At 45.0% G+C, this 144,179-nt stretch overlaps 1 protein-coding gene and 1 pseudogene across 1 annotated transcript; one reads left to right on the top strand and one right to left on the bottom strand.

The window, feature by feature from the left end:
- Positions 1-51,434: 51,434 nt before the first annotated feature.
- Positions 51,435-112,119, bottom strand: LOC115332249 (hydroxyacid oxidase 1-like). The gene is made up of 8 exons (XM_040210206.1): positions 111,959-112,119; positions 108,334-108,488; positions 95,852-96,107; positions 92,153-92,307; positions 91,171-91,262; positions 66,922-67,080; positions 63,645-63,714; positions 51,435-51,604 (listed from the first exon to the last, which is right to left on the bottom strand). Exons 1-8 carry the CDS (start codon positions 112,117-112,119, stop codon positions 51,501-51,503), a joined length of 1,152 nt encoding a protein of 383 aa, XP_040066140.1. The 3' UTR covers positions 51,435-51,500.
- Positions 112,120-119,548: 7,429 nt separating this feature from the next.
- LOC121046524 lies at positions 119,549-120,634 on the top strand (annotated as a pseudogene).
- Positions 120,635-144,179: the final 23,545 nt, after the last annotated feature.

The raw sequence follows: 144,179 nt of genomic DNA, 5'->3' as shown, positions 1-144,179 counted from the left end.
CACCATGTGAAAGGAGGAGAGAGAAGGTGCTTTTGTAAGAATTTTGAGCGACGGGCTAATCTTCTATAATCTTCTGGGAGGAGAATAGCGAGGTCTGTGCGTATCCGGGAGGCACAATGGAGGATCCTGATAAGAGGGGAGCTCCTTCTCCCCCTCTTCTCTGGAGTGCATCGGAAATGACGTCATGTGCAAGCCACGTATATATTTTCACGGTCTTTTTTAGGCGTTAGCGGATTAAATGAATGGGGTTGAACCATTTCAATGGGTTCGGAGTTCCGGCGTCTTCGCCAAATCTTTTATTTTAGCATTTCACTAAATTAGACGAAGCCCTAATGTTAGACCTTTCAGCAATATACCTCAGCATTCCGAATTAATGAAGCATGACAAAAATACCGGTATTGATTTGAAGCAGGATCATTTATTCATTGTTCTCTACAACCGAAACCTACAATCCTCGTGACGATGGTGCCTCTTCTCAACCTACTGCGTGTCCTTTTCTTTTCTACAGAATGAAATAAAATTAATATCATAACTTTATCCTTTGCTCTAACAAAACTGTCAGTTGAATTACCTGTGCATGGTGATATCCGCATTCCCAAGGTCCATTTTGTTATTGCTGTCTTTCCCATGAGCCTGGGGTTACTAAAAACGGAGATGTCACAAAACACGTACAAGTGTCTGGCATCGAGGGCCATCTGGTAAAGTAAAGACTGTATCTTCAAAGCGGAAATGAAATAAAATAAACAATTTCTTGACTCGATATTTTTTTTAAACAATCTTTTCTCAGACAAAATAATGCACGAGAATCATTTTTTCTTCGCTCGGGTGCTTTTATCGGGGCTCCAAAAGCATTTGGGGTTCTTTTTCCTAGACACTCGGAAAAAATCGCTAATTATACCGACGATCATGCATGTAGAACAACCGCAGCCTGCTAAATGCTAATCGCATTAGGTTAGCAGTATTATTAACACACTAGTAATGGCATGCCTCAAAAATGAAGGGTCGGGGCGAGCCCATTGGAGAGAATCTTATTATGGCTCCTCAACCAATCAGGCAGCGTCATTAGCCGATAAGGACACCGAAGAACAAACCACGAATATGAATAATTTTTTGTTACACCTTGCGTTTCATTTAACCTATCAGTGCTTATAAGGTTCTGCGTATTAGCTTTTTTTTCTTTTAAATGAGAGATTTTTGTTTTTGAGATGGGCATTTTGTTTTTGCATAGATTCGTACTTTTTCTAAGCTTATTTGTAATTTCGGGAAAATAAAATTGACTTTTCTGGGGGCTCATAAAAGAATAACTTAAACCGTGGCCAGTCCCGTAAGCCGCCGAGGCTCACTCGACCCTCAGTGCACCTATAGCGATTGTTTTGAAGTTGGTCTTGGCTTCCTGTATAGGCGCTTCCATTCACGCCCTGGCTAGAGAGTCAGATGGCTGCTGTCCGAATGGGTGGCTAACTAATATGACTGACTCCGTTCGCATCAGGCGTAGCTTGCGGCATCAAGTCTGCTGTGACGAACTAGAATTTAGAGTTTAGACAGAAATCGATTGCTTAAATGCACGCGTAAATTTTAAATTCCAGAACAGATACGGCGCAATAGGCAAAATAACGAACAAAAAGTTAGGGCGCAAACAAGGTGGTGAAGGTTTAACATTGTGGACAAAACCCCGAGACTGGGGGGGGGGGGGGGGGGGGGAAGGACAACACAACACAAAGTCTCAATTTAGACTTTGTGTTGTGATGTCCTTTTTCCCCCCAGTCTCGGGGTTTTGTCCAAAAGGCGATATAAATTCCAAACCGCTGCACTGAAGAGTGAAAAAAAAAAAAGGGGGGGGGGGGGGGGGGACAACCGAACGAGAGAATCGAGTAATGCCAAATATTTGTTGTCACCCCAGGGGCAACCATAACAGAACTACCTGTTCTCCAGGCGCCCGTATAAACGTGTAGTCCATTTTACCGCAAGGGCGAGCAAAGGAGGAGCAACGAGAGCAAGCTTGAGGCTTGGAACGTTCAAACGAACATGTAATGCACGCATGCTCGTGAAATAAAACCGTCGTTCAAGACAACACGGTCGTGTTTGTAGCTTCAGCTCGCTTAAATTTATGGGAAACAGAAAATAGCATTTCGGCAACGCATCTGATGCTCAAACGACGCTTGAAAAACTCTCTGTGTGGTTGCGCTTTAATCGTCTCACCTTCGCCTGAGATACCTAGGCATGACCTATTGCGATTTTGATTTGAAATTTTGCATTCGGTCTTCGACTTCCTCATTAGGTGAAGTCGCAGTCTTATTGGCTGTTGCGCGAAAGTAAAATGGGTCGGGACTCTGCGCAGTCTGCGCCTCTTCAGCTGTCAGTCAGTGTATCTGAATCCTAGAATCGTCCAAGAATCAGCACGTATTTCGTGGACTCAAAGTTAAACAAATTTGCAACAATTGTGTTCCCTTAATACGAAGCTATGCCCTGACAGACACTTCGTACACGGTTCAACCGGAACAATTAAAATACTAAAAAGGAAAATATCTTAAAGGGACCTTGAAATGATTTTAAAATCGAATTTCATCCACCGCACGTCGTAAAAGGTGTGAAAAGAAACACAAAAATAGGGAGCCAAAAAATATTTGCTATAGAACTCTTAAAAGAAAACTGGACTCTTTTGCGCCTTCTTTCCTTCGAAAGCTCTCTCCCTTTTCACTACGATGCATCTGCGGAAACGTAGCACGTCAGCCGAATCCACGTCGCCTATTGGGTGAGAGCCTACCTCACCAGCACCGCGATCGTAGACAATAAATAGCCGGCGAATGTTTCCGAAAAGTTTTGTTAAATAATATTCAGATTCACATTTTGTAGCATAATTAGAGATGTGTGGCGAAAATTGCCAAATTTGATAATGCTGAGAGCCGCCATCTATCGTGTGGTAAACGAAGCAACTACTGCGCGTGCGCAGCAGGGCAGGGCCAACGGTATACAGCTCTGTGGTTCCACGGGTGGCCAAAGTGTGGCGCCACATGAAGCTTCCGTACGTCTATCCATAAGTCTTCGTACATCCATTCATTCGTTCCAACCCAGACGTGGTTCTCAGTCTTACCGCCGCAGTTTTGAGCATCGTGTCGCACATATTATCTTCGCCACCATATAATATAAGTCTGCGCGCTTTCAGCCAATCATGGGCGTTCAAGGAGAGATGCGTTATCGACCGTTATTTTTGTTTAATCTTTCGAAGCGCGTGCGGCCGAGTGGCGTGCGGCGTGCGCGAAACTCTTGAGCGCAACCGAAACCTTCGGCGGTGGGGGTATGCGCGTTAGATGGTTCTTTCAGCTTTCAGTTCGGCGGGATTGCTGCTGTCTATGGATATTACTGTGCAGCAATGTGGTGCCAGCATACGAAAAAAAACGCTGACTGCAGTTTTTTTTCGTTTTACGACGGACGACAGGTGAGACTACAAACTTCGTACGCGCGATACTGAAAGAAGTGAACGCGTTAAGTTATGCGCGCTATTTTTCTTCTTTTCCGTTTACTTTTTCAAATAGAGCCAGTAAATGGATCTGCTATGCAAATTGCACAGAGTTCAAGTTGCTGCCGTTGAGCAAACTCCGCGAACGTCGTCTCTGCGGCGAACGGCTTGTTTGCTTCTTGCTCGAGGTGTAATCTTTTTCTTATTGGCTGTGTGCAACTTGGTGAATATATTCGTTACTTAAAATCCTGTAAATACTTCCCCGCTTATTGTATATTGTCCTTTTAAGGTTGCACATACATTGTGTGAAAAAGAATTCGAATGCTGTGCATTGGAGTTTTAGTATGCTTTTTCGTGTGATGACTAGTACGGCATTATGGGGTATAAAAGTAATTTATAATTTCTTGTAAATGTTTTATTAAATGTCATGGGTAAGAGCTTAGATAAATGAGATGTGCTATTTGTGAAAACTGGTTGTTTAAGACGTATGTAGTAATAAAGTAACTATGTAAATACTAATTGAAAGATGGCGAGATGCCAGTGAACGCAATTATTTCTATATGATGTCACATGTTACATGTTTGTATATCTATGCTCTTGATCTCGCCATAAAGCTGACTTATTCATTGTTTATGTATTCCTGTAAACTCTCTCTCAATACTGTAAATAGCTAGGGATTTTTAGAACGTGAAGTGACTTCAAATAAAATGCGTCTTATTCAATCTTCCGGTTTTATGACGTTTCCTTGGCAGGGTTGTGTGGAGTGTGCTTGTTGTTAGGCATCGATAAAAAAACAGCAAATACATAAAATAATAATAATAATAATTGGGTTGTGTGTGTGTTTATACAGTCTAGAACTTGGTCTGCCTCACAGGGGCGACGAGTCTCCCAGCTGTAGATGAGAAATTTAGCCAGTGCGGTACAGCCGCTAGCCTGGGGTCTTTAACGTGCATCACGCAGTAGTGATACACGACCGCACGGCGGTACGATGCTCATCCAGATTGAAACGGGCAGGGGTGGGGCTTGAACCCAGGATCCCTGGGTTCTGCAGCGCGAGCTTTCGCTCCACGTGCTCCGAGCTGGTGTGCGTTAGACCACTCGACCGCCGATCCCCCCCAGCAACCGAGAAAAGCCACAACGGCCACGAATCCACCGACTCCGACGAAGCGAGCTGCTCAGAATATAGGCCTAGCATGCACTGCGACTCGGCGCAGCGTTGCTTCGTCGCAAGACCGTCTCCCTACGACCGGCTGGCGTGCTGAATGGATTATGCCCGCGCTACCCTTGTGGACCCTTCCCGTATTATAGTTTGATCGCTGACCTCAATTTTAGATTAAGAGGTGAGGTCAATCTCTTCCCCTTGTTTTCCGAGGCAGTGTTGACAAACACTCGTCGAAAAGGGACTCTCGTCGATTTTATCTTCTTGTTTTGTGTGATATAGAGCTGAAATAAACGCCGTCTGGATTACCTTCGTAGCACGGTATGTGCACTTTGTTATTGGTATGCCATTTTTATTCTGACAGACTGCACGTCACTGTCGAGCTATAACAGTTCGTGCGAGGTATACGTGGAATGCCGGTTCAACGTTTCTTTGCCGAGTGTCGCGTCAGTATCGAGTTGCAATCGCAAAAGATTGGCCCCGAAGCGCTTACCAAGAGCGCGAATACAGCAGCACTTCCATCAAACGCGCGCGTCCGCTCCGAGCGTGAACAGGTATTTACGTGGCTCTTGCTGACACTCGTAGTTCAAACGTATCTTTCTTTAACGTCGGCTCGCTCCTGCATCTCTGAGGCCGCGAAAAACGCCGCGGCAATTTGTTTCCATCTACATCACTTTGCGAACGACTGACACGGGCCGCCTTTTACCAACAATGACAGTTGGGTTGACTTCTGGAGTCTTCACCGTAAGACTCGCTGCACTTCCCAACAGGCATACCGGCGTATGGGGCACGTCCCATGCTGTCGCTGTAGCGCAACATATCTAATTGAATTTCGCTCAGCTGCGATGCGGCGATGGGAGGCGCCGATTAAGAAAATACGTCGGCGACATCAGAGCAGTGAAACCTACCGGCGCACCCCAACTCGTCGCCGCTAACGCTCCCATTTTCCTACTGCCAAGAGAAGTTCCGGTTCCGGAAACAGCGTACGTCACGACCGTCAAAATTACGTCACGGCTTGTTTTGCGGTCAGTTGGAGTAAAAGAAAAAGTCGATATTTCATTAATTTTTTGTATAGAAGTTAATAAACCGAGACGAAAACGGATGCCTGTTCGGCATTCAGTAAACATTGACGGTTTAATGTAAAAGTTATCTGGAAAAAGCAAAAAGGTCATTTCATGGTCCCTTTAAGAAGAGGATAATAATTATGAGTAGATAAACTGTTTTCCTTGTATCCTTTTAAGCCAATATGACTAACTGCCCTTTGTGGAAGTTTCCACGTTGGACGACCTGATCTTCGACAAATTGGCCTTCATCCAGTTGTCCGGATTATCCACTATCGAAGCCAATTTCCTCGTATAGGTACGTTGAGTGCCTGTTATTAATTTGGGCTCATTGAGGGGAGTAGCCCATTATATTGAAGCGACCAAGATCTGGCTCTATGTATATGTTGACACTACCAACGTATATTAAATAATCTGAATAATAAAATCGGCGCAGTGGAAATGTGTTTATATAAAAAGGCACCGGCGGTAAGGTATTTGCGTCTCGGGGCAACAACCTTTTGTATCTTTATGTTATAAAAACTACAAAAAAAAAACTACGTCAAGCGAGTTACCAGCGCTATAGTGTGGGATTGGGAACGACGAAAACGGCGTAACAGCGGAGTGTGTTAACCACGGAATGACGTCGGTGCCTTTATTAGCTTTCCAAACAACTTGAAGCGAAAAAAAGAAGTTAATATCCTTTACTTGTCCAGATCAAAAAAAAAAAAAAAGGAATCTTGTAAATACGTTTTGCTGACTTCCGTGTCACCTCGTCCTTCGCTCTCATCTGATAAAGTTAATGTGGGGATTAAAATTTGAGTTAACAACCACGGTTTCAGAGATAACAAGAAGATATAACATTTAATGTAAGCAACACTGGTCTAGACAAGCAATATTATTATCTTATTTACCTGGTAAAGCTGACCACGTTCAAACTTGTTAACATGTCTGCAAGTAGTTAGAGCTAACAAAGAAATATAGCTCAAGTTCAAGCCATCTTATACTCGTTAATAAAGCAGTCGATTACAATTGCGATTACTTTTGGTTTGATAGTATTTGATAAGATTACATACTTGACAGAAAAAAGAAAAACAAATTGACAGTGTTTTCAAAATGTAACACTTGCTTTTACGATTACTTCATAATTTTACATCGGCAGACGTCTCTGCCGCTCTCAAATAGGGATATTTATACTGTATATTATTGAATTGGAATCGTAGAATCACAGGCTATTCATACTGCAATACATTAATTTTAGTAGACACCAACAAATGTCCTACCCCCAAAATTCAAATGTCGTTTGCCACCCTAAATATCTAGTCTAGCAAACGTATATTGCTAATCATTATCGAATCAATGAATGGCTGGGTGTATGCGGCTGAAGCATTAAAGTTTGAAGGGCACTTTCGCCACCGGGTGTATGTTTCAAAGTGAAGCAGTTAGAAGTTGTTCTAAAGCTAGAAACGCTTCACCAACGTTACTAACCCCATCTCACTATGTGCGGCAATGGGGAGGACGGACTGTGTGAGCACCTTTATGGTGTGCTTTGCGAACGAGAAATGCCGCTTAGTTGGTACCGCGTCTTTAACGGTGGATACAGGTAGGACATGGCTCCAATACATAAACATTGAGGAATTTGGAAAAACTTAGCTGCGTAAAAGACTCTGGGTGCTCTGAAACTTTGGTAACAAATATCGGGAACGGATGAAGTACTGTTCTACTCATTATCTATATTAAATTAAGGTATCATACATAAAGCAACACGCCTAGAGTTCGTCTCTTGTTTCATAGTCTCTCCGTCAATCGATCAAAGCGATAGAGAACTCGACTTTTAATATAAACTAAATTAACATTAAGTTGTGAATGCTTCACGTGCTTAGGGAGAAGCCGGTGTGAGGAAAATAGTTACGATACTTACAAGTGAAGAGGTAGACAGAATGCTGAAACTATTTAATGAAAGCGTACTCCTCTACCCTTTTTTACGAAAGGAAGAAATAACTCGCGATTAGGATTAAAATTATAGCCTAGACAGAAATACTGTTCCAGCCAATGTGAGCCACAAACGCGACGACGCCTGTCATTTGGTACATTTAGCGCCATCTTGCGAGTTTTCCACAAAGTTTAATGTGTCCGGAGGACAAGGAATGCCTCCGTGGGGCTGTCCTCCGCCTTCGAGTTTTGATTCCTCGATGGCGTTAATTGTTCAGGAGATGACGTGACAACGTCACGTGACTATCGACGTCACTATTCACGTGACTTTGAGCGCTGAGGTAACGCGCTATCGGGTTCGAATGATATCCGAAGTCACGGAACTCCCTGTGCATGTGCTAGGAAATGTCGATACTTTCAAGGTCGCAAGTCCACACGGAATAAATAATATTTAAAATGTAGCTCTCCAAACAAGGAGTATGGGCACCGGGGACCTTTAGGTTTAAGAGTATATCTAGCCCGCAGAACCAATACGAAGATTCGATGCAAGACGAACATGCTCTCTCTCTGCACAGGCGGCTCATCCGTGTACCAAGTGAGCCCCGAAACGGTTCTAGGCTACATCAGGGTCACTTATGCAGTCCGATGCCATTTCAGCGGTGCTTCAAGAAACCACTACATGAGGAATTGGCCTGCTTTTTCAAGCAATAAGCGTATCATCTTCCGCTTCACTTTTCAAGACGAATGAGAGGAAACGATAAGTACTGTTTACGCCGTTACCGGCGCAGACAGATCGGTTTGCAATAAATAAATACAGGTTTATTATTTTTTATTTTTACTCTGAATTCGTGCGAAGCCGCTCGAAATCTTTGATAACATGGAGAAGCCAGAGAACAGATGCCGAATGAAAGCTAGCTGCCCGACATAGGAAATAATAAAATAACCGCTCGTAAAGAGGCACGACGGGGTCATTTTCATGTAGTGACCAGACGGGCACATTAGCAATATATAAGTGTCACCGGAATGCTGGCGAACCTTGAACACGCTCTACATTCCATACGATTGCTATTTCGCTTAGAATCGTCGCCCGTTTTACATACCTGCTGTGGAACAAAGGTTTTGGCCTGAAATATAGCGAAGTTAAATATCGTTCGCTGGCGAGAATTTGGTACGATACAAATAAAAAAATTTTTTTAATGTTATTTTTCGGCGAAGAGAACATCCACGTGCGTTTTCCCATATTAAGAGCACCGGAAAAGTAGACTGGTTGCTGCCTGCGTCAGTTTGCCTTTCGGAAGTCGTATAGATGCAAGCGCCAATTGAACCTCTAGCGTACATTATAATAACTCTATGGACCCGAAGGGTCAACCAATGACGTCAGAAAAGCCGGGATGTAAGGCTGTCAGATTTCGCGATCCTGGCGGTTGGTCGTAGAAATGCTGACAAAAAGCACGAGTGAACGAGATATGGCGCCGTCGTCACCGCGTCCCAACTTCTGGCTGCTCTAGCTTCCGTGAACTGCCACAGTGGAGAGCGACCTGCTGAAGAACAGGCGTGTGCCACATCCACCACAGCTGTTGGGACACCGCCAGGATCGCGGCCAGCGACAGCGTGGCGCTTCTATGACGTCATCAGGAGGAAATTGAGGGTCCTCTTTTTGGGACGTGCAAGTTGGACGCGTAAAACGCGCCAGTCCGAGAAGCGTGCCTGGTACCATAGTTTTATAAATCTTTTTATCTGAAATCGCGGGAAGAGTTTCAGTCCCACAGAAACGTCCAAACACTCTGTGACAGAGCAAAACCACATGACCTGATATCCCAGACGCGCCGCACCTGAAGCTTGGGAAGTCGAACTTTCGAACCGCGACGATCGCCAATAAACCCCTTTGAAAAGTGCGGGCCATCTATTGTACCTGTTGCTGCGCCGATTGCACGAGTCCACCATTGCTTTGACACGCATTCTCAACATATATTGGACACGAGCGCTGCGTCGGCGTTCGGCGAGTATTTAGATCCAATCACACGAGTCGTCGTGCTCCAAGAAATGGCGTCCTCCAACGTTGCCTGATGGGGTTCTGAAAACTGTCCATTGCGGCCGCCCTGCCTCATGCGCCGAAATGGCATGCAGCGCCCGCAAGAAAATCGCGAAAAGGAGTGCCAATACTCTGAGCGAGCTTATAGACCAACTCAACTCTGACGTCATGCCGCCGCGGTGGCGCTGCTGTCGGCACTGCGCTCACTCGACGCCATTCTGGTTTCTGCGCACGCGCAATGCCCACACCCGGTGCGGGCGAAGGCGGGTTTGTTTGTCGACAGCGTGTTGGCGTATTTAGTGGCTCTAGTCGCATCCATTGGAAGCCACGTATTTGGACGTGCTGTTGGTTGGACATGCGCACAATAGGAGCTTCTGCTTGTCGTCTGCAAGATGGGCACACAATTGATGGTTTTGAATGAACGCTATGCCACATGGCCACAAGTTTTTACGTTCCTAATTCGTCACTTTTCGATCCAACGACGCTATACTTTCTTTCACATCTGGCGTGCAACGCTGTCAAAGCTACTGGCGCGAGCGTGGGGCTTGATCTCGTTGATCATATGCAGGCGTTCTCGCGCAAACAAAACCATAGATGAAGCCATGCGCTCGCGCCAGTATTTTTGACAGCGTTGCACGAAAGTATGAAACATAGTTATGATGCTGTTGAGGTGCCACGCGGAAAAGCAGACGCGTAGAAAACCTCCACCTAAGTGGACACTGTTTACGCTAAGAAACACGATATATGGTATATCCTTGCACATTAGATTTTTTTTTATATTCTATATATTAATACCTTACCTTTTTCGGAGTAGTTTACTAGCTTACGACGGATGTAGGTCGACGACGTTGTTTCTGACTACTTAACGAGTAACTTTGCAACCATCGGATTAGTAGAAACCAAGCGACCGAAGTGCAAACCACAAGCTCATTTTAGTGCTATTTGCGAACGTAAAATAAGCATACAGAGCGCTCCGTGCAAGAGTAACGATGACGCAGAGCAACCCTGCTGAGGGTCAAGGCCGAAGTGCTGAATTTTCGGCGTCATCTAAAGAAGGCCAACAAGGGGCAAAGAATGGACATGACTGCAACGTGATCGCTCTGTTGGTATTCGTCTTCTCGCTGATTGGTCACGAGGAACAACCGAACGCAGACGAACCACTCGTGTCTAGTATAGGCACAAATGACTTGGCCTTCTTTAGGCGACGCCGAAAGCCCAACTTTTAGATTAGTTCAAGATGCTCTGGTTAGAAACAGATGTTCGCATTTTATGGATCCACGAGCAACAATTTAGTTCAATTGAATGTTCATTTTCATGTCCTCACCAAGATCCGGAAGACCTTTGTGGTAAAAAAAAGACAAACAAACCAGGAGCAACATACTTGCCATAAATATACATCCTTAAATATCATGCACAGGCTTCAAACCTTCTTTAAAATTCATACACATATTTAAAGAAAGCGGCAAAGTTTTTACAAAAAATGCATTCAAGGGAGAGGCTCGTGCTCGCGATCGCGGCGTGCACGCGCCTTTTCTGCGTAAACATCTCGAGCCGATGATTTCCGGAAAAGGTGGATTTTGAAGGCATTGTCATCAAGGGGCGTCGCGCAGAGTAAAGTTTTGTTGTTTGTTCTTTTTAATCGACGTCTTGCAGATGGGACGACGAAGCCAATGCCACGGCGATTTTCGGTTTTGTGTCCATGGGTCCGCAACTTCCTCTCAGGTGATCCATGATTTCCGCCAGGACAACAGGACGTGCGCAGGTCTCGCAAGTGACCCGATGATGAAGGCATTCGCAGTAATGTCCCTCCAGGAACTTGAGGGCCGCTCCAGCTTTCTTGGACGCGGTTGGCGGCGCTGCTACATTCTTACAACCCTGAGAAGCGTTGGGGCAGCGAATCCTGTTGTTGGTCACCGTCTGGTGCGCCCATGGGATGGAGAGCGCAGGTCGGCCTGCTGCTAGTTTCCGGTTGTCCAGGGGACATCTCGGCGGCTTCTGGTCCATCGCGCGCTTGCAGCAGAATGAACAGTAGACGTGCTTGCACCCTCGTTTCACCGGCGACTTTGACACAAGGCCGCACACGTCACAGATGAGGTCGCCGTGGATCGGGTGCAGGAACTCTAATGGCCTCCAGTCCAATATGTCCGAGAAGCCGCTCAGCATTCTTGTTTCCGCCGTGTTTGGCAGTTTCGTCGCCATTTTCCGACAGTCTGTATACGGAACGGGAGGATGGGGGCAGAATTTACATTGTATTATGCCGTAGTGTTTGTAACCTATCTACAGTGCGGGTTGGATAGCTGTATCCAACCTAATTACTATTGCCAATAAATTAATAATATTATTATTATTTTCAGCTGTTACGTTTACCACTTTCATCCTTGATTTCATGTCGATGAAGTTGCGTCAATATGGAATAGTCTGAAGCGGCGAGTACAGCGGACGAAATACAACACGGATGGAAGAACGCACAAAGCGCCAACGCGCCATGCTCACTGTTTAAGCGATATGTGCGTTTTTGTTTCTGTGGTGTATTTCGTGCGCTATCTTCGCCTCTTTAGACCCGATCAACCAGGTAGACCAAGGATTAGGCTTCACATGTGTAGAATGAAGCTAGCGAAAGTTTAATCATAGTGAAAGTATTAAAGGATAATATTTTATGCCGAACAATCTCGAGAGTAAACGGCGATATATTGATGTCGAAAATAATCTCCGGAGAAAGGGAACATGGGGGACAAAGAACAAACACAAATCTCCAAGCACTGCTAGGTGACTGGTGCGCGACCAAAAAAAAATCCCCCTGGTTATGGTAAAAATACGCTGGTCGCGCACCAGTCACCTAGCTGTGTTTGGAGATTTGCGTTTGTCCTTTGTCCCCCTTTTTCCCCTTGTCCAGGGATTGTATTAGTTATTCTTGTCCAGCTCTCATGTTCCTTTGCATTTAACTGCATTGACAGACTCAATGATGGAGGCACGAACTGCACAGCGAGCCTTCGGTAAAAAACACAAGACCGTTTGACTTATTACGCTGCGACATCCTGGAGTACAGACCGAGGTACAGTGCTAATTACATTTGTCTGCAACGCTGGAGGGCACGCTTTCTTCAGCGGGGGCTCGACTGGAGTCATTCGCGGTAACTAATCTAATCACGTGGTGCAACAAGGAACAACCCGTTCGAGGGTTGTCCTGCTCGCTTCACAGGGAGCCGCCAATACGCACCACGCCGGCTTCATAAGAGTTATGAGGAATTTAAAAAGCACAGCATTGCACCCTTCTTTTTTTCTTGATAATGACATTGTTGATAAACCCTCTGGCTTTATTAACCTGATAATGTTTTGGAGCTCGCGTCGCAGAAAATACGGCGCCAATGTCGGCGTAGATAAGAAAAAAAAAAAAAAAAACCCTCCCAGCACGTGTAACGTCACACGAGGCTGTAACGTCATGACCCAATTGACCCGCTAAACTTGGCGAAAAAATTGTCCGCCGAATTCAGCGGAAACGTTTCACGTCGAATCGGAACATTTTCATTCCAAATTTAGTAGAAAATATTTTCCCGCCAAAATTAGCGGAACATTTCCCGCTACATTTAGCGGGTCGATAAGATCATGACGTCACAGTCACGTTTGGCGCCATGCGCCAAGTGACATGACATCACATGTGACGTCATGTGACGTCGGGTGACACGTGACGCTACCGGCTAGACCACGCACACACGCTTGCGGGGGTTTAAAAGAGAAGGCTTTGCGAACGGAGCCCGATAACGCTATCGCTTTCCACTCTTAAAGGGGCGATGCAACGATTTTTCTACTTTGCGCAAATACCTTTTAGTACGGATCCCTGTCGTTAATGACCTGTGAAACACCCGTTCGTTTTTCAGCACACACAGTCGAAGTCGCAGAAAGAATTAAAGAAAAACGAGCAGCGTTCACCTCTCAACTCGCAGCCAAAACAAGCGGGCACGTGATCTGTGGCCGATTCTATGACGCCAATGTTTATCATAGCCACGCGCTGGGGTTGGCAAGGCACAGGACACGCGCCGAGTCTCAGGCAGTGTTACGGTTCGGCTATTGTCGTGATTCCAGCGAATGGACATTGGCCCCTACCCGAAAGCTTCTTGAGCTATCGATTATCACGAGCCCAAATTGAGTGCCCACGCAGCGCTCGGGTTCAATGAAGGCGTTGGTTCAATCTATGAGCCGCATTCAAATATCGTCACTGCGACCGCGCAGTTACGTCATCAAGTTTCGCGAAGGAGAGACTGAATGAAAACGCTTCCTATTGTCCTTGGAATTACACCGCAACAAAGGAGCTTCTTGGCCAGTGGCGTTGCGTGCAAGTATCTTTGAGTCCCACTATACTCTGTTTCACCTTGTGTTGTACCGCAGGAAAGGCTACAAGCGCGAGCTCCTTGCTCTAGTGCACATCTCGGCCGCACAAGCTCTCGTGCAGCAAGGGCAGCTGCCAACGCTGTTAGCTCGCGCTTCTAGCCTTCCCTGCGGTACAACATAAGGTGAAACGGAGTATAGTGCCATAAGCTCGTGTGAAGTGAAAAACATACCAATTGAGTATCGCTGCAGTGCCCCTTTAAAGGCGAAGCTTAAGCGTCCCCAAGTTGTTTTTTGGTTTTCTACTGATAGGGCTTTATTATGGATTCACAAAGCCACCAGTCAAACCCCCCCCCCCCCCCCACCCCCCCCCCCCCCGGGGAGTGCTTGAGTGGTGGCTTGCGATCGAACTGGAGCTGGCGTCACGGACTCGTCCATGTGAAGCAGACGGGGGGAGCCCATCAACACAAACAAAGTGCAGTTATCCCTTCTATCTTTGCCACCGTCGTTGATATCTAAGGACGGACAGGATCTGCGAAAAGACGAGCGCGGCTGTACCCCGTGGGAAGCAGACTTGAGAAAAGATACAAGTCGCTTCTTTTAAAAGGATACTTCAACGAAACTTGAAATATTCCCGTCGTGTTCAAAAATAGGTTGATTATGATCCACAATATCCGTAAATGACAATCGCACGTTTGTATTTTGAGCCTGGTGGCTGTATTTTTCGTTATAAACGGCCCACCCTGGCAAGCGCTCGGAGAAGGCCCAGCTTAGAGCACGTGACATCCAACGCAATCGTGACGTAGGTCGTCTCAAGACGAGCAAAGCTACGGCGAGGCTGACGTCGAGAGGATGGCCTAGTCGTTCCAGCCACCGAAGCGGCTGCTTTTGTACGAATTTTGAGTGACGGGTTAATCTTCTATAATCTTCTAGGGGGACAATAGCGACTTTGCGACACACAAAAGGGATTCTCGGGAAGAGGAGAGTTCCTCCTTCCCCCCTTCTCTCGTCGTGGCCGAAGACGAGACAACCTCCGTCACTAGCTGTCAAGGTTCCTAGACGAGCATTACAAACGAGGCGTTAGCGACATCCACCAGGTGCTTTTTGCTAATCGTTTAATTCGTTTTAAAATTCCTTTTTGAGACTTTTTTAACAAGATATTGGTATGCTCCATGTGATACTGCTCTTTTGAACACATATAGACCAAAAAAAATGAGCGCCGAAATTTCGTTGTAGTATCCCTTTAAAGGGGCAGCGATTTTCCGTGTCATGTATCTTTTGTTCATTGTTGATTAATTTTCTTGATCGCCCACCATTGGTGACTTTGTGAATCCTTCCCTTCTTTCACTAAGACAAACGTCACCCAGACAAATGACAACAACAGTTTGCGTTGATCGCCATCGCCCCCCCCCCCCCCCCGTTCCCCCTCTCGCAGCTTTACATGGGCTAGCCCGGCCGTGACGTCAGCACTGGTTTTAACGCAAACCATCAGCAAAGTAGAAATAGGCCTGCTCACGTGGAGTTATTAATGTGTTCCTTGACTGCGCCATCATAGTTCCCTCTTTTCAGTACACCGGTCAACCCCGAAAATTAATTTCGAGTTTTGGTTGTATGAAAGTCGAGGAACACCGAAAATCCTTAAATTAGAACTGTCCTATATATATATATATATATATATATATATATATATATATAAAAGAAAAAATACTTTACGGAAAGAAACCGCACTCCTTATATATATATATGCATATATATGTATACATATATATAAGAGTGCGGTTTCTTTCCGCAAAGTATTTTTTCTTTTCTATATATATATATACATATATATATATATATATGTATATATATATATATATATATATATATATAAGAAAAAATACTTTACGGAAAGAAACCGCACTCCTTATCACGTTTCGTTCTCTTATCGATAGGAAAATGATATCGAAGGATTCCAGACACGCACACGTTCTTCGGAAGTCGGGGAATCCTACGCCCGTCTCCTTTTTCTTTAACCTCAATAAACGCTAACATTTTTTTTCGACGCCAGTATTTGAGGACTTCCGACGCTGAATCAGTTATACCCCTACCCCCCCCCCCCCCCCCCCCAAAAAAAAAAAAGAAAAAAAAAAGGAAAAAGACACTAACAACAAACAAACAATCAAACAAACAGCAGCGATAAAAACAAAACAGGTGTGCACACTTTTAAATTTAAAGAAAAGAATCACGAAAGCACGAAACTTTATGTATATTATGTAAACCACGAAACGTTGACGCCCAGCTTACCTTGGTAACAAGAACAGTACTCAGCTCGCTTATATAGCTCTTTGGATCTCTTGAACGTTCGACGATGCCGGAACAACCCGGACTCGTACCGATAAAGCTGAGTCTGAGTCGAACTTGCGAATGAAGTTGCCGCCCCTAGCCTACGCCCATGGTTGGTAACAAACGCTCTGGTATAGGAATCTCGAAAAACTGCTAAAAACAACTGAAGATCCGTTGCGGAAGAATTACTTTTAACACGTTTTAATAAAAAAATGTAAAAAAAAGAAAAGAAGTTCGGTATTTTTAGCCGCTCATTTTAAAATAAAAATAATTACACTTTCATTAAAGTGCACGTTAGAAGCAAAATGAAAAAGAGGGCCCGACGCTGCTTTGATATTACGCCCAGTCAGATGCTTTCCTCGCTGTTTTTTTAGCAGATCTTCGTACAAGTGATTATTTTCATCAGACAGCGTCTCCTATCGCCCACAAACACAATTCGTTTTTAAAAACCTGATTAGTTTTCCTATACCGCCATGTTTAAAATAAACACAAACTCAAAATCAGAGCATTGCGCAAACGATTCAAATTGTTGCGAACAGCACACTTCATTCATTCCGTGTGCGTTTGTCATGCGTTCCTCGTCCGCAAGAGGTCATCTCGAGACGCCTCGAGGGGCGGAAGTTGCCGTCGTAAATATTTCAGAAACAGCCCCATCTCGGCAAACTTCTGTCGTGGTAAGTGTGAAATCGAGGCTTTCTTGATCTATTAGTTCGAGTCACTTAAATTCCATGTCCAATTTCTGACTGATCGTTCTTTCGAAGCGAAATGCAGTCTCATGTATTCGTCCCTTACGTCGGCTCTAGCAACGGTTTGTTTGGATCGGTGACGTCATAATTGAGGGGTCAATTGCTCTTTTTTCTTTAATTTCCGAGATGGCAACACTGGTTCGTCGTCCATCTTTTATTTCTTTGTAGACTGTGATTGTCAGATACAAGGGTTCATTTGCCGTAATTTCACCCAATCCGAATCGCTGACGTTGTTGAAGGTCGTGTATTCAACAGAAGGCGAAGCTTCGCGTGCCCTTGTCCGTGAAATGAACTCAGAGGTGAGCTGCATGCCACTGTTTATATGCTCCTACCGGAGGTTCAAGTGAACAGCAATTTGTATTGCGCGTGGTTCCCGAAGAAGGAATTACGTAAACTTCTCGTCAGATTCCGCTAAACCCAGAGTCGGAAAGCTGTTCAGATTAACTCAAATCGCCCATTGCACTAAAAAAAAAAAAAAATTACAATTGGGTTGTCAACTGGTTTTTGTTTTCTGTTTTTACGGCTATCTGGTGATGCAAAACTGTGCGTTTGAGGCCGGAGGATGTTAAATCTGAGTGTATCTTTTGCGGGCAGAGTGCAAAATCACGAATGCGGGAAGTTCGTTTATTGAGGAGGGCACTGGTGCTAAGTGTGTGCGGCGAACATTGACTAGGACACTTTTGTGATCCCAACTTCCGAGGGCACGCGAATTTTAGAGCTCCTTTGTGGGCGTTTTTTTTTTCTTTCTGGAGCGCATGGTTGGTAGTTTATGCTCGAACTAGTACTGATATCACGGACTTGTCTCTTTAAAACAGACGGGGAGGACGCGAACAAAGTGCCATTATGACATATGTCTGTGTTACCGTTCCGCGAATGGAGGCAAATGGTTCCTGAAAAAGGAAGCCCGACAGTTATCCGATTGGGTTGAGGAAATAAATAAGTCGCTTCTTTTTTATGTTGACAGCGCTTTGCCGCTTTATGCTTTCATTTGTTCACTTTTCAAAACGAGGTAGAGGGGCTTAGAGCGATAAACCGGGGTTCCGGTCTGCACTCGAAAGTGACCCCCATAAGGAGGCTGCCATTGTACGCAAATTTGACCACACGTCACATGACCAAACCAAATACGTGACGTCACAGGAAAGATGGCAGCGCCCATGCAGCGGCTGGCCCCACCTGGGCCGGAGCTTGTCGGATGCTTTGTTGGTTGTCGTTCGTCTCGGCGAGTTGATTTCAGACGCGGAAGCCGTCATATGAGGCCGTTCGAAAGCGAGTTCAGAGTTCAGCGTGGTGTTTGACGTAGGTATAACGTGAAAATACGGAGAAACGGTGTGCATTTCGCTGGTGACCGACCGGGATATTGCCACGGAAGAGACAATCTGACCTACGTTGCTCGGACCACGGATTGATTCGGATACCGCTAGGATAAAATTTAAGGCGACGTTTCTGTGCTCTCGTTGACCATCGGAATCTTCGAGGTTCGCAGTGAAGTGTGTGCAATATATTTGGATACACAGTTTAGCGACGCAAATTGCCTGAGTCGTGCTTGGCGGTGCAGCTTCGATCAAATGACCGAGGGCTCACTTCGGTTGTGCGGCGCACCGGAAGACTGCCTTGAAGCTGGTAGTTCCCGTGCCGTGCTGAATGATGCTGTGCTGCTTACAAATTGTTCCGGCGTAGAAGTGCACTTTCACGGAGCACAGGTGTGCGGCGCACCGAAGAGCTGCCTTCAAGCTGGTAGTTCCTGTGCCATGCTTTAGGTGATGCTGTGCTGCTTCCGAAATTGTTCCGGCGTAGACGTGCACTTTCACGGAGCACAGGTGTTGCAGTTGGTATTGATCCCGCTGGTCTGTCGCACGTTTCGTCAACACAAACGTTTCATCCACACTCGTTACGCGAATTGCAAGCTGTCCGGACATTTCACCGAGCGTGTTACGTACCCAGCTCACGCCGCTTTGTGGCGACAGTCTGCAGTGGCTCAATACCAGAAAAGTGGTCCCACATCCATTTCAGTTCAGTTCGTCCACGGCAGTCGCCAAACCCCGAAGGAGAGGATTTATTCGGACAGAATGCCACTAAAGCAATGCAGCTGCAATGCAGCTTCTTCAGTGGTCAGGATAGATTCTCTTCTGATAGTTTTTTTATACTGTCACGGATCCTTGTTCCAGTCCTATCTTCTATCAATATTCACTATTCTGGGACACTGCAGGTCATGCTCAGCTGTAATCGTATGTTCAGGTGGAGGTACTGGGCACTTTACCCGTAGCCCTTCACTCTGCGTGAACCCGGCGGCTCTTCAGCCGAGTTACCCGATAATGGGACACGGCTGGCGGACTATTCTGTGTCTTATACCCCTGTCGAGCCGTAGGCAAAGTTCTGACCCGAGCCTGGCAGAACAACCGCAAGACGACCGAGTACCACAAGGAGTAACCTCGGAAATACACCACGAAGCACCTGAAATCCGAGCCAGTTGCTGCTACCAGGAACAACCACCGGAATTCGGTCTCCTGTCAGAAAATCCGAAGCTGACTAAGCCAACAATGACAAACCTGTAGCAGCAAACCGTGTCCCCTCCCACCATTGTTTGCATGCCCGTCGCAAATCACACTCCGACGCTTTTTCACGCAAGCTGTACGAAGACGTCAAGGACTGGATTGAACAATATGACAGTGTCGCCCGCCACATTGCGTGGACAGACAACCAGCTCCTGCAGAACCTATACTTCTCGTGGAAGCAACTGCCGGCGCTGGTCTGAGAACCATGGATCCTCCTTAACGTCATGGGAAGTTGGCAAGATCAAGCTGAAGCGCGCATCCGTCAGCCAGCATCAACGAAAGAGAGCCGCATTCTTGATTCTGTCCAGGACACTGCCCCAATGAGAGCGCCACCGCACTCGTGGAGGATGTTTTGCGCTTGATCGAGCGCCCACGCCCACGCCGACCTTGATGCTACAGAAGACAAGAACCTAAGAATCCCATGCGCCTCACGTGAGGGACAACACCTTCGGCAGCCTTGTCCGCAACCCCCCAACAACAGTCGAAGTGTTCATATCACTGAGGCTTCCAACATGGAATGTGCACTGCATGCCTGAGCCTGCCACTATGAACAACTTCCCGGCGTCTCGACACTCGAGTTGTCCAGCTACTACTTCGACGCAAGCCTCCCAGGCATCCACGACATCACCCACGACGTTGTCTGGGAGGAGATCAGGAAGCTACTTCCTGCCATCAGTTGCCCGGCTTTTATTTTGATTCCCGAGATTGTTTCGGAACAAGTTTGACAGGTATTTCAACCGAGACTTCTGCGAGCGAAGCGGCATCTGACAAACCTAGGGCAACTTACGCCACAATGGCACGACGACCGCAACGGGCTGCCCCTTAGTATTCAATGGCAATTCAATGAGACACTCTAACGCTGAAGCATTCCTGACATTGTGTGTAGGATTGTGCTCAACAAAGTACACCGAGGAAAACGTAGGTGATGCGAATGTGCGACCGAAAACCACTTTGCTACCACTGCATGAAGCCTACCATGTCTACCAAAAGCAGCCCATACCAATGAATTGGTCGGCGAGGGTTCGTGCCAAACGACCGTCGATTACGTCTCGAGGAGCGACCACGGGAGATTAAGGATTACCTTCGGCGACCGTTGTCCCTGATGCCGAAGGTGCTGAATCGAAGATTCTGAATCCCTGATTACCCCAAAGCTCCTCATGTCCATCACCTCAACAAGAGGTGAGCACTACAAAGCAGGTGAGCGGCGATGCAGTGACAGTGGATTTGGTGTCGGTTGTCGTCCAAGGGCAATACCTAAAAATTTGCTGACACCAATTTTTTGTGTCCACTCCACGAAGCACACAATTTCCAACTTTGAGGGAGAATGCCCCTGAGTGACTTGAAGGAATAGAATGGTTGGTTGCTCTCAAAAGTGAGCTGCAAGCATCACCAGACTTGGATAGCAAACAAAAATTGTTGCCAGCTTTCAAGTCAACGGTACAGCAAAAGGCACAGCCACGTAAGCAATACATGCCCGAACTTGCTACATTGATGCCGAAAACTACCAGGAAAATTTTCGGATTAGAAGCCAGGCCTGCAGCTTCAGTGCACATGACGTATGATTACAAGACAGCATCAGTCGGTCAAAGTTGCCACCCGACCAAACTGAACACCGACGTGCCAGGAGCGTCATCCGACAACAAGGTCTACAGGTACTACGACTGAACGCCTGACACGAGACTGTCGCAGAAAGAACTCGTTATGGAACCATTTACTAAGAATCAATAATTTTGTAATCAAGTGGAAATAAACAGATTTGATACACTAACCAGATAAACATATTTCCGCTTGCCTTCATGCCTTGAGAGTTTACACACCGAGAATTGTGTCCATTGCACGCTCTGGACCTTACGAGGACACTCGCTTCTCTGACCCTTCAATATTAATTAAGGGGTCATACCAGACTGGCAGACTTCTTGCAAGGGCTGCACTCAATTAACCTTTCCTGAACATGTGGTGCATCCGAAAACCAACTCCAGTGATGTGAAAATGCTATTTATTAATTTATTCCTTCAAGGGGCCTTCGTAGGCATTGCAGAGAGGATACTTAAAACTACACGCATGATAATAGCATTAAAGCACACTGCTGTAACTTGTTAATTGGAAAAACAAACACACCTCTGAGCATATAGTTTAATAGTATGTGTTGATGCATTGTTATATAGCATGACACTTCCTATATGTATGACACAATAGACCCTTTGCAGAACCTTATCAAGCAACACAACCGTCACCATTTTTTTCGGCGCAAAGCACACGAATGGGCTCCAGTTCACGTCGAACGCCAATGCAGCATTCGAGTCCAATAGGTGCTGAGCCGAATTCACAGGGATGGCGGACATGACATTCTTGTCGAACAAATACCCAAAGTATGAAAGCCTGGGGTAATTACAGTAGTAGCTACTGTAATTTGTTTTATCAGAATTTGGCAGACGGCAAAGGCTACGGTCTCGGTGAGTCAATACACACATTGGAGAAAGGCACATGACTGCATATCACCAGAGTGCTCGTCTGCACAGATTTGTCACACACCTTCGCTCCGTCTCTCTGATTGGCTCGAGGGGGCTGTGGGGGTTGGCCTTTTCCAAGTTACGGTGATGCGAAGTATAGACAGCCCACACTTTTAAAAAAAGCCTATTGAATAGACCAAAAGGAATGGTAGTCAACATGTTTCAACAAGACTGCTCTCCAGGCAAGGGATGAACACAAATATGAATCATCTTATCCAGGTAATTAGAACAATTAAATAATTGACCGACTAATACAATGCACTCTTGATGGAAAAGAGTATAGCTGCAATAAATCCTACAAAACAGAAAAAATGCGCAGTTAATCTATGCATGCACCAAAACAGTTGTTCTTATAGCAAGTCGAATAGCTTTGAAGCAGGTGCCTGCAACGAATTATTCTTCCCCATACTCAATAAAACGCCAACCTCGTAGCTGAAAATAACGGTGCACTTCGCACTCACACACACACACACACAAAAAGAAAGAAAAGCGATCGAATGTAGAATCCTGGATTAGCACAAAAGGTTAAAATCGCAGGAGCTTCCTCGCTAAAAGTTGCTATGGTTGTTCGGTGACGGAGGGCTGAAACAACTTCCCTTAGGCCCTAACGCGACGTATACATTTCGCGTAGATTCTTAGATAATTCAACGTTCAAACAAAGCTAAGAGAATGCGAAAATTTCATGTTAAAAGCACTCAAAGTTCTATCGATCCTCGGACACATCCCGGAATCCAAGCACCGGTACGGCGATGCAGAGCTGATGCTGTCTCACAGGCGTTAATATCCAGATGATCCAGAGCGATCTTGCGCAAAAACGGTATAAAGTCTCATTCCTTCATATTTTCACATTATACCTGCGTCAGCGAGCACGAAGAAGCCCGAAGTCGTCGGAAAGCAGCTGCACATCACGGCTACCGCGCACCGAATAAACTCGCATACGCCAGCTCTGGGCGCTGCCATCTTACCTGTGACGTCACGGCTCTTGGGAGGTCACGTGACGAGTGGTCACATTTGCGTAAAATATGGCGGCAACCGGGGGGGTGCCACTTCCGAACTTCCGGTTTATCACTCTAAGCCCCTCTACCTCGTTGACTTTTCATTAGGTTTTCTAGTGCCTGTCATTCATGACCCTGTAAATTATCGCCTCATTTCCGTCAGATAACTGTGACCCCGACGCCCAGACACAATTGATAACGGTCTGTCCCCATCTGCTGTGCATGGACGAGCCCGTGACGCCAGCACTATTTTGAGGGCAAGCCAGTCACCTGCTCGTCAGATACAATACTCATGCCCTTGAAGAATCTTGCGTGCCTGCGGCTAAAAGGGAAAGGGTGCTTTAAATTCCTAAAAAAATAAAGGAACCCCCCCCCCCCCCCCCCTTTTTCATACACACCTTTCGGCATCCTTTTAAGGTGGCGATGACCATGTTCCCTTCGCTCGTTTGTGGGCGCAGATTACGCCCAAGGTGGCGGCGAAACACCAGATGTCGGAGGAAACCAGAGTGCTCGTCGGTTTTTAGACCCTCTTGGACTGAAAGCCTCTTCAGTTTTCGCGCCCCCTGCACAGTGACATCGTCTGTGGTCTCTGCGACCTGGTCTCTAAGACACCTGTCGATCCAGGATGCGGCCACTTCTACTGTCTGCGCTGCTAACGGCGCATTCTGAGCGACGAGTCCAATAGGTGCCCGCCGGATGGCAGCGAGGTGCTCCGAGAGAGACTGCCGCTCAGCGTTCCCTGGGTGGTGCTGTCGGTGACCCACAACAGGATCCGCTGTCCCAACGCTCCTCGGGGTTGTCAGTACGTCGCGGAGCCTCCCACCGATTCTGGTGAAGCTGAAAGCGCCTTGTCGCACCTCGAGGAACAATTCGGAGAGTGTCAGTACCACTTGGTGTCTTGCCAATGTTGTGGCCGCCTCGTTCTTCCGGACGAACTTTTTAATCATTTGGAATTGTGCTGGGAGATTCTGAAGCTTTAAAATATACATGAAAGCTCTCTCTCAATGTTTTGAAAAACACCGACAAAAGTAAATAAATATAAAGCACTGACTGCTTCGTATATTGTTATTCTTTACCTTTTGGTTTTTGTTTGGATTTTGGGACTGAGTAAAGTGTGTTGTCGCAGTCTTTGTTCGTTTCTTTTTAAAAAGCTGTAGTTGAATGTGATCTACGTAGAAAGCTGTATTTGAATGAGATCTACGGAATCCATTTCTCTTTTTTATATCTGAAAATTGATGGAAACGTGGGCGTTGTCTTCCCAGTGCCGGGTACTCAGACAATGCCAGAAATTTGAAGAATGCAATAAAAAAGTTTCATAGAAAAAATAGAAGGTTTTATCTACAATGGCGACAATCAACCGTAGCTGGCTAAAAAAACCGCTTGGCCTTAGGTTAATTTCACAGGTAATTGACAGTGCATGGCAGCGGATGATATTGATTTTCTGTTGAATTTACTGACGCTAAGCGAATAGAATAAAGGCAATTAAAACAAAGTACATTTTGTATAGCAACAATATACACCTATTTGGAGGCACTAACATCTGCGTATAACAATAAACGTTTACGCAAATATATAGAGTTCTGCTGCATCAACGGTTCTTGGAGGTGTAAACAGATGAAGTGACACTGTGTGCAATAGATTATCGGCGAAATTAAAATTAAGAACAATAAGGTGTCTCAAATTTGTGTATACATTTATGTAGCACATCTAGAGTATCAACAAACTATGCAACAGTTAGAAAATAGAAAGCACTTGGTTAATAACACTTGAGCCAAAGAGAGCGAAGTCGACATTGATGTAAGCAATGCAGATGAGTATATAGCTTCTGTTAAAAAGAACAATACTATATTCTGCGGCGACGTGTGATGCTGGTAGCAAGTAACGTTCCATGAATTTAATGTAGTGACGACGTTTTCATTTTGGAAAATAAAACCCGCGGTCTTGTATTGGGGGACTCTAAGCGAGTCCGTAAGGTTAACAGGGGCAGGATACCAGATGGAGACTGAATGTTTACGATGATACTGTACTTATAAATAAATGACTAAAATCATTTAGGCAATAAAAATAAAGCTACCTTTTAAATCAGTAACCTTCTTGAATATACTCCTTCGCACAATATACGACTGAGCGTAATCCAGGCTAGACACAGACAAATACTAACACGCAAACCCCCCAAAAATTTAAGGTGACGGCACATTCAGAATGTTTGGTTGGTTTAGCTGATGACAGCAGGACATAGAGAAAGACGTCGAATGCCGTAACGCTGCCCGTTTATCGCTGCTAAATTAACATCATTAGCTTTTAGCGATGGCTACACCAACACCTCCTAGACTAGGAAGGCCTCAGCGCTTGCGAGTCGAGATGCAAAAATGGCGGAAAGAGAAGGCCATGGTTCCGGCGGCCGGTGGTGGTGGTCGGTACCGGTGACTTGTCTTTTTGATGTTTGTGAAGATGGTCACACAAGTGTGCACGTGCAGAGATATGTAGTACATTTCCGTCGAAACATGTGTGCTGTCTTCCAACTGTTTTGTTTGTGCATCAGCAACTCGACGTGCTTTGCTCGTGATGTGTGTTTGTATCACAAATAGTCTGTATGGTTACACAGGATGACTTCATTCGCAGGATTTATAGGTAAGGTATACCATAATGTCAGCCTGATTTGTGGTGTAGATTCAAGTAGCCTTTGCAAAGAATCCCTGTAAACGGCTTGCATTCACGCAGAAAATTTATTTCTGAGGCTTCGTTGTTGCCCAGATTTACTCAAAAGCAGACGCCATTGGAGATCACTATGTTTTGTATCAGGAGAGATGTTTGGAGTCTTCGTCGAACTGATTGTTGCCAGACACATATAAGTTGACGTGATGAGACTTGTATATAAGCAAAGAAATATAATAAATTTTTCGCATTAATGTATCTACAACACTGTTTTCATGGCTACGTTACTGGCTAATCAGGAATTTTCATACTTTGTAGCAGGCATAAGACGAAGGGCACAACCGTTTTATGCTTTTAATGTTGCAGTGTAGGCTCAACCACGTTTATTGGAAGATAGATCTCCAAACCTTGAATTTGAATATACATATTTTAGGAAATTCTAACTGAAAAACGGGGTAAACTTCACTTTAGGACAAATTAAAGTTTTTGTATAATTTCCTAGCACAAACAACAATAACTCTAGATCAAAAGAAACCCTAAACCACTTGTTTTTGATTTTAAAAACCGCAATGTCATGTTTCAGGCAAGAATGCAGTTCTTACATTAGTTTAGTACCTGAACCGTGTTGATCATATGGTATGTAAAGCCGTTTTCAATAATTCTGTATCATGTAATGTTTGACAAGAATTCTTCATAAATAATTCCATTTGCGGGGATAATTAGATAAATCAAAATTGTGTACTTATATGTAAACCGTATCTATCTCGAAACCTCGTTATACACCTACCCGGTTCTGTCATTTACATCACTCATTTTATGCAACAATAATTTGCCGCTTTAAGAAAACCAGCTTCCTAACTCAAACGTTGTGCAAGGTCGGCATTTACGAAAATAAACCTCCTTGCATCAATAATAACTCGTTGCCATGACGGTAAATCCACGCGTGTTATTTTCCCTTCCGTTCTCTAGCGCGGCCCAAAGGTGTTCTCTTTCGGCTATGCGGAAAGAGCGACGAGGCCTTCCTAGTCTAAGAGGAGTTGACTGCACACGGAATTCAGGTGAACGACGTATCGAGTTTGTCCTTTTTCTATCTGGTATGCGCAGAAGAAATTTCCAGGACCAAAACTGGCTATTTAACGCTCAGGTGTCGGGATACTTTTTGCGGTGGCTGGCCGAATCGCCGCCGCAAACCAGAGTAAGAGCTGGCTAAACTGAAAACCGAAACAAAAGAGAGAGAGAGGGGAGTGGGTAGGTTACTTTGTAAAATAAAAGATAATAATAAGGCAAGAAACTAACAAACGCAACCGATTTTTACAGATTAAGAACTGTTCTCTTGATTTGAGTGCACGTAACGTAATATCGCTTGAGCCACTTCTAAAGTATTCAGCATGAGTTGTCAAGAGGCGAACATTTACATGAAAATCCTAAAGATAAAGGTTGCTAAGTTATATTACAAACATCTTTAAATTGGGTTACCAATTACTTTCACTCAGTACAAAGAAGGGACTTAGTTACATTACAAATTACTAGACAGAGAGTAATTACATTACAGTACGCTTACTTTAGAAAAGTAACGAGATTACTTCAAAACATTTCCATTTCTTTAGGCAGTAATTCGCGCCGATTTGAATTACAGTCGTTCAGATCTCAAATCTCGTTGCTGCACCAGTACATCAACATGCGCCTCGAATGCCCAGTAAACAAGCTGCTTTGATTTAGTGTCAAGCTCACGGATAAGGCATCTCCTTCGGTGTTTTCACGACAGCCGTGGACGAACGGATACAAATCTGGTGCCACTTTTCTGGCATTGAACAGCAACATCTGTGTTTCGTGAAAGTGCACGTTTTCGCGAGATCAGTTTAGACTGCAGCACAGCATCATCAAGCAGGGCACGGGAACTACCGGCTTCAAGGCAGCTCTTCGGTGCGCCAACAAAAGTGAGCCTCAGATGATTTGAACGAAGCGACAGCACGACCGCACACTGCCAACCACGAGTTACGCTGATGCCGCAGTTAAATAAGTGCTGAAACAAGACTTTAGCGCTTGTAGCGCAAGAAAAGTAACTTTAAAGAGAAATAAAACGGTTTTTCAATACCTACTAGTAGTAGGGAGGCCGATGTATTTATGACGTTGAATGCCTCCCGTCCCGGCGCTATTGGCGACGTGAGCGATCGAAAGCGTCACTGTGGTCAGCCCACCACAACTGGCCGAATGCTGACTATGACGTCAGCATAGGATGTCTCATCGACGCACATAAGAGGAATGTAAAAAAACTTAAATTTTGACAGTGTCGGCGGTGTTACTTTGAGAGCGCTCTGATTTCAGGCTTCCACCATGCCCATTACAAACACCATCGTACTTGTTGTTCACAAGGTAATGACGTCACGAAAGGTAACCGAACGAGGGCGCCACCGAAACATCCTGCGCAAATATATAGACAACTCGGGCTTGAACTATATCGCGAAGCTTGGTGAAGAAATCCAAAGGGCTTTTGCAACGTGCATTCCACACCATCAAGATTGCCGTTTTAGCAGGCGACATAGGTAGGAGCTTGACCTGAGGATGCGGGGGACCTCTGCCAGGCCTGACACAAGCCCCCCCCCCCCCCCCCCCCCCGCCCCCCTCCCCGCAGATGCGCTGTGAATACAACGATCAAATGTGACACCCAGTGAATAACTTATATACATAGCTTGCAGGTGTCGCCAGTGCTGGGTACTGACGGTTATTTTTATGTACTGGTTCCCTCGAGCTCTTAGTTTTGCAGTGTGAAACTGACACTGTGAACCGAACGCTCACGGCACATAAAATACCGGCATGGCCCCGAATGTGGTTACGGGCAAGCTGTGTTTAAGCCATACGGTGTGAAGTCCTCGAAGATTACTATTAAGCGAAATTGACACGCGTTGACGATCCCAAGCGGCAGTGCTGGCAACTACAGTACTCTAAGCAGTGCATAGGCCCTTGACGTGTCGAGCGCGATACACTTTTCGCTGGCCGATTTTAAAGCGAGTGGTGCAGAGCTCCCGGCCACGTCATTTTGTTTCGTACCCGTTTAAATTATGTGTTCAAAGACTTCGCACATGCTTCGCCGCATACCCCCACACACCGACGATTGGTCAACTACAGTACAAAATAGTCCCGTTCAAATTTATCATAGCGATGTTCGCGTCGATGGGGGTCCGAGCAAGGCAGGGCCGATTTTACCTTTTTCGGGGCAATATTCCCGTCGATCGCGAGCGAAACGTGTACTAAAAGTTCAGTTGCTCAGTATTTCCAGGTTATACCTACGGGAGAGACCAAGCTGAATTCTGAAATCGCTGCCGACCTACTTCACGCCACAGTTCTCTCATCTGAAATCAACTCGCTCGGACCAACGACAACGAACGACGCATCCGACAAGCACCAGCGCAGCTGGGGCCAGTAGCTGATCGTGGACAAGCGTTTCTGGGCGATATCATCTTATCTGTGACAGGACGTATTTTGTTGTTTCACGTGACGAGTAGTCATGTTTGAGTACCATGGCTGCGACCTGACGAAAGGAGGGAGTGTCACTTCTTTTGTTGAACGGGAGTCCGGATTATCGCTCCGAGACACTTCACCTCTTTAAATTATTCCCACAATATTTAAGTTAAGAACCATTTCTTGATGTGTATTTCACATTTCCGGCTTCAGGGGGAGGGGGAATTCTCCTCCCTAAGAGGTCCAAGGTCAACGCTTTTTTTTCAATGAAAATATTGACATACATTAGCCAATAGTTTAGGTTTTGGTGAAAGCGCAAATAATAGGTCTACAAAATAGGTCTGGGCAAAGTTTCGGCCGGAACGTAATCTCTCAGTAACGCCCCCCCTACCCCTCCCCTCCCCTCTCCCCCCCCCCCCCCCCCCCCCTAGCCTTACTCCTAAATCCCCCTCCGAACCCTCCAGCGTTTCAGCGGGTAACTCGCGCCGAGCCGCTAGTCGCCCGCTGAACTTGCCGTAACCTTTGAATGGTTAGTCGCCCTCTGAGTCGTTTCAAGCGTCGTTTATACACTTGCAACGGAGGAAGACCGAGAGTGACAAGACCGTTTTTTAAGCCTCTTGCGACGGCACAGTACTGGATGCGCTGCCGCAGAGTTGGTCCTCCACCGTCGCAGGAGGCTTAAAATACGGTCTTGTTTGTCTTGGTCCTACTCGGTTGCAAGTGTGTGAACGGCGGTTAAGTCTTAAACATGGTTGGTCAACACCGTCTGACTTCGCCATAATTGCCACCGGCCACGTGATCATTTTAGCCAATGACGTAGAAAGTCAGCGGTAAAATAGGCGGGAGTCACGTCTGGTATAACCGGGTGATACAGGTTAGATTAAAAAAAATTGAAATCATTGCTAGGGGGTTGTTTTCAAAATATTTGTATGTCACTGGGTCGGCAAATTTTTGGTATGAAATGGCCCCAAATGTCTCATTGATACCTCAAGAAGTCTGGCCTTGACAAGAATTCCAGTCGAGCAACTATAAACATATGCAATGATAGAGTAAACAAAATAAAAGCAGTCAGCGATTTTTTTTTTATGTCAAGGGACAAATTTTGACGGAAATCAAATCCAGGTTGAATACTGTTCTTGGGCACTCATCCCCTTCCGCTTTCCACTGTGAGTGTTTGGACATCCGAATTCAAGCGCTTGGTCGTACGTACACCAGCGCACGTTCAGGACATCCAAAAAACTACAACAACAAAAAAATTGCGGATAAAATCCGCGACTTGGATTTAGAAGAGCGCCGGATAAAAGTGCGTGATGTTGAGAAAGTAGAGAGCACCTCCACTTGAACGAGTTCTCCATATTCTATGCAATGAATTCGTAATAAAGAAGCCTTCTGCAATATGGGTGCCGCATTTCCTCAATTCGGAGAAAGAACACATTCAAGCCCGAGCGTCAGCCGACATTTTGCAAGTGTTTCACAGAAATCCAATAGATTTCAATGGATGATTTGTAACTATGGACGACACGTGGGTCCACCGTTACACGTCAGAAACAATGTCAATCGAAACAGTGGTCTGGTCCCGGTGAATCTGCTCCGCAGAAGGCGAAGTCCGTTCGGTCGGCTAGCAAGGTGATGGCGTCAGTGTTTTGGGATGCGAAAAGAATTTCGCTCATTGATTATCTTGAAAAAGGAACAACTGTAACTGGTAGATACTACATAAGACTTCTGGACAAGCTGCAAAAAGGTAATTTAAGAAAAACACCCGAGAGTGGTGAAGAAACCGGTGTTGTTTCACCATGATAATGCATCCGCACATTCAAGACTGTGCAGCCGCTCAGTAAAAACTGACATCACTAAAGTTCAAGTTCCTGTAGCATCCACCGTATTCACCTCAATTCCCTCCCTCGGACTTCAAGCTATACCCGAAACTCAAAACCTTCCTGGCTGGAAATATATTTCTGTCGAGTGAAGAAGTAAAGGACACTGGGAACAGTTATTTTGGCAATCTCGAAGAAAGTCACTTCCGGGATGGAATCGAAAGGCTGGTAAAACGCTGGACCAAGTATGTCAAGCTTCGGGGGGATTAGGTCGAGAAATAATGTGTAACTTAAATCGGATTTATATTGTTTTCATTTTCATTACTGAAACATTCCAAGCTACCTTCAGGATGTCTCAGTGTATTAAACGTACGTATGCAAAAGCCTACCAGATTTGTCGACAAAAAACATTTTCAGACGGCTTTATCTCGTAACGAAGTAAAGGAGCTACTTGAAAGCAAGCCATTTATCTTTAATTGATCATTACTCAGTACTTGCTTTATTACCTTTGAGCTTACGCTTTAGAAGTTGGTACTATGTGGTTATACTTGGGTTCAAATACCCGGCATTATCAATTTTTAACGTCTCTAGCTAAATCTTGTCAACTCACAGCATTGTCGAGAACGGAGCATTGTGTGTCTATGGTATGGACATCACAGAGTGCGAATAACCACATTAGATCAACTGTACATGATCCGCTTGTCAATTCATGGATAGGCTGGGAACGAATTAATCTAGATACTGTTTACAAGAGTGAAAGTGAATTCCACATTTCATGCTGTTGCTGATTTCTCTCCTGCGGTGTGCCTTTCTCCGCCACTTGGCGTTGAAGTAGGTGTAGAGGTAAAAATTAACCCTTCGAAAGATTCTTTTGCTGTGGAGACCACCGTTATCGGCAAATCGTTGTTGGGAAGGGAGCAAAGTATGAATTGACAAACGAGCAACACAGGATTTCAGAGCATTACCAAAAAGCGTATTTATTTCCGGTTCAACAGACGCACATGACACAGAAGTTTACGGATCCCTGCAATGCCGATTCACCGGGGCCACTAACTGGAAACGCACACAAATGAACTCAAAACGCCATAAACGGCATCCCACTCGCTTAAGGAAAAGGAAGGAAGGCATGCAATGCGAATGAAGTATCACGGAATACAAAACTGGATTATAGTCATGGCAAGAAATGTTGCGTGGATCAAGGTTCCACCTCGGAAACGCTCAGCTTGCACATCGGAAACACCGGTTGGAGGTGAAAGCAGAACATCCTCCAAAGGCTTGAGGATCTGAAGTGAAAATGTAGCCCCCATCCATAAGGTTCCTTTCGTCGCTAGGAAACTTGGCTTGTCTGGCATCTCCTTGATTCATGGACGTCTCCAGGCAGCTTCCGGGATATACGTGTTGCGGCGTCAAATACTTGCACTTCCCAGGATTATGTGGATTTGGAGTGAAATTGCCGCGGCAGTCGTTTACGCTCCGCGTGGAAAGATCGAGGGGCTGGTCTTCGGCTCCAGATTGAGATGAAATCAGGTGCCCAGAAACCGTCAGGTCCAGCGGGCAGCATTGAAAGAAGATCGGCTGGTTGCTCACCGATGTCAATCCTAAGATTGCCGCGCTCCAAGTGCTGCCCTGCGCTGATCCCACTTGTGGCATAGGGATGGTCTTGGCGTGCTCTGCGCGAGTACCGTAAAGTTGACACACCGCGCAGCCGTTGCCGCTGCAAGGATGCCGAACCTGGTAACCCGGGTGCATTCCCATCAGATGTCGACGCAGGTTGAAGGTCCTGCCAGAGCTGTAGAAACACCTTGGGTACGGGCCGGGCGGGACGTTCTTTCCGGTGTCATCATGTCTTGCTCCATGAGAACCTCGAGGGTCGAGTGAAGAAAACGTACTGGGCCAAGTCGCCTGTTTCCATAAAACGGATGACCCTTGAGTGCTATGAGGTCACCTTTGAACCTCGGTAATTGAGTCATGTGAGTGGCCCGTCACTACCCTTTCCCGCGTGCTTGAGGAGGGAGAGGGTGTCCGTTGTCTCCCCCTGATAAGGCTTTGCAGGAGAAGGGTGGAACGATACTTGAAAGGGTGCCACAAAGAAAGGTAACTTTTTAGGAGTGACAAAATTGAGGTCACTGAGAGCGGTGCTTGCGAAGAGCAGGGTCGCTAAACTCGTCAGACACAACTTTCTTTGTGTTATGACATAGCGGGGAGAGGAGCTGAAAGATTGCAGCGAAGTTTTCTTTTCTCACAAACCCGCAGATCCGTATATCTTCGTGACGTTTTTCATTGCAAGGACAAAAAATTCCTACTACTGCCTAGGCGCCGAGATAGGGCAGCACGAGAAAGCACGGGGAGACGAACGCGGTTCGTACACGTATTATGTCACGAGGAAGATTATCAGCTGCGACCTTGATGGTCTCTAAAAAGCACAGCGGAGGCTTGGGTAATTGCATTCTAAACTCAACACCGTCAAAGGTAATAGTCTGATATCGTAATTATTTCCGCCGATAAAGCAGAATTTACTAAAAAACGTCCCTGTCGTTCCTTTTATTTATCTCGGCCTTTTGAATTTGATCAGAGTGTAGCCCGACGTGGCTAGGTCACAACCAGCCGAGTAGCATTGTTCACCTTTGAAGGGATTTCGCTTCCGGACAGTTGTCCCCCATCAGCGGGAGATAACATCATTTTATGATAGACTTAAATTAGACTTAAATTGACAAAAATTACCCAAACTGGGATTAATTGTGCGTTCATCAACTAAAATAAGGGTAATGTCAGTTTTTCAATATTGACGGTGATGTTTCGAGAAGGCGAGGCCACCAAGCTTTTCATCGTTCACAACCAAACTTTTCACCGTCGACTCGAACAAACACCATCAAATTTGTCGTTCACAACTGATCATCCTGACCCTGACGTCAAAGTTATGAACTAAAAAACGGCGTCACTGAACGCGCCTGCACACAACAAGTCCTGTCACGAGCCTATCGATTGAAAGTCTGTCATGGCCGCTCGTAAGTTCATGGAACGCGCCCCGTTTTAATTCCAGAATCTCTAGAACCATGATTTTGAAAATTGCACGCCGTGCTGTTCCTCGTCATCGCTCAGTTGGAACGCCTCTAAGCAGGGTCGTCGAAACAGAAGAACGGGGAGGGCGGTGAATCATAAGGGTGTAAGGGGGGGATATCACCCCAGCCCCGGACTATAGCATTTCAGAGAGATATAATAAAAAAAAAAAAAATGGCAGACGTTTAGAGTTCTCAGTAATGTCGAATTAAGGCGAAGCTCTTGAGGAGGAGGAGGAGCTAGGGTATGCCCCTTTACCCCCCTCCTCCTCTCCTGCTCCCCTCTCATTTAGCGGGGAAACCTAATTGGTGTTAATATCACGGGACGTCAATTTCCCCGCTAAATTTAGTGAAAAAACGTCCCATAATGCAACGCGCGCGCGGTTACGGCGACGCCGCTCAAGCTCGAAACGGGCGCATACGAGTTGCGCCCTAGAACTTCGGGGGAAGGGATATTTCCCTTCTTTACTACTATCACCCCCCCCCCCCCTCATCTCTCTCTCTCTCCCGAACAATTTCTACGGCCCTTCCTGACCCCTATTTGAGTGTGTGTTTGTGTTGGTTATACCCAGAACAAATACTGCACAATATGCAATATAAAATGAAAACTGCTGCACTCAACAATGAAAATAAAGGAGGGAAACCGAACGAGAAAATTGAGTTATGCCAAATATTTATTGTAGTCCCTGGGGCAACCGTAATAAAAAAAAAAAAATACCCGTTCTCCAGTCGCCCGTATAAACGTGTACTCTATTTTACCGTAAGGGCCAGCAAAGGAGGAGCAACGAAAGCGAACTCGACGCTTCGAACGTTCAAACGAACCTGTAATGCACGCATCCTCGTGAAATAAAACCGTCGTTCAAGACCACACGTTCATGTTTGTAGCTTCAGCTCGCTTAAATTTATGGGAAACAGTTTATAGCCTTTCGGCAACGCATCTGATGCTTAAATGACGCTTGAAACACTCTACATGCGGTTGCGCCTTAACCGTCTCACCTTTGCCAGAACCTGAGATACCAGGCCTAGTCTATTGCGATTATAATTTTAAATTGGTCATTCGGTCTTCGACTTTCTCATTAAGCGATGTCGCAGTCTTGTTGGCTGGGGCGCGAAAATAAAGTGGGCGGGACTCTGCACAGTCTGCGCCTCTTCAGCTGTTAGGCAGTGCACCTGAATCCCAGAATCGTCCAAAAATCAGCCCGTATTTCGTTGACTCAAAGTTAAACAAATTTGCTACGATTTTGTGCCCTAAATACGAGGGTATGCCCCGACAGACACTTCGTACACGGTGAAGCGGGAACAAATCATAATACTAAAAAGGAAGATATCTAAATGGGAGTATAATATTTAGGAGCAGATCAACTGTTTTTCTTGTACTCTTTTACGCCGATTTGACTAACTGCCCTTTGGAAAAGTTTCCACGTTGGACGACCTGACCTTCGGCAAATTGGCCTTCATCCAGTTTGCCGGATTGTCCACTATCGAGCCAACTTCCTCGTACACGTAGCTTGATTGCCTGCTATTAATTTGTGCTCATTAAGGGTGCTAGCCTATCATATTGAAGCGACCAAGATCTGGCTCTAGGTATATGCTCCGTATATCAAATCAGCTGAATAAGGAAATCTGCCCACTGGAAACCTATTTATATAAAAAGGCTCCGGCGGTTTGCTTTTTTCGTCTTAGGACAACAACCTCGTTTTAAGGAGTATAAAGCGGTTTTGTATTTTTAGATTATGAAAACTACAAAAAAAAAAAAATCCTACGTCAAGCGCTACAGTAAGTTACCAGCGGTATAGTGTGGGATTGTGAGCGACGAAAACGGCATAACAGCGGAGGGTGTTAACCACGGAATGGCGTCGGTGCCTTCATTAGCTTTCTAAACTACTTCAAGGGAAGAAAAAAGATGATATCGTTTATCTGTTAAAAAAAAAACACAAAAAAAAAACCTCGTCAATACTTCCGTGTCACCTCGTCCTTCACTCTCATCTGATAAAGTTAATGTGGGGATAAAAATATAAGTTAACAACCAGGGTTTCTTGGATAAGGAGAAGATAATACGTTTAATGTGAACAAAGCTGATCTAGACAAGCAATAGTAATATCCTATTGACATGGTAAGGCTGACCACGTTCAAACTTGTTATATAGATCTCCAGACAGTTAGAGCAAATAAATAAATATATCTCAAGTTCAAGCCTTCTCGTACTCGTTAATAAAGCAATCGATTACAATTGCGAGTACACTTGGTTAGATAGTATTTATTAGATTACATACTTGACAGAAACAAACAAATTGACTATGTTTAAAAAAAACTAACAATTGCTTTTACGATTACTTCCTAATTTTACATTTCGTACTGCCTATTATTGAATTAGAATCGCAGAATTACAGGATATTTATATTGCAATACCCTAATTTTAGCAGACCACCAACAAATGCCCCACCCTCAAAATTCAAGGGTTGTTTGCAACTCTGAATACCTATACTCTAGCAAACGTATATTGATAATCATTATCGAATCAATAGACGGATGGATGTATGCGGCTGAAACCTAAATGATTAAAAGGAACTTTCGCCACCGGCTGTAGGTTTCAAATTGTCGCAGTTAGACAAAAGCAAGAAAATGTTTACCAACGTTACTAACCCCATCTCACTATGTGCGGCGATGTGGAGGAAGGACTGTGTGCGCACCTTTATGGTATGCTTTGCGAACGAGAAATTCCGGCTAGCCGGTATCGCGTCTTTGGTTGTGGATACGTGTAGGACATGGCTCCAATACATAAACATTGAGGAATTTAGGTAAAACTGAGCTGCGTAAAGGAATCTGGGTGCTCTGAAACTTTGGTGACAAGCATCGGGACAAGGAGTGATGGTGGCCAGGGCTGTCGTTTGGCAACGGAGTGCTGTGCATGAAATCAAAGGTTCAATGAGGATTAGAAATTCAACAAAAGAGCGTAGGTAGAGTGGCACTGGCAGCAAACCGAAACACACCAAATAAGGGAGTGCATGAGGACATGGGCTGGTCGTCTTTTGAGGACAGAGAGGCATTTAGTAAGTTGAAATTTGAACAAAGGTTGACCGGAATGGATGATAAGCGGTGGGCATGGAAGTATTTAAAATATTTTTGCATGAAAAGTTTAAACACAACTGGACAAGTTGAACCCGAAAGCTTACATTTAAATACATACAAACTTGTGATGAGGATGTGCAGACTCCTTCAGTGGAAAGGAAAGTTAAAGAAGCAAAAGGAAAAATGTGGGAGGTAAAAATGCAGGAAAAATCAGCTCTAAGAATATACAGGACACAAAACAGGACATTAGAAAGGAAATTGTGTTTGGCAGTTCACTGGGAAGTTCATTATTCTCATTATGGATGCCTGCCATAGTGAGAGAGACACTAGAGACCTTGGTAGCGTAGTGCACGGGGCTTCGCTCTGGACTCCTTGAAGGGATAAGAAAATTGGCCAACGATGAAAGGACGGAAGAGAAAAGGATAACAGTAAAAACGTGGCTATTTCAAGGTTGGAGGAAATTGTCAGGGGAAAATTGAATGATGCACAAATAACTAACACAGCTGGGGACAGGCGGGACAGAGAAAAATTGGGACTCCCTCCCGCGTGGATCCGGCCCAAAGTCTCAACCCTGTTCACCAGTGGGTCCGGTGCTGGGGTAACGCCGACAAGGTTTCACAAGAGGAAAATTGCCGACTCTCTCACCGGGGAAAAGAGGCAAGGGGTGATGCTCTTTCGTTTTTTTACTGATCTCCGAAGGTCATCCTGGTGATATCCCACACTGCCTGGTGATATAGGGGGAGAAAATTGGCTTAGAAGGGCGGGAGGAATCATATGGTTGTCCTTTAGACCGCAGCTCTTAGGCGCCCGTTTCCGGCTTGAGCGGCGTCGCCGTCGGCGTAACCGTGAGGTCACGTGACCCCCAGTTCATGTGACCCACCCAAGGTCCCGTGATCCCCCAGGTCACGCGACCCCCCCAAGGCACCGCGACACCCCCAGGTCCGGGGCTCACGTGACCCCCTCCCCTCTCCACCCCCCCCCCCCCCCCGAGATCACGTCATCCCCGTGAGGGGAGGAGGAGGAGAAAGGAGGGGAGCAGGGGGGACGAATTCGAATTTTCATTACTCCGAAAAATGATTTTCTGACTTTCATCTCTTGTCCCTCGGCCACCTTCGAACCGGAGCCCTTTCGTTCAGGAGTAGCAGACAGGATCAAGGGGGAGGAGGAATATACCCTTCCTCAGTACCCTTCCCTCTTCCACAAAAGCTGTGCTCCAATTCGGCGTTACAGGGAGTTGTAAACAGCTTTGACTTTTTAGACTTAGGCGAGGTGGTGCAAGCCACCTAGCCCTAGAAAGTATCATCCATATATCGATCCAGCTTAGTCAAGGCCGTTAGAAACAGTGCTTGGTGAGTCAACCATACTGCGAACTTAACAAACGACCGAAAGCTGATAGCTCCTCCTGCCAGTCAGGTGGTGTGTGCCACGCTTAATTTTGCCTATTGTCGCTGTACTCCATTACATTCAGCGCTGGAGTCAGCAATAATATAGTAAAGGAGGCGAGTGACACCAAAAGCTTAACAGCCGCTATAGTTTTACTTTCTTTTTCTTATAGATAGCGCTGCAAGCTTTTCGGGCCACGCGCTTGCTTAGGATTTTTCATATCGTTTGACACTGTACACTGAACAGTTTATTATGTGCGATCTATTACTGGACCTTATATTTTTGTTCACATATACAAAAACACTGCCGGCCTATAAAGAAATTAAAAGCGCGACAAGATAAAGAAATATACAAATTTACATGGATAGTAAGAAACTCGTGGAATTTATTGGCAACAGCATGTACATAGATAACGGGGCGAGATATACTGAGACGCTGTCATATTTACCAAAAAATGCAGTTCACACTAAAGGGTGCCCTAATGGTAGGAGGCTCACGAGTGCGTTCGAGCTGCTATAGAGAAAATCAAACGGGGGATTGAAGGACACAAAGAACTCATGAACCGCCACCCTTACGGCATCGAACTGCGAGAACTCATGAAAAAGAATACGATGTCCAGTCAGGGAGCGCTGGTCGGAGAAGGAACGCCGGCAGTCTGGACATTCGGTGTGGCGAACCACGTCCAGGATGACTGATATGGTCAAAGAAGCTTCATCGGGGCCATGGACGGATGATGGAACGGGGCCAATTTGGACGAAGTTCGCGGACTCCAAAAGCATAGGAGGCCAGCGGCAGGTCCTCCTGGTTACGGAAAGATCGAGTATCTGGTCGAGGGGAGCTTGAACCCGCGGGGAACGGACCAGGCGTCGTGGATGCGGCTGCTTGCGTCGGAAACTTCGCGTGGTGCCTTGTCGTGACTGCATCGTTTTCTCTGGAAAGACGGTCCGGGATTACGACCGCTGGCCGGCGGCGGGCTGTCTTCCCGCTGGCGGCTTACCTTGAGAATTTCCTGGCTGTTGCTGAAGACCAAAACGACCGCGAACTGAAATCGCTGTTGTCTGAATGCTGGTCTTGAAAACTGCGATTCTTAGCTTGAAACGACGACTGAGGTCCTGGCACGTGCCCAAGATAATGGTGTAGAAAACGGAGTGCACTCTGGCTTTGCGGAACTGGCAGTCCACTGTGTTCCCTAAGACAATTAGGCACGACTGATGCGTGCGCAAGAGTGCGGAAGATTGATGTTTCAGGAGCTTCGTTATAGTTTTGACCTTGATACAAGTTGCGAACAAAGAACACTCTCGGATTCGTTGAACGCAGGTTGTGGGCGTTACCCCGAAAAGTGGGTCAACGGGTTCATTTTATTTGGGAAGGGTCCGGTAAAAGCGAGGTTTGATGAAAAGACGCCGTTCAATAAAAAGGGGAAGGGGGGGGGGGGACGCCACTGGTTAAAAAAAAAATACTAAAAGAACGGTCCTACTGGGAGAGCTCTATATTTTTTTTATATTATGTTTCGCTCGAAATGATATTTTATAATTGGAAAGATTAACGTGTAAACGTTACTTAAGAATAGCATCAAAATTAATATTCAAATCTGTAAAAAACTCATAGTTGCTTAAGCACGCAAATTAGAAAAAAAAGTTATAGCGAGATGGAAAGAAAGACACTTAATTAATTCAGAATTACATTGCAGTATCAGCGGTTTATTTTTTTAGAGGGCGTAAGTATTGAAGCCATTATCAAGGCTTCAAGCTGTTCATGTGCACAAAAAATAAACAAGTGAATGAATGAATTGCCACAGGAGTAAGTAACTTGTGACCGGAAAAAGGCAATGCCGATATGTTTGGGAGGGGGTTACACCCGAATGTAAATATTCACAAAAAGAGTAATTCCATATTAAACGTCCCAGACGTTGCGCTTGACCGCATTCGATTTCTATAAAGAATTCATGGCCTTTTGCTACAATGTTTGTAGCCATGCCCTGAAATATTTTTAACGAAAAATAAAATGCTTTATGATGTGAGTGCGGTTTTAACTTAAAGAAACAGCGTGAAACTGGGCATCACTCAATAATTAATGAAAAATCTGCTTTTTAATGAAACACCCAACAATAAACAATATATTTTTCTTAAATTTGTACGGCTTCGGACTTACAATGTTCGGGTTTGTGCAGTATTGTTTAATTCAAATATTTTTTTAGACTAAAAGTTTTAAAGATTTTAATTTTTTTTGTTATTTTATCCAAATATCTTATTGCTTCCGGGGCTTAATATAACTTTTTTTCCGGCTGCCCTGCAGGTATCTGATCTATAGAAAATGTTTCAAACCGCTCAATCAGATATCTTGCAGTAAACAAAAATCCTGAAGTTGCAAAAAAATGCGTTTTGACGCAAAAACAGCCGTTTATTTGATCCTTAGGTGGTCTAAGTATTTGTTTAAAGCGAGAAAACCATTTTTGAAGTTGAACTCTCGCACCACAACCCGGTGTCACTTCTTAACGCGACGCTACCTGAGACGATAACTGACACGATTAGGCCCAAAGAAAAAAGGGAGTTTGCTACCACTTCCCCTTGTCCGTCTCTCCGGCTGCAAGGGAAGAAACGGCGGGTATCGTGTAATAATCGGAGGTGCCGCCAGTGCGTAGCCATAGCAAGCCCGTTGTGCGCTTTGAACCCGAGAGCGGCTCCTCGCACTCCGAAACGCGATGCCTAATACGGGCGACGTCAGCTGACGTGGACTGCTCTTAAAAGGGAAACGCGATAATACAGCTGCGAAATCTATCTGTCACGCATACTGCGATGAAAAGCGAAACTATTCAGCTACGAAAGAATTTGCCGTTTCAAAGCCGATTTAAACACAAACGAGGAGTGTGCCTCAAACGGCGCGCATACTTTAACACCACATCGCCTCGTTGTTTGACAGTGCCCATTCACGGGGCTTTTGTGTTGCTGTTCACATCTGTCCTGATGTTGACGAGAGAGAGCCCGATTGCGATGTGTACGTAAGAAACAGCCAGCTTACTAGTGGATGCTCTGACCTGGCAGCGCTAAGCAGTTGCTGATATAAAGACAGTGGAAGACCACAGGAGGACATCGCCGTTCAGAACGGTCGAAATAGGAAAAGCCATAGAGCAACAAGAGTGGAAAAAAGCCTCTTCCTACAAAGATCTACTAGACAACTCGAGGCCCTGCTGTTTACCTGCGTGCGCACACCGTGACACCGTCGCACGCTTTGCCGGGCTCGACGGTGGCGTGCTGTGCAGAGAAGAGGCGCAAGAAACGACGCCAAGTTGCGGCGCGAGAGCTCAACTTCAAAATGTTTTTTTTCTAACTCTTGAGGACAAAATTATTTATATTAAACTTTCAAGAACAAAATACAATAAACTCTTCTGTAAAAGTAACCATGTTTCGTATTTTTCTTTGGGACACCTCAAGGCTGAATTGACGTCTCTTTAAACGGCAAAACGCAATTTTGCACAAATCGAGTTTTTTTTCCTTCAAGATATTTAGCTTTTCGGACTGAAACTTTTTTTTTTGTGCACAGTATACCTACAGGGCTGTCAATAAGAATCTTTACAGTCGCTTGCAGCAAAGAAATAGTTTGTAACAAAACTAAAATTTGCTAAAATGCTCATATATTCTTTATTTTTTAAAACTGTTTCAAGCATTCCAAGTTCTATGATGCTTATTGCATAGTAATCCAATTCCGTATGGTTTATAGGCGAAAATATTCCAGTTTTCCGTAAAAAAAGATCTTACTTTCCATCAATTAATAGATGACTCCTAGTTTCACTTCCTTTTTACGAGTTCAAACCACAATCACCCCGTGAAATTTGTTTTTCGTCAAACATTATGTAAGAGGGTATCCACAAACATTACAGTGAAGACACATTAATTTAATATAGGAATCGGAGGTGGCCGTGGGGCCTTTGGCATGGCATGGAGAAGTCCACCTCGCCTGATGCCGCGCGTCGTTTAGGCATCGCGTTTCGAGCCGCCCTCGGGTACAAAAGACCTGCTATGGCTACGCGCTGGCGGCACCCTCGATTATTACACGATACCCGCCGTTTCTTACCTTGCAGCCGGAAAGACGGACAAGGGGAAGTGGCAGAAAACTCCCTTCTTTGTTTCGACCTAATCGTGTCAGCTATCGTGGCAGTTAGCGTGCTGTGCGGCAAAGAGGCGTTAAGAAGCGGCTCTGGGTTGTGGTGCGAGAGTTCAACTTCGAAAATTGTTTTCTCGCTTCAAACAAAAATTTGCTTTGATTAAACTTTCAGAATCAAAAGACAATCGATTGTTCTTACTAAACCACCGGGATTTGTATTTTTACTTGAACCATCTCATGGTCCAATAAACGGATGTTTATGAGTCAAAACGCACTTCTTTGCAACTTCAGGATTTTTTTTACTGCAAGATATTTAAGTGAGCGGTTTGAAACATATTTTTACAAATTATGTACCTGCAGCAAAACCGGTAAAACGTTTTATGAGGTCTAGGAAGCAATTAGATATTTTTAATAAAATAACAAAAATGCTCAATTTAAACAAAACTAGTTAAAAAATTTTAAATTGCAGAACCCCAACCACATTGTAAGTCGAAAGCTGTGCAGATTTAAGGAAACAATATTGTTGGGTGTTTCATCAGAAACCTGATTTTTTATGAATATTGAAAGATGCCTAGTTTCACGCTGTTTCTAAAGATTAAAACCGCGCTCACGTCATCAAAAAATGTTTTTCTTAAAAACTATTTAAGGACATAGCTGCAGAGATTGCGGCGAAAAGCTATGCGTATCTTTTTTTTTTTTTTTTTTTAGAAATCAGAAATGGTCGAGCGCGACGTCTGGGACGTTTGACATGGAATATGACCCAAAACATATTGCCTAGCCATTTCAGTTCACTTGAGTTGAGATTGACTGCGGCGCAGTACTGTAAAACCGCCCTTTGGCGAAATCGTTCTGTTTACAGAATACAGCAAATTGTTGTCCTTGCATCAATCACAGGAAGCGTGGCCCTTTATTTCTGTGATTTATGCCGGCCCGGTTACTGTGCCTTCGTGACGTTGCAAGCGCGAGATGCTCGCGTTTTGCGTAATGGCGAAGAAACGCTGTTCCGAAACACTATGTGTAACGAGCGCCAAAGAAAGCGCTAAATTGAGCGCTTACGTGTTCTAAAATTGGGTATTGTCACGATCTTTCTCGAACGTGGACGAAGGGGCCGAAGCACCCGCCGAGGAGAGACGACACGCAGCCTGGTTGTGAGGGTGGACGATGTCTGGCCGGAGCGCGTGCGCTCAACGGCGTTTATTGGTGTGGTGACCAATGTTGCCCGCCGAGCCAGGCGGCCGCAGACGGGCGGACGGGAGGGGTGCGCTACATACTTGTTACATCCCTCCCCCCCAGTTTGTTTTCCTACAAACAAAATAAATCAAATAACAATGCACACGGCCGACACCAACTCGGCGTCTGGTCGTGCCAAGTCCTGGCCGGTCAACGATGAAGGCTACCCCGGCGAGTAACGGTCAGGGGGCCTTCGCTGCCGTGCACCTCCCCTGGGTACTGGTGTCGACGGGCCAGGTGTGGCAACGCCGGGCGCTGCCTGTACAGGTCGCGCTCCACCCGGTGGAGACGCAGGGACTGGATTTGGGTGTGGCACCGGTCCAACTGGTGCCACAGGACTGGCGACACTTGTCGCCTCCGAGGTGGATGGCGCTCCGCTGGCCGCTACTGGTGCTGTTGTTGGGCCCCCTGCAGGCTGGCCCTCTGAAGCGACGGCCGAGGGTGGAAACCAGGTCCCGAGGCGAGGCCTGACATGGTCGGCGTGCCGGTACCAGGTGGTCCCGTCGGGCATGCGGACGAGCATTGATGAGGCGCTCGCTGGTGAAACCACATGTCCGACAAACCAGGGTGGGCCAGGACGGAAGTTCCTAGCGTACACCGACGCTCTTGGCTCCGGCAAAGGCCCGGGACGGCACCCTCGGTCAGCAGCCAGCTTCTGCTTCAGCTGCTTCAGGAGCGCCGTGGACCGAAGGTCTGGATGCAAGACGTCGAGGGGGGTCTTGACCATCCGGCCCAGCAGAAGCTCGCAGGGGGCACGGCCAGTGACCTCATGGGGTGTGGTCCGGTACTGAAACAGTACCCGGGCCACCTGCGTCCGGAAATCCCCGGGCTGGCTCCTCTTCAGCTTGTTCTTGAGGGTCTGTACCACCCGCTCTGCTGCACCATTGGAAGCGGGGTGGTACGGCGGAACCAGCATCCGGCGGATTCCATTCCTCTGCAGCTAGTCCAGGTACTCGGCGCTAGCGAAAGCGGGACCATTGTCGGACACAATAATGTCCGGAAATCCCTGCGCGCGAAGACTTGCCGCAGCGCCGCAATGGTCGCGCTTGCCGAGGGACTGGTGACTGGCAGTGCCTCCACCCACTTGGAGAAGGCGTCCACTACCACCAGGAAGTAGTGGCCCTTGAAGGGTCCAGCATAGTCCACGTGCAAGCGGGACCACGGCCTCTGTGGGAACGGCGAGGGGGTGATCCCCACGTGGCGCGAGGCTCGCTGGTTCTCCTGGCAGACTTGGCAGCCTTGCACCTGGTGCACGATGTCCTGGTCCAAGCCAGGCCACCAAACGTGCGACCGTGCCACCATTTTGGTCTTTTCAATGCCAGAATGCCCCGCGTGCAGCAGCTGCAGCACCTTGGCCCGCAGACTTTGTGGAATCACCACCCTGGAACCCCACAGGAGACAGCCTTGCTCCAAGCTCAGCTCGGCGGTCTTGTGGCTGTATGCCTGGTGACGCAGCTCCTCCCCTCGGGCAACCGCCTTGACCACCTGAGACGGGACCGGGTCCCGGCTGGTCGCCTGCGCCACCGCAGTCCTGGTAAGCACCCCCGGGTAGGCCCGCTCCAGCAGGAACACATCAGCTGGCTCCGGAACGGCAGCAGGCACCTCCGGCAGGGGCAGGCGGCTCAGGGCGTCGGCAGGTCCTAGGTCCTTCCCAGGGCGGCAGACCAGCTTGTACCTGTAGGCTGCCAGCGTCAAGGCCCAGCGTACCACACGAGGCGAGACTTGCACTGGGACCGCCTTGTCAGGTCCCAGCAGCCCCAGCAGCAGTTTGTGGTCCGTGACTGCCTCGAACTGCCGGCCCCACAGGTACTGATGGAAGCGCTGGACCCCGAAGATGAGGGCCAAGCCTTCCTTGTCGAGCTGGCTGTAGCGTTGCTCCGCCGCATGTAGTCGACGAGAAGCAAACGCCACAGGGTGTTCCTGACCATCCTGACCCCGGTGCGACAGGACGGCTCCTACCCCGTACGGCGACGCATCCACGGTGAGGACTACAGGCTTGGCCGGGTCGAAGTGCACCAGCACTGGAGCCTCAACGACCAGCTCCTTGCTGTGCTGGAAGGCCAAGTCATGCTCCTTCTTCCAGGCCCACTGCTGACCGTCACGAAGCAGTCGATGCAGCGGCTCCAGATGCGTCGAAAGGTTGGGCAGGAACCTCCTGTAGAAGTTGATGAGGCCGAGGTAGCTCTGAAGCTCCTTCTTGCTCCTGGGCTTCGGCGCCTTGAGCACGGCCTCAATCTTGCGGGGTGCCGGGGCCAGGCCAGCCTGGGAGATGATGTGTCCCATGTACTCCATGCTGGGGGTCAGGAACACGCACTTGTCCAGCCTCAGCTTGAGACGGGCGTCATGTAGTCATGTCAGGACTTTGCGCAGGTTCTGCAGGTGGTCCCCGTCGTCGGTACCGGTAACCAGGATGTCGTCCAAGTACACCGCCACGTGCCTCATGCCTCTGAAGAGGTTGTCCATCTCTCTCTGGAAGATGGCTGGGGCTGAGGCCACGCCGAACGGTAGGCGCGTGTACTGGAAGAGTCCCATGGTAGTCGAAATGGTGACATACTTCCGGGCGGCATCCTGGAGCACCAGCTACTGGTAGGCATCTCGAAGGTCGAGCTTGGTGAACTTCTGTCCCCCGGACAGAGCCGACCAGAGACCTTCTATCCGAGGCAGCGGGTACTTTTCGACGGTAGCGACGGGGTTTATGGTGACCTTGAAGTCCCCGCAGATCCTGACGCGGCCGTCTTGCTTGAGGACTGGCACAATCGGTGCAGCCCACTCGGAAGACTTGACGGGCACCAGGATTCCCTCTCGCTGCAGCCGTTGCAGCTCCTGGGTGACCCCGTCCTTCAGGGCAAACGGCAGCGGGCGCGGCTTGAAGAACCGAGGACGGGCTCCCTCGGGTACGTGGATGCCGACCGTCGTGCCGGCGAAGGTGCCCACCCCCGGCTGGAACAGGGACTGGAAGTCGGTCAGGAGGCTCGGGACGTCTTGTACCACGTGCAGCGCAGCTTCTTGGTACTCCGGCAGCCGAACACCCAGCGAGTGAATCCAGTTCCGGCCCAGCAGCGTCGGCGACGACCCCTTGGTTAAGTAAAGGGGAAGGATTGCCTCCCTGTCGCCAAGACGAACGCTGACTTGGGCCCGACCCTGGACCTGGGAAAGCTGCCCGGAGTAGCTGCGCAGCATGACGTCAGACGCCTCGATAGACACGCCGGGGAAGGTCCGCTTGAACAGCTTCCCGGGCATGACCGACACGCTGGCCCCCGTGTCCAGCTCCGTGGTGATGGGGTGGCCGCAGATTTCGACAGACACCAAGTAAGGTGGCACAGACGAAAGTTTATTCAAATGCCACACGTCGAAGATCTGCGGCTCGTCGGCCACGACGTGGACCCTGGCTGAAGACGGACCCGGGCCTGGTGCCGCTCGTCCCCGCCGCGTTTTCTTGCGACGGCCACCCTGGCCGCGGGCTTGGCTGGAACCCGGGCTTGAACCAGGCTGCTGCTGCTGCTGCTGCTGGCCGCCGCTCGTCCTCCCCCCTCTGCAGACACGTGCGAGGTGCCCAGTTCTCCCGCACGTGAAGCATTGTGCTTGGACGAACTGGCACTGTGAGGGGGAGTGGGCAGCACCGCAGCGGCTGCAGGCACCGCTCCTTGCCGCCATCTTGTTCACCGCCGCTTCCGTCGACGGTGAGCCGGCCGCACGCGCAATCTCGCTGGCGTCCTTCGCTGCTGCTTCCATCGCCAGCGCTGCCTTCACCGCGTCGTCCAGCGAGGGGTCGGGGAGCTCCAGGAGTCGCGTCTGCATGGCAGGGTTGTTGATGCCGCAGACGAACCGGTCCCGGAGTAGCGAGTCCAACTGGTCGCCGAAGGCGCAGGTGCTCGCTAACCCTCGTAGCGCAGTGACGAACTGCCCGAGGGTCTCCCCGTCCTGGCGGCTCTGGTTGTTGAAGCGGAACCGCTCCATAAGCGTGGACGGCGCCGGGCTGAAGTGCGAGCGCAGCGTGGCGAGCAGCTCACCCAGCGTTTTAACGTGCGGCGTGGCCGGCTTGAGGAGGTCGAGCAGGAGGCTGAAGACTTGGGTCCCGCAGCTGGCCAGGAAGATGTCCCGTTGTTTCGCCTCCGGCGTGTCGTTCACCCGGAAGAACACGTGGACCTGTTCTTCGTAGACTGGCCAGGCGGACCCATCTCCCTCGAACGGCTCGAGCCTCCCGTACAGCGGCATGGCGACAGGAGCGGGGTGCGGTGTTCCGACTCTCTCGGCGGCGTGGGCCGGACCGTGCACGTTGGTGGCCTCCAGTGCCACGGTTCCTCGTCGCCAGTGTCACGATCTTTCTCAAACGTGGACGAAGGGGCCGAAGCACCCGCCGAGGAGAGACGACACGCAGCCTGGTTGTGAGGGTGGACGATGTCTGGCCGGAGCCGTGCGCTCAACGGCGTTTATTGGTGTGGTGACCAATGTCGCCCGCCGAGCCAGTTGGCCGCAGACGGGCGGACGGGAGGGGGGCGCTACATACTTGTTACAGGTATACCTCTATTTTAAAGCTCCCTAATAACAAGGGGGGGGGGGGGAGGCTTGGTAATTTGTGAGTGTAATTTATTACATCTTTCAGGTAACTTCTTCCGTTCTCCTTAATGCCCTGAAATTTGAACATCTCATTAAGCCATAGAGATGACGGACACTCCCTGACCGATAACTCGAGCAGTCAAGGAAAAATTGGCGGTTACGGGTTATCGATCGTTCGTCGGGTCTCACTTTCATACCAACATTTGGGGAGACTAGAGGAGGGAGGACATAGAGAGCGAGAGAAGCGGTGGCCAACGGTACCACAAAACAATCGAGGATCACACCACGTTTACGCGTTCTCTCTCTCTCTGTCAGCAATCATTAGATGGTCTGACCCTCCCCCCCCCCCCTTTATGTTGACAGTTGACTCTAAAGTGAGGAGTGTACTCGACCACCATGCCCCGGCAAGTAAACCATAAGAAGCATCGTGCGTACCCTCGAAGACGTTGCTCTTAGCCTCGCACCGCGGACTTTCCAGTCGTGCCTCAAGATCGTGCTAGAATGCGGTAGTGTACATCAAAGACAAAGAAAATTTAACCCCCTCGCGCGAGCTTACATCATCGTCTGTTACGCGAGTTGTGAACCCGCGAATCGAGGTGGTACGGACCCGCGTTTGATGTCTGTAGAAGTGGAGAGAAACGTCGAAAAGTTGCAAAAAGTAAAACGGTTTAAAAAAAAAAAAAAAAAAAAAAAAAAAAAAAAAACAGAACGAGGTTTTTTTTGCCGGTAAAAGAAGAATAACCCGATGGAAAGCGACGGAGAGCCTACTCCGCGTTGTCTTACTTGAGCTTCTTCTTTCGTATATTTGTACATGCCTTGCCCGTTTTTGTAGCGGTTCTAGTGACCGGTCATTAGAAAATCATGATTTCTTTTCGGCTATACTCCCCGTGATGTTTTCCATTTTGTTGATCTTGATCTCTTTGTGCTTCTGAATGTTCTGCTCCGGTTACTTCATTATGCTCATTTTTTTTTTAAAGTAACGAATTATTAAGAAAGTCCGTTACCAATATTTTGAAAAAAAAAATTACCATTACAAATTACTTTGACAAAATAACGGATGAACATATTACAAGCAATTCTTTACATGTCACGGATTCCTTGCAAAGTCTGACATCATTCTAGCTGAATGTTGTCAACTTTGGGCCCACAGAAGTGGGTTCAAAGCGGTTTACCAAATTCGATCGAGTGTTGATACTCCAGTTGTCCCCCCGTGGACGAACTATTATCGTCTAAAACTGCGCAAGTGAATATCACATTTCATGCCCTCGGTGTAATATGTCGTCCGGTGAGCCCATCTCCACCACTTAGCGTTCAAGTGGGTGTAGAGGTGAACATTAAATAATACGAAGTCTTTTTAGAAAAAACGGCAGTTACCGGCAAATCGTTGTTGGGAACAGTGCGACGTATAAATCGAGAAATGAACATTACAGGATTTCAGAGCGCTACAAAAACGCCTGTTTATTTATACCGCAAATGACATACAATACACAAAGGTTCAGAGATCATCAGAATGCCAATTCACTGGGACACTAATTGGGAACGCACACAAACGAATCCAAAACGCCAGAGACCGGATCTCATTCGCTTAATACAAAAAGGCAGACACGCAATGCGAATGAAGTATCGCGAAATAACAAAGTTGACTAAAGTCATGGCTAGACGCCCGATAGGTGGCGTCGATCAAGGAGGAATCTCGGAAGACACGAAGACGGTTCATTTTGATGCTTGTTTGTACCACGGTCACGTCCAGCTTCCACCTCGGAAACACGGGTTGGGAGGTCAATTCGCCGAAGGCTTCAGGACTCGAAATTAAAAAGCAGCCCCCATGAGGTACCTTTCATCGGTAGGTAACTTGGAGCATCTCTCATTTCCTCGAATCAGGGAACATCCGGGCAGTGCCCGGGATGCATTTGTTGCGAGGCCAAATAACTTCTGAATTGAAGGAATCGCGGCAGTCGTCCAGGCTCCATGTGGAAAGATCCAGAGGCTGGTCTTCGGCTGCTGGTTGATACGAAACCAGGTGACGAGACACCGTCAAGTCCAGCGGGTCAATCCTAAGGTTGACCCACCGGTGTCAATCCTAAGTTTCCCGCGCTTGAAGGGCTGCCTTGCGATGACCCCTCTTGTGGCAAACGGATGGCCTTGGCGTACTGTACGGGAGTAAAGTAACGTCGACACACCGCGCAGCCGTTTCCGCTGCAAGGAGTCCGAACCTGGTAACCCGGGTGCATTCCGACCATATGTCGACGCAGGTTGAAGGTCCTGTCAGATGTTTTATTTGCTGAGGAGGGCGCGGCGCACAACGTGCGCCGCGCCCTCCTCAGCAAATAAATAACGTCTTGCGTCGCAGGCGTTGATGGCGGCGAAGGAGCAGGATCGAACGCTAGGGCGAAACTGGCTGCGGCTTACCAGGCGGAGCCCCTTTTGTACAGGCGTGGGATTCTGGAACAATCGGCGTAGACGGTTCGGGGCGTAGAGCACTCTAACGCCGAATCAGCGATACAGTTCTCAAATTTAACAAAACATTACGTTAGAGTCAACAAAAATGTCTACCCGCGGCCATGCCTCGACGCTTAATGCGACCTGTTAAGGACGCATTAAGCACACCAAGCCGGACTCGTATGCCAGGCAACACACCCACGTAAAAAGATGCTTATTGAATGGAAGGTTTGGGCGCAAAAAAGCTGGCGATTGTCGAGCAATTTCATTAAACCTCTTTTAACTTTTTGGTGAAATGTTTTGACCGTCTTGTTATAAAAATAAAATATATCGTATAACCACTGGCGGAAAACGAACTTTCAGACATGAGACCCATAAAAAGATATTCTTTATTTCAAAACTAATACCCGTACCACACTGGCAACTCGAATGCCATTTAGAACGAATGACATTTGAGCGGACGGCCAATCAGCGCGCGACACTCCGGGCCTGGCGCATTCCACGCGCGACAGATTGCGAGCTGATTCGCCGATCACACAAATGTCATTCGTTGTAAATGGCGTTCGAGTTGCCCGTGCGGCACGGGTATTAAATGCGCGCTCCTTATTGAATGACTTATTCGTCCACGACTACGTTTACTAGAAGGGAAGCCGGAAGCGTTTGGGGCATTAGTGGCTGACATTTTGAATCCGTGCCTCGGTCTGCGGCAGCCTGTAGAAATAACTTTGATGAACAACCATTTCGGGTCGCAGTTGGTCGAGGGAAGAGCATCCTGCATGGTGGGGTAAAAAAGCAGAGAAAAACAGTGTTTTGTGTATGTTTCGACTTATGAAAATCGCCATGAAATAATTTTTCAACTTTTACCAAATAAAGGCCGAATAAAAGCTTGAATCTCTAGAACCCAGGTAAGGAATCTGTGTCCTTCTCAGCGCCTTAACTTTTACATTAAAAAAAGAATGCGTCAACCCGAGCGAGCCCCTCTTCTCGTTTAACCTGGAAACCAAGGTGCCACGTGTGTCTTGGTAGGTTGTGCACCAGAAGCACAGTTATGGTGCGCTAGAAGTGCATGTACGATGATCTGGTGAACAAGCATTTCCTCGATTTAAGCGTACACACATCCCAGAATATTCTGTATGCGCATAGCAGTGCCACATTGCACTCAAGGGCTAGAAGGAAACTAATACGCTACCAAAAATTGGGCTAGTTAAGAATTCCACCACACTCTGTTGAGGAATTATTCAGCCGTAAATTGGAACTCATGTGTACTATGTATTTTTTTTTCTTAGTAGAATGGACAGTTGGGCAAGTTGGTATGAGTTTACCGGGAAGACCAGCGCGAAAGGAACAAGGCTGAAATTGGATTACTACGCAGGTCAAGCGATGACTAACAACTGATTTTAATTGGAATGTGTAGATGGCGCTGTGTTCGCTCAGCCATAAGGCGCACCGTGGATTTCGCGCTTCTTTCTTCTTTGTTTCACACTCCACGTGCTAACCAAGATCCAGAAAATGAATCTCACTGTTCGTTAGAGTCGGTGAAGGTTGGCTCAGGCTCGTTGGTCTGTTTTTTCCAGTATTGTAATAGGTCTCTGCATTTCTCTAGACGTTCGGTATTGGTGTTTAAACAATACAGTGGTTTTGGAGAACCGCGGTTCGCACCCGCAATCTAGGCAGTGCATCGCTAAATGCGCGTATGCGGTCCCTTGCAATGTGCTTTGGTGTCCTCTCAGTCAGATGTTCATAGACTTCCTGTATAGACCTTTTCTTTAAAGGTGCCGCCATCTTGAGAATTGCGCCGCCGACGACGCCGTCTGGCGGCTTAGAAAAAGAGATACCGGCTAGTTCTGGCAGCACAGCTATCTGGGTAGGCAACGGTGTGGGTATGGGGGGAACTTGGCTAGACTTGGCTATGGTGGGCTGCATTACCTTCGCTGGAGCTTGTCCGGTTAAATACAGCTGGCTACTCACAGGCCATCACCTTGCCGCCTCGAGAGAACGAGGACGAAGACGGTGAGGTGTTTTGATTGAGCTTCCCCAGCGAAGTATATATGAGCAATTTAATGTAGTCTATATATATGCAGGTAAGCCCTTGAAATTTGACAGCTCCATCTTGAGTGGTGGCATGTAGACTTTTCGTAACTTTTCACTTACCATGGGGCTTGCAGTGATAACCTAATTAAACCACCTGCACCGGGAATTAAAATCTGTCCTCTTGTCGTAGACGAAGTGGTCGTGAGCTTAAACGTGACGTTCAGTCTGATACGAATCTCTCGCGAGTCAATCTCGCAATCGACTGATTTCATAAATAAGGATTCTTGGGGAAAATGCGAAGCTCGATAACATTGCAGCCACACTCGCGCTGCAGCTTCTTGTGCTCATGGCACACTTTCTGCTATTGTTCTTATGCCTTTTGAAATTATTTATCCATCTGACGACCACGCAGTAGTAGCCAGACAACCATAGATTTTCGGAAATTGCAGCACGGTAAAAAAGAGCACTCGGAACTAACTCATGCACGACGTCCGTTTTTAAGCCTTTTCGCTCATATCCTTCGCGGTTGCATACCCTGTGTCAGCGGGAAATCTAAAAGTGCACCAGGTCGAGGGTACGTCAGTTACTGGCTGGTTTGAGGTTATGCGAAAAAGGGCTATAGGCTCCCTGCGAGAGCCAGAGTTGAGCGTTCATCCCCGTACCGCCGTCTTGCCTGCACGGCGTGTTGATCCTGCTCCTGACGCGACTGACTTCGGCGAATAGCGGCGCCGCGCGTTCGAGGTGCGCGGCGAGCTCAAAAGCAGGGGAACGTACGCCGGGGCGCGTGCAAAGTCTACTTCCCTGCACAGCACTTGATTCGGCTCCTCACGTGATCGGATCTCGGCGAATAGCAGCGCGGCGGCACGTGGGAAACAGACGCGCAACTCTGGCTCCCGTAGGGATCCTATACAGGAACTCTAGATGTTCAGACATCGCCCCGTTCGCCCAACATATGAGCGCCCGCGCGAGAAAGTAATCACGTCACCTGTGCCTTTTACACAGGTGACGTGCCTTTTACACATGTGGGGTCAACGTGTTTTTTCCTGCCCGCAACAAACTAGGCCGATTATGCTCCAAGATGAACCAACACAAAGGCAAAGGGGAGCAAGCGGATTGTAAGAGCTGCAACATCAAGCACCGCATCAAATTCGTCACCTGCATGAAAGGCACTGTCTACATGATCCCTTCCTCGTGCGGGATCTCCTATATTGGGAAAATGGGGCGATGCGTGAACATCTGACTCAGAGAACACCTAAGCTACTTGAAAGACACTGCATACTCTCATTTAGCGATGTATTGTCGATATTGCGGGTGCGAACCACGGTTCTCAAAAACCACCCTATTGTTTAAACACCAAGACCAAACGTGTAGAGAAATGAAGGAAACCTATGACCTAACAAAAAACAGACCATCGTGCCTGATCCAACCTTCACTGACTTACGAACAGTGAGATACACTTTCTGGAACTTGGCTAGCATGTGGAGTGTGAAACGGAGAAAGAAGTGCAGAATCTATGGTGCGCTATATGCCTGGGAAACATACTGCCATCTACACATTCAAATAAAAAAAATCAGTTGTTAGCGCTTGTCCTGTGTAGTCCTTCCTTTTTAAAGCGCAGCCCTTAGGCGCACGTTTCCGGCTTCAGCGGCGTCGGCGTCGCCGTCGCCGTCACCGTCGGTGTAACCGGAAAGCCTGATTCACATGGTGCGATTTTCTTCTGCGAAATCGGTGAAGCGATGAACCGCTCATGCGAAATTTCGCGTTTGCTTTCACATTGATTGAGAACATATGCGATTTTCCGCACTTGCGAAGCACATGGTTGGAACCCTTGAATTCATTTGAGGTTACTAATTTCGATATTTAACAAAATTATAAAATTTTCAGATTTATTTATTAGCTTCTGGTAAAGAGTACGCGGTATACTTATACTTAGGGCCGATTCAGACGTTTGCATCGACTGCCATTCGCATCAACGAAAACGACAAAAACAACGAGTATGACGAGTGCGACAAGGACACCGGGAGAGCCACTGCTCATAACTGCTTGAGCAAGCTAGTTGTTGCGTTGCTTGGAATGTCGCGCAAGGCGAACAATTGTCCCGGTGGCTTCGTCACGTGGACGATGTTCAATATTGAAAGAGGGCAAGTAGCAGAGCGTCTTGACTTTCATAGAGCATGATGGCCGCTACCCTAGATAACGACGAGTTCAGACTGCTGTGTAAAAAGGAATACCTACTTCTGCGAAAAGAAAACTGCTGCTCCTAGACGGAAGCCCGCAGTGACGGTGGGTCTGGCCGTGCTGGCAAAACAGAGCCAAAGAATCGGAGTTCTACTCATCGGTAAGTCGACTTGTGCTTTTCTGCGAGCAGGTTCTGGAATACTTTTTCTCTGCAGACCCTCATTATGCTGCACAGGGACCCGGAGCAGTTTCGAAGATATCACCGGATAATGCCGAACACCTTTGAAAGACTCCACGCTCTCCTGGAAACAAAGCTTACGAAGCAATAAGTCGTCCGAGAGCCCATTTCGTCGCGGGTGCGGCTTGCTATCACTTTGAGGTAAAATGGTATTCTTTTTAAACTGCAGTGTTTGGAGTGGATACGAGGTGCAATTAAGCTCGTTTATATGGCGAAGTCATTACAAGTTTCTCGGCTTCCAGACATTAATATACACAGCAATGTTTTGTTTTTATTCAGGTACCTGTCATCGGCAACGTCAATGCAGGACCTTGCACTGCAATTCAAGGTTGGAATGTCAACAGTGGCATCCATCGTGCATGAGAGATGTCCGCATATATGGAAGGTGCTTCGCCCAAAACACATGAAGGTAAGCAAAGAAATAGGATTTCGTTTTTGGTAACTTGTGGAAAAGAGGACGGTTTTACATGGAGCGATTTTAGTTGCAATTTCGCAGTTGCGACGGCGCTATTGCGGCAAACAGGCAGGTTCAATGCGATTATGAAATAATCGGAGCTGCGTCAATTGTCAAACATCTTTCGTGACGTCTCCAGCGCCGCTGTGACGGTACGCAAAGACAGCCAATAAAAACGCGCCTCATCCAAAATCAACCGTATCCTTAGTGTCGCAAGCATGCTGTGAAAGAGTCGCTGGCGTCTCGTAATGAAAAAAATGCTTCAAATAGAGGTGGTATTCCGGTCGTGTGGTATTCACTGGGGGCCATAGCTTGCGCCGGTTGCTGTTGAGAGCACGTGCTGTTAGTGAATTTTCACAACGCTTCTGCAACGTATATTTCCCACCGTCAAGATTGTTTATCTTTGCCAGCAGTACGTAGCAGTTCTTTTTGAGCTCTAGCTGCGAACAATGCGCGCCAATACGGCGTCCACAAAATATCACCTTTAAAGATGTAAATCATTACGAACACCAAGACTCACAGTGGTGGTGTTGGGAAAGTGATGAATTCAAGTCCCCCCCCCCCCCCCCCCCCCCCCCTGTCCCGGTGTACTCTTTCCACACACTACCAAACCACGGAATCATCCAGAATTCTAAATCAGGGGGTGTTGCAATTATTCGGGGGGGGGGGGGGGGGTGGCCTTAGCTTTAGATGCATTGGCCAAGAAATTCTGGGGGGTGTCGCCTCCAACCTGGAGATAAATAGGGGGGTGTCGGAAGGGGCCGGCCTTAGGTTTATATACATTGCTTAAGACATAGTTGGGGGGAGGGGGGGGGGGGGGGCGTGGCGTGTCACTCCCAACCTGGAGATACTTATGGGAGTCGGGTGTACAAATCACTGCCGCCAACTCGTCCTTTGCAGCTGCTCCTAACTAGACGGGATCGCAAACATTGAGGCCAATTCTGCGGTTCCATGGGTTTATATGCGCAGCCGAAATATCTAAATGAATCATGTTGAAAGCTGTACTGTCAAAAATGGTTTCTCAAAAAGTTTACACAACAGAGAGTCATTGATTTATGATCATAGGGACGAACTTGGGGAAGGGGGGGCTGCAGACCTGAGGATTTTGAGGGCCTCAATGCTATTACTGCGCCACCTTCGAAAGACGGGCCACACATTACGCATCCTACGAATACAGTTTCCAGACAAATAGGAATTCGAGGCACCGCAGCATCCCTGCTTTGTATGTCGCATGGCAACCAATGAAAGGAGCAGCCTGGCACGCGGCTTATGAAACACGGATGCGTCAGTGAGTCGCGTCCGATCGATGTCTGCAGACTGGTTTTTGCCTTTTGTATAAGCAGTCTGGACACCGGCCTGACTTGGGCATAATATGATGGCTTACAAAAGTAAGTTGTGAGTGCCTGGAGCTGGCCTAGTTGGTTAAACATGCTTCTGAAAGTTTCCAGCTGAACGTAGAAAAAACAGAGCGAGGGAGAAAAAAAAACAGACACACAGCTTTCCAGATTCAGTTACAAAAGTATTCGCAATTGTTAAGCGTCAACAAGTATTTCTCATATTTGAGGATGCATTTATTACCAGTATTACTATAGGTAAAGTAAGGCTACATGAACGGCTTTTAAATAACAACGTAAAACCATGTGTGAACTTTGTGTTGTACTTCTAGCTCCCATCAAGAATCACAGACAGGGGGAAATTGCCGAGGGCTTTGAGACAGGGCGGAATTTTCCTCATTGTGTGGGGGCCGTTGACGGAAAACACGTACATATCAAAGCCCTTGCCGATTCTGGAAGCCTGCACTATAACTGCAAGGTGCTGTATATGGGTCTACAAATTTACTTTAACATATATCATGTTTTGCAAGAGCGCATGAAGTGACGTAACATTCGGCTTTTCAGGGTAACCTACTGCTGATGGCCGTCGTGGACAGCAAGTCAAGGTTTATGGCCACAGACGCTGAAGCGTATGGCCACCAAAGTGATGGTGGCGTCTTCAAGGCATCAAGGATAGGACAGTGCCTCAGTCAAGGTGCCCTGAATTGTCCACCACCAAATCTGCTGCCATCTTCCCATGTTATCGCCGCGTACGTCTTCGTTGGAGACGAGGCATTTCAACTGAGGCCGGACTTTCTGAGGCCCTGTCCTGGTTGATACCTCAGCGATTATCTAAAAATATTCAAATATCGACTCTGTAGAGCGAGGGAACCTTTAGAATTGTTGCACTGGCATTGTAATAACAAAAATCACAGTGTTGTCTTTGTCCCATTTCCAAAAGGCGCGTCGAGAACGCATTCGAAATTTTGGCTACTAGATTTTGCATCTTCCGCAGGCGAATCGACCTCCTCCCAGACAACGCCACTGGAGTCGTCCGCGCAGCTTGTGTACTGCACAACTACCTACAAGACGACAAGTTGCACATGCTAAATGCCTATGCTGATTGAAGTCGACCACTTCGGGAACATCGTTGATGGCCAGTGGCGCAAGGAGGTCTCTCAACAGACAAACGCGTTGCTCCACCTACTGAGGCTGAGGTCGCGGCACGTCGACCAATCTGCCCGAAAATGCGACACAATGGTCACCGCAGTGAGAGACCTGTACTGCAGGTACTATGTAAAGGAAGCTGCAGTGTCATGGCAAGGGAACCGCGCTGGACTGAAATCCTAAGTGGTGTCAGTGGTATGGTGACAAATCACGAAGTTTTCAAGTTTTTGTGTGTGAGGATCGTCTGACCTATTTCCGGTGGAACAGGGAGCTGAGGCCACCATCACAACAATATTCTGCCGCTGCGAGTTAGCTACTTTTGAACGGGCGCTTTGGTGTGAGACGGTTTCCGTGTGAGGCCCACTAGGACTTTAAACAGAGAAAGTGAAACATCTGTTTTGTACCAAGACCGGTGCGACTGGAGGGGGATGAAACTATGGACTCTCCCTGTTCATGTACGCTCTAAATGTGCTTAACTAGGAGTGGACGTAATTTATACTCTGCCGCCCGTGGAGGAGTGACCCAGTCCTCTCAGATCCTAGGTTGGATAAGTGGGACGAGTGTTTTCAGTGCACGTTCTGCAAGATCCTGAACTGACGCGCAGTCCTTAAAGGGAAGCCGGAACACTTCTTTAAAGAAAAAATGAGATAGAGCTTGATTTCTAGCGTGTTTTTATCCCGTGGATATGAATATCGCGTTCGTTTTCCCCGAAGATGTAACTAAACGCGAGAAAACAAGAAAAAAAAAAAAAAAACCCGACCCGTCGTGGCGTCATAAGAGGGCCTTCCGGCCGCAAAGCTCATGTCGCTCGAGGGCCGCGCATGCAATACCTAGCTTGCCAGGTGTATTCCCCCGTACTGGCACAAGTGTTAACATCTTTTTCTGCCCTTCTTATAAAAAAAATAGCAAGAGTACGCGTGCATAGCTTTGATGGACGCTGCTGGAAGGAAGATTCCAAAAACTCCTTTTGTGACGTCACTCTCCTGGAAGGAGGGCCTTTGGTGGTACTTTGAAAATGATTTTCTGCAACCTCCATGCACCAAATTATAAAAGAAATAATTTCGATATTCAAGATTCTGGAGGTGAAATGAAGACGATTTATAAGTGTGTTTCCTCAAATACAAAACCGCTTCAGCTTCCCTTCAACTTGGTGTGAGAGAGTTATTTGAGTAGTCTCCGAAGTATGTGCATTTAGGTGGTTCAGGTAGATCTGCAACGTGCTGGAGGTAATGTAGTGTTGAGAGGGAGTGTGTTTGTACACGCCGAAGAAGCGTAGAATCTGCCCTCTCTGCAGTGTGGGATGGGCTGTAGGGGGTTATGTGGTTACGACGAAACTATAACACAAGGCACGGCGAGTTTCCTTCTCGTCGTGCCTTGCGTTGTAGCTTCCGGGTCACGTAGGGGTCGATTTTGTCTGGCCATTGACAAGGGGTACTCGGATCGTCGGCGGCGTCTGTAGATCAGTGGGTGTCCTTGCAGCACCGGCGCACAATGCAAATATCTGCCTTCTGGCGCCGGTGCACCCCATGACTCCAGCAACGTGTTATGTTCCTCTTTATTCATATTTGATGTCTGCCAAAAAGGTGAGCCTGTGCTTGATTTTTTTTTCTTTTGTAATTGCAACTTTTTTTTGTCGTTTGTTAGCTGTTATCTTTCAACATTTAAAGTGAGTAATAAAAAATTTATTCCTGGATCACCCCTGCCTCATGTCACCTCTCTAGTTCATTTCTACCCCGGACCTGTTGCCTGCAAATCAGTCAATTTTTTTTGTAGAAAATGGGTTGTGTTCTTTGCCTCTTTTACGGACAAACTGGCGGACACTTTTTGTGGCAGGTATAGCCCAAAGTAGATCGACACAGTACCGGCTGATTCCCCACAGGGTGAGGTGCTATTTTACTGTTTTCGTTAAACCTACGCTGCCCAATCGGGTGTTTACTTAACACAGAATGCGTCTTATCGGCCGATTTTCATGAAATGAACGACACGCTGAACCACACACACAACGTGTGTGTGTGTGAACGTGCAAAACACATTCTGTACTTCAGTGTGAATCAGCATGAACAAGCTTACGTAAATGTTTAGCTTTTTTTTTAATTAAAAACAATATTAGCGATTGCGAACATGACAAAAACACTGAAGATAAAGGAAACGACATAAATTAAAAAAAAAAACAACAACACAGGTTTCCAGATGCAAAAAAAGCCAAAACAATCATGTTGGTGAAATAATCGCAAACTATGCACGAAACCAAATTGTCACAGGATTTCTATGACAAATGTCACGCGTGGCATTTGTGACATTTGCGTAGGGGACTCATTGAATAGTAGAAAGACCCGTTCTCGAAATCTCTTTGTAGATCTGACACGAAGGTCTGTCCATTTTACACGCGTGTCACTCGCGTAGCACGCGTCCAGCGCGTTTACATATCAATAGTTGTTGGCACTTCGTAAAAATGTTAAGCTAGATTTTTATCAAATGGATTTAATAACAAAGGTGCTGTTCAGCGTTTCTCGGTTTCTAGACAGACCTTCGCGTCATCTGCAAGCAGATTTGAAGAAAGGATCTTTCTACTATGCAACGAGTCCCATACGCAAAGTGATCGAACAGAAGCGTCAATTGTTATCGCCTGCAATTTTACAAAGGAAGCAACCACAACCCTCGCGTGGTACGCAAACGCCAGTTCGTTTTAATGCCGAACTGAAGCTTACATCCCCCGGCGAAAAATATTCACATGGAAGAAGCACATCCGCCGCCCCACCCCCGCAGCGAATTTCGAAGACGACGACGTAGGTGACGCATTTTTCGTATTTTTGATTACCACGTTGCTATGACCACCGTGATGTCTTTCACGAGCCGCGTTTGATTGGCTGTCCGTCCCCTTCGCAAGAGCGGCCGTTCGCAAGGAAAGTTTGGCAAAATACGGAGTTGCGAATTAGTCGAATTCGCACCGCAACTGCGTTGTGCCGCAAGAACGGCGTCGCAATTGCGAAATCGCAGGCAAATTCGCACCATGTGAATCAGGCATAACGCGTCAGCGTCGCCGTCGGTGTAACCATGAAGCCTGGTTCAGACAGTTGCGTTTGACTGCGTTTGACTGCGTTGCCGCAGCGAGAAACCAGGACATCCCTGCTGACTGCTGCCGTGTGCCAAGAGGATTCCTTGAATTGGATTCCATGCTTCATACGAAGTACAGTTGTGCCGGTGACTCGCTTTCGGTTCTCGATGCAACGCAGTCAAACGCACTCAAACGCAAGTGTCTGAACCGGCCTTAACGCGTCGGCGTCACCGTAACACGTCGGCAAAACGCGTCGGCGTGACGCTTCGGCATCGCCGTCGGGGTAACCGTAACGCGTCGGCGTAATGCGTTGGCGTAACCGTAACGTTTCGGCGTAACGCGTCCCCGTCGCCGTCGGTTTGACCGCGCGGTGCATTATGGGACGTTTCCCATAATGCACGGCGTGGGAGGGAGGAGTGAAGAGAAAGGGGAGAAGGGTGAGGATGAAGGAGGAGGGGGAGGAGTATGGAGGAGGGAGGAGAAAAAAGGGACAAGGAAGAGGGGAGGAGGAGGGGGAGTAAAAGGGAGGAGGAGGAGAAGAGGGGGAGGAGGCGAGGAGCACGGAAGGTGTAGATGAGGAGAGGGTACGGATGAGGAGGAGGGCATACCGTCCCCCCCGTGCCCTCCCCTCCTCCTCCTCAAGAGCTGCGCTCTAATTCGGTATTACAGGGAGTTCGAACCACTGCGCCGTAGTTGAAACATTGGGTGTCACTTTTGCGATTCACGGGAACTTTGTGTAGAAGCAACTTTGGTGGTGTAAACTATATGCTGCTGAAAGTAATCACCCAGTATAGAGGCCACCCCAATAGGAGCTCATACGACGGCAATGCAAGGAGTACGTGACCGCGTGTTATAGCGATGATGACTCAGGATTGGGTGGCAGGAAAGGGTCAGGGGAGCGCTCGCTTGATATTATTCCCATATTTCAAGGTTGTGCGCACAGTTAAGCCAGAGTCCGGCTACTCGTACATCATAAAACACGGTGTTATACGCAGGCATAGACGACATCGTAATTTTCGGAGCAGGCATGTACCAAGTATGTATGTTTTGTACTTGTATACGCTTCGAACATGTGTGAAGACACGTTTTCATGACCAACGTGACGGGGCCGTTAACCGAGTAAGAAAGACTCCCCAGGCAGTGCCTGAAAACCGATTTGTTTTTAAATATTTAATAACGGTGTGGTCACGCCTTTGGAAGCATATTGTGCAAAAGCTGACGCACAAAATGTCTAGACGAAGGGACAAAAGTGAAACCGTACAGCCGTTGTACTATGGTGCCTGGAACGCGTATCCGACTGGTATGTTTACCACGTCCAATAAACTGGTCCCTTGATTTCCGCCTGATGACGTCATAGAAGTGTCATGCTGTCGCCGGTCGCGACCCTGGTGGTGTCTCAGCAGCTGTGGTGGATGTGGCAGACGCCTGTTCTGCTGCAGGTCGCTCTTCACTTCTACAGTGCACGGAAGCTACAGCAGCAGGAAGTTGGGACGTCCGGGACGCCGTGACGACTGCGACACTCGTGTTCGCTCGTGCTTTTTGCCAGCATTTCTACGACCAGCCGCCAGGATCGCCACAGGCTACAGCATGACATTGCAACTTCTGTGACGTCCTTTGTTGCCACTTTGGGACCACTTTTGATGTATGGGCGGGATAGGACGCTAAACACACCAGTCGGAGACGCGCTCCAGGCACCAGTTGTACCAGCTCAACAGAGCCTTTTTTTTTTTTGTTTCCTTTGCCCTTTAACCTATCGGGCCTGGTGACACGCTAGAACACCAAACGGTCACTTCATGCGCACGTGTAAAACCACATTTTTAACAACATTTACTCTACGTTTAAGGATCACCATCATAGGTAGATTCGTGACACGCTGCCCCGATCTGTTTTGTTGACCTAATAGTTGTGTCACTAAAAGTTAATAATTTTTTCCTAAAAAAAGCTGGTGTAAGTGTTTATTCAAATAAAATTGACATTAAGAGCCTTAGGGGGGGGGGACGCCCCTTAAATCCGTTCACGGTCACCATCGGTTCACAATAAAAAGTTTTTGAGCATACGCGCCACTACGGAAGCTTACTTGTAATGGAGAAAGAAAGCAAAAGCTACCTTCTTCTGCCGGTAAATAAAAATCGGTGTTTGTTCTGATAGTCAGAACACATCACTAAAAAAATAAAAGCTACCAAAAAAAAAATAGCTGCGACGTTTTATGCACCTTGAGCTCGCGCGCGCAACAAAAGCACCACCGAAGGCATGAAGCGCGTGCTGAAGGCCGGTTGTTCGAAAGACACGCCCTGCCGTTCTTACTCTATCAGTGACTATAGGCCCATAAGGAAACATAGTGTTTTACATGTCTCTCGAACAAAAACTTCGACTTACCCATCAATGCGAGAGCCCGGTCCAGCTCCTCCCGCAAGATTTCGAGCGTCTGGCGCACGCCCGCTTCACCCTGCGGGTGTTAGTACAAGCATCAGGAATTCTGCTCTCACCAGGTGATTCCAAATATACGTAAATATAACAGGCAGCCTAGAAATGGGTGGGATTCCTAACTTAAAATTGATATTGTATGCGAAGATTGGAAAAGAATGACAGAGCTACAAAGGTGTCGAGTATAAAATGTTACCGATGTGGTAGGTGCAGGAACTTGGGTAGGCTTATACATCCAATTCCAAGCCAAGATGGATATCTAGAAAAGTTTAATTCTGAACTTGACACACAAAAATAAAACAAACTCCAGACTACGGACGACGAAAATGTATTTCGCTTGTAACAACAATCCTATTGCTGCGCGTGGAGAGCATGTTCGTGTCCCTTGTCCCAAGGTTGTCTTATTCTTTGTGTGTCAAGCGGAACACGCTCTACTTTAAATTTAGAATTTTCATCTTTGTGGCGGAACTAATTTTATTTCCCCCATCACCAACTCTCTCTTGTCTACTTTTATTCTCGAAAGGTACGCCGATTTTAATTAAAGACTGATGGCGTATGCGAACTGGTGTAGATTTATTACTTTCCTAAACTAAATAAAACAGGATTGAGAATGCAAAAAAAATAATAAAGCGAAAAAGAAAGAAACAAAGCGACAGGAGCCTGCGTCACAATTACAAATATTAGGCATTTCACAAATTGCAATCGTTTCCATCTGCCATTATGTTCCTTTCTCTTCCACTTCGGATGATTCTCGTTTTCCACCTAGCCTTGGGTGATTTAGCAAAACGGTAAGCAAATATTACTTAGTACGACAAAGTAATCACAATTTATTCAAGATATCATTAGTTAGTCACATGATTGAAACAAGAGCACGCTTACGTTCGACCAAATTGGTTATTTAACTGACTTATACCGGTGTTACACGGGCACTCTTAAGCGCAGTTAACTCACCTTTAGCTGCTGTAACGCGTTTCCGCAGTTACTGCGCGCTATGCTGTCGAATAGCTATTTAAAAGGAACTGAAGAGTGCACGTGCATTGCTTTTATGGGTGTTTAAGATGCCCGGGCGCACGTGCGCCCATGGCTTTGACTGCATAGCTCCAGAATGTTGTCCGCAAATATTGTGTTGTTACTATGGCTTAGCCTAACTGTCATTAAGCGTGCCCGTGAAATACCAAATTTACACGGCAGCGTAAAGGTACCTTTAGCTAAGGTTCCTTAGCTGAAGGTACCTGTAGTTAACCAACGTTACTGTAGTAAACGGCGTTCTTGATCACACGATAAATAGACGGAGCACCTTAAGTTGATGTCGATTGCTAAACCGCGAGAGGAGCAAGTGATAAACAATTATTCTTCGAGACCGCTTTGACGCGCAGTTTTTGATTATTGTGTGTGAAATATTACAAGTAAACCTTAAATATAATTTGTGCTTGCTCTTGCGGCACTTCATTTATTATTAATTATTTTTTTTTGTCTATAGGCGCGTCGAAGTGAGTCTTGCTCTAAAACGTCCGACCCGTTTGGCGACATTGGCCCTAAATTATCGGCTGCGTATTTTCAAGTGCTGATTGTTGGGCAAGTTGGTACGGTACGTTAGAAAACATGATTGCGCTTTGAACACAGGGGCATAGGAAGAGCAGACATCGCAGAGCGCTAGCGCTAGTTCGTGGGCCCGCCGAGCACCCGGCCACACACACGCCGAGCGACCGACATTGCAAAATGCAGACAGCGGCATCCAAAGAAAACGTGCTGTTGACGTCAAAATAAAGGCTGTTATTTTGACGTCCGTGCCCGCGCCCTCTGGACTTCACATTGGTGCCCAAAATACGCGCCATAAATCATCTGCGTTTACGAATTTCTATTGCGAGGTTGGCGGCCTTTTTCTGTTTAGCAGCTCTATTTTTCCGGAAAGTTCTCACTGAAGTAGCTATAATGGTGCCTGGGAGAAACGAACCACGACGGAGTCTCCCGGTTACGCCAGTCACGCCATCGAAAGGGATGGGCGACGACGAGGATAAAAGGTCGTCGGCGGGAGAGTCGCACGACTCGTCTACAACCTCGAAAAAAAGCTCGCAGTGGTTCGTCGCGTTCGGGTTCGTAGCAGACATTGTTTTCCACGTGCCACCACCGCTACCTGCTAGCTGGAGTATGCGTCCCTCGTTAATGTGTTATTTAATCGTGTTTGTGTTCACAATCCTTTCATAATTTGCTACCTATGTATATTCAATTTGTTATAGTGCATTAAACAAGATATATTTATATATCTGTGATTTTTATTTTTAGTTCGTGGGTCCGAGGCTACTCGCTGTAGCTCTAAAGGGAGCTTGGTGAGCTCCGTTTAACACAGGACCTCCCTTAGCGAAAGGGACCTTTAGGGGCCGTGTGATTACGATCTCCAGCTCCCTTTACTACAGGTACAGTGCCCCTCAAACTTAACGCCGCCACTAGATCATCCGGTTTATTCACTTTTTGAGCTATTCCTGAACCTAGTGGTCGAACTACTTGGTGAACATTCGCGTCCCTGATGAGAACCCAACCAGGGGAAGGTATTCGAGGAGGTGGAAGCGACCAATTTATCTTTGGGTAGCATGCAATAGATCAATATTTGCGTAATCGAGTGTAACCGAGTGGCGGCGTTAAGTTTGAGGGGCAGTGTACCTGTGCCAAAGGTACCTTTACGCTGCCGTGCGATTGGGGTATAACAAGAGTTTAGGTGGACTGAGTCTACAAGATTTCGACGATATTTAATTGAGAGGGAATCCAACTGACAATAATAAACTTTTTTTTTTACGTTTCTTCAAGAAAAACTAGACTTTTAATCCAGACAAGAAATTAAACCAGTTGAAGTTCACTAAACATATTGTAGGCTAAGGCTAACTTAGGTCTAATATTAATTCTGGTAGTGGAAGCGGGCAACTTTAGCAGAACTAATATTTTGTTATCCTAATTAAAACGAATAATGATTCCATTAAGCGTTAAAGACTATACACTCTTCGCCACAATTTCATGGTAAACCATAATTAATTTTACCAAAATAATTATTCAATGCGGTAATGAATCCCCTAACTCCTCTCGAGAAGAGAGCAAAATGGTACTCAACACATGAGGCGCGCAGTTTTCTTACTGGCTTTTATTGCGGTGCAAATTAAAGTGTCACTTTTATTGAGAGTACGAGAACGTCTGATCTTGGTAGCCTTAAGATTATGAAGAACAAAATGCGACGTCTTACGTTGTACGCCAGCCCCCAGATGGCGGGGCGTCCAATAAACACGGCCTTGGCTCCGAGTGCCAGCGCCTTGACCACGTCGGTGCCGCGACGCACTCCGCCGTCAAGGTAGATCTCGACGCGGCCACGGACGGCATTCACTATATCGGGGAGTGCTTCGATCTGCAAACAGAGCGAGACAAGGGCGGATGTCACGTTGAACAGTAATTGTCCTGCGTGTATGTTTAGACGGCGTGAAGTTAGTAAGTTATTAAAAGAATTCTCCGTTCTAAACCGGAAGTACTCAAGTTTTTGCGCTTGTTAGGTCTGGGGAGCCTTCATATAGACAAACGTCACTTTTGTTGTAATATATATTGTTAAGATATTGATCAAATCAGTCATGAGCGTGTGTACGAAACTGCACCCCGAATTTTGCCGGCGTCAGTGGCTGACAACCTGCGTGACGTAACATCATGCACGGAATCGTTGGCTATGCAGGCCCTTCATGTACGCGGGGCTTGGAATACACTCTTCGATGGATGTTTTGCATTTTGTTTCTTCTTATACTCTATTTTAGGTTGTTGTCGGTTTAATTGCGTTTCTTCTAATAGCAAAAAAAAAACAAAAAAAACGCGATATTTGTTGAGATCAGGGATGGGCAGTATTTCAAATACAAGTATTTAAAATACGTATTTCAAATACTTTGTGTATTTTGCATTTATATTTAATTACAAATTAGGTAATGTATTTGACGTGTGTATTTAAATACTAAGACGTGGGTATTTCAAATACAATTGTAATTAAATACAATTTTGTGGGCGAAAATACATCCCCCAAATTTATTGTCACTGTCCAGAGCAGGAAGAAAACTACGTTCTGCACTGAATGTAGTGTCTCTCAATCAAGCACAAGCGTTTAGTAACTTTGTGATTACGGTGCTAGTCCAAAGCAAGAATAGTGACGAAATCGACGCTCACAGGCAGACTGCCTAAATAATTAAGTGCCTGAGACAACTTGTAATGCTTTAGATCCTGATTTCCATCCATATTTTTGCCTGGGACATTCTAAATGCGCGGCTTGTCCAGATTTCCGTAGCTGGTGCGAGTTGCAACAATAAAATATTCTCTAGCTAGTGCTGCGCGTTTTGGTCGTCTTGGTTTTTTGTTGGTCTATACCAAAATGTAATCCACAAAAAAAGCTGCTTGAAGCTCTGGACTTTTTTCACCTATTACGTCCAAGCGCCTGTCCTGTTTACTTCTTGTTAGCGCCTGTCCTGTTTACTTCTTGTCCTTGTTCCTGTTGCGCTATTTTATATGTTTTACTAAGATGAACCAACTAGCCCAACAACGTACCTTACTAAAGCTGATTACATTTTTTTTTGTGATTATATTTCTATTACGTTACAAGAGCCTCGCACACTAACTCCCGAGTGTGCGACGCAAAATTAAAATGAGATACCCAGAAACCCGTTGCAGGTGCCCTGAAGTCGCTGACGCAAATTTTGAGAAATATATTTGGAAAAGTATTTGGAGGAGACCAACTACATTTGGTTGTGTTTGTATCCTTACTTAAATGCTTTTTTTGGAAATGTAATTAGATTTGTAATTAAATACATTTTTGAGGAAGTATTTTGTATTTGTATTTCGATAGATATCTGCATGTATATTGCCCATCCCTGGTTGAGATATTACTGAATTCCAAGGCGGCCGTGAGCTTGGAGCAACTATCCGTGCGTTCGTCGAATTGACATGTCATTCTTTGCAAAGAGTTACCACACCTTTGCGAAGATGATTGCGGAGGCTGTCTATGTTTCTGACGGTATCTGTAACCGAGCATCGCCATGAATAGTAAAGATAATCCATAATTCGAAGCCATTATATGTATGTCAGTCTCAGCCCTGCGGCAAGTGTTCAGGGCAAATTCTGTGACTCTGCGGTGAAACATCTGGTCTCCAGACGTGCGCGTAGACGCCTTTTATTATTCTTTGTTTCTGAAACAAAGTTTGGGAACCGGTAACCTCCAGGGGAACCTGATTTTTGCAAAGTACACGTTATTCACGGGGACCTTGTGTGATGTTCACCGCCGCACCAACCCACTGCACCGTTTACACGGTGATGTCGCTGAGTGACTCTGGATTGAGGAGTGTGACTTCTTGGCTTGTAGCTTTTGGGGAATGTTTACCGATTGACGCTTTTACATTTATTAGGAACTGAAACCTTCAAAACGTTAGAATGGAAAGTGCTCTCCAGAACCCCGGACGCCATTTCCCTTACTGTCTTTTGGAACATAAAAAATAGCTTTCTTCGAAACTTGTTGGTTGCTTAATCGTTTCATAAGTCAGTTTTGAAATAAACTTTGTACATATTTATGTGGTTGGAGAACTTCAATTTTTATTAATAAAGTTAGGCAAGATGGTGTTCATAAAATGTTTTAGCTCAAATGTGCAATGTTCCAGCCCTGATGAGTTCTATCAAAAGCAAAAGTGTTGAAACTTGACAAATATGGGTTTCTCTGCTGGATGGTTCCCACGACGTCTGAAATGTGGGATGACCATAAACACCTGGTTGTTATAGGAACATCAGCACGTTTTCAAAAAAGTAAAAAAATATATAGAAGGGGCACACCAAACAATGGACAATATAAATTGCAGGAAACCATGTCAGCCAGGCAGGGGCCATGATCCTTTAAGCTCATTGGCGGGTAAATAAACACACGAGATACGCGAAAATATTTCCTTCGCCGCTTGCTTACTAGCAAGCGTACTGTCACGCCATATAACGTAGTGTTGAAGATAAAGCTGGAGTCCACGAGTTCAATCGCATCGATTGTAGACATTACTGTGGGAGACAGAGAATGAAAAGAAAACATGCTCTACCGTCAACGTAGAAATGTGAACGTAGAAATTTGAACGTCTTGCGAGATCATGAGGCATTGATCGCAGAGCAGCAGTTGCAGACATAAAGCATGTCTACGCGGCGCAACCGAAACCGAAACCATTTCGCATACGAATAGCATTAAAGGTGAGCTCTATCGTGAATTTAGACTTTTAGACTATTTACAGTTCTTGCAAGGTCATGGAAAATTGATGCTAGAGGAACAGTGGTATTTTCAAAATATATTTATGCGACAAAACCGAAACCATTTTGGAACATGACAGGTCGCGGCCACATTCTCGCGCGGACAGCTCGATTTTATTTCACACGGCGACAGCCCAAGCAGCACGTTGTGAATGGGCCATCGCTGGCAAGTGTACTATGGCCAACCAGATTTTCGATGGCCCAAGCTTGGCCAAAGTGCTCGGCAATAGAAATGTTTTCGTCCTCGTCTGGTGACTTGCCATTCACTTTAGGCCAGTGGCTGGCCATTCACCTTTGTCCAGTGGCTGGCCATTCACCTTCGGCCAGAGAATGGCCATTCACCTTTGGCCAGTGACTGGCCATTCACATTTGGCCAGTGACTAGCCATTCACTTTAGGCCAGTGACTTGCCATTCACCTTTGGCCAGTCACTTTCGGCCAGCCACTGGCCATTGAGTTCCGGCCAGTCACTGGCCGAAAGTGGCTGTACACTTAATACATAATTTATCACAGACTGCCTCAGTGTTCCTCAAAAGACTGTCAACAGTTTCGGGAGGTCAAGTTTTAGAACTCAACCCCAGAAACTCTTACACAGTAATCACACGCGAAGCTGCTGCAAGGCTGCTCAATATTTATTGGACGCTTTGAGTACTAAGTCTTACGACGCTGGTTGCGACCACCATTCCAGTCATCGCAGGTTCAGGGTTGGTATGTTGTCCCACCATTAAGATCGCCCGGAAGTGCAGCAGTAAAAAAAAATAAAAAGAAGTAACTTTAGGTGAAGGGAGTGTGCAACAATAGAGAGTTTTAGTAGATCGTTCCGATACCTCCGATAGCCCCGTAACGATACCATGCATGCGCAAGGGAGACGGTGGCGGAGTATCGGGTATTGTTATCGGAGTCATGGGAGCGATCTACTAAAACTCTCTACTGTTCAGTTCCAATATTTTTTCACCTTACACAAGCTTACTGGCACTAATGGGAAAGAGAAGCCTTGAGTACACCAGTAAAGGTTTTTACACACTTAAGGGTGTAAATCAGTGTGTCCCTGGGCTAACACCCATATGGCGTTCAGGCAAGCACCCTTCACAAAGGGTGCTTGCTAACACCCTTGGTAAAGGGTGCTTGCTAATACCCTTGGTAAAGGGTGCTTGGCATGAAATGGGCACCCGCTGGGGTGGCCCAGTGGATGCTGGGCCACCCCAGCCAATCTGGCGCCGGGAGAGTATCATGCGACGTTTTGGTTATGTGGAGTTCAAGGTCACATGACGCTCTCTCGACGCTGGATTGGCTGGTAGCGTCCGCCGCGCTCGGACGAAGGGTGAAATGAAGTATAGACCCCAGTGAACATTTCATTGGAATGTGTCCAATACACATATCAGAACTTGTAAATTGTACGAAAAGTATATATGGTATTGCATATTCTTATATTATTATTATATGATTTACAGCTTATCATGTTTACTGAACATATTTACACTTTTTTCACTTAGAGGGATTGCCACATCACCACATACGAGGCACGTGATTAAGAAATAATGAGTCACACTAAACACAACTCACTTCATGAAGAAGTAATACAAAAGAGCTCCTTGCAAGCCACATCATAACCCCGTGGGCACTTGGGAAGTGTTACGGCACCCCCCTTTCTCGAACTCTAAGTGAGCAAGCAGTGGCCCCAAGCATCGCACTGCACGGCTGAACCATTGTGAACATCATGCATGGTCTGCCACAAACGAAGCATGTAAAGCTTTCTTGTTTGGAGATCAAGTGACATGTTTTGTTTGTCTCAGAGGATTGCAGGCAACACGCTTCGCTTATCACTTGTCTCCTACGCGCATCTGTTTACTAATTAGAAGCAGGGTAGAGGGGGGTGGTTTAGCCCTTGACTGAACCACAGCAGTATTTGATTAGGTGAAGCTCATTATGACATCAATTAGAATGTGTTAAATTGAACATTTATTGAACCTTGAGAAATGGGAAATACAATGTATGCCATTCAATGAAATAAAGAATGCTATCTGCAAACATGTAATGAAAGATATTACAGAATGAACTTGCACTCTACGTCAAAAAAGCAAACGTTACAGTAGAAGACGCTATCCTCTTGCTCACGTACAAAGAAAATTATAAAGTTCTGGAAGACGACTATAGATAAGGAACTCGTACAGCTAAATTCTAAGCACCTCGTCTACAGGAGGGCAGCATTAGCTATCACAGAAAGTGCCCAACATTTAAAGAAGGGAAAAGAAAACATGCCTTCATAAAACCTTCTATCATTCGTTCTGGAAGCAAAATAAAAATTAACCTGATAATACTGGCGAGAAAAGTGGATTATACACTTTTAAAACGGCTCACAAAAACATCTCTTCAACCACATACCTTTCTGCAAACTTTGTTCAAAAATTTAATTACGACTGTCCTTGGATTGGTGTCGCTCAAGCCAAGGAAAATCCTCTCCAGAGCAACCAGTGTGTTGGAGGCCTTGCATTCGTACTGGATGCTGAAAAGCCAATATGCTGCCAACAACATGCACAGCCCCTCTTCTGCATTAAAAACAAAAAACAAGCGCTCACGATCCTCAACAAGGTGAAGAAAGTCTGCATCGTCCAGCTCTTGCTTGTTGTAGAGGACACATGGTGCGGGTGGGGTGTTCTCGTCCTGCGTTAGGTAAAAGGATAAAGCAAAACATATTTTAATGTAGAAGGCCAAAACATGTTTGCTCTTGTCAACTGCTATTATTCGCTGCAGTTAAGGCCATGAGCATTAGCCTCCACACAGGCATACAGTGCTTATGTTGGAACAAGTAACCGGCGTCTGCAGCAATGTAAAACGAATGAAGCATTACAATCGGGGCAACACAACAACGTGCAAGCATTGCGATGTTATCTCAGGGGCACTTGTGAGTATCTCTATTTCTGTACCGAAATGCATTTACGAAATCTATTTGTGTTTCAGTAATTAAATACTTTTGCGATGTATAATGATACGCTGTTAGACTTATGTATCTTGTTACATTTATTGTTAGAAATGAGCTGACAGGTTTGGAGATAAAAAAAAAGCCACGGAAAAATCCGACGCATCACTGGTTTATTTTCGCAATGAGTGATTTTTTGCTTTGCTCTCACTTTTAACTTCTACAGCGGCCGGTTTTCTTTCTGCTGACAGCAGCCTTCCTGTCTACATTTGAGGTTTTTGTATGGGTAAGAGGCCACCAACAAATGCACAGATGAGAAACAATATGTCTAAAAGAAGAAGGCAAAAAGCAGGGACGTTTGGGCAGACACGCTTTGTCAGGCGGTGTCATCGGTCGCCAGCGTTCATTAAATGCGATAATGGGTTCTTTTCGGTATCAGCGAACATAGCCAAGGGAAGTCAAGTTGCAAAAAAAAAAAAAAAAAGGCACAAACACCGGCAGAAGACTGGGAGCTTAGGTGCTACAATCTATGTTTGCCACAGACTCACCCTTCTCACCTCGCCACCCTGCGTTTATGAACCGTATAGGGCTCCCGACTGACCATAACGGTACATGCCAATATTTGTCCCTTGGCCAATGTTAATTTTTTTGCCTCCTCTTCTACACTGAAAAACCCAAAGATAAAGGTTACAGAAAACAACCAACATAAAAATGTTTCGCATGTGGCTGTAGAAATTAATTTTCAAGGGCTACATTTTAAGTACAGTCACCGGCCATATGAACTCCCCCGTCCGAACACCAACCGGTGCAGCAAGAATCCCCCATGCAGCGTGTCGAGGTTGACGGCTGCGGTTTTCAACGGAGGAGGGGGCGATTACACATTAAAAGGTGCTCATGATAATATATTTCTACAGCTATCTATGATACATTGCTCCGTTTGCACCTCAATGCACCCCTCGAATCCGTGACAGACAAAGGTATTCTGACAAAATATACAATGAGCTGTCTGCGTCAAGAGAAGAGCAATCTCGGTGGCCCAAAAGGTAACCTGCGGCTGCTGGACGACTTCATGTAAACGGACCCAGAATTCACGGGCTTGGAGAGAGGTGCAGAAACTATGTGACATTCAACTGAAAAGTTAATAAGCTCACATTATTATCCATTTTAAGCCAAAATCCATGATTCGCACATGCCTATTATTTTCACAATGCAGCCAAAGGCGAACCAAGTGGTCGTCCGTTAATTTATTGCCGAATAGAATACACTTTGAGTACCAAACTGGATGCTTTGCTTATGTTTGGAAGGTTGCAATGAAAAATGCAATACTTAATTGGGTGAAAAGCAAAGTTTTGTAACAATTATGCGCATGATTACATTCTACAAGTCGTTTTACGTGTATACACTCTGCACAGCATTCTATTTGAAAGCTAACAAAATTAAAAAAAAAAGGCCGTGAGAGTTCTGTCGATATCTTCATTGCGTGTTCGTGGGACTCGGCGGACATTAGTAAAGGGGATAACTGTCACAGTACATTGACTAATTGACCCAAATCTGTTAGCTTTGTAATTCATGGCTTTATGGACCATGTTGCAACTGCAGTGTTAAAAGCCAGTCAATATTAAAGGCTATCCCTATTTAAACCATTCACAAAAAGCCAAGCGGCTTGGAGGTATTAATTGTCCAACTTTTGCGTTTTTAATATCGGATGCAAAAACCGGGCTCAGCTTGAGCTCAAGATTTCGTGCCGTTAATAATGGGCAGAACAGTCCCCTAGTCATACTGGGTACGTCGTCACTATCTCGACAGTGTGTCCTTGGTGGAAGCATCGGCATCATACTTCCAGGATAGTGAAGGTGCGTCCGAAGCAATCAAGTCCGCACGACATCCTGAGGCCTTCTGAGCGCAAGATTTTGGAATCGGGCGACGAAAAGGCAGATTCTTAGCACTGAATATTTCGAAACTTGTTACCATTCGCAAATTGTGTCAATTGTGTTAGTCTTTAAGGCCACGGTCCCACTGAATGTGGCAGTTTAGGTACTTTTTGACAGGCCATTACTCATCTCCTTTTAAATACTGTTTTGTGGGATTGATGTCATTCGAAAGGCAATGCAATCCTCTTTCATTTGATATTATGTATGTGTTGGTGTTTACTGTTCATGCGCGTTTGTAGCGTTGCAAATATGATGACGCGGACCCTCACATGCTCCGCTAGTTCATGTTTTATGAACGATCCATTAAAGATAACACGGTTCCAATATAGCAGTTTTGTTAAGATGATGTCGGAGCAGAATCTAACGATCCACTTTTTTGATATTTGCACTACTTTGTTTTTTTTATCCCTCCAAATATTGCCCTAAAATTGACATTTTTCAGCACAAATATGTTTTTAATGACAAGTGCTAGGGCAATGAAAGTAGCTACAGATGTAGTGCTTATAATTGGTAATATGCAGAAAAAAATTTAATGTTATGTAAAATTTTTTTGTTTAGATATTTCATATCAAACGTAGCACTTTTTTGTGCTTCGAGTCATGATAGTTCAAATGCCGCTAAGGAAATAATTAAACCACGATAAAATTTTTTATAACATTTAGAGCTACAATGGTTTCCCAAGAGGTGGACGATGGCTTTTTTTCATTTTCAAAGTCATAACGCTCCAGGAGCCCTTCAAACTTACCTGTTTTTGACGCATATCTGTTTTGGACATCAAATAGATTTATTGGCATTTAATAACATTTATTGTCTGGAATAGATATACATTGCGATGTATTAAATTTTCACAATGATCTTGATTTGGTTTCTTAATAGGTGTAGAGCTTAGCTAATTTTAAAAACAATTAAAAACTGTTTGGGTGTTTTGTTGCGCTACCTGGCGGATGGCAGACAAACTGCTGATTTCTAGTGTTCAAAAAATTTCCGATGGCGGCGTTGGCATCTGTATCATCATCAGTCTCCGCGTCTTTTTACCTTCACATTTAAAAAATATATTGGAAGATTTACTATCGATAAATGAATGGTTTAAGTATTGGGTCAGGCTAATAAATATAAGACAAATAATTACACAAGCGTAGCGTGATATAATGCGTTCATTATTCGATATGATTGAAATCAATAAACAATAAAGACGAAGAGGAAAATAATACACCCGAGTTCACTTTATGCCTAGAGTCACTACATAAGCTTTAAAGTATCGGCTCTCAGTTCCCCAAAATTGGTTTGGGCGCCGCCATTTTGGGTCTTGCTCAGAGCAAACGCAACTTCCGATCATCATGATCCAAAAGTACGACTTCCTCAGCATTAGATGCGGTGCTAGGAAGCTGATGCAATATTGAAATGCTCTGTCGCGGGTTGTTTAAACATTTGTGAGGGACAGAAAAGCGTTTCCTGTGATTTTAGATAAAGCTCCATATAACTGGCAACCATGATTTTAAGCCACAATTTTAAGCCAAGAGTCGTTACTCGGATCCGCAGCTAATTTACTGGCACAAGCGGGAGCAATGAAGAAGAGGCAGGTGTCAAAAGGTAGTGGCTTGTGGAATCCACGGGGCTTACGTCATGGCCCCTCCAGGTATTACAAGCCTCTTAAACAAGAGCATGAATAGTGTCATTAAATAAGCTACGCTTCAGAGTTGCGACACTTGGCCTTATTGTGGCTTAAAATCATGGTTGCCAGTTATTTGAAGCTTTATCTGAAATCACAAGAAACGCTTTTCCGTCCTCCACTTTAAACAGTTTTCGACAAAGCAAAGCAACATTACATGAGCTTCTTAACACCGAATCTAATGCTGAGGACGTCGCACTTTTGAATCATGACGATCGGCAGTTGCGCCTGCTCTGCACAAGCAACAAAATGGCGGCGTTCACAACACTGTCGGGGAAGAGAGTGCCGATACTCTAAGTGCAGCTCATTTATTGGCTCTAGTTCCCGCGAAACTCCTTTTCCCTGACTGAAACTGATAGTAAATATGAATAATACACCATCATTATAGCTTATTTAGTTAACTTATAACAAAATACACATAATGAGAGGAGGAAGCGGGCGGGTAGGAGAAACGCGGGTTTTATGTGCGACCGTTCTAACCGTTTCAAAAGAAAGAACGCACAAGCTTGCGCTGGTTTAAAAAAAAAAAAAAAAAAGCACCAAAAGAAAAGATGCGGCACGCTGTGGTCTTTGTTATTATGCGTCTAATTGCAAATTGTTGTGTGTATGTTTATACAGCCGGAAGTTAGTCTGCCTTAGTGGGCGTCTGGTGTCTCAGCTGTTGATGAACAATTTAGCCAGTGCGGTACAGCCGCAAACCTGGGGTCTTTAACGTGCACCACGCAGTAGTGATACACGACCGCACGCCGGTACGATGCTCTTCCAGATCGAAACGGGCAGGGGCGGGGTGGGTTCTGCAGCGCGAGCTTTCGCTCCAAGTGCTCCGAGCTGGTGTGCGCTAGATCATGCACTCGGCCACCTCCCCCCTCCCTCCCCCCCCCCCCCCCCCCCCCCCCCGTTCTTGTGCGTCTAATTTATATACAGGTATAAGTATTTGAAAATCGACGATGGACGTCGATCGTCTCGAGGTAATGTAACGTAATAACAATGTATAAATAATAAACTTGTTGAAGGACTGAACGACTAAATTTTTCAATTCTTGGATTGTAAGATGGCGGTAGCCTATTGTACTTACTGTTGATGAAGAGCAATATGAGGTGACGAGGTAATTATTAATTGATGAGGCTCCATAAGGACGATGACATTAGTGGGTGTCGAACCGCAACGTACAGTGCCAGACTTGTTTCAGGTATCGTGTACCCAAAGACTCTTCACCCGCAACAGTATAAGGTAGAATCATTGAGGATGCTGCTTTACAACTGTACGTTGAACAGGAAAACTGCACTGTGCAGAAGTGCGGCTTATTCGTTAATATGAGGGACGGATTTCTAGCAGCATTCCCTGATTGACTACTTGGAACAAATGGCCTCATTGACGTAAAGTGTCCCCGTTCCAAAAGATTCTTGAAGCATACCTAAACCGCAAAGGAGTATGAGGCGAAAAATAAGAAAAAGGAGCCTGGTGTGAAAGGTCCATATCGCCACTATAGCTTCTACTATCTAATACAAGGGAAGTTAAACAATACACAAAGAGAGTTTTGTGATTTAGTTATATTTACACTGAAGGTCATTGATATCCAACGTATTCAGAGAGATGACACCTCCTGGTCAACCAACATAGAGCCTTTTCTACTCAAGTTTTACATGGAAGACCCCACTTCCGCTGAAATTCCTCACGTAGACGAGTTTTCCGACCGATTAAACTGCCATTACCCTCTATCTGGGAATCTCTCGATCTTTGTTCGTAGGCTACAGTAATACGAGATCGAGGGGTGTGGCTCTTCGTCCGCCGAATATTGCTTCGGCGGGTTTTTTTTCGTGTAAGATGAGACCGTCGCGTGCTGCCGGAACAAGAACCTGGCGATTCTTCACTGAACTGCTTCTTCCGTAAGCTTCAAAAGGGCTTTTTTTCGTTTCGGACATCATCTGCTCTGCTTGCCCGTTAGTTGCAGGATGGTATGGTGCACTAATGTGATGCCTCATGCCGGTTTTTTTTCTTCAAAAACTTGTTTATTTCATTTGAAGCAAAATTTTGCGCGTTATTAGAGAAAAGTATTTTCAGTAGGGCAAAAGTAGGTAAAAGAGACCATAGAACGTCAATGACGTGTTTGGACGTCGTGGCAGGCATCGTGTAAACTTCCAGCCACTTAGAGCACGCATCGCCCATGACTCCGTAGATGGATACGTTTCGCCACCCACCGACTGAATAGTGGATCGTTTTCAGTTACTGTTCATGATGGCGTTGGATTCAAGGAAGACTTCGAGTCTTTCCACAAAGTTAGCCCAGGTGCCAGGACTTTTGTCGAAAGCGGCAAGTGTTCGAAACGTCGACAACGTTGGTAGCCACGTGTTGTGCTTGACACTGGACTCTTACCATTCGCTGAGCAGAAACTTGCTTGTTCGTCTGCCATGAGTCGTCCGATATCAGGTCATCACCGCAACACCATCTCCCGACAAAACTGGTCTTCATTGTTCGCATGTCCATAGTTAGCAATTACGTCAACTTATAAATTCCCGAACGCTCATATCTTGCCGTCGCTAAACGCCGTTCATTCATAGCGTCTTCATTGCAAATAAACGTCTTCCTATTTCTTCTGTTGGTTTTCCTAAGCTGTACTTACAACATTATGTGTGTCGGTACTTCCGAAAATATCAACTGCGTTTGTTTTCCGGGAACTATAATGTAACAACCTTTACAACATCTTCCGGACCCCGTGAAACACAATATTTCGTGACGTTATTTTAGTCGTCATTAAAATGGTGAGGTAAGTACCGTAAATCGCGAAGCAGTTTACTTGACGTCCGCTTCCACTGGTTGAGTCTACTGGACGTGCATTCTTGCAGAGGAAATTTTCATTGATAGAATATTGACACGGCAATCAACATTTGATTCCTTCTTGGTAAGATTTATTGCGAAAGCCCGTTACAACCACCGAACCGTATGTCCCTATATCAGAGAACAATTTATACCCAGCCTGACATTCTCGCATACATCCGTTTGCTGGGCCACGCTACTTGAGCTATTGAGCACAGCTGGCAGCGGCGCGAGCAAGGCCACGAGGGGAACGTGATGGTGCTCGAGCCATCCCACTGTTAATCAATGTTTCGGCCACCCCACGGGTGCGTGTCGCCATCTATTGGTTGAACTAACGTCTTGTTCAAGATGGCTGCCGTGGGACCGCAGCCTTAATATTCACTGCCTTTGAAACTAGAATTGAAACATACCCCATAAAACCATTATTAAAATGTTGGTTAATTAGTTTTGAATAACATCCTGCTAAGGGTTTTCCCCTTATGTAATGTCCTCTGAGCCCCGCAAACACACATTGAAGTCAACATCCAAGTAACACTCACACCGTGTTTTTTTTTTACTTTGTTCGAATCAAAATAGAAAGCTTTGTATTTATGTATCTATAAATATAATAAATACCGGGTGCATGCGCATGCAGCCGTGCACCATCCCACTATAGAGGTCCACTTTTTTCTGAAGTAAAACTGGATCAAACGGACAAGGCCAGGTTTACATGAACCCCCAGCACTTCATGTACCAAAGACTGCCAAACATGATTGCTCACCTCATAGAACACTCTGCGCGGCTTGAAGATAGCAGCTTGCGGTCTTTGACGGTGAGTCTACTCGCTTGGTGCAGCTGGGACCTGCAATAAATTCAATACCGCTTGCCATATCCCACAAAGTAACAAAGAAAAGCCAGTAATACACAAGTCTACAGCACGACATGTCCCAAGGACCGCTAGAAATTCTCGCTCGACTCATAGAACACTTCATGCGACAAAACCCTGCATTAAGGACCGATTGAACTTAGTATAAATGTTGCAGAAAATAAGGATCTGTATTCAGCTGTGTCAAAACACGTGATCTAATGCAATAGTTGTGTGGCCTTAAAGGAGCTGTGCAACGATATTCAATTGGAATGTATCTCTCTATACACGAGCTTACTGGCACACCTGGGACTCAAGGATACTCACACGCAACGCCATTGGCCAAGAAACTCCTTTGTTGCGGTGTAATTTCAAGGACAAAAGCGATCCTTTTCATTCAATCTCTCCTTTGCAAAATTTGATGACGTAACTCGGGGGTCCCAGTACACCCAAGTGACGATATTTGAATGCGGTTCATAGATTGGACCCGAGCATTGCGTGGGCACTCGACTTGGGCTCGTGACAATTGCTAGCTCGAGAAGCATTCGGGTTTTGACCCGTGTCCAATCGCTGCAACGACGACAACAGCCGAGCCATAACAATGCCTGGAACTCAGCGCGTGTCCTGCGCTTTGCCAACCCCAGCGCGTGGCTATGATCAACACTGGCGGCATATAATCGGCTCCAGATCACGTGGCCGCTTGTTCTGGCTGCGAGTTGAGGGGGTGAACGCTGCTCGTTTTTCTTAAATTTTTTTCTGGAACTTCTATTGCGTGGGGTTAAAAACGAACGCGTGTTTCATAGGTCATTAACGTTAAGGATCCGTTTTAAGCGGTATTTGCGCAAAGTACAAATATTGTTGCATTGGTCCTTTAAAGGGGTAGGGAAACGAAATTTCAGCGATCATTTTCTAGCTTTAATGTTTTGCCTGTTGCACCCTAACCTCAAAAACACCAGTCTTTCGTTGAAAAGCACAAGAAAACTAATTTTAAAGCTAAATAAACAATCTTCAATGTGCACCTGGTGGATGCATGCGGAGCCTATTTGGGAGGTAGTCTAGCAACATTGTGGAATCTGCTACGTAGTCGTGACGTAACAGATTCCTTCGGCGCAGTGCCGCTCTTTGGCATTTTAACGTTTTCCTTCTTAGCTTTCCTCCTGAACTCACAAATCGCGCATTGTACCAAGCGGTCCAAGAAGACGGAACGGAAGGACTCCCCTCTTTCTCGCACCCTCGTTCGTGCAACCGGACACCGCCATTCTCCCCCTAGAAGATTAGCCCGTCGCTCAAAACTCGAACAAAAGTTGCTTTCCCCACCTCGTTCAGCACTAAGCTGATAGTGTTGTGGAAGCTACGTGCTCCATGGGCCAGCCCACGTGTGCCAGCCACAGGCTCGTAACGCCACACGTACTTCGAACGGCTCGGTTGTTACGCGCTGATGCTATTGACACCACCACAACGCTGACAACGCCACCAAGGGCAAAGCTCATAACCACGCCTGCAAGGCTACTCCACGAACGCGGATAATCTTTTCTTTCTGTTTTTGTTTGCGCCGGATATTCCATGACGCATCGCGCTCTCCGTTCGCTTCTCTTCGAGCGCTTGCTCGAGTGCACCGTTTGGAACGAAAAATATAGCCAGTCGTTCAAAATACAAACGTGCGATTTTCATTTACGGTTATTATCCGTCATGTTTGACTCACTTCCGAACGAAATTTGAATATTTAAATTTTTGTTTCCGTCCCCCCTTTAAAGAACACAACTGTGATGACGAATTAATGAATGATGATGATGTAATAATTTTGACTGAAGAGAGTGACCACAAGTGTATACTGAAAGAATCACTAACAGTGATGAAACCTAGAAATCTATTAGTGCCTTCCCCGTGTTTTGCCATCGAGTGGAAGAAGTTTCTTGGCCTATATTTTTGTTAGAAACAGGTGTGATGCGTCCGTCCCTTTTTCTTAAATCTTGATGTTGTGCATATTTTTTATTTCCTAGGTTGAAAGCTCAAAGCATTCCCTGTTGTTTGTTCAATTACATTTACTCAAATGTTAGTAGGTTGCTTTTTTATGTTTACTGTCCTTGGGTATGTCAGGGGTTGTGAACAGTAAAACGCTGTAAGGCCCAGGAAGGAATTCCCTTTGTAAAGTGGTGGCAAGCAGAAGAGAAATTGTAAAGACTGACTTCATGTTGTTCCTTACGTTTTCTTTCTTGGGTCGCCTATTCATTTTTTCCCCATTAATACTCAGCTGTGTTTGATACTTCTCTGCGTTTGTGTCATCCTTCAGAGAGCCCGTCTTTAATAAATTGTGTGTTTAGCCTGTTTAGCTAGCTTGCACCCTCGTTTTGTTTATTAATAAATGACTGTAGGATTCAACTGCAAGCAGGGTGTTAATGCATACTAATAAATAGCAGCATACTTTTATTGACTAGTGCTGATGATTGGACTAGTTAGTAGCCAATTACTGAAAAGAAATCATGAAGAATCTGGGAACGGAGGATATGAACACAACACAGCGCTGTGTTGACCTCCTCCTTCTTGTTCGTGCCATTCACATTCCATGTTTTTAATAACACATTTATTAATAATTGTCTCCTTGGTATCATCTGTAGAGGGGTTCACTGGAACGACCCACCTGCTATTGCATTCACTTTAGGGCAGCTCCCCCTTCCTCATGGTGCCATCGTTCAGGAAGTGCAAGGCGGGTGTCACTCTCACTCTTGTGGTTCAGTTCCCCAGGTTCCCATAGGTTTCAAGCTGCTAGCCAAACTGAGTCAGGCCTTCCAGCCCTGCAGGAAATGTCAATCCCACTCTTTTAGACGTAGACACCCACATTTTGCATATACGTGAAAGAAGCTCTAACAGAGAGGAAACAAAATGATTGGCCTTTTTTAATGCATCCCTTTCTTTTGCTGAGAACATACATAAACGTTACACGCTATTGTACATACAGTGGTGCGGCTTAATTTAGGAAGAGCACTTTTTTCATATAACTTTTATATAAAGAAAAAACTTAATATAATGGGTCGGGCATAAATGGTTGCTATGAACTGCCCTATACATTTACACATTACCTGATAACATCAAAAGAGTAGAGTAGCGTAGGGCTGCACTGTGCCAATTACGACTTTGTAACCAATTAATAGTTGGCATTTATTTTTTATTACTATTCGCTATTATTCTTTGACAGAAAGAATAACCTGGCGAGTTGGAACGGTGGTAGTCTTTGAACTCCATGAAATATTCAGGTTTGACATTAGTTAATTCTTTCCGCCTTTTTTCATGTTTTTGCTTTTTCTAGCTGCTCTGATTTTTGTAAGGGCTTTCGCCGCTACTAATGTTAACTCCGTAGACGTTTTGGGTAAAATAACTGAGTTTATTGTTAATATAACGGCATGTTGCACGTCCAACCTTGGCCGCTGCCCAAGCGAGTCTGTTCTTCTCTCCCGATGGGTTTGCGCAGCGAGCGCGCTTTCGCTGATCCCGGCCCAAGTACCGCCATCTCATATCTAAGTGGCGAACCGCGGGTTACACTAAAAAGCGTAACATCTAAACTCCTTTTATTTTTCGCATCACACAATCGTAAACATAAAAAGTGTGCCGGTTCGGTAAACGCGAAGAGACCTAATTTCCGAGGGTAAAAGCTCTAAAAACAACGGACAAGTAAAAGAAACAAACAACACATTGCGTTGTTTGTCCTATTTTTTTTTTAGCGCTTTTACCCTCGGAAATATGACGAAGAGACCGCGCGTCTCTACGGCACAGGCATTAGCTTATGCAAAAAATCATGCTGCATGCTCGCTCTTGTAACGTTTCTCTCGCTCCCGGTTTAGGAAACAAATCGGTGGCGAGCGGCTGTTAGGACAAGACGTCAGAACTAGCATGACCTGTGATTAACACTTTGGGACGGCGACTGAATGCTTGAACTGCCGTCAGACGGCACTTGAACGCTCCGCACAAGCGTCGTCGGACGAGCGCCGCACGACGGCGCCCAGAGCATGCCCACGGTTCCGCCGCACGGGAATCTTTCTCACACTGCGGAGCGAGCCACAGGTTTTGAAGAAGATACGCTCTTTTCAAATAACAAAATAACACAGGGCAGAAGCATAGTTAGAATCAAGCATAGCTTAGCAAGCACACGGTACACGACAAAGTTTGAAACAGCAGCCCACTTCGCAGAAACAAAAGAAAGTTGCTTACCGGCGTTTGCACGAGTCGTGCATGGGCGGTTCTGAACTTACGGGCGTTGGCAAGACGCAGCGTCTCCCAGCTCTCAGTGATCGATTGCTATTCTTGAACACGGTATTCGTAAGGAAGATATCTAAAATATCCACTAAAACGGCTAAAACGTAAAAAAAAGGAGATGTCCGAAGCCTCTGGAACTCCAACGACCATTCAACCGCACGCAACGGAAGCTGATTGCAATAGCGATTGCCTTGCGCAGTCTTCAAGAGTCTCTTTTCCTTTTTATATATTGTTATTTTTTAGAACGATACTAAGCAAATTATTATTATATTAGTAACAATAAGAATCTCCTTAAAATAATAATGTAAAACATTACAAAAAGTGAGTAAATTTTAGGTTTTATGTAAACTTTAGGTTGTTTCTTTTTGTGTAAACCGAAACCGAAACTAACTTACGCAACGTTTCCTTCGTCGTAATTGTTTGCGTGTGTGTGCGTGCACGCGCGTGTGGATGCGTCCGCGTGCATGCGTGTGTGCGTCTCTGGTTGTGCGTGCGTGTGCGTCTGCGCGTGCGCGTGGGTTTGCGTGTGTGCATGCGTGTGTACGTGCGTGCGCACGTGTATGAGTGCGACTGCGAGCGCGCAAGCGTCTGTTTGTGCGTTCTATTGCACTGCGCCCGTAAGAAGAACAATTGGATGTCCCTGGACACTGTTAAAACACTAAGTTATTGATTATTATTATTATTATTATTATTATTATTATTATTATTATTATTATTATTATTATTATTGTTGTTGTTGTTGTTGTTATTCAAACATAGCTCTGAGTCTTTAGACACAGGGCCCTAAACTTTTCTATAGCTGGCTGTAGCTGTATCTATAAATTTCTAAGGCCGACCATGCAAAGCTACGGGGGTGATAGCCTGCCATTGAATTTTCCATAGACGACCATAGGCCATTTTTGTATGGGATGTCTCGGACTGGTTTATTATGGGATTTGCCTCTTTATGTGTGTGAGTTTTTGTGCATGTCACCATATTGTCAAATGAATATTTTACTCAGGTTGACATGGTCATGTGACAGGTTCTAGCAGCATGTCATTAATATTTGTCAAACATTTTCACTATATTTTGATTTCATGCTGCCAGATATAAACTTGAGACTAACTGATTTTTTTACTGTACACTTCCATCAATAAATATTTGTAACAAATGCCAGTATAGAGCATTTCACCCAACTTCCCAATTTCTGAGCATGAAGTGATTTGTAAGAAAATGAAATATGAACTCAAATATAAAATTTTGTTTGCAAACATAAAAATTGTATGCAAAAGAGGCACTTTATTATCAGCTATTTGCATGAATTACAACTGACATTATAAAAAACTAGACTGCTAACAACTGTTGCTTATCAAGCAGAAATCTCACCTGTACATTATGGACAGAGCCACATATAAGCTTTCCAAAACCATTTCACATTATTTATTTAGCACCCTCTTCTACGCCCTTCTCACATTCTTCACTAAATGTAGGGTGTAACACGAAACAGCACCCTTTTCGGTAAAATTACGAGGTTGTATTCCTAATTTTAGGGTGTTAAAAGGGTGTAGCCGAGGGTGTAAGTTGCTACAACACCCCTTTACACCCTTAAAGGTGTAAAAACTTTTACTGTGTAGTAAGGCCGAGCATCACTGGCGTCAATCACCACGATAGCGTCAATAGGGAGTTTAATAATAACGTACGCAATTTTAGCGCACGCTAGCGCTAAATTTAGCGTTTGTATTAGCGCACGCGACGCGAGAGAGTTTTTGAATAGCGTTTCTCCGTCGCGACGCAAAAGCCCAAGCAGCTCGCGCTTGCGACGCCACCAAGATACAGTCACAATTTTTATTTCACACACGAAATGCTGTAACTTAAGAAAAAAAAAGTTTTTTGGTCCAGAGTATTATTTTAGATTCGTTTAATCGTGAGAATGCGACGCGAGCGGTTGACCGGTCGTGTCCGCTTGCGTCGCCTCGGCAAGAGAGGTCTCGTTGTACTGACCTTCGTACATCGTACCTTCGCCGAAAAATGTTCGCGCGTCACAAGCATCAAGCTGTCGGTGATCGTTGCCAAACCGAGTTCAATGTCGTCCCGTATTGAAAATCGCAGTCGCGAGGATGCCGCCATTTTTTTTCAACTCTGCTCGTCTTGGCTTTAGCCAACCTTTAGCCAACTTCTCATCACGAATCCTCCTAGGAGAAGCGCAAAGACCCTTTGCGTACGCACGCTATTTCCGAGAAATAGCGCACGCTAAATTTGCGCACGCAAAGCGCAAAACCTGGTTTGCGTTCGGAGCATGCGCAGTGGCGACGACGCTATTCTTTGCGCACGCAAAGATTTAGCGTGCGCTATTCTAAAACTCCCTAATAGCGTAACGGCGTTGCCCACCACCCGCCAACAACCACGTTGTTAACAACAAAACCAGCGCTCTGCACATCTAGGTCGAGATGTTCATTTTCTTTTCCTTTTACGTGTGGTTTGATTTTGAACGTTCCCGTTGCGGTTTTCACCGAAGCTGTTAGCTTTCGTTGGCTCAGGAAATCAGTATCCTAGCACCTATGTAAAACATTACTGAAACTAGCTTAAGTTTAATCAAAATAAAAGAGACGTCTTGTTCAGGCTCTTCCAAAACACAAAGCCTGAAATATCCAATCTTATCCGATTCAAGCACAAGCTGATCGGGAAGCATGGCTAGCGTGGCGGTTTACTGAGCTGAGTGCATTGATACACCTATAGGTTTTTAAGGTAGAGAAGGGGGCTTATGGTCGGTGTACAAGTACACTGGCTGGGTAACGGAGGGTGCGTCTTCCAGGAAAGGGGAGCATGTGCGCCCGATGCACCCGACTACAGCTTTTTTTCTTCGAGTGCAGTTGGGAAGTAAATATGTGGAGCACTAACCGAAAAATCGTGAATGTGGTATCCGCGCTAAGAGTGCCGCGCAGCGACAGAACGGTATTGTTAGCGCGAAGATGACGTGGGCGCTGTTTTCGTATTTTATTTTCATAGAACAACAACGGGCACAATATTTTCCCACTTCTGGTAATGTTCCATATGAACATATCACACGACAGTGCTAGTTAAGACAAAAGCCTTTCAAGTCTAACGAAAAAAAAAAACTGAATAAAACGGTGATCGTTTGCTTGCGCTAACTGTTCGCGCGATGCACGCACTACAATCCTGCCAACCACTCGCTCATGATGCTTCTCTCGCTGCCCGTCGTTATGCCAAAGTTTCGTCAACGCGATGAAAGTTTAGATTATGGGTGTCCCTGCGGCGAAACTGAAAATCAGCACCTTTGGCCGAACACTTGCTGGCCGTGTTTATGTCCCCGGCGGCCAAGTTGAAAATCATCACTTCCGGCCGAACACTTGCCGGCCATGTTTATGTCCACGGCGGCCAAGCTGAAAATCAGCACTTCTGGCCAAACACTCGCCGGCCGTGTTTATGTTTCCGGCGGCCAAGCTGAAAATCAGCACTGCTGGCCAAACACTTGCCGGCCGTGTTTATGTCTCCGGCGGCCAAGCTGAAAATCAGCACTGCTGGCCAAACACTCGCCGGCCATGTTTATGTTTCCGGCGGCCAAGCTGAAAATCAGCACTACTTGCCAAACACTTGCCGGCCGTGTTTATGTCTCCGGCGGCCAAACTAAAAATCATCACTTCTGGCCAAACACTTGCCGGCCGTGTTTATGTCCCCGGCGGCCAAGCTGAAAACCAGCACTTCTGGCCAGGCGCTTGCCGGCAGTGTTTATGTCTCTGGCGGACAAGCTAAAAACAGCTTGTTTGTGGCCGGACTCTTGCCGGCCTTGTTTATGTCTCCAGTGGCCAAGCACTTAAAGTGGCCAAGCTGTCCAGACATTGGCCAACCGTCGGCCGATCGAAATTCACTTTCTGGTGCTGCTTGGGAGGACATCGTTTGTCTGCAGTTCGAGGGTTGTTTCAAGCAACCGCACAACAAGAGTCCCCTAAAATCCACGAAGACCTAGTCTAACAAAGCAACCCCCCCCCCCCCCCCCCCAAGTGTAAAAGAATAAAACAAAAACAAAAAGTTACAGTACAGCAGTCCGGAGGCACCGCAACCCGGCTCATTACCTGATGTTACATCAGAGCTTCCACAGTTGCCACCGTTGCTATTTTTGCCATTTTTGTTGCCGTTTTTTGTTTACGCGTTTTGGGAAAAATTTAAAATCCAATTTCTCGCGTGTAGGAGGATGAAAAATTCAGATATTTCGCGGGCGGTCTACCTAAATACAGTTAAAACAAGATTTAATTCTTTTCTCGAAGACAGAAATTGACCGGACAGTCTCTTCAATGGCGTCTCCGTTGTAGATGAGAAATTTCACCAGTGCAGTATCAGTGCAAGCCCAAAGTTTCTAACGTGCATTAGGCATTAGTGATTGTGCACGGCCGCACCAGGTACAGTGCTTATTCAGATTGGAACTAACAGAGGTGGGGAATTGATCTCAAGACCCCTGGGTTCTGCAGTACGAGCTTTTGTACAGGTGCACCGAGCTTCGGTAGTTTAGCACACTGAGGCGCCCATTTCAAAGGAGAAAAAAAGAATTGATAACTTGCATGAAACGCTTGGTAGAAGAGCGTGTTGGTTTAAGTCATGGATGAAGAAAGAATAAACAATTAAAACAGGGACAACACAACCACATCTTTCAGATGTGGTTGTGTTGTCCCTGTTTTAATTGTTTATTCTTTCTTCATCCATTGCATGAAACGTACTGCACACCTCAAGCATGCATTACAATACAAGTTAATTAGTTTCCTTGCACACAACACTGAAGTGTAAAATTTCTACGCAACACAAAGAGTTCAAAAATGGCGTTTGCTAGACGTTCAATAACTTAAAATTGCGCAAATAATCTAACATTGGCAGTAATTGAATAATAAGCACCTATGGCATCAGTGTAACTTATTTTATAAATTTGTTCTAGTTTTTAACGCATTAAATTTGTTTCATCTCCCCATTACGGCGGGTTAATACAGGCAAGGATATACAAGATGGTGGCATGGAGCACCAAAACAGAAATTGCCGACAAGCATTGTTTTGTTAAGATGTAACTCTCTGCCTGTAAACGAACGAAAACTCCGTTTACGACAACGGTTAAACGGCGTTTTGTGAGGCTAACGGCACTGTGGTGGGCACGACATTCCAGAAATAAGCATGCTTCAGCGATGATTATAGGATGTTAAAATTGCCTGACACTCATCTTCAATCTTGGCTGTTTTAGGTGAACGATAAAATAGAGCATAATTTAAGCAATCAGGAGCTGTCAAGCTGCTCTTGATTATAACGCCTCTAAGTGAAGTCCGGTGAAAAGCCTAGCTTGTCCCAAGCTTGGCATTCCTATGCGCCCAACCTGCGTCTAATAAGGTTCTTCTCTAAAGTGTTAATTACGGCCAAAGTACTTTTTTTTTCGTCAGGCAGCCGGTGAAATGTCACGTGTAGCTTTACTGTTCATCGCCACATAGTTGCCCAAATGCCAGATATATAAGCCAAAAATTCCACGCGACAACCCAACAATCAGCAACGAAACTTGAATCTGATATTTTCTAGGGAGTTGTAGCCTGAAAAGTCCAGATGGCAACTGAAAAACTGAAATGTAAGGCCTCACTCTAGTGGGCGTTTGGCAATTTAGGCACAAAGTTGCCAGGTAACATTTCCGAACAACCAAAGGTGATGCCTAGCTATGACGCTTCGGCAGTTTGGGCCCAACATATTCAAATTCTGATCAAAGAGCATCAAGTTTGGCAATACCTTGTATCTAATCTTTCGAGTCCTAAATTGCCAAACACAAAACAAATTTAGGTCCAAAGAACTCAGCCACTTGGTACTATATTGAGATTGCGCATCAATCCTCGAAAGCAAAAGTACATTTTGCAAGCTTCTTTTTTAGAATATAATTTTTTTTGCAGGTTACCGATAAATCTTCTGCAAAGATTTACAAAGCGTGCATTGTTTTAAGACATGTCAACCTGTGTTTCAGCTGTAGAGGGACGCTACTTACGTACTAATTGTATCCGACGACTAATCTCCGGACTCCACACCATGCGTTTTTCTCGTGCGAAACCTTAAGCCGGGGTCACACTGCTCATGCATCATAAAAAAGTTAGTCTGAAAACACGAGTCACCGTTATATCTGTGGTTCGAATGCCGCGTGCCAAGTGTTGTCCTCGAACGCATTGACATGCTGCATTCGAAGCACGCATTTTGTGATGACTCGTTTTCGAATCTGTACGCAGCCTCTTTTGTATGACTCATTGGCGACGTGAGAGATCGAAAGCGTCGCTGCGATCGGTCTTCCACGATAGGCCGAATGCTGACTTTGACGTCAGCAAAGTATTTCCCATAGACGGAAATAAGGGGTATGGAAAAGCTTCAATTTTGACGGTGTTGGCAGTGTTGCTTTGAGAGTACTAAGACTTCAAGCTTCCACCATGCTCTTTACAAGCACCTCCAAACCTGTTGTTCATAAGGTAATGGTGTCACGAAAGGTAACCATAGGAGGGCGCCATTAAAACATCTCGCCACCAATAAGCAGTGTGACCCAGACTATAGTTCTCCCCAGTTGTGTAATAAAATTTCTTTAAAAAAAGCGTAATATTTACACGAGACTTATCCTTCACCGTAGGTTTAAATGTCTTTTTAACATGACCTGAATGTGTCAAGCTCGTCGCATCACAACCTTCGTTGCTGCTGCGCCGCTAAACCTCTCATCATTATCGTTAATAGCCAACATTCTAGCGAAAACCTTAGCCTATAAAACAGAAATAGAGCGGTACGTACTGTCGAAGGTAATCCATCCAGGTGTCTTGCTCCATGATTAGAAACCAATATTGCAGAAACTCCGTAGTGAATGGCTTCCTCTGCGTCTTCGGCTGTGTAAGATAAAAATATTTCTCGAATGAACAAAATCATTTAAAAATAGTTCAGAAGTATTCATGTTGTAGAGGAATATATTGAGCAATTTAATCTTAAAAATAACTCATTTACCTAAATATTTAAGCGACAATAAAAAGCTCTGGCGAAGGGCCAGTCATCGCCTGCCTTCTACTTTGCCTCAGACTGTAAGAGTAAGGCATACCTATAAGGTTAATGCTGCCGTCTTGCAAAATTGTGTGCAGTTTTTGGCTTCCATAGCATCTCATATAAGTAAGGCTATGATAAAATTATATTTATTATGATAGCTTTGAGCGGATTTACAGTTCCTAATTTACTAACAGCAAACTTATTGAAATCCCTTGGGGTTTTTCTGCGGCTGCCTTCTCCGGAGTGGATTCCCTGCTGCTGCACTCAAGAAACCACCTGTAAGTTCACTTTTCTACAAAACTCAAAGGCATCCAACCACAGCGAGCAATTACAAGGATCCTAGCGAATTACAAAACTTAGAATACTAGGCTAGGAGACAAAATGAAATGTTCCGTGTGATAGGGCAAGGAGCGCAATGCTTTACTCCCGCCGCAGATTGAAATTTTTTTATTTCTTTGGTCGAATAAGATTCTGAGCATTTTCATTCTCTGGAATGTTTTGCATTCTTCGCCGTAAATGTCGGTGTCCAAGTTCTGCAAAAAAGTAAACACACATTTTTTGTTTGTTTGTTTTAGTTGGTTCATTCTCAATATTGCATCTATTTAGACATCCTAACTGATCCGCCTCGGTTACTTCGCCATCTCTTATTATGTATTACCTGCCGTTCGGTGATCCATTCTTAATAACCACCCGGCGCATATGTCAGCTTCAAGAACAGCTGCGTGCAGAAGCAACGTACCTGAACAAATTCCTTTGACTACCACAGGCAGCTTTGTGATGCTTCTGAGCCAGGTGACGTTCGCCCAGGTGACGGAAGGATCTTGGAGGTGATCGTAGGCCGCCACTTTTGGGTTTGCGTCTTCGTGCCTGGAGGTTCCCAAAAAGTTACCATGTCTGCGAGAAAAGTGGAGTTGGTAAAGTGACACACCTGGACATGTTGCCAGCTGCTTCTCAGTTCCTAGGACTTGAGAGCGAAGTTTAACTGGCTGATAGAGAAGCGAAGTACCCGAGTTTTCAATGGCTCAGGTAAAAGTGCGGATTACGAAACAAGCTAAGGCTAATTCACGTGCTTGTGTTTGTTTGCCACCAAAGGCGTTGCGCAGCCTTCTGCTTCCTTACGACGAGATAACATACTGGCACCATCTCTCGAGTAGCTCTTGAATAATTGTGATTTCCGTTTATTTCCTATCATTTTGCGCGTTATGTTCCCCGTGGGTTTAAGACAAATTCTGGGAATCTTACAAACGGCCATTTCTCATAGGTCATACTTACATGTGATCACGCAAGTAAAACAACAACCTTCATTGTCTAGTTAAATGCCGTTTAAGGACTGCATCATAGATGGTGCCAGCGGGACACTGTAGTCTTTCGTCAAAAGGGACTAGAAGTCTGCCCAACACATCGGCTGCAACAAAATATAAGTGTAGAAACCAGCCATTAAATGAGATCGCGGTTTGCGGGTGGGGTTAGCAGACAGTGTTTGACTCATCAGAAAATCGTTGCTCCTTATTGGCCACGTGAGGCGCATAGTCTTCATCTGCAGTCATTCTACGTCCCATCTCTTCAACGCCTGTCTTCAAAGTCCCGGCGCAATGGAGAATTTTGGCGCGACTTAGCGTTGATAAGTTGTTATGTCAACTGATCAAAGTTCACTTCGACGTAATCTGACGATCCTCGATACAACAAAACAAATTTAAAATCCTGTGAGAGAATGAGATGCATGTGCGTAGCCCAAAGGGCAAAAGATGCAAGTGCGTAGCCTGCTGATAAAAAAGTTCTGTCTCGTTTTATTTTTTTTTTTATTTTTATAGATAGAAAGCATGCCCCCCACCGAAGTGTATATTACTACGCCTGCTTTTAACGTTCATTTGATTTAAGAACGCACTTCTTTCAGCATATGGCAGCGTGCACCCTGCAACAAGATTGTTTTCAATGCCGAAGTTTCATAGCCAGTTTTCTTTAGTTTATTACGGTCTTTGTGTACCCCGGGTGAATCACTAACCCGTACCAGCCTTTGCGTTTAGTAATTAATCTAGTTTTCTAAAATAGCCCAGAAGAATTATCGCACGTTCGGGAATGTGGGCTATTTTATTTCTCGCACATGAGTTCTAATTTTTCTGCTTTGCACCATCGAGCAGTTCGATTAAAATGTCGTCCACTTTTCTTTGCTTGTTTTTGTACTGACTCCTGCATCATGTTATTTCACACGATTCTATCGAATTAAATTTTATTTGCAGTGACCTATCTGAAGTAATGTTAACACAAAAAATCAGTGCGCTGATTAGGATTTGCTCGAGTAAGACCACCACGGTCAAGTAGGTCCACTGAAATTCCATCTTTTTTTATCGTGTGCAGAAATGACGCCTGCGGTCTGAAATGACGCCTTCAAAGAAGACTTCATTCACCTTAAAACGCGATAACCTATCCTAGTAGGAATCAGTCACATGGGGAGCTTGAAATGAATATCGCTTTCCTACACTACCTCACAAGAAGGCGCCCTATGACAAAGTCTACACGTTGTGCCGCATTCACCTACCCCTCGCCGAGCTCGAAAACCAGGCAGGACGAACTTATCGTCTCACTTCATCATTATCGAGATATACGCCTCGTGCTCTCACATGAAGCCGACTTTGATGAGCAGACTAAGTATTTTTTCATCAGAAGTGGAAGGACCTGAAACAGCCACGTATGTCCTGTGGGCGGAGCATCAACCGCGCTGTTGTAGCTTCCAAGTGAGTATAATATTCAAGAACCCTAATCAGGCTCAAGCAGACATGGAATTTCTAATGTATGCCACTCTTAAACAAACCTCAACTAGCTTAGTTAGTTACGAGTTTGTTAACTATTAAGTTAAAACTACGAGTTCACAAACTTCTCCACTCCGACAAATATGTCAAGAAATATTTCAGCAGTGTCGTGAAAATTTTGCGGATAATTTCACATCGCAATGCGCAGAACTATGAACGGGGGTGTTCAGTATGCAGCGAAAAATGCAATCGGCTTAAGCAAGTTTCCTTTTTTTATTATTGTTGAGACAGCAGAAAGTTTCTTTGAGTGTTTTCCTTGAGCTGGGGGATAATAATTTGCTTAGGCACTGTGCCCGTTTTTTGGGTTTACATATCACATCGACTTAAATCTGTTCATGATTCCACGGAGCTTGCAATGTCAAAGACGATGTTGTGGATGCGAACGAGAATACAGCTTAGACTAGCGGTCAGCATAAAAGTTTTCCTACAGAAAAACAAAATTGCGCCCGAATGACATTCTCCGTACTACCTCGTTCTCAATTTTTTTTCACAAGATTCATATTCCGAAATTGTTTTGAGTTCAAATCCAAAAAAATGAGACGTTCACAACTCCCTGTCATGCCAAATTAGTGCGCAGCTCTTGAGGAGGGGGAGCGGAGGGTACGAAAGGAACGGTATGCCCCTCCTCCTCTTTACTCATCAACTCCCCTCACCCTCCTTCTCCTCCTTTTTCCTCCCCCTCCTCCGTCCTCTTCCTCCACGTCCCTCCCGCGCGGTGCATTGTGGGAAACGTCCCATTATGCAACGCGCGCGTCATCGCGGTGCACTATGGGGCCTTTCCCATAATGCAGCGCGCGGTTACGCCGACGGCGACGCCGACGCCGCTCAAGCAAATGTGGCTAAACGGTTTATTTGCGTTCATGCCGTCTTTCGCATTAAAAAAAAAATATATCCCTTTCTGCAAAAGTGTCCTCCTTCTAAGAAAGGAACCCTCTGATAGCCGCAAAGAGGCAGCCGACGTTTCAGATCCTTTTCAAGGCGCTGAAGGAATCCCAACGAAACGTTCCAGACCTTAGACTCGGCGGGCACAAAGTTTGGACAGAATTTTACGAAGCGGGGCGATTAGACGTTGGCGACGACGACAACGCGCTTTTGTCGCCGAAGTCCAATCGACGTGTTTCGCAAAGTTTCGCCTTCAAGTTTGTGTTTTACTAGTTCAGAGACCCATAAACGAACTTCGGCTTGTTTTGTCTGACGACGAAACCAAGTATAATTTTAGTGCATTATATTTTTGTGTAGCTCAAGTAGCTTTGGACCTTGGTGTCAATTTCACTCCGAGTGCGGCTGACACAACGAGTTGATGGGGCCTATCAAGTAGAGTGACATATGCAATGTCACGGCGTTTGCTTTTTTTTTGTTCGATTCGCACGATTAACTAAGTCAATCAATTGCTGTAGATATGCACTTTTACTATGTGCGTCTGTGTTTTGATGTTTATGAACTTGGATTGTCCAATTATAGTCAAATGAAGTATATAACACGTTCCGAAAATTTGTTGTCTTCCCATTGTACATTCCCAACACTCCCATTGCTGTCTTATAAGATGGCCAGGTTACTTTGTACTTAAGTCTGTACAGTTTGGTAAGTTTAAAAGGTTCCGGGCGGCACATAGGTTTAGGAGTTTAAAACACCTGATGTGCTCCGGAATGCAGAAGTCGGGCATCTTGCGAAAGTTACGTCCCCCTGCCAAGGGCATATCGACGGTGAGCACGAGGGCGCGGTAGCCGGACATCTCGGCGCGTTCCACGAGGTTCCTGGTGAACTCCCTGTCCCTGAACACGTGCAGCTGGAACCAGCGGAGTCCCCCTGGAGCTCCTCGCTGCACGTCTTCGAGGCAGTCGTTGCTGAAGCTGCTCAGCGTCATGAGTGTTCCAGCAGCCTGGGCCGCTGCGGCAAGAGGACGTAGGACAGTAAGTTGACTTCATCAGAAATCCTGCTGTGATGTCCCAACAAATTTCCGCAAAAGTGTTTAGGCTTTTCCCCCCCATGCTGGGAGGGTCACACAAACACTTCCTAGAAAGCAGGGCCGACGTAGTACCGAAATTTCGGCGTCACCTCTAGGAGAAGCTACCGCTGAGCACAGAATCCAAAGAGAGCTACGTCGGAGTTCGGCTGGAAGACTTTATGAATGACTGCACTTTTGGGACGGCATTAACTTAGAGCTTGGATCAAATTGCTGAGTATGAGAGAAAGAAAAAGAAAGTGAGCACGCTTCATTTAGTTCAGGGTCTCTAAACTCGTCAAACAAAGTTGGGGCCTTAAGTTTACGAAGCGCACCGATCGGCCTTTTACGATGATGACTTCGTGCTTTTTTCGCCGACGTCCAATCGGCGGGCTTAGAGCGAACTTTCTGCTCCATCTTTGTGTTTGACGAGTTTAGGGCCCCAGGTATAGTATGGGCACACAAGTGCGATGCACCGAGAGAGTTCGTACGGGTGACGAAGCTGGAGACACGTGTTTTCAGTTGAGGTGGTCAAATATCGTTTCGGATGTACTATAGCACAGTGTCAACCGCAGCTTCAACACTTTCACGGGAGCCGGTTATGGCGGCTTATTTTGCGGGTCGAAGGCTCGGAAGGACGCGCTCCTTTTCGATTCTGACCACTATACGCACATTTCTGCTATTGAAACACGCTTACTCGGTTTCACATTAGGTACGATCATCTATAGCCGTTGCTACGATCCGACGGAACACATCAAGCAGCGCAAAAATGGCACCGTCATGGCATTCGTCGTATTTGTGAGTTCACTCTTGCCGGCTACACCAGTCCCGCACAAAAAACAACAACAAAAATACACTAAGGAATTTGGATTAAACGCTGTGCGCGAAACCAACGAGTTAAATGGGCATAGAGCGATAAAGTGGCAGCTGAAAGTGACCTCCAACCGGCCGCCGTCATGTTGCGCATTTTTTATCACTAGGCACGCGACCTTATAATTTTACGTCTAGATTTGAACGAAGTACCGATCACAGATAATTGCTTCTTGATCTTTAAAGGGACACTGACAGGGTATTTATGCTCGCCGAGGTTTTTAGTTGTACGTGACATATGAGAGCTCAACTACCCAGAACAGAATTTGCGCCTCGAAATTCAGTTTCTTTCCGCCCGAAAACTGCCGATCGAGAAGTGGCCGGTTAGAGTCGCGCTCACTTTCTTTTCCGTGGTCACGGGCCGTTTTCTAAGGCTTCGACGCGACCGCCAATTTTATTCGAAGTCGTGGGTCACTAAAAGGCACACGGTCAACACTAAAATAATAAAAAAAAAACATATCAAACCCATTTTTTGTGGCTTCCGAAAAGCTGCAAATACGTTGATTGAAAAAAAAAAAAAAAAGGTTGCACAGACAACCGGAAGCATTCTGTGCGTTCACTGCATAATTCTCAACATGGCGTCGTTTCGCGTTTCGTGGGACCCGCGTGTGGCAGCGGAAGATGGGCGTGGGACCTCTACTTCAGAGCTGTTGTTCACGGTACCAACGAATTCTGTCTTCCTTCGAAAGCGAAATTCTGGACCGATCAAAATAATTGATTTCATCCCGTACGACACGCCCGATTAGCAACCCGATTGCACGAAGACGTCGCCGAGCCGTCGTCCCTTCTCGTGGTTGAAGACATCGCTCGCTCAAACGTCAAGCACGAAGTGCGTAGTTGCGTACATCGAGTTGAATACGCACGAGTACAGTTTCTTTACTTGGCGCAAATGTGGCCAATGCATGGTGCTGCCCGACTTCACGCCGGTAGTGCATGTACTGGAGGGAAATCGGCAGCAAACTTTCCGACGTACAGTCGACCGGATGCATAACTGGCATAACTACGAAAGAAAGAGTTCCTCCACTAGCTCAGTGGAAAGACGTCCGCTTCACACGCAGCGGACACGGGTTCGATCCGTAGTGTGGGCGTACAATTTTATTTTCGAACATTTTGCGATGTTTACGTACTTTTTTTTTTTTTTTTTTTTACAATTATCACTGAAAAAAAATAAAACAATTGTTGTGGACGATACGTCGCTGAACTAGATGGTATGGGATTCCGTTTTTGACACCCCTGCCGCACAATGCCACTTTCAGATGTGAGGCAGCTCTTCACGCAACCTCTTGGGAGTATTCTTTTCAGAGCCCATCACGGGAATTCCCCACTGACACTCACTACTAATTGCCAACACTTAAGTGTACAAAACAACTAATCTTGAAGTACAAAAAAACGAGGGGAACAAACAAACTGCAAAGGAACCGCACGGCGAACGGATCCCGAACGCATTTCGTCTGCTCCAACCTCCCCCCCCCCCCCCAAAAAAAAAAAAAAAAAAAAAAAAAAAAAAGAAACCGCACGGCTGGGTGTAGCCACCTGACTTCCGCTACTTACACTCTCCTCCCCACATCTCCGCGCGGTGCGATGGTTTCAGTTTGAGTTTCGAGCAGCTGTGTTTTTTTGCTTTATTAACAAAATAAGCGACTCTGTAGCAAAAAATTAATTGGGTAGTGTTCTGACAGCACAATAAATAGCCCAACAAAAAAAAAATTTTTTTTTTTTTGGGGGGGGGGGGGGGGTGTTAGTGTCCCTTTCATACCAGTACTGACGAGATAGTTATGTTTCGTTTGTTTTGAATTCAAAATATGCTTTTTTGACAAAACTCGGACCCCTTCGCAATGGTTCTGCTAGATGCCGTCAGCCGCGGTGCCGTATTTTGGGTTTTTAGCGGAGCTGGAAACTGGCCCCTGGGGCTAACAGTATCGAAAAATAGCTGATCACGTTTTTTACAGCGATCGCATAACAAATCTCGGCTCAGTCTTGCGTAAATCCTCGGAATTTTGTACGGTCACGTGTCTAGTGGTCAAAATTTTTAAAACATGGTGGCAGCCAGGGGGGGGGGGGGGGAGGGGGGGGGACTTTTGCTTGGTGAACAGGACCCCAGTTTATCGCTTAAGACCCTTTACCTCGTTGAGCAAAACAGGCAAACAGAACGAGCGCCGTGATTTTCACTTTCGACGCTGCTATCTTGGCTCGAGCGAATCATAGCGTCGGTTGCGGTCACATTTAGAGTGAAATGAACCACAGAACTCTTTAGGGCTTCTCCTGAAAATCAAATCAGCGACGACTCCTTTTGCGTGGCGTTTCACATGCTCATACGCGTCAAAATCATTCTTGGCCTCATCGCTTGAGAAGATACCTACGGAGATCGAGGCAAAGGCAGCAAGAGTAACGTGCGGGTAAATGACCAGTAGGTTGAAGAGGTGCCTGCCAGGCGCCCTTCGAGGGAACGCTCGATTTATTTTTCCGACTTTCCTGGATTCAAATCTAGGCCGACGGACGCTCTGAATTGTTTTCGCTGTTTGAAATAAGACACCTAGTCTCTTAGACCTTCGTGCTTTGGCAAAGAGTCGTGACGTCAACAAGTGAATAGAGCAAGGCTTCTAAAAAAAAGCCCGTGCCTCTACTTTCCAGCACAACACTTGGAGAGCCAATCACTGCAACTTACGGAGGTAGCTCAGCGAATGACGATGCCGAAACATACGTTTAGACCAAAAAACAGAAGTCTTGAGTTGTGACATTAGACAATGCAAGCGTGACGTTTTGCATTGCTAAATGTCACAACTCAGACTGCGTTTTTTGGTCTAAACATATGTTTCGGCATCGTCATTCGCTGAGCTGTCTCCGTAAATTGCGGTGAATGGCTCTAAAAGTAGACGCCCGGGCTTTTTTTAGAGTGATATAGAATGGAGGGAATGCAAAATTACCGTCTGGGAGCCTAATTTTATTTAACGGAAGCATAGGAATCATGCCTCAGATCATTAGGTACACTGTATTTACCTGAGTTTTGAGAATATCTGCAAACAAAAGATGCAGCAGTAGAGCAATAAAATATGTCGTGGCTCACGTGGTATGCTAGAGCGCAAAATATACCAGATGCGATGTTTTTGTTTCTTTTGAAACAACACCAAAAACTACACAGAAACGCATTGCCCTGGGAGAATTGCAAGTAAATGTTTCCTAGCGACTTCATAATATTAGTGTTCTTTTCTCACCGGAAACATAAAGTAGGCATCACCAAACGCTCAGCTTGTGCTCGAATATACCACTATTGGTCTGGACCAGATGCCAAGCCTTTATAGCTTGCCGTTATCTGTTTCAAAATTACCAACGATGTTCGGAGATTTTTAATTTAAATTTCAAAAAACAAAAACATGGCGGCTGACGAAGCCCACGAACGAACGGAGATGAATGGTGCGTCGTATGCCGGAAGCGCACTCCACTTTGTAGTCGACAATTTACCAACATTTTTTGTAACTTCTGAATGAGACAATGGTGAGTTGTGAAAGCTTGGTACTTGGAATGAACCGTGAGCGCTACATTTGGGCGTATAGAATGAGCATCCGGTGATGTATAGACCAACTCAAATTTCTGAAGTCACGCCATTGCGGTTGCGCGGCCGTCTGTCGGCACTGGGCATGCGCAGAAAAATTACTTCACGCAATTCTGGTTTCTGCCCACGCACAGTGCTTGGACCCGCTGTGGGAAAACCCGGGCTTGTTTGCAAACAGTGTGTTGCTGTATAGTTATTGTTTGAGGGAAAACATATTTGTACATTTTTTTTTCTTTTCCAAAAGACTTTTTGTATACAGTGAAACCTGTCTAGAACGAACCCACGTACAGCGAATTATTGTCGATTTCGATCTCACAGTAAATATAAATAAAGGCATGTAAATAGTACTTTTTATAATCAACCACATATTGGCTATATCGGACTTTTTCCCCAAGGAATGTTTCCGAAAACGCGCAAACAATCGTCTTCTAGACTGTCCCTTCCCCCCTCCCACCCCCCCTCCCCCCCAAAAAAAAACTACGAGAGAAATAAAATTCCAAAAGCTCACGTTGCGAACATAATTGAGCGAAGAGAAGCGATTCAGAAGGGGAGAAAGCTAAAAACTACACTCTGTACGCACGAACAGAAAAAAAAGCTTTTTTCTGTTCGTGCGTACGAAGAGAAAAAAGCTTTTTATTTAGCTAATCTTTCCTTCTCAATCGCTTCGCGAAACGAAGCGATTGAGAAGGAAAGATTAGCTAAATAAAATAATATAAAAAAAAAAAACCATGCACGTATGCGAAAAAAAAAATCTTTACAGCGCGTTGTTACAAGGTGGAAGCGAAGAGATGACAAAGAAGGAGAAGCTCTCGCCTTACAACGAACGCATCGTGGAAGTTCGTTGTAAATGTGTTCTGCTACAAAGAATTACTCGCTATATCGAACTGATCGTAGCGTTTCCTGCTGTTCGTTATAAACGGGTTTGACTGTATAGTGACCTGACAGGCTTTGACAAGGACGTTCTTTTTTTAAAGTTCATATCGCCGACGAGAGAAAAAAACGCACAAATTAAGAGGACCGATATCCTCCCAGCTCAGGAACCATTACACACAGCCACTAAATCAGCTGCGTACAAATTACAGAACTCCATTCCTCAAATTTTTTGTGAACTTGCCATATTGGTATTCAGCGTCAAACAGGTGCGACAAAAAAAATGTTACGACGAAGTAAAAAAGAGTTCTTGCTATGTATGTGAATCGACAGGAACTGCACGCGATAACGTTTTGTTCCGTCGAGGAGTGTTTTAACAATTCTGGAGAACAAAAAACCTTTCTCAGCGCTTTCATTTAAGACAGTAGATAAGTGGAAAGAGTTGTTGCAGGCGCCAAGATGGCTGAACCCTTACAAAAAATGAACTGAGTTTCAATTGAAAGAGTAAAGGACTCACTCAATAGACCGCATTCAGTCTCAATTGAAACTCAATTGACTTTTTCTAATGAGTCCCTATTGAACCGTCCCAGGGTATTGGCCACCGAGTCTTAATTGAACTTTTAGCAATTGCATTTCAATTGAATTTTGGCAATAGTGTTTCAATAGAACTTTTGCTATTGAGTTTCAATAAAAATATTGCAATTGAGTTTCAATTGAATTTTTGCAACTTGTCTCAATAGAATTTATTACAACTGCGTTTAAAAAAAATTGCAACTGTTTGAGAACTTTTTTTTGTTTAATTCCTTAAAGCACGCAACATGAAGGAAACAAAGCACATGGAGGAAACGAACACAAACATCATGACTAAGTACTCACAGCCCACTATTCGTACTCCCCTTGACTACCCCACCGCCTTATATACCCTACATAAGAAAGGTATTCATTTGGCCGGTGACCACCCCAGCATTTATTAAGGTTCCCAGTTTGCTATTTCCTCCTTGGAAGTCTCATAAATAATAAACAATGTTTCGACGTCATTGGACTCTATCCCTTAATAGAATAATAGAAAACCATTAGTACAAGCAATAACCGTTCGGTGCAGTAATCCACAAACGACCAAACTCAATCGCATTCCTATTGAGTAAATTCAATAGAATCGAAATTGAGTTTCTTATGACCAAACTCAATTGCATTCCTAATGAGTAAATTCAATAGAATTCATATGGAGTTTCTAATGATTGAACTCAATTGCATTCCTAGTGAGTGAAGTCAATAGAATCGATATTGAGTTTCTTATGAGCAGGCTCAATTGCATTCCTAATGAGTAAGTTCAATAGAATCTAAATTGAGTTTCTTATGACCAAGCTCAATCGCATTCCTATTGAGTAAATTCAATGGAATTGATACTGAGTTTCTAATGATCGAACTCAATTGCATTCCTAGTGAGTAAAGTCAATACAATCGATATTGAGTTTCTTATGAGCAGGCTCAATTGCATTCCTAATGAGTAAGTTCAATAGAATCTAAATTGAGTTCTTATGACCAAGCTCAATCGCATTCCTATTGAGTAAATTCAATGGAATTGATACTGAGTTTCTAATGATCGAACTCAATTGCATTCCTAGTGAGTGAAGTCAATAGAATCGATATTGAGTTTCTTATGAGCAGGCTCAATTGCATTCCTAATGAGTAAGTTCAATAGAATCTAAATTTAGTTTCTTATGACCAAACTCAATTGCATTCCTAATGAGTAAATTCAATAGAATTCATATGGAGTTTCTAATGATCGAACTCAATTGCATTCCTAGTGAGTAAAGTCAATAGAATCGATATTGAGTTTCTTATGAGCAGGCTCAATTGCATTCCTAATGAGTAAGTTCAATAGAATCTAAATTGAGTTTCTTATGACCAAGCTCAATCACATTCCTATTGAGTAAATTCAATGGAATTGATACTGAGTTTCTAATGATCGAACTCAATTGCATTCCTAGTGAGTGAAGTCAATAAAATCAATATTGAGTTTCTTATGAGCAGGCTCAATTGCATTCCTAATGAGTAAGTTCAATAGAATCTAAATTGAGTTTCTTATGACCAAGCTCAATCGCATTCCTATTGAGTAAATACATTGGAATTGATACTTAGTTTCTAATGATCGAACTCAATTGCATTCCTAGTGAGTGAAGTCAATGGAATCGATATTGAGTTTCTAATGAGCAGGCTCAATTGCATTCCTATTGAGTAAATTCAATAGAATCGAAATTGAGTTTCTTATGACCAAACTCAATTGCATTCCTAATGAGTAAATTCAATAGAATTCATATGGAGTTTCTAATGATCGAACTCAATTGCATTCCTAGTGAGTAAAGTCAATAGAATCGATATTGAGTTTCTTATGAGCAGGCTCAATTGCATTCCTAATGAGTAAGTTCAATAGAATCTAAATTGAGTTTCTTATGACCAAGCTCAATCGCATTCCTATTGAGTAAATTCAATGGAATTGATACTGAGTTTCTAATGATCGAACTCAATTGCATTCCTAGTGAGTGAAGTCAATAGAATCGATATTGAGTTCTTATGAGCAGGCTCAATTGCATTCCTAATGAGTAAGTTCAATAGAATCTAAATTGAGTTTCTTATGACCAAGCTCAATCGCATTCCTATTGAGTAAATTCAATGGAATTGATACTGAGTTTCTAATGATCGAACTCAATTGCATTCCTAGTGAGTGAAGTCAATAGAATCGATATTGAGTTTCTTATGAGCAGGCTCAATTGCATTCCTATTGAGTAAATTCAATAGAATCGAAATTGAGTTTCTTATGACCAAACTCAATTGCATTCCTAATGAGTAAATTCAATAGAATTCATATGGAGTTTCTAATGATCGAATCAATTGCATTCCTAGTGAGTAAAGTCAATAGAATCGATATTGAGTTTCTTATGAGCAGGCTCAATTGCATTCCTAATGAGTAAGTTCAATAGAATCTAAATTGAGTTTCTTATGACCAAGCTCAATCGCATTCCTATTGAGTAAATTTAATGGAATTGATACTGAGTTTCTAATGATCGAACTCAATTACATTCCTGGTGAGTAAAGTCAATAGAATCGATATTGAGTTTCTTATGAGCAGGCTCAATTGCATTCCTAATGAGTAAGTTCAATAGAATCTAAATTGAGTTTCTTATGACCAAGCTCAATCGCATTCCTATTGAGTAAATTCAATGGAATTGATACTGAGTTTCTAATGATCGAACTCAATTGCATTCCTGGTGAGTAAAGTCAATAGAATCGATATTGAGTTTCTTATGAGCAGGAACAATTGCATTCCTAATGAGTAAGTTCAATAGAATCTAAATTGAGTTTCTTATGACCAAGCTCAATCGCATTCCTATTGAGTAAATTCAATGGAATTGATACTGAGTTTCTAATGATCGAACTCAATTGCATTCCTAGTGAGTGAAGTCAATATAATCGATATTGAGTTTCTTATGAGCAGGCTCAATTGCATTCCTAATGAGTAAGTTCAATAGAATCTAAATTGAGTTTCTTATGACCAAGCTCAATCGCATTCCGATTGAGTAAATTCAATGGAATTGATACTGAGTTTCTAATGATCGAACTCAATTGCATTCCTAGTGAGTAAAGTCAATAGAATCGATATTGAGTTTCTTATGAGCAGGCTCAATTGCATTCCTAATGAGTAAGTTCAATAGAATCTAAATTGAGTTTCTTATGACCAAGCTCAATCGCATTCCTATTGAGTAAATTCAATGGAATTGATACTGAGTTTCTAATGATCGAACTCAATTGCATTCCTAGTGAGTAAAGTCAATAGAATCGATATTGAGTTTCTTATGAGCAGGCTCAATTGCATTCCTAATGAGTAAGTTCAATAGAATCTAAACTGAGTTTCTTATGACCAAGCTCAATCGCATTCCTAATGAGTAAATTCAATGGAATTGATACTGAGTTTCTAATGATCGAACTCAATTGCATTCCTAGTGAGTGAAGTCAATAGAATCGATAATGAGTTTCTTATGATCAGTCTCAATTAAACTCCTATTGAGTTAATTCAATAGAATCGAAATTGAGTTTCTTATGACCAAACTCAATCGCATTCCTATTGAGTAAGTTCAATAGAATTGATATTGAGTTTCTAATGGTCAAACTCAATTGCATTCCTAGTGAGTAAAGTCAATTGAATCGATATTGAGTTTCTTATGATCAGTCTCAATTACATTCCTAATGAGTAAATTCAATAGAATCAAAATTGAGTTTCATTGAGTTTATATCGAGTTTCAATTGACTCTATAGGAACACAATAGAAAGTCAATAAAAACTCATTGATCATTTTTGTAAGGGTAAGGGACGTCACTCCGAAGCGTAACTATGGCGCCTGGAGCGCGTCTCCGACTATTGGTGCGTTTAGGGTTCTACTGCGCCCTTACATCAAAAGCAACCCCAAAGTGGCAACAAATGACGTCACACAAGCCAGAGTGTCATGCTGTCGGATGTCGCGATCCTTGAGGTTGGTCGTAGAAGTACTGGCGAAAAACACGCACGAGCGCGAGTGTCGCTGTCCTGCCGGTGTAAAAAAAAGAAAAAGGAATTATGTAATCTTACGCTTTTGTGTCACATATAATGCACCCGAAAACGTAGGTTCGACGTTCAGCGCTTTGCCGTCCAACTGACGGCCCCAACTTTTACGAGGGGCTTGATAACGGTGCAATATAACTAGGGCTTCGCGTTTTCGGATAAATCCGAAAAACTCCGTCCGAAAAACACCCGCCGGTAAAATTTTAGGCAATTCGGATTTATCCGATAAACTCTGAATGCTTATGTGCCAATGCCACCCTCTCCCCCCCCCCCCCCCCCCCGCCCCCCAAAAGCAAAAAGAAAAAAATTTTTTTTATTTTTTTTTACATTTAGTTTAGCACGGAGTCAATGGTCCCGGGAAAATGGCACCATAATTATCTTTCAAATCTCAGACCGTTGTCAAAAAGGGGTCTTGCCGCTTGTCTCGTCGAGGTTGATTCAGGGCAACAGGTCATTGTACATTCAGGCCACGACAAAAGCCACTCTTTTGGTTTCCAGTTTGGGCCATGGGATTTAGAGAAAGGAGAGGGTATGTTTCGGGGGGTAACAGTGAAAGCTGTGGAACATAGAGATTGTATTAAATAGGGAAAGGAACAGTTGAAACTTCTCTATTACATCCTTAACCACTCCACCTCACGCGGCCGCGGGATAGATTGATGGGATGACTACGAGCTTCCTTGCGGCTACCTCTGGAAGTTTATTGATTTTAAGGTATCGACGTTTATCGAAGCCACACTTGTGTGCGACTTTTGTCGTGGGACAAAGTAATAGTGCCAACGGCACGAACGTCAAATTCAACTGAAGAAATTTTAATCGACACAAGCGCGTTTTATTTTTTTATTTGACATACATTTACTTCCGGTTATTATTTACATATTTATTTTCAATAGGAAACACTGTGAAATTAAACTCCGAATTTCGGAGAATTGGCAATCAAACAAATGTAAACTCCGATAAACTCCGAATCTTCGGCAACAAATGAACTCCGAAAAACACCCTCCGATTTTGACAAAAAATAAACTCCGAAAACACGGAGCCCTAGCTATAACCCATTATACTGCTAGAGTACGTATCGAAGAATACAGAAAAAAAAAACAAAAACAGTCAGGTTTTGTCGTAGAGCCCAAAACAAAAACGATTATTATTACTTTTTTTTTTATTCAGTAACACGCACTTTGGCTATTTTATTCAGTTCTAGCACTCGGCCATTAAGCCATTCAAGAATGTTGGTACCTTCAGTTCGATGTCAGTGCACTGTACGTCCCAGCGTTCCACTCTGCTGCTACGCCGACTTCGACGCCCGCGACGCTCTGTTATTATCTTTTGTACCCTTTATTTTTGGCACAAGTTCGCCACAATAAACCTTTATTTCTTCCTGTTTATTTCTTGTTTATTGGTCACCACCCGTGACAATATGGTACAAGGGGTGTAAGAATACACCCTCTTGTTTGAGAGTGCAAAGCTCTCGTGGACTGTCTAACTTGAGAGGGAGAGCCGCATCAGAGCGTCTGCCACAACCACCGCTGCTGCTGGGACATCGCCAGGATCGCAGCAGGCAAGAGCGTGACACTTCTTTGACGTCATTACGCGGAAACCAAGGGACCACTTCTTTAGACACAGCAAACACACCAGTGGGAGACGCGTTCAAGGCACCATCGTATAGTTTATCCAAGAACTTTGAGGTCTTAGGTTACACCAGGCGAATTGCCCACAACTCGAATGCCTTTTTCGAAGACATTGCAAACGAATGCACAGGCACATGAGCTTAGATAAGTAAAATGCTGTGTTTGTGTACTCAATGCACTTTTCAAAACCACACGCTTCTCCCCGTGCGTTTGTCAGCACTGTACATATGTGTTTAACAAATGGATATGCCTCATGTGCTTACAGTTGCAAAGTGTCTGTCTAAAAACGAAGGTCTTGTTGTTGTTGATGTTTTGTAGCGCCTTTGCCAACAGTGCATCCCAGAGTGTTGATAGTATCGCTGGACAAGAAGATTACAACCCAAGGCGTTAGCTCAAGATATTAAAACACAAAACAATTCAATTTTTACGCCATGTCTTTGGTTGGAATGACACCGGAAGCCACAAAAAGTCGGGAACACTTCATATATCAATTTTTTAATCGCATGCCTACTGTATTGTGGACAATAAAAGGGGCACGTCTCCCGAGGAGAGCACTGAGGCATTATAGTTTAGACTAGTCTTTGAAGAAGAATAACTCCTTACCTCACCCACTCCCGCGTGTGACTGAATCACTTAGCAGATTCCGCCTGTTTCACTCACCCTTCGCCACGGCGATTTCTCCGTCCGGATGTGCCATTTTATGGAAAGCCGTTGGAGAGATTCCAACCGGCATGGACAGCTTCTGGTCTCCCAGCAAGGTTACTTCTATGCTTCTTTCAGCTACGTTGCGGAGTACTCTCGGCCGCAGGCGTAGCCTGTGTAAACATTTGTGCAGCCTTGAAAACTGGTTTTGGCTTATCCTTGAGACAGACAGCGCTGTAACCCGCTTGTAATAGCTTAGAGCGAGAGAGCACACTAGAGCGCTTGCACCATCTGTGAGCTAACTTTGAAAGACCCAATTTTTGTATGACCGAAGGTTTTGACATACCTAATTTCCCGGTATCTAAGTCGCATTCGCCAAAACGGCTTTTAAAAACAAAAGTTCTTATACAAAGTCGCACCTTAGTGTGAGTAACGCACAGTCGTGGGGCACCGCGAAGTATAGCGCGTACAGTCATAGCAGCTGGAGACTTATGCTGGAAACAGCGCCCAAAACGAAAAGATGAGAAAGCTGTAGACAGGAGAAGCGCTCAAGAGGAGGCCGAAGAAGCGCAGTAGAAAAGGCCATTGGTGGATGATCTGCCTTTCTCCTTTATCGTAAACGTCCACGCTGGAAAGTTAAAGAGATGATGCAAAGATTTCTGTACTTTTGGTACATACCACTTATAACTGTTCTTTGACATCAATGACCTATAAAACACGCGTTAGTTTTTTTCTTCTTTTTTTCTGCGCTATGGAATTCGCAGAACAAGTTGCAGGAAAACGAGTAGCGCTAACCTTTTCGATTCGCAGCCAAAACAAGCGGCCACTTGAACTTCAGCCGATTATATGCTGCCAAGGTTTATCATAGCCACACGCTGGGATTGGCAAAGGACGCGTAGGTATGTTTCAAGCAGAAGGAACATTTTACGATCTCCACCGGAATGTGCCAATGTGTCCTTGCACAGATTGCATGAATGTTATACCGACTTTTTGAGTTTTAATTGTCGTTGAATAGACTGATCTGGTCGGCCCACACCTCTCGGTAGAAGATATATCTTTTTTTTTTTTTTAAATTAGGCTAAAGAAATATGCAGATTAGGCTAAAGAAATTAAATTTACCAACACCTTTCCATGACAGCTTTGAATTTAAGAGATGAGGCACGCCTTGGCTTCTCACCGGGTCAGGCAGGCGTTCCATTGGGCCGGGTCAGGGCCGGGCCTGATCAGTTGGCCATCCCATCGGGTCGGATTCGGGTCGGGTAAGACTAATGGTGAATTCCTCTCGTAGATCCGGAGCGCTTTCAAAAATCCGCTCCGTGGGACCCGCTCCGAATCGACGAGGGGAAGATAAACTCGCATGCCCTTACAAAAATGATCAATGAGTTTCAATTGACTTTCTATTGTGTTCCTATAGAGTCAATTGAAACTCGATATAAACTCAATGTCTAATGAGTCTGACCATTAGAAACTCAATTTTGATTCTATTGAATTTACTCATTAGGAATGCAATTGAGACTGATCATAAGAAACTTAATATCGATTCTATTGACTTTACTCACTAGGAAAGCAATTGAGTTCGATCATTAGAAACTCAATATCAATTCTATTGAATTTACTCAATAGGAATGCGATTGAGTTTGGTCATAAGAAACTCAATTTCGATTCTATTGAATTAACTCAATAGGAATGCAATTGAGACTGATCATAAGAAACTCAATATCGATTCTATTGACTTTACTCACTAGGAATGCAATTGAGTTTGATCATTAGAAACTCAATATCAATACCATTGAATTTACTCAATAGGAATGCGATTGAGTTTGGTCATAAGAAACTCAATTTAGATTCTATTGAATTTACTCATTAGGAATGCAATTGAGACTGCTCATAAAAAACTCAATATCGATTCTATTGACTTTACTCACTAGGAATGCAATTGAGTTTGATCATTAGAAACTCCATATAAATTCTATTGAATTTACTCATTAGGAATGCAATTGAGTTTGGTCGTTTGTGGATTACTGCACCCATGTGCACCGAACGATTATTGCTTGTACCAATTTTTTTTGTATTAAGGGATAGAATCCAATGATGTCGAAACACTGTTTATCATCTATGAGACTTTCAAGGAGAAAATAGGAAACTGGGAACCTTAATAAATGCTGAGGTGGTCACCGGCGAAATGAATACCTTTCTTATGTAGGGTATATAGGGCGGTGGGGTAGTCAAGGGAGTACGATTAGTGGGTTGTGAGTGCTCAGTTACGATGTTTGTGTTCGTTTCCTCTATGTGCTTTGTTTCCTTCATGTTGCATGCTTTAAAGAATTGTAAACAAAATTCTCAACCAGAGCAATTTTTTTTAAATGCAGTTGCAATAAATTCTATTGAAGCACGTTGCAATAATTCAATTGAAAGTCAATTGCAATATTTTTATTAAAACTCAATAGCAAAAGTTCTATTGAAACACTATTGCCAAAATTCAATTGAAATGCAATTGCTAAAAATTCAATTAAGACTCAGTGGCCAATAGTCTGGGACGGATCAATAGCGACTCAATAGGAAAAGTCAATTAAGTTTCAATTGAGACTGAATGAGGTCTATTGAGTGAGTCCTTTACACTTTCAATTGAAAGTCAGTTCATTTTTTTGTAAGGGTGTTTGGAGCGACCTCCCCCACACCCCTCCCCACCGCTTCCCCCTCCGCTGTTCAAAATTGCCGCTGCTCGAACTTGACAAGCCTACCAACGCCTCAGCCGACTGATCTTTCCGACGACCAGTGACAACTGTCACTGCTTAGCTGCAGAAATAACACGCGACACAGGCCGCGGGCGAAATTATACGTACCACGGCGCCCATGTCACAAATAACGGAGACGTCCGCGTTCGACGCCGTCACATACCTTCCGGCCGCCTCGAAGCGGCGGGGCACGGACAGCGATTGCCAGCAGTGGAGTTCAGATTTTTGGTACGACTTTAATAAACACAGAGGTAACAAACAATCATTTGCACGGTCGTTGCCTAATCTATTCTTGCTTTATTGCACGGGAAAACGCCGGCGGAATGCAGTGTAAAAAGGCAAACAATCATTGACTGCTGAATAAACAGGCCTAACCTTGCGTCTGCCTCCGGCTTTTCTGTCGTTCTTTTTCTCGTTCTTCCTCTTACTATCACAAATGTCAGCGCTTACGATTTACCGCTCTCCCCAGTCCCGGCTTTGTATCCCTGATCTACGCGAGGCGGAAGCGTTCGAGCCGTCACAATCCCACCTAAACAACCGACGCACTTCAGCAGATCCAAATCGACGACCCGACCGTGGCCCGACAGACCTCGCCAACCTCACCGCCCATGCACACTGCCAATTTAGAAGGAAATGACGTAGGGCGTTTTGTCAACTTCTAGAACGATCTTGTGAAATCCCGCAGAGCAAGTTTGACGGGGTTTGAGGCACTCCGTGGAGCGGGCGCTGCCAGAGATCTACGAGCGGAAGATGACCAGTTCGAGCCAGATCTGCGAGCGGAATATGCGCGCTCCTAATGGAGCACTTTTGGAGCGCTCGAGATCTGCGAGTGGAATTCGCCGTAAGATTCAGCGGGCACGGGCCAGGCCATGCCTCAAAACATAAGCTCGTGCACTGCACTACCATACCTGGAGAAAGCCGCGACGTTCTCCCCAAGGGTCTGCTCCAGTCCGATGCCACTGTTGTAATAGATCCGGCCGGTTGCATCAAAGCTAGAGGTTCCAAGTCGTTCGATGTCTTCGATCGTAACCACGACGTCATCTTCACTACCACCACACTTCCTCGCCATGTTTAACTCGATCGTTCTATTTTTATTCAACTCGACGGTTCAGAGGAGGTCAGCGATTAAGGTTGGTAATATTCCGCCAGACGCAACTGTTTGAAAACTGCATGCCTGTTCATAGCTGACCTCTTATAGCGCTCAGGTATACACCAATCAGGCGCAAGCGATGAGATCTGCACATGTGCCCGATGAACTCAAAACACCGGAATTCCTCCCGGGACGTCACGGGAGTAGAAAAGCGGTGTTGCAGTAAAGCACCGAAGCGAATAAATCGCCCTTTATTTAATTCTAGCCAGAAGGGGTCTCCAGAAAGGCCCAGTAAGCAGATGACGCACTCTGTTGTCTGCTTGCTTCGGCTATCGGGTGAATCATCTGCTTGCTTCGGCTATCAGGAGATTGAGCCACACGTTACGCCCATCGCTAACTCTGTCGTCTGCCAAGACTATCGTTCTTTACACTGGCAGGTCTGCTGGTCTCATCTTTCACAAGAACTAGAATCTGTCTCCAAATCCCGCAAGATAAAATCCACCATCTCATGCACATTCGATGAGAGTTTGAGCTTTCATTGTGCGGCCGCCGATTTAGCCAGTTAGTTTTACAGCGCCTTATATACCCTCAGAAATGGGGTGTGCAGTATACTTACATTCCTTGTCAAATATATAACACCCCAAAAATACATTTCGACGTTCAGTTGAATAACGTCGGACTGACCATACCAACTTTTGCAAGCGGCTTGATAGCTGTGTGATATGACTTACTAAATAGCTAATGTACGTTTCGAAGACTTAAAAAAAAACACTGAGGTTTTACAGCAGTGCCAACAAATCCATAGGTGGTTTCCTGCAGTCTTTAACGCGTACATTAGCTATTTTATTATGCTGCGCAACTCGACTATCAAGCCGCTCGTGAAAGTTGGCATCGTCGGTTCGATGTCAGTAGACTGTTCGTCGAATTGTAATTTTTGGGGTGTTATATATGGGACAAGGGGTGTAGGTACTACACCCCCTATTTCTGAGAGTGTAGGTTTTTACAGAATACTTGACAAAAGATGCCTCAGGTCAAGGTCAGTGCTGCGAATGTGCTCTTCTCTTTCCTGGCCGTCTTTGTTGCGCTGTTTTCATTGTTCGAAATTACTAGAATTATCATTTCCTTGCTCCTGTGCAGTGATTCGTTAGGACGATGCTGGATATGCGCCGAGAAAGATCGCTCGCATACGTGTTTAACAAAATGCCCCACATGCTGGGGTATATTCTAGAAGACAAATGGAGCAACCGACGAGGTAGACTGGACTGAAATTTGAACAAACTTCGAAAAATCAGTCATTTTTCAGCTTTTTTAAACACAATTCTCAACAGGTTTCCTCCAGAGGGGCTCTCAGACAAAAAGGCGACTGGGGAGCAGTTGGACGAGGTCTGGGAGCCCGTTACCTAGGCAGCAGCAGGAAAACTTGTTAAGAATTTTAGGAGCATTTTGGAAATAAATCTGCACAAACAAAAAATGCGTTGGGGTCATGTAGAAGTGCACGATATTACTAGTACTGGTACATTTCCTGCGCCGCGTCGGCGCCATTTTGTTTTCCAGATTCTCACATGTGCCTGCGAATGAAACCAAAAATAACTTGCAACAAGGCATCGCTGTGTATTACACATGAATGTCTGGCAGCAAAAAAAATATCTTTATGTGGACTAATGTGCATGTTTGTCGAAGTCAAGTAAAACAAAAGAGAGGTAACAGGTGCAACAAGAAACAAAACGGGAGGATTTTTTATTTGCTTTACGGCGTGCTAGGTTTTAGCATATTTTAAAGTTAATACTTGTCTCTAAGCCGACACCTTTACATGTCCGCTTATCATCCCTCCCTTGCGATTAGTTTTTATCTTCTTAACGGTACTGTGTATTTTAGAAACCGATATACCACTTAAAAATTAGCTTAGTTGTTCACGAGCACGATGACTGGAAAAATGTGCTTGGGCCTGGGACAGTCATGGCAACCATTTCGGGTCTTTGACTTGTTACCCAGCAGCTGGTAGGAGCAAGGTAGATAGATCACCGTTTCGGTCGCAGCTGGTCGTCGAAATAACACCCTGCGTGGAGTGATACGACTTTCGATAAACATAGATTTTCATCCTCCTTTCCACTTGTAGAGTATCACATAATTCACATAGTATATTCTCGATTGCACTATAACTGGTAGCGCTTTTAGAAGGCCCATCGAAGAAAAAAAAAAGCGTCAACTGCACGAACTGTATTGAGGCAACTGACCCTCTCATTAATCAATATCAACCATCGGTTCAGAACTCACATTTACACTGACGGGTCAACAACTCATCAAAGCTCAGCTGCCGGAGTAGTTATACCCATGGAACAAGTCGTGCTTAAATTCAGACTAGACCACCGCACCTCATCAACTGTCTCGGAGCTGGTGGCCATTAGGGAAAGCTTAAAATATATAATACGCACCGAACCACGAGCATGGTCCGTTTTCACTGACTCAAAAGCTGCACTCTAGAGCATGCAGCACTATCTCCGACGTGGAGCAAATGAACAGCTGACATTCACCGTAGTCAGCCTCTGCCAACAGGCCCAACAGGCTGGCCACCACATTCACTTCCAATGGATCCCGAGCCATTGTGGCGTCCCCGGTAATGTGGCCGCTGAATAAGCAGCAAAGAGCGGGCACGACAACATATCTAGCATTTCTGCTCCATATTCAAGAACTGACGCTGGTGCAACGGTTTTCTGGGTCGGAAAAAAGATAGGTGCGGCCCTCTGGGTAAGCCCTTCTCACCACTCTCTACGACTTTATAATCTAGATCCCGAACTGAAGTTCAGACCGCCCAGAAACCTTACAAGAAAGACTGAATCAGTACTTCACCGAATCAGGCTGGGCGTTGCATTTACATATAAATATCTCCACTGTATTGAGAAAAGACCTTCTGCAAACTGCTTGATATGTGAAGAAGTGGAGTCACTGGACCACCTGTTATGCACTTGCTCAATTTATGACGTGGAGAGAGGTGCTTACTGAAGAACTTTCCCAGCTGGCCCGACCGTTCTCTCTCCAGAAGATCTTAGGAGCGTGGGAGAGCCCAGAAAAACTGGCTGGTGCGACCAAATACCTACTACGTTTCTTACGTGATACACAACTTATTTGCCGTTTTAAGGAGCAGATATGGAGCTCCACGTTATTTTGATGTGTTATTATTAATTTCCTCTTCTTGGCCCTTCTTTGGCATCCCCTATTCTCCTTCCCCAGCACAGAGAAACCGGTTAATGCAAACTGCATGGAGCGACTTCTCGGTCGTTCTAAATAAACCTCTTCTTCTTCGTCTTCTTTAAAGGCAAGTTCCACCATCTAGCCGGAGCTTTAGTCTTAACAACGTTTGGCATAGCACCATAATTTTATTGTCATCGGAGGATTTTAATAGGTCTCAATATCATCACTTTTAAGAGCTTAATGTACAAACCACTGAGTGTTTTCAAAGCAGAAATTATAATTTTATCGCTTTGCATACAAGGGATAAAACGGTGCGACCATACAGCCAGCAGACTTACGTATTATATAAGGGGCATTCACTGGACGCCATATTTGAGGCCGATGTTTAGAGCGCATGCTCAGAAAGAACTCACATTAATAGGCTCCTAAGACCGGCGATCTTGATGGTGTCGCACGAGCTCTCATTAAATGGGCGGCTAAGACCGGCAATCTTGACGGTGCGGAATGCACGTTGCAGAAGAACTGCGGAAGCTCGCCGTGAACACGCGCTCAGAAGTCGCGCACACAGCTATGGCTGCCAGTGAATACTCCCTATGGGTCGACAGCCGCACAGTAACAGCAATTAGAGCTTGCGAGCCACTCCCCCTCAACTTTCTAGCGCCCACTCTCCTTTAAGAGCGTAGAGTGGCGATGTTGCTGTCGCACATCCGTGACCACGAGTGATGAAAACATTGAGCGTGCACGTGAACTGACTTTGTCAGGGGTCGGTGGCCCAGTGGGCTAGCGCACAGCAGCTCGAAGCACATGGAGCGAAAGCTCGCGCTGCAGAACCAAGGGATCCTGGGTTTAATACCCACCCCTGCCCGTTTCGATCTGGATGAGCATCGTACCGGCGTGCGGTCGTGTATTACTACTGTGCGGTGCGCGTTAAAAAACCCACCCTAGCGGTTGTACTGCACTGGCTAAATTGCTCATTTACAGCAAGTGACTCGTCGCAACTTTAAATGGCTGGCCAACTACACGCTGTATAAATATCCACAAAACCCCAATTATTATTAACTGACTTTGTCTAATACACATGTGACAGTGGCTAATTTGGAAAATGAGCCATGGGTTTGCCTAAGCAATAGTCTATGACTGGCTTGGATTTTGCAATGTTTTTGAGAGATGGGTACGTAGCGGTTTTTGCCGATAATCTTTTAATAACCCACGTACACAATGTAAGATCTCAAGCAAACTAAGGTATGATAATCATTTAAAATATTCGCTCATTCACATTCCTTGATGTGCGCCAACAGCTGCCACTCTTTCCTCGGTCATTCCCACTGGTTCACTCGTCACTGGGACCAGCCTAAAGGTATTTTGCCTTCAGTTTATTACTGCATCTTTCATTGAGTCATCATCAGTGACGTAACCTGCGGCTTGGCCAGTGATTGGAGTGCAGAAGCCACCAGCCTACACAAATCCTTTTTACAACCACAGGCAATCTGTGATTTTTCATAGCTACGTTAAGTCCTTTCATGTGATGGAAGGTTCAAAGACATGATGCCATAGTTTGTAACTTCTTGATTTAGCGTCTTAGTGCCTGGAGGTAAAGATCTGTGCGGGCTCGGGGTAGCCCGAAAGCCCGAGCCAGACAGTCGAGTCGTGCTCAGTCCAATATGCGAGAGCACTGTTCGGGTTCGGGTAGGGTTCGGACCGATTAATCACGAACTACGTCGGGCTCGGCTCGGGCCTAGTTGGAGGCATCGTAACCCGACACCCGACTTTGCGAAATATTTCTGAATTAGGGTCAATATCTACTTTATATTCAAAAACGAAAAACAAAACTGGCGAATATTTTGTTGTAACACAAAAAAGCGCGAATATGGATATTGTGCTGTGGGTCATTAGGCTCTGTACTAAGCCCGCTAAACGATGTCAACTGTCTAGGTCAGTGGTTTCCAAATGGGAGGCCGCAGCTCCTGCGAAGGAATTTATAGGATCCAGGAAGCCTTGCTCAATCGTAAACCTAGCAATAAACTTGATTTTTTTGTTTTTTGTATAGAGAAGCTTTGAGTTAATATTTTTTGTATACGTCAATGAGAGACGTCCAGTTTACACGAGCACTTAGCTAGCTAACATTCGTTTATCCGTTCATAAACATAATTATTGAAGATCTTTCCCTCGTCCCACATCCCGGATCCTCCAATCGAGCTGAACCACGCAAGCGGTTTCTGCAACATCAATAGTTGAGAACCACTTGTCTTAGACACAGTTATCAGCATCAATGACTCCGGTGCGCACACGTTTCTTGCAGAACACGCAGGAGTCAAGCCCTGCGAAATGCGGTAGAGTTATAGCGAGTGACGAAGCTCAGGGTGGGGTCGACCTAGAAATGCAACGTGGGTATTGCGCTGATGAAAATTAGAGGGCCGTTTGTTGTTATTTTTCTATGAGCAGGTGGCGTGCTTCAAGTATAGTTGTATTCTGAGCTCCATCCTGCCCCATCTTTGGTCCATGAGGGTTAAGTTGGACATGCCGAGTTGGCACCGGTAGTGCTGCTTGGTCGCAGCGGGTTTGCCGTCCAGTGCGATTGGTCAGCACAATGCCTGAAGTGATTGCCAACAATCGGGAAAGTCGCAGATAAGCGCGAGACACATGGACGACAGAATCGTCCGATCCGACAGTCCGAACGCCGCTCCGAATTGCCGCACCCGACAGTTTGAGACACACGTTTCCGACCTTGCATGCGACACGACGATCCGTTCGGCTCCGCCCAGGAGATCCAAGCACTCCAGCGGAGGTCCGCGTTGACAGATCTCTGGACCCAGATTGACGGTTTAGCTCACACGAGCGAAGTTAGAAGCTCGTTCTCGTTAGCGCGTGCATTCTTTGCCGGGGCCATCTTCCTCGAATGGGTCGGCGGGATCCACGCGTCCGGCTTCCCGTCGCCCGTCCCGTTTTCTGATTCGTCCCGACAGACCCAGTACGTCATCATGACGTTCGCGCTAGCTGTGCTGTCATTGGCTGGACGCATCCGACAGTCCGTCCGCCGTGCGAAACTATCTGGCGCGTTGGACGCACGTCGGATCGCCGATCCGACGCCTGACGCGACCAAATTTTTCGGATCAGGCAGTCGTATTGCCGGATCGGACGTCGGATCGGACGGATTTTTCGCGCATGTGTCTCGCGCTATAGACCGGTCACATCACTATGACGCAGACGTCACACTTTTGATAGCATTTGCAATCGCGTGAGCACTGACCAATAGCGGCAAGAGGCAAACTCGCCGATCATCTAGCAGATGTGGAGCTTCGAATTAACCTAGTAGCTCCCCACGCGTTCCTGATGGAGCAACTGCACCTGCTGCTTAAAGGAACAGCTTTCAGGTATTCTACGGAACTTCTCGTATTCTGAAGCATATTTTACACTATTTCGCCTCATGCATACAAATTCGTTCGTAGCAGTGGGAAGCTAACATTGCCTCACAGGTCGACGGTAATGAAGCTTTGCAGCAAATACAACGCAACCCCAGCAAATGAGCAGGATGATGAAGGATTTCTGCGTTACATAAAGAAGAGGGCAGGCCTCCTATAGCCACATGAAAAAGTAGTAACATTAATGATGAATGAAATCCACATTCAAGAATATTTTGAGTACAAAGGAGGCTCTCTTGCCGGAACCGCATCAAACACTTCCGAAGCTGCGAAAACTGCGCATGTCTTCATGACCCAGTCCTTACTTTCAGCGCACAAAGATGTGGTCCACATTTTGCCAGTCTCTAGGATTGATGCGAGCCGGTTGCGCGAAGTACTACAAAAGGTTATTCTGGGACTTGAGGAAGCGGGGCTCACTGTGATTGCGGTGATCACTGACAATAATGCTATTAACAGAAAGGTGATGTCCTTGTTCTTAAAAAAGAAGACGCTAGATGTAGTGTACCCACATCTAGCAGATTGCCCACGACCATTGTTCTACATTGTAGACACTGCACACCTGTTGAAGTGTATCAGGAACAACTGGATCAATAAAAAAAAATCCGGACACCTGCATTTTCTATCCAGAGTTCTCAAGCACTAAGTCGCGGGTGGAGATAAAAGGAGCCTCATTTAAGACACTTCGTGATCTACATGCTTCTGAGCAACAAGATTTGTCAAAATTTGGCTTTTGGCTGACGTCCAAAGGGTTGCATCCATCGAAAATTGAGCGTCAAAATGTAAAACTTGCCCTAAAGGTGATGAGTCCATTCGTTGCGGAAGCCCTGAGAACATGTGGAAAGCAACTTGGCTTGCCGTATGCTTCAGAAACCGCAGACTTAATTGATGTGGTACATCGGTGGTGGAGCATTGTCAATGTGCAGACTCCTTGCAAGGGCAGGCGCCTTCGGGACCCCAATCCAGAACCAGTCAGAGCTTTGGCAGACATGCAGTTGGAGTTCCTCAATGCTTTCGTGAACTGGCTTGACAAATGGGGCAGTGTGAAAATGGATACTGGGGCATTAACAACAGACACACACACGGCGCTCCGACTGACATCGTACTCACTTGTTGATGTCACGAGGTACAGCCTTGAGGAGCTAAACTTTGAGTATGTTTTACTAAGCAAAATCCATACGGACAGTCTAGAGGACAGGTTTGGTTGCTATCGTCGCCTCTCTGGGATCAGTTACAACATCTCGGTCCAGCAGATATTCGAGTCCGAGACAAAACTGAGGCTTCAGGACTCGTTGGTTTTCCCAGACATGCAAGAATTGTGCAAGCCATCCGGTGTGACATGTGATGCAGACAAACTGATGAAAGACTACAACATCAAAATAAGAGAAAATGACTTAGAATAAAAAGAACCCAGTTTGCCAGCTATAACACACATAGCAGGCTTTTGTGCGCATGCAGCGCTCAAGAAAATTCCGTGTGAGGAATGTGCGCTGAACCTCACAACGAAGGAAAGGCAACCGCAACTGGACAGGAACGTTCTCATCGAAAACCTCACGAGATGTGGCCTCAAGTTTCTTCAGTCAGTTGTCATCAACGCTGTTTTGCACGCGCAGCTTGTGCTAGAAAAACTCGCATTAAAAGAAAATGCCACACGCTTTTATGCTGAAGGCAACCAAAGAGAGGTGCTTCTAAGTTTGTCAAGGCACCTGCTTTTGGACAACCAAGACCTAGACATTTGCAACAATGGGCACCACCCTGACACAGTGCTTAGCAACATCCCGCGGGCAGCCGCCAACACATTACTTAAGAACTATGTGCAAATGAAGACTGACCATTTGAGGACTAGATAAGCTGGAGTGCATCTGAAGAAATTGCAAACTCTGAAGTGATTCAGTGCACGCAGGGACAAAAATAAAGACGTGCGTTACGAAATGTATATTGTATCACCGTTTAATCTTTATGCCACAGAAAGTTGCCCCTGCCAGATGGCTAGGATGAGAGAAAGCACACTGAAGGTAAGTTACGAGACACCGTGTCTCCAGGCTTCAATAACCATTAAAAACTATTTTTATTCTCTGCAAACTAGTCAAGGCTTCTAAACTAAACGAAAAACATGAAAAAAAATGACGCAAACTACATACAGATGTGGAGCATCTCTTGCTCGGGTCTATGTCCCGCGGCGTCGTAGTCCGCACTCACACTACGCATGCGCAACTCTCCTCCTTCCCTCTCTCCAACAGCAGCGCGTTACTCTCTCCGCTCTCTCTCTCTACCAGCTTCGTGCACTTCGCGTGCGTTCGCTTCTACTCACACCGCACGCGCATGCGCAACTCTCCTTCTTCCGTCTCACCAACAGCTGCGCGTTACTCTCTCCGCTCTCTCTCTCTACCAGCTGCATGCACTTCGCGTGCGTTCGCTTCTTCTCACACCGCTCGCGCATGCGCAACTCTCCTCCTTCCCTCTCTCCAACAGCTGCGCGTAACTCTCTCCGCTCTCTCTCTCTCTGCCAGCTGCGTGCACTTCGCGTGCGTTCGCTTCTTCACACCGAGCGCATGCGCAATTCTCCTCCTTCCCTCTCTCCAAGAGCTGCGCATTACTCTCTCCGCTCTCTCTCTCTACCAGCTGCGTGCACTTCGCGTGCGTTCGCTTCTACTCACACCGCGCGCGCATCCGGCAATCACTGCTTTCATCCACACCAGATCGCTCAGCGCTCATGCGTTAGACATTGAGCGAGATCCAGTGCTCAGCAAAGTGGACGTGCTCTGCTTTACGGAAACGTGGAACGCCGTGAACGTTGACATTGCTGGCTACGCTACGGTCGCGCGTACGCAGGGGTTTGGACGACCTGCGGACGGTGTGGAATTCTACGTCAAGCGTTCCGACAAACGTTCCGTCAACGCCCTGGACCTACAACTGCGCCCCACTGCTGACCAACGTAGCAACGGCGAGCATTGTGCCGCTAGCGTCTACGGCGTTAACGTCATGACCATGTACCTCGCACCCAACCTCTCACGCACAGCCGTGGAGCAGTACATCGACGAGGCCATGGGTGACTACCAAAAGCAATACGCAGACACACATCCTTTCATGCACATTGGCGACTTTAATGTCAACGTCATGAAGAGCCATTGGATAGTTGAGTACATCTCATCACACCACTCGCTGCAACACGTATCATACGACGACCGCAAACAACAGCCAACTACCATTCACGGCACATGCACTGATCATGTCTTCACCAATTTCAAGATCCACCCACTGCACCAAGATCCCCTCACGGTTCACTTCAGCGACCACAAAGCCATCCTCACCAAAGCAAAGTGCACACCTCAAGTACTAGACGCTGCTCAATAAATACCTTCGTTAACCGTTTCACCTTCGTCTACGCAATTAAAAAAATTACACCATCTTCCCGAGGGGAACCATGGGGTGATGCGGAGCATCGCGGAGTTTCCAACAACGTTCACGCGATGTGTGGTAACCAACGAAAGTTAACAACGTAATAACACGCAAGTTAACAACGTTACTAACAACGTTACTAACACCGTTAATAACACCGTTCATAACGATCCGCGATGCTCCGCATCACTCCATGGTTCCCCTCGGGAAGATGGTGTAATTTTTTTTTACGCGTTTTAGCCCACGGCAGCAGCCGCTTTCCCAAACACTCGGTCAAAGTGCGTGACGTCACGGATGAGACGCGCAGGCCTTGAAGTTCTAGTAGGCATTGGCTATGGTCGGAAGGTTGGTGCAAGTTTGCTCGTGAGAATTACTGTTTCAGCTTGTAACTTCTCGTAACTTAACGTTTCTTATTACTGAAATCCTGCGGTTGTGACATTCACCCGATTTTATTTTCTAGAACGGTTAGCTGAAGGTTGCTTACCACCGCCATGTCTGGCTGAAAATTTTCGAAAAGTTAGTTCATTGGTTATCCTGAGAATTTGTCTCTTGCGTGATACCAGAGAGCTGTGAAATTATGTTGACTGCCACAACGCGACCGGATTCTTATTTTTTTTTTAATTCGTACTTAATGCTGCTGTAAAATAACTTTAATTTCTTTTGCTGAAACATGCTGATGTATTGATATCGAATCATTCATTCATTATTCATTTACACGCTCCAGCGAATGGCCCATCTCGGTTTTGCTGTTTTCAGTTCTAGATAAAAGCTCACTCGGAGACACAGGATCCTCAATTAAGACTTTTATAAACATCTTTCCAACCGGATGAAGCTGCCTTTGATCGATCCCTGCAATGATCTTATCTCGCGCGTCCTTGTTCACATCATATTTCATGGCTGCGGACGACACGAAACGCCCAAAAAATAAATAAATACTGGTGCACCGCATCAAAATCCACAAAAAACCGGAAGGGAAATTCAATCGCTGAAAACTAATACAATATTTGGGTACTGACCTCTGATTTCTATCGGTGGCGCGTTCAGTTCCTCTCATCTCGGCATCGCCGCACTAGTCTACTAAAACGACAATAAGTGGCACGCACATCGACTGTAAGATTCTAATCGCAGGCTCAGTGCCAAGGAAGGTTGTGTTTTCGGCGCGATGTAAGTTGGCCTAATTATGCCCTCGGATTCAGGAAAGAAAAAAACGACGCGCGCTATGCACCGCCAATCATGCTGAAAGATTCGTAGATTGTAACGTGGGCGTGGTGTACAGAATACCGCTGACATGTGGTAGGGTATACATCGGCCAGACAGGACGGTGCGCAAATGAGAAGATGCGCGAGCATGACGTGGGCTTTGCGTTCAACACCTGGAGGACACTTGCCTCTTCATTGCAGAGACTGTCTGTGCCAGCACAACTTTCAAAATACCACGATCGGAAAGGGGGGGGGGGGGGGGGGGGGCGTGAATAAGCTGCGAGGGAAGTGCTTAAAGCGCTTGCTATAAAGAAAGAGGGCACTAAAGACACGTCAGAACGCCGTCAATTTTACTTTATCAAAAATGGTGATTTTATTCAGGCGTTCTGATGAGTGACGCCACTGACTGATTGAGTGTATTTTTCTCGGAGGTTGTTTGCTTTAGCTTTTTTTTTAAATAAATGATCAATTGAGAGTAACCGCTCGTCCTGTTCGCCCTCCTTGTTTGTACTTTTCTTTGTTAGCGCTTTTAAATTTTGTAAGTCATGAACCAACTCGCCTGCTTCGCCACTTTAGCTAAGGAAGGCTCTGTCGTGTCACGAGAAGTGCTCGTTGCTGGTGCTTTTGCTGCAAAGATTGCCCTGTGCGTCCAGACTACCGGGATTGCAAAACGGCAAATAAACCAACAAGCAAATCAGTCGTTAGTTCTTTATACAGCGGGCGTTTAGTCTTCAAGAACGTTGCGACACTGTTACCCTCTGTAGACAATGAATTTATCTAGTGCAGTACGATTGCTTGCGCACCACGCAGTTGCGATATAAGACCGCACGCCGGTACGATGCTCATTCAGATCGAAACGGGCAGGGGTGGGGATTGAAGGCAAGCTCACTGCTTTGTTCAGGGATGCACCATGGGTTACGTTTCTGCAGTGGCGAAAGTTAGCTTTCGCCGCTGCAGATGACGACGAAAACGGCAAAAGCGTAGACAGGTTTATTCTTGTGTTACGTGAACCCCAAGTCCAATATCAAAGTAGTTTGTCTTTCGAAAGTAATCTAATGAATGCACATCGCCCGCGATGCCTAGTAGCGGAGCAAAAAAGCAGCCAAATAGCAGCGGACTCGAGCGGACGGAGCATCTCAATGTCGAGAGCAGCGCCACCGCTGCCTCCTGGCCGGCTGCTCCTTTTCTCGTTCGCCGATTTCGAAAACTCCCCTTCTAGCCAAGGTACTCTAGATTCGTCTCGTCGTGTATGTGTCTTCACTTCGTCTTCGTTGGAGCTCTCTTCGTCACGTATAACTTTTTATAAATTGCACAAAAAAGGATCTTCCAAAATCTTAATTTTTTAAAATTCTTTCTTTACTTGTTTGCGAATTCTAAAGGCCCCGGTAGGGCCCTAGCAGATGTAGAACTAACGCAAATCAAAGGACGTAATAAAAGATTATATTATCTACATAAAATAAGATCGCTGAATAATAATTAAAACAAATAATTCAAGCCGAAGTCTGCAGTGCCTTTGAAAATTTACCAAGGCCCTTTCATGCCATTGTGGAAAGTTATTTATATATATATATGTGTGTGTGTGTGTGCGCGTGTGTGTGTGTGTGTGCGTGTATGTATTATGGGTTCTTCTTGGCTATAAGTGAGACGATCAGTTGAAGCAGCGAGATGAAATCAATTTATTTGCAGTAAACAGTAATTACTATCACATTTTATAAGAGTATGGATTAACCCAGTACGCGTATTTCTAAATTGGTATAGTCTTATAAAGAGTAATCCGGTGATGTTTATTTTGGATAGACGAAGAGGCCTTGTTAGAAACTCCTCTTTTAACTTCAACCCCTCTGACAAAATTTTCTAGTTTCCAAAATTTAACCTTAATTCCAGGTTTTGTAGCAGTCGTTGTCGTTGTAGTACCATGTGACAGTTTTGTTATTGCATGCAGTTATAAATGATCCGCAAAAAGAAACAAGTGTTGCTTTTCCCTTCTCAGGTTTTGTTGTTACCCAAAGCTCGCAGTCTCCTGTAATGGAAAGAGTTGAAGCCATTAAAAAGGTTCGCAGTAAGAGGAGAATATTTGTACAGAATATAGCCATATTTGTTTTTATAAAACTACAGGCAGCTGGAGACAAAGAAACGAAGAAATGCATTCAATGTGACTGGCCTTGGTTTGCTAGCCTAATTTGGTGAACATTAGAAAAAAAATGAAGACAATGATCTATCGCGCTATTACATTATGCCAGTGCACCTTACTTATGTACGGCTCCTGGCGTGCTGGTGCTGTATAAGCACGGTCTACTTAATCAAGGTGGTGAGGGGTCAGCTTCAACTTAAAAACATTAACAAAGGGTGGGAGTTGTCAAAACAGCTCACTAAAAACTTTGCTTTTGTGAGCCGCTTTATATACGCAATCACATCTTATATTATATAAACGTGTACACCAACTAGCTCTTGGCTACAAAGAAGGCTTACACTAGGGCCCTTTACCAATATGCAATAACTAGCTCAACTAAAACCTGAAAACTATCTAAACTTCTTGTCCTGAAATAGATCCTGTGGCTTTTTTCCTTAACAATCCAATACAGAGACAGGGTTAACTTAATAAATCAATTCCTAACATTGTGGGCGCAGAAACACTAGCGCATACAATCATGCGATGGCGAAATAACTGAAAATGTGGAGTACCTACATCACTGGAAGGTAGGTACATTGCGGGGCCGAAATATTTGCTAGCTGGGTGCGTAAGTTGTGTGTAGGAGCAAAACACAATTCATATTTCATTACAACTTAACATATGTGCGTTTTCAACTATCATAAGACTGTGTTACTACCCCATTTTCATAGGAATCTTTATTCCTTCAAAATTATCCTTCCATTTTTTTTCTTTCAGCAATATTATTAGGCGATCCCTTGAAAGGAAAAATACGCAAGTCAATTCGTATATTCTCACTAAGAAATTAGTCTGCACTTGCGGAGCGTGCCTGACAGAAAAAGTGAAGAAAACTTTAACACTGTATGGTAAAGATGACTACAAAAGCATGAACGAAGAACTAGACACTTTCTGCAGCTGGTTTCTCACTGACTTTGCAAAACGTTCTGTTGAAAAAAAAACTGGTTGTTTTTTAAAAACAAAATGGAACATCTAATCACAACGTATATTCCCACTATCACTGTTATTGAACAAACATCAACTCCGTGGTTCAATAACGTGCTGAAACGTATCAGCAACAAAAAAACGACAGTTTAGATCAGCTAAACTGTCGAACAGCACGCGGGCATGGGATAAATACAAATTTACCGAAAAAATGTTTAACTCTCTTGTTGCTCAAGCCAAACGCATGTTTTTTTCTTCTACTTTGCCCATGATATTACATAGCTATACCAAGCAATTTTGGAAAATGATCAACCCCGGTCAATCAAAGCCCATATCATTATGTGATCAGAACAACTCGCCCATTCCCAAACATGACAATCCCCCAACATTGAAATCCTCCTTCTGTTCTGTTTTTACGCAAGAACCAACCGGCGATCTCCCTGAATTTTCTTATTCTGATCACCCGGCTACGCCCGACATAGTCTTTAATTCTAATGGAGTCCTAAAAGCAATCGAAGCTTTGAAACTAAGATCATCCGCAGGTGTTGACGGCATCAATTCAAAGAAACTCAAAAACACGAAAAGTGCCACAAGCGTCTTTTTGTCAGACATTTTTCAGCAATCTCTCTCATCTGGAGTGGTACCACTGGACTGGAAGGTGGGCAAGATCGTTCCCATACCAAAAAAGGTCCACCAACCTTAAGCAGCAGCTATCGTCCTATTTCCATCACCAGTGTTTCATCAAAATTAATGGAGCATATAATTTACTCCCATGTTATAAATTTCTTAGTATCTGTTAATTTTTTTCATCCGAGCCAACATGGTTTCCTAAAAGGATTTTCTTGTGAAACCCAGCTTGCTCTTTTTACTAACGATCCAAGTTCAAGTGCTGATCATAACATACCTGTGGATGCCCTCTTTCTAGATTTCAAAAAAAGCTTTCGATAAAGTTCCACACCAACGTCTTATTAAAACTTTCGCGTTTAAACCTCGACTCTCAAGTCTGTAACTGGATTCGTATCTTCTTGTCAAACCGACGACAATTCGTTCATGCTACTAACCACTCATCGCCCCGATCTTCGGTTGCTTCTGGAGTGCCCCAGGGCACTGTTCTCGGTCCCCTACTTTTCTTAATTTACATAAATGACCTACCTGCTAATATTTCATCTAACATACGCTTATTCGCAGACGACTGCGTTGTTTATCGTCCTATAAATAACAGCACTGACGTTCACGCCCTGCAGTCTGATCTTCACCATATTGAGGCCTGGTGTGCTAGATGGCTAATGCCTTTGAATGCTAACAAACCATCCCTTGTTTCTTTTCATCGTAGGAAATTTTAACCATCTCCTAACTACGTCATTTGTGGTTCACTCATATCTCCTGTACCATCATATAAACACCTAGGCATTACCTTTTCAAACGATTTAACTTGGTCACCTCACATAACGGAGATAGCTAATGACGCGAATCGCGTCCTTGTCTTTCCACGTCACAACCTAGGCTTAGCCCCTCCATCGGTAAAGCTACTATCTTTCCACTCACTAGTCCGACCCAAACTAGAATATGCATCTGCTGTTTGGGACCCACATCAATCTAATCTTCCTAAAACGCTCGAAGCCGTTCAAAATCGCGCAGCAAGATTAATCTACTCAGACTACTCTTATCATAGCAGTGTCGCAGCGCTTAAATCTCAAGCTAATCTTCATAACCTCGAATCACGGCGCAAATTTTCCAGGCTCTGCCTTTTTCACAGGTTTTATCACTCATCACTTGGCAGCTCTGTTATCGCACCAGCTCACCGCGTTTCATGCCACATCAGTCATCAGGAAGCTGTCTATCCCCCCCCCCCCCCCCCCCCCCCCCCCCATGCCCGCTGCACTGCGCATCTTTTTTTTTCATTTTTCTGCCAGACAGCAAAGAATCGGAACGATCTGCCCACCGACGCCGTGCTCCACTCCAACCCCGCCCATTTCAAGGCATTCGTCGAAGAAATTTTTTGATGCTTCGTACTACCCTCGTGTAATACCCCTTATTTGGGGCATTTGAGGTTTAATAAATAAATAAATAAAATAAAATAAATACATAAATAAAATAAATAAACTTTGCGGCACACTTAGAGTAAAAGCGACATCGAGCTTTGCTCTTGTTTTCCAGACCTTCCAATTAAGGAACGCCATTTGAAATCATAAGCAAAGGACCAGAGCAGGATGCGGCAGTGTCAGCTAAATTGTATACACTGTAATGATAACCATTTTGTTCTTAGCCCGAGACCGAGGTAGGAAAAGAGGAAAGTTTTAAAGTAGAAGAAAAATGAACAGTCGAGGACACGTCTCTACGTGTCCTCGACTGTTCATTTTTCTTTCCGTACTTTATAAGCTGCATTTGTTTCTTTCTGACCTAAAATACTGAACACAAAACTACCGTTATACATAATTGAAACGGCTCCCGCCACTTATATTTTGTATTACGACTAAAAAGCTTTTAGCGGCTGTGACAAGTAGAAAGGCCAGGATCTAAAACGTCACGATCTCGTCACATATTGCGCGTTTTCGGCACCGCGGGTCGCCTCCGTGGGTGGACGAGGTTTTCGCGTCGTCCGGTTAAAGTATGACGCACCGATATCTAGTTACTCCCTCCGTGCCCGGTTGCTTACCCAAACCCCAGGAGACGTGGAAACCGCAAAAAAGGTAGACGCTTAAATATGAATGCAGGGCCCCTTTAACGGTGCTCAGACGTGGTTTTTGACATTGTAAGTTTATGGCGGTAACGCGATCTACGCGCTGAAAGGATCCTAAACAATTTTAAATTACAGTCACACAGTCACGCGTTATATATTCCCATGTTGAAAAAATCAAAAATCGTAAAAACTTTTTTTTTTTTTTTTTTTTTTTTGGGGGGGGGGGGGGGGGGGGAGAGGGGGGCAAATTACACGAGTGAAGCGGTCGACGAAGGTGCGAGCGAGCGGACAGATCAAGGAAGTGGTTCCGGATCCCAGGTAGTTCCCAGCTGCCGCTGCCGCGGACGAACTACGATTCAGCAACTGTTTGCGCGTGCACGTGATTTAAATTCACAATCTATCGTTAAAAATAGAAATATTTCGGCCGACAAGGCTATTCATACTCCAACGTCGGCGAACGCAACACGAGCCACCGCAAAACGATGTGGCAACCACATTGTCTCGCGCAGCGTATTTCTATTTCCTGGTCGATACAAATATTGCGATCGGTGTGTGGTTCGCTCGTCTCATGGAGTCTTGCTTCGACACAGTGGTTTCGGGCTGTGCTTACCAGTTCGAAAAGAAGAAAATTATGGGGATAAGGAGTGCACACTAGCATTTTTTTCCCCAATTGTTACACGTATGTCGAAAGAAAAACAAAAAATCACAACCTTCCGTTTGTCGACGCTAGCCGCATGGCAGAATCACCGGAGTCGTGTCAAGTCGACCCCGGTTAATCCGTCGGGATCCTTTGATGAAAGCGATGCACTCGATATTCCAGAGACCTCTTTCTTATCGCTACTATCGTTCACAATCTGAGACGGCCCAGTTGAAACTTTCTGGCCTGCTAAATAGCGGATGTGTCGCTGGGTTCGCCGTTCCAGTAGTTTCAATAACGCTTGCTGTTTCAATTGGAAACGGCCTTCGGCGCGTCTTCGAGCTTTCAGCTTTTGCCGGCACAACGTGCATGTGACTCCGGCGCGTTGGGCCTACGAAGCGTCTTGGGAGGAGCGCATCATAGGAGCAGTCCACGTCCACGCATGCAGCCGCCCACTCGATCGCACGAACGTTAAATGTTTACACCAAAAAAGGAACACAATAAAACCACACAACATACCACAAAACGGCAGGTTCCAATCGCACAAATGAACGTCGCGCACACCTCGAATGGCCCCGACGGCACCGACATCCACATTCCCGCGAATAGGGCGCTAGCACTAGGGCTTCTGGGAAAGCCACCTTCGGGGGTGTGCTGGGTGTGCGGTTTGCTTTTCCGTCGTGAGCTACGCCGGTACGCCGACGTGCGCTGGGCTACACTGCGCTACACTGCGCTACGTCGCATTGCGCATGAGGCTTGAATAAAGGGCAATACACACACTTGCGTTGAGTCCGACGGAGTGATGCAGCGTTACTATGGCAACAGCTGTGTCGGCTCCGACAAAACCGAATTCTACCCCGACGCAGCGATCGCCATAGCAACCATCGCACTCCGTCGGATTCAACACAAGTGTCTAAACCAGCCTTAGATAATCCCGTTGGCAGCCAGCGGCGGCAGACGCGATCGAACGCGCGTATACATGTCGACGTTTCGACGCGCGACGCCGCCGAGTAGAGCGCAACGAGGACGAACAGGGACGGCTCGCCGCGGATAGGTGGCGTAAGCTACTGCCTGTTATAACAAATACGATCTATGTCCATCGATCCACCCATTAACCCGACGGAGTCGGGTTGACACATAACTCTAGGTACGACGAAGGGCGAGGAAAAATATAGTTAGCTGGTTTCGAGGTGGAATTTTTAGTGTTACGCTTTTTGCACCATTAATATTTTGCCTCTTTGTCAAAATGCAATGCAAATATTGTCAAAACTAGGTATGACGATAACCATAGTAATTTTCATTTGTCTAAAAAAAAAAAAACAGAAAGTGAGAGAAAAGAGTTTGCATGATTTCTATTGCCCTGAGATCACTAGGCAGCATTGCAATCTTGAACTAGACACATGTTAACTGACACCTACTGCACGATATAACACCAAGAACAATTCTTTCAAAAAGCACTGCAGTGCACTTTTAACACACGGAACGGCTCCTTTGTCTGATAGCAGGGCTTCGTTTGTCGTCCTCCTTTTCACGGGCCGCTGGAGGGTGCAGTCGGAGTTGCTCCCGTCCACTCTATACTCTATTTTGTCTTAAAGTGCTGCAGCGCATGCTATGAGCCTTTGGAGCCAAAAAAGGGCTGAAAGCGTGCCACGTGTCATTCGGTCGTAGTACGAACGGAACCAAATGCGAACAGGCCTTAATACGAAAAAAAAAGAGAAGAAATGAGAAATGGCGCAATGGGGGGGGGGGGGGGGGGGAGAGGGGGGGGAGAGAGGGGGGGCGAATAGACGTTTTGACATACTTCCGACTGGACGTAGGAGAAGATTATTTGAAAGCAGGAGTCTTCGGTCTCCGAATGCTGAAGTCCTCGGGTGGGCCTATTTTCTTATGATGTGGAATCCACGTTGCAAAAGCACAGTGGAAGCTTGCAGCCAGCATGCGCTGAGCAGCTACATACTCAGCTATGGCCGCCAGTGAATGTCATAAATTTTACGCAATAAACTCTGGAATCACCATATGTGCCTTAACAGTGAAATTAATTTATTTACGTGCCTGTTAGGTATACTGATATACAGCTAGATAAAAGATGTTTAAATATAAAAATCTTTTTATAATATTTACAAAATGAGTAAGGTACATGAGGTTATGCTGGTCAAGAGGAGGCAGGTGTTCCGTCGCACTGGCGAAAGTGACTCAGTAAGGGGTATTCGTAAACGTAACTCCGTAAACGGACGGAGTTCTCGAATATATAGAGCTCTATGGCACCAGTTGCCGAAAACAGAAGAAAATTGACCCTACTTTCCCGCTAAAATTAAAAAAAAAGAAGAAAATCAGTCAGTGACTTTTCAACAAGATAACGGTTAGTCATAAAATTTTGGCATATGGTTCGGACCGCTAGGGCTACATTTGGACGAAAAAAAAAAAAAAACAAAAAAAACGTCCGGTGAAGCGGAGTTTATTTTTGTTGCGAAAATAACTGTATATTTCGTGGGACAGGCTCTATATTTGAATGAACAAATATTTCGCCACCCCAATTGGACGCGACTTTTCTAAAAAATAAAAAAAAAAATTTTTTTTTTTTTTTTGCTACGTGTTTTTGTATTTGTACGCTTTTGTTATATAAAAGCTATAAAAAGAAAAGTATTTTATTTTTGAGCGTTGATCAACATTCATCAGCGCGGAAGAAGGACAGTGGTCCTTCTATCGCTTCCCAAAAGAAGGCTAAGCCTCTGAAAGCTCACTTAAGGCAACACACCATGGCATGTTTCGAGCGTAGCGTTTACCTATCCGGGCAAACCATTTTGAAGCGAATGCTTGGGTGTTTGAACCCGATCATTGTGCGGCGAGCTGGGACATGGGAGCCACCACCTGTATTTGGCCGCCAAATTTGTTGACAGTGGCGACACATATAGGTCGATCGAGTCTTGAATACTTCATTTCAGAATCGCGAGAACTTAGCTGATCAGAATGCTACTGTTGGTACGGGAGATCGCGCATGCCGTTCACGGTTTTATTTTATGTTTTATTGCAGCGAAAGCTAGAACCGCGAGCGCATAGCATATGCAGCTGGCTTTAATGCACGAGATCTTGTGGCACCGATATGTGACCAAGGGCTAGAGCTCGCGCTTGTAGCCTTTCCTGCAGTACATCATTTGATGATATAGAGTATAGTGAGTTTTCAAAGCCACGCGCCCTCGAGATTGCAAAAATGCAGAGGCCTTTAAGAACGAGTATACTGACACTTGGCAAAGGTTTATAGACCCGTTTGCTGTTTACAATCATGAACTGCCGCTTGCGTCCCAAGCAACTTCCGGTAGCTCCGTCTTTGCAAGCCTGTCGAGCTTGCTTACGTCACCAGAGCAAAAAATCATAAATCCTACACGGACAAGGAAGTTGGTGATTTAATTAGTGCCTTCTGGAGGAGTCAAGGTGGTTGCCATGAATGTTCCAAATATTTGAACAGATCTCGCGCTCCATCGGCCTTTGGGCGTTCATCTGGAGAATCGGTGATTAAACGTTTCATCGACACTGCAAACAGCGACTTTGTTTGTTCTTTTTTTTTTTTTTTTTTTGAACCGGAAATTTTTCGGGATTTCAAAGACTGGAGCACCACCTGGTGGCGTTTGCCATGAAAAAGTTATATAGCCGAACGCTTGCGGTTCTTGTAACGTTTGATCTTCAGGAAAAGTTGCACTTCCTGCACGTTCTCATTTAGTTATTTAGTGTTTTGTTTCCATGAGCGCCTAGCTGTTATCGAAGGTGGAAATCTCGTGCTAGCAGCGAACCTTCTACAGCTGATCGTATGCGGCAACGGGCTCATGCCAGGAGACCTCACTCATGACAAGCGGATAGATTAAGTGTCCGTAATCATTGTGAGCGTATATTAGAAATGTCGCAATTGTGAGCTGCTTTTAGCTCTTGTGTCGACTTACGAGCAAGTGATGCTTTTAATAAACAATTCAGTTGTTAATTTTTTTTTTAAATTTTCGCTTGCGTTTAATGCGGTGTTTACAGTAGACTTCTGCCGAAACAAATATGAATTTTAAGGATACCAACTCGACAAAAAAGTGCTTACCACTGCGACTATTGAAGAAAAGAGCACAGGTACGAAAGTCTGACAACAAGAGATACATAGTTCCCGCCAAACCTGAAAAAAAGAGAGGTTGCCGCTGTGCTTTATCTAATACAATCTATGTAATCCGACTGCGGCGAAAACACTGTGGAAATTACCTACGTGGGTTTGAATGAGGTGTGAACACATCCACGTAGTTAGGAGTGGTATAGTTTGCTGATTGTTTCGCATCTAGGTTATATTGCGCAGAAAGCCTGAAACGGTGCACGTAAAATTAACAATATATATTAGTATGAACATTTTTTCTGAAACTTTTTTGGCTATCATGCCATCGTAGCTGAGGAAAGTGTGACGGTACGTAACAACAAGCTCCCTAGGAATGTGTGACATATATACCAAACAAAACATAACATATATTAAAAAAAGTGATAAATCGAGATAGATAACAAGATTTTGGTCGTCGGTCAAGAAGAATCCTTCACAGGACTTCAGGACTTCCAGCTCAAGACTCTTCGACTCTGCACAGGGTGAGTATTTACTAATATTTAACGCATGAAAGTGTACTTATTGAATTTATTGAATTAGATATGCTACATGGTTAGTTTATCTAAGGTGTCCTCAGTCGCACAATAAAAAAGGCCACCTTGTCCTTTGGCGGACCTACTAATATCTTGGTTACACTAGCACTCTTAGCTGTCATTAAGCCAACGGTCGTTGACATCTCCCAACTGTCATGAAGCTCAACTAAGTTGTTTGGTTCTACACGGTACACAGGCCCAACAACCTTAGTTGAAATTCGCGTGAAGAGACACAGTTGGGACAAAACGACACCAAAAATAGATGTCACTTTATATTTTTTAATAGCGATGCAAATGGCTTATATGCACATTTTACATTAATTTTAAACGCTTAAAACAAAACTAATACATTTATATTTTGTTCTTAAAGCATTGTTGTAGGCGTTACCGAAAAAAGTAACAAAATACGTTTCCCGCTACTAGCAGACAGGTGGTTCAGTCTGGTATAACCATGTCTTTTTTCGGGTATTTTATTTTTCTTTGGAGTCTGCCGTTGCAAATTTTGATTTCTTTCATATGTTTTGACAAAATCTAGAACAGTTGCCGGGTACCCTGCATCATGTAGTAAGGAAATATGCTTTTCGAAGCTTGAACCACGTTGGTGTTAACAAGATTTGCTGAGGGCAGAGACAAGCTCTCTGCTGGAAACACTTCTCTTGATTGTTCTTGAGGTGCAAGGATATGCTACTGCGCTGCGGTTGCGAGGAAAAGACCGGCGCAGCAAGTACGGCCGGTATGCAACGGAATAGCGCCAACGACCGACGAGGCCGACAGAGAACCCAAAGTGAAAAATGTGGCGGTGAAGACCACGAAGCGGCGGTAAGAGGGCTGGTGGGGCAAAACTGTAGGGAAGGCAGGAAGAATACCGGTGTCGAGGGTAGTATTTTCTTAGTTTATATAGCTAGCTCCAATTTTAAGCTTTGATCACCAGCTACAGGGGGTTTAGCCGACAGAATCCGATCCAATCCAATGAGTGTCCGGACGTAAATGAAATCTTTTAGTCCAAGCTGACGCATCACTAATATGTACCAACTAGCTCAACTCAAGCCTGTAACCAAGTTCCATGAGAATCTGTGCATAAATTATAGCTCTGTTTTCTCGGCACTGCCGCTGTAGAAGAGACAGTTCCGCTAACTGGAGTACCTGTTGGTTCTTGAAAATCGATCAGCCGATGACAGCAAAGGTGCGCGCTTTTAACCTTGATGTGTGGTCGGACGATACTTTCAAGGTAGTCGAACTGCTGCGACGTCATACGCATGAAGTTGTGGAACATCGACGTATCCTCGGCTCTCAGCTTGGCAAAAAGATTATGGAAGTCGCCGTTCAAGGCTCGGTCCAGGAACACCTCTTTCACCCAAATAGTTCTACGGCACTTTCGGCGTCTACTTTTCATTTCACACATGCCAATAAGTTCCTTTTGCGTTGGCATGACTTTGACCTCAGCCAAAACTCGCTCCTTCACAAGCGACATTTTGAACCTCTAGCTGCTTGTAGTATGCGTCTCGCATTCTGATTGTCTTGTCGTAAAAGCGCTAACTCGAATAGCGGCCGATGTGAACGAAAGGCACGTTTAACGACCGTTGAGTCAGTTACAGCTGTTACGCTAGATACAACAAATACGATTATCATGCAACTTACGTTCACAGCCTGTACATAGCTCAACGCGCATTGCAAGCGCAAAATCAGGCTAGGCACACTTCAGTTCCACAAAACCTGCCTTTAGAACACCAAGCCCCTGAAGCTTTGTTTCTGCTTACAGTACCAACAAACACAGAACCTTGGTTTGTGTTTAATTTTTTTTTAATGCTATTTAACATTGAGAAACAAGGACAGCAAGTGATTGTGTACAGATTCGAGAAGCTCAAGGTAGTAATTGGGAAGACAATACTTAACAATGGTCCCCCTCGAGGGACTACGACCATTCTTAAAATGTCACAAGAAGGCAGGACGCTCCATCGACCCTAAAATTCATTAAAGGTGATGCGATAATAAGTGAAGGTGTTATAGCCACAAGCATTCTCGTTCGTTGTTGCAAAACTGTATTAGAGCACTTCTCATCTCTTAGAAAACAAGATGTATTTTTTGTGGGAGGGCAGTAAGACTGTAGGGCCAGTCAAACTCGCCACCCGACCAAACTGAACACTGACGCGCCAAGAAATGGAGCGTAGTTTGACACAAAAGAGCACAGAGACTACGACTGAACGTCTGCCACAAAAGTCGATTTTCGATGCAAATACTCAGTATATTCACACTTCAATCTTTTCTCCTTCAAAGTCATCACCACTCTGCATCGTGTTCATTACAGGCGGTGGAGTTTTTGGGGACACTCTAATCTCTGACCCACGAATATGAATACCTAGAAGAAGCCAGACCGGCAGAGTTGTTAGCTGGGGTCTGCACTCCTTCCAACATTTTCTGAATATCTGCTTCATTACAAAACAAACTCCAGTATTATAAAAATGTCATTTGTTTTATTTATTTACTCCAGGGCCCTCGTAGGTATTGAAGAAAAAAACATTTAAAACTACATAATGATGACATCATAGCACACTGCCATTAATGAGGACGAAACAGCCACAGCTGTTGATTACAAAGTTACATGTGCAAAAATAAATATTCCTGTACTTTGTTAATCGTGAAGACAAAGAGACACTTGAGCATATAGTTAAAACGTTTGTGACGATCCCGAGTTAAGTCTTTGTTAAATAACACTACATTTTGTATACGTCTGACAATAGACCGTTAAAAAAAAATTTAACTATGTTGACGGTCGTCATTTTTTTCTGCATAGCGCAAGTGAATTAACCCCAGTTCATGTCAAACGCTGGTGTAGCTTCCGTGTTTAATAGACGCTGAGCCGAGTTCAGAGCGGCTGGGATATAACATTATGTGCGCGCTAATAAGGCCTCGAGCTGTTTGTGGGCACATAAAAAGTATATTAATATATATATATATATATTGTCACATACATGCTCAGCGTGCTTGCACAAAGTATGTAAACCTCAGGTAATTGGCACAGCAGCTGCTACACTCCGTTTCGTCATAATTTGGCAAATGGTGATGGCTACGGTCCCAATGAGCCAATATGCACGTCAAAGGCACATGGTAACATCCAAAATCAGAAAACTCTGCTCCTCCGGAAAGTTGTCAAATAAATTGCCTCCGTCTCTCCGATTCGCTCGAAGAGGGTGTAGCGTTTTCTACTTGCCATGTTATGGCGAAAGAAAATATCGGCCACGGACACTTTTGAAAAAGGTTGTATGCAAGAGACAAAAAAGAATGGCAGTCAACATTTTTCTCCAAGGAGGATTCTTCGGGCAAGGGTTGAAAACAAACACAAGTTATTTTAGGGGTGTAATTATAACGAAAAAAAAAATATTTCAGAAACTTATACAATACACTTCTGCTGAAAAGAATATGACTGCAATGGATCTTACGAAAGTGTAAAATGCGCAATTCATTTCATAATTCAGTGTTGCATTAAATTTAAGAGGTTGTTGATATGTGTGGTGCTATCTCTGGGCGTGTAACGAGGTGGCTGCATTTGTTTAGAGGTTCTACATGTTGGAGTAATGAATGAGATAACCATGTCAAAGGATTCTGATTATACGCGGAACGTAAATGGGGACTGTTGCTACTGAGGGGCATGGTAAGAAACCTACTTAAAAGAATTCGTAAAGGACATCAAATGCTATAATTTGTGCCCTTACCAATAGAAAATGCGAACACTTGCAAAATGTCTTGTGAGCGCCAAGGGGTAAGTGTATTAACGCGAGCAATGAACTATTTTCCGAATAATTGGTTCGAATGCTTTGTAAGATGTCGCGTGCTTGTGACTTGTGTGAGCGCCATTTTTACACTTAAAAAAATACTGCGATTGAGTGCAAGCTTTTTCAGTGATAACACAATTACATACATATCTTCAGGACTGCCAATACAAAAGGTTCAATATCGCAAGAGCTTCTTCGCTAAACGATGCTGTGGTTGTGCGGTGACCTAGGCAACGCTAGGCTCTACACACGACGCACTCCTTTCGCTAGAGTTCTCAGACATTACACTGTTAAAACAAAGATAGTAGAATGCGAGAAACGCATGCTAAAAGTGCTATCGATCCTCGAACACACCTAGTAATACGAAGGAGGTAATACTATCAAGAGCAATCTTGCGTAAAAGCCGCTCTCATTCCTCTGACACACGCTGTGAGAGTTAGCAGCGTGACAGGAAAGGCCGCGAAGCGCGCGACCGCTCATTCGCGTTCGGCGCGATTGACTTCGCTTTTGCATGCTCGGGCCCCCGACCCTGGATAGTTCAGTCGGAAAGACGCTCGGCTCACAATCTCGAGAGGGTGAATTCAAACTGCCTGAAGACTGACGTACTTTCAAAGGGTTCCCTACGACCCTTACGCTTTTGTGTGTTTGTTTTTGATTAGAGCCGGCTGTTACTGCCGGCTGTTACTGCCGGCTGCTACAGCCATCGTAACAGCCGGCCGTTACAGCCGGTCGTCACAGCCGGTCGTCACAGCCTGCTGTTACAGCCAAACGTAACAAAACTCCATACAAATGAACTTCTAAAACACATTTTCTGTTCAGCAACAAGTTCTTTTTTTCTTGCAGAAATTTTCAGATATTTAAGTACTGACGCTGGTTAAAAAAAATTCGCAATGTTCGAAGACAGCCAGCAAATATTCATATAATTAGGCCACTGCAACCTTAAGGGGAGGTGCAACGATATTCAATCGGAATGTTTTTCCCTTTACACAAGCTTACTGGAACTAGTGGGACTCAAGGATGCTAGCACGCACCGCCACTGGAAAAGGAACTCCGTTGTTGCGGTGTAATTTAGAGGACAAAAGCGAGCATTTTCATTTATCCTCTCCTTCGCAAAACTTGATGACCTAGCTGGGCCGTCGCAATATCCGCCAGTGAAGACATTTGAAGGCGGCTTATAGAATGAACCCGAGCATTGCGGGGGTGCTCGATTTGGGCTCGTGATAATCGATAGCTCAAGACGCATTTGGGTAGTGGCCCGTGTCCAATCGCTGCAAGGAAGTCAGTAGCCGAACCATATCAATGTCTGGAACTCAACGCGCGTTTTCTGCTTTGCCAACCCCAGCGCGTAGCTTTGATCAACATTGGCGGCATATCATTGGTTCCAGATCACGTGGCCGCTTGTTCTGGCTGCGAGTTGAGAGAGTGAGCTCTGCTGGATTTTTTTTTTTCAATTGTTTCTGCGACTTCTATTGCGTGTGGTGAAAAACGGTCTGGTGTCTTGCAGGTCGTTAACGTCAGGAATCCGTTTTAAGCGGGATTTTCATAGAGTACAAAAATTGTTGCATCGCCCCTTTAAATAGGGTGGATTTTGTCGCGTACGTGCACTGTGATCTTATCACGGACGTGGCATTATCGAACCAATGGAGGCCAACGCACTGTTTAGAAGCAATTCCCGAGAGGTGTGGAGCGACGCGCAGTTTGCACACGAGATGTGGTGCACTTGCGCGAGAACCAGATTCGCGTAAAATGGAGTATCTGCGCAAGCGCCCTGTTGATAGCAGTGCCCTGGCACCGGCGTGACGTCAGGGTTGCGCGTTTGTGTATACTCAAACGCGCGGAGACGGACCTGCTGTTTTCTTTAGGACAGAAAGCAGATAGTAATCCTGATTTCTGTACGAAGGTAGCAAATCGGGTCCGTTGGTGAACGTTACACAATATACATGATGGAACAGCTTGGTAAAGACCTACAAAGAACATACACAACCAATAACAGGACACTGCAGTTTCCTATCCTGGTTGTGTTTTCTCTTCCTTTGCGTTTACGGAGTTGTTATCCTCATTCTGGCTTTCAGTTATCCTTGTTTATTTTCTTTTTGTTTTGGTTTGTACGACTACAGTGAACTATCCTTGCCATTTACAGTTCACTTGTTTGTAGTGGTTGACAATCTTTCGCGGTTTTTTGGTTATCTCCCCAGTTTTCTTTCACAAATGTCCACCCACAGGACGTTTTTCAGAGATGAGCAATATTTCTGTGTTTAATTTTTTTTCTCACAGAGTCGCATTCTATACGTTTGGTGTTAGGCATTATTCATACCAATTATTTTTAGTTTATATTATACTTCCAAGAAAACCAAGAATACGAAGCTAAGTGAATGCCAAGTTACTCTTCAAAGTCTTATTTGAAAACAACAACCACAACACTAGAACATATATATTTTTCAAGAGTGCAGCACCTGAAATACATACCAACGCCATTTCTTGGGAGCCCTGTCCTCCTGCAGGAACTGCCGTTTTATGGGAACCCAATTTTCCCTCATACTTTCTGTGGTGCTTACTTCTCCGCACTTGAAAGGGTAAAGCGATGGATCCATGAGGGGATCCTTATCGAATGTGCCGCCAACAACGTAATACGTCTTGGGTGTTACAAATAGCTGGTGAATAAAGACATAGGCAAGAGTTTAGGTTAAATGCCTACACCTTTTTTGCACTCAAGCGATCGAGAAACAATCAGCTTTATTTGCATAATTGCAAAGCGTAAATCAAAGGATATAAATTAAAGTTTATTCATACCAAGTACAAGATGGCAAACATGACTAGTAGATAATATTAGTATGATTTTTAACGTCATAATTTGAGAGTTTATTTTCTTTAAGCATTTCCTACCGAGAAGTGTGGCTTCGCTGCCCCTATATGTCTTTTTGAATGAAAAAATACCTAGTTGAAAGGAACTGATTTCATTACGTATTAACCAATTGTTGAAACTTCATTAGAAAATATTTATTTCAGGTAGTCTTTGACATTTTCCGTTTCCGATCATCTAAAACAAATGTATAATATAATTAAGTATGCTGTTGTGAACCTATATATAATTGAATAGCAAGAAATAACAAAATCATTTTTTTACAAAACAAACAACTATATATATCTATATATATATATATATATATATATATATATATATATATATATATATATATATATATATATATATACCGTAACCAAAACGACCTGTAAGAATTCCAAAAGTCGGACGCAGCAATGTAATTTTTCTCGGCGTTGTATTTTAGTGATCGGCAAACTATGAAAGGTGATTCTTATCTGTAAAAGAAAAGATGGTTATGTCCTCAGGCTTTTGCGTGGTCCCTTTTTTAGTACCCACCAGTTGCTGGTTTTTATAAAGCTGAACAACCAACACTCTTTTTTTTTATATTTACCTAAGTTGTTTTGTTCTACACTCAAATTTGCCATGGATTTTTTCATGACAAATAGTAGGGGACCAAAATATACCATGCTAACTGGTTATATCAATTGTTGTCTATTTCTCAATTCGTGTTCGCATGACTGTGAAATGCCGTATTTCAAGAAACACTGCCACATGCCGAAGGTGTGTGAGTTTTAACAAATAACATATGAATATCATTTCAGAGACTGGTGAAATGCACACATATGCGTTTATATATTATACATTTTAGTTAATTTGAGTGTGAAATGTTGACAAAATAAAAAGTCCGCTTCACAAACCAAGGATCTGCTTTTTCAAATTAAGCCTCAAAAGAAGGGAGTCTAATACAATCCAATAGTCACAAAGAGCTTCAAAATAATCCAATAGTTACTAAACAAAATTTACTCGATTATTTTTTTAGCAAATTATAATAATTGGGAACTGCTTCTATCGCGCTTAAATCAAATGCAAACGGCAGAGCATGTGCCCTTCAGTGATGTTGCGTTACCTTAAGGCCACGGTCCCACTGAATGTGGGACCGTGGCAGTTTAGGTACTTCTTGGCAGGTCATTACTCATCTCCTTTTAAATACCGTTTTGTGGGATTGATGTCATTCGAAAGGCAATGCAATCCTCTTTCATTTAATATTATGTATGTGTTGGTGTTTACTGTTCATGCGCGTTTGTAGCGTTGCGATTATGATGGCGCGGACCCTCACTTGCTCCGCTATTTCATGTTTTATGAACGCTCCATTAAAGATAGCACGGTTCCAATATAGCCGGTTTGTTAAGATGATGTCGGAGCAGAACGTAACGATACACTTTTTTGGTATATGCAATACTTTGTTTTTTTCATCCCTCCAAATATTGCCCTAAAATTGACATTTTTAGCACAAATATTTTTTTAATGACAAGCGCTAGGGCAATGTAATTAGCTACAGATGTCGTTCTTATAATTGGTAATATGCAGAAAAAAATATATTGCTGTGTAAATTTGTTTTGTTTAGATATTTTATATCAAACGTAGCACTTTTTTGTGCTTCGAGTCATGGTACTCCAAATGCCGCAGAGGAAATAATTAAACTATGATTACAGCTTTTATAACATTTAGAGCTACAATGGTTTCCCAAAAGGTGGACGATGGCTCTTTTTTTTTTTTCAAAGTCACAACGCTCCAGGAGCCCTTCAAACTCACCTGTTTTTGACGCATATCTTATTTGGACATCGAACAGATTTATTGGCATCTAATAATATTTATTGTTTGGAATAGATATACACTGCGATGTATTAAATTTTCACAATGACCTTGCTTTGGTTCCTTAATAGGTGTAGAGCTTAGCTAATTTTAAAAACAATTAAAAACTGTTTGGGTGTTTTGTTGCGCTACCTGGCAGAAGGCAGACAAACTGCTGATTTCTAGTGTTCAAAAATTTCCGATAGCGGCGTTGGCGTCTGTATCATAATCAATCTCGGTGTTCTTTTTACCTTCACATTTAAAAAATATATTGGAAGATTTACTATCGGTAAATGGAATGATTTAAGTACTGGGTCAGGTCAATAAATCGAAGACAAATAATTACACACGCGTAGCGTGATATAATGTGTTTATTATTCGATATTATTGAAATCAATAAACAATAAAGACGAAAAGGAAAATAATACACCCGAGTTCACTTCATGCCTAGAGTCACTAAATGAGCTTTAAAGTATGGGCACTCCGTTCCCCAAAATTGTTTTGGGCGCCGCCATTTTGGGTCTTGTTCAGAGCAAACGCAATTGCCGATCGTCATGATCCAAAAGTACGACTTCCTCAGCATTAGATGCGGTGCTAGGAAGCTGATGCAATATTGCAATGATGTTGCGTTACCTTAATGCCCTAAGAACTGACTCAACCGTGGAGTGAAGGAGGATCACCTAGAGACGAAGCTTAAAGCACTCCGAGTCATGGCGTTAGCATGGCCAGGGGAGTAAGGACATGAGGCAATTGCGTAAACAAATGGGGCTATTTTTATTTATTTCCTCCATGTCCTCTCACGTGGCATTTCGTGTGCGCCTTTTTTCCGGAGTTCAAAACAACTGAAGGACGCCATCTGGTAGAATCTTCTTTACTTAATATAATCCTCATAAATATTCAAAAATTAAGCATTACCAAGGTTGAGAGTGACAAGTATTTGTACCCTTTATAAGCATTTACTTGCAGAATGAATGGCAGATGCGTTCGGACCGCGTACTCCATCTTGGATCTGCTCTACTGATCCCGGCGCGCTCCAAAGCAACCAGTGGATTTCGCCATAATTCACAAAGGTCAAAAGTTGCAAACATTAAGCTAGTTGCTTGCTTCTCAGAAAAGACATAATAAAAATAAATGTGTATCGTTGTATTATCAAGTTATAATTGAATTGTATCAAATTGCTTTTTTTTTTTTTGTAAAATTTATGGGATTTTCTCATGTGGTAAATTCTTCATTCTGCACTCCGTGTTTTACTCGCGTTGCACACAGAACTTGAAACTGCTGACAAACCGACCAAAATGTGTATATAATGTAAAAAATGCATTATGCTGTCAAT

The sequence above is a fragment of the Ixodes scapularis genome, unplaced genomic scaffold (assembly GCF_016920785.2).
Source record: "Ixodes scapularis isolate PalLabHiFi unplaced genomic scaffold, ASM1692078v2 PGA_scaffold6__148_contigs__length_123643588, whole genome shotgun sequence".
Taxonomy (NCBI): Eukaryota; Metazoa; Arthropoda; class Arachnida; order Ixodida; family Ixodidae; genus Ixodes; species Ixodes scapularis.
This window is presented reverse-complemented; position numbering and strand designations above follow the sequence as displayed.

What these genes read in the sequence shown, in the direction of transcription:
- LOC115332249 (XM_040210206.1), bottom strand. Translation starts at nt 112,119, where the DNA reads ATGGCGAGGAAGTGTGGTGGTAGTGAAGATGACGTCGTGGTTACGATC. An exon ending in TGCATTCCGGAGCACATCAG is followed by an intron (nt 92,308 to 95,851) that starts GTGTTTTAAACT and finishes CTTTTCTCGCAG; the next exon opens with ACATGGTAACTTTTTGGGAA. An exon ending in AGTCAAAGGAATTTGTTCAG is followed by an intron (nt 91,263 to 92,152) that starts GTACGTTGCTTC and finishes TATCTTACACAG; the next exon opens with CCGAAGACGCAGAGGAAGCC.